At 44.1% G+C, this 142,744-nt stretch overlaps 3 protein-coding genes, 1 non-coding gene and 1 pseudogene across 8 annotated transcripts; 4 read left to right on the forward strand and 1 right to left on the reverse strand.

The window, feature by feature from the left end:
• Positions 1 to 7,899: 7,899 nt before the first annotated feature.
• On the forward strand, positions 7,900 to 95,564 carry Fbxo42 (F-box protein 42). 2 transcript variants are annotated; one of them, XM_076861197.1, is made up of 10 exons: positions 7,900 to 8,090; positions 45,795 to 46,086; positions 51,804 to 51,920; positions 58,885 to 59,019; positions 89,003 to 89,156; positions 90,538 to 90,648; positions 92,176 to 92,272; positions 92,744 to 92,800; positions 93,662 to 93,778; positions 94,434 to 95,564. In XM_076861197.1, the coding sequence occupies exons 2-10, from the start codon at positions 45,837 to 45,839 to the stop codon at positions 95,547 to 95,549; spliced, it is 2,154 nt and encodes a 717-aa protein (XP_076717312.1). In that variant the 5' UTR covers positions 7,900 to 8,090; positions 45,795 to 45,836; the 3' UTR covers positions 95,550 to 95,564. The 2 variants fall into 2 exon arrangements, with proteins under 2 accessions (XP_076717312.1, XP_076717311.1); XM_076861196.1 differs by having other exon boundaries at positions 45,820 to 46,086.
• Positions 66,163 to 66,269, forward strand: LOC143405408 (U6 spliceosomal RNA). Its single transcript, XR_013092105.1, has one exon. It is a non-coding gene; the product is annotated as a U6 spliceosomal RNA (small nuclear RNA).
• LOC143405000 (ubiquitin-ribosomal protein eS31 fusion protein pseudogene) lies at positions 73,161 to 73,628 on the reverse strand (annotated as a pseudogene).
• Positions 95,565 to 113,188: 17,624 nt separating the features above from the next.
• Cplane2 (ciliogenesis and planar polarity effector complex subunit 2) lies at positions 113,189 to 118,268 on the forward strand. Of its 4 annotated transcripts, none has more exons than XM_076863313.2 (6): positions 113,189 to 113,351; positions 113,551 to 113,699; positions 116,007 to 116,159; positions 116,746 to 116,870; positions 117,203 to 117,339; positions 117,520 to 118,268. In XM_076863313.2, the coding sequence occupies exons 2-6, from the start codon at positions 113,588 to 113,590 to the stop codon at positions 117,767 to 117,769; spliced, it is 777 nt and encodes a 258-aa protein (XP_076719428.2). In that variant the 5' UTR covers positions 113,189 to 113,351; positions 113,551 to 113,587; the 3' UTR covers positions 117,770 to 118,268. The 4 variants fall into 4 exon arrangements, with proteins under 4 accessions (XP_076719428.2, XP_076719431.2, XP_076719429.2 ...); XM_076863316.2 differs by having other exon boundaries at positions 113,573 to 113,699; XM_076863314.2 differs by having other exon boundaries at positions 113,189 to 113,306.
• Positions 118,269 to 127,917: 9,649 nt separating this feature from the next.
• Arhgef19 (Rho guanine nucleotide exchange factor 19) lies at positions 127,918 to 137,313 on the forward strand. The gene is made up of 15 exons (XM_076863317.2): positions 127,918 to 128,338; positions 128,726 to 128,998; positions 129,162 to 129,270; positions 129,343 to 129,419; positions 129,733 to 129,995; positions 130,618 to 130,778; positions 130,885 to 131,037; positions 131,246 to 131,375; positions 131,453 to 131,527; positions 131,709 to 131,798; positions 131,925 to 132,085; positions 134,396 to 134,554; positions 134,843 to 134,922; positions 136,220 to 136,324; positions 136,645 to 137,313. Exons 1-15 carry the CDS (start codon positions 127,933 to 127,935, stop codon positions 136,800 to 136,802), a joined length of 2,400 nt encoding a protein of 799 aa, XP_076719432.2. The 5' UTR covers positions 127,918 to 127,932; the 3' UTR covers positions 136,803 to 137,313.
• Positions 137,314 to 142,744: the final 5,431 nt, after the last annotated feature.

A 142,744-nucleotide genomic window follows, 5' to 3' on the forward strand; every position in this document is an offset into this window, starting at 1 on the left:
CTGTTTGAAACTCATCTAATACTGTTAACTGCTTCACCATTTTCATTGGCAAAGAGGATGTTGTCTTGTTCATTCTCTGGGACTGTGTTTATTTGTAATACATTCTCCTGAGAACCCTTTTTTTATTTTTAGAATTTTTTTAATATTTATTTTTTAGTTTTCGGTGGACACAACATCTTTATTTTATTTTTGTGTGGTGCTGAGGATCGAACCCAGCGCCCCGCGCATGCCAGGCAAGTGCGTTACTGCTTGAGCCACATCCCCAGCCCCGAGAACCCTTTTAAAAAAAAAAAAATATATATATATATATATATATATTTTTTTTAGTGTTGATGGACCTGTATTTTATTCATTTATTTATATATGGTGCTGAGAATTGAACCCAGTGCCTCACACATATGAGGCAAGCACTCTACCACTGAGCCACAACCCCAGCCCCAAGAACCCATTTTTAAATTTTTGTTATTTTGGTACTAGGGATTGAACTTCACCACTGAGCTATGTGTTGCTAAGGGTGTCCTCAAACTTGTGATCCTCCTGCCTTAGCCTCCTGAGTTGCTGGGATTACAACTGGGGTGTGCCACTCTGCTCTGCTAGAACCCATTCTTTTTTTGGGGAGGGGGGTACCAGGGTTTGAACTAAGGGGCACTCGACCACTGAGCCACATCCCCAGCCCTATTTTGTATTTTATTTAGAGACAGGGTCTCACTGAGTTGCTTAGCACCTCAATATTGCTGAGGGTGACTTTGAACTCACGATCCTCCTGTCTCAGCCTCCTAAGGTGCTGGGATTACAGTGTGCGCCACTGTACCCGGAGCTTCTAGAACCCTTTCTTTGATCTGAATTATCCTAAGTCTTGGTGACAGCAAGGTGGATGAAACCATCAAACAAACTAAGTCTTATTCTGGAGGTGTGGTTTGTTTTTCCCAAATGCAACTAACTCCCAGTACTTTTAGGCTTTGTAGTTACAGCATAATACCACCAGAGGGAGATAGTTCTTTACTGTTGTGCTCCATGGCAGTGTGCCTTAGGGAAGGCATTAGCAGGACATTTCTGGGGCAGAATTTTCAGAGACCAAAAGATCTAACCTGTGGAAATCATATGAGTTTGCTACAAAGGAAATAGATTTTGTTCCACCAAATGGGAAATCAGAAAACCATCCCTAGATAAACATAGAGACCCTGGCAACCTTGGGCAAGTTCTTCTTTTTTTTTTCTAATATTTATTTTTCAGTTTTCTGTGGACACAACATCTTTATTTTTATGTGGTGCTGAGGATCGAACCCAGTGCCCCGCGCATGCCAGGCGAGCGCGCCACCGCTTGAGCCACATCCCCAGCCCTTGGGCAAGTTCTTTACCCTCTTGATCTGTTTGGTTATTTGTTAAGTGAGGGCATGAGAATCAATAAACAAATAAAATTGGAATGTAGAGGCAGTTTCGTCCTCTCAGAAAGTTAAGAGAGTGGCATACACATATATAGGCAGAGACCCTAAGCCATCGACTCCTGTTTCTTGTGTAGTATGTCCAAGACATGATTCATGTTTGGCTTGTATGTTGGAAACATGCACCCAGCAGGCACCTTTGATACACCACATAAAACACTGATATGTGGGGGCTGGAGTTATAGCTTAGTGGTAGAGCGCTTCCCTAGCATGTGTGAGGCACTGGGTCTGATCCTTAGCACCACATAATTAATTAATTAATAAATAAATAAATAAATAAATAAATGGTATTATGTCCATCTACAACTAAAAAAATATAAAAAAAAAACACTGATATGTGATGGGGATACAAACACAAAAGTCATAGTGAGAGAACTGTTATGATAGCCAATGTGAGGCTATGTAGACAGTTAAGAAATTAGTGGTAGGGGCTGGGGTTGTGGCTCAGTGGTAGAGTGCTAGCCTAGCATGTGCAGGGCCCTGGGTTGTATCATTGGCACTACATAAAACTAAATGTTTGGAATAAATGTATTGTGTTCAACTACAACTAAAAAATATAAATATTAAAAAAAAAAAAAAAAGAAAGAAATTAGTGGTAAAGCAGGGCACAGTGGGAGTGGGTGTGGTTTAGTGGTAGAGCCCTTGGCCTAGCACGCAGGATGTCCTGGATATGATCCCCCAGAGCAACACACACAGAGAAGTGGCAGTTTGCTCATATCTAAAATGTACATGCCTTTTGACCCCAAAGTTAAAGACTAGAAAAAATGAAATGTAGAATTATGGTATAGTCATACAAAGGAATAGAATACAACTGTTAATAAAGTTTAGATGGTCCTAAATGTACTGATATTGACTGAGTTCTAAGAACTACTTGTGTTTTTTTTTTTTTCTTTAAAGCAAGGCAGAGTAGTGTGTTTAGCATGGTGCTATTTGTAGGTTTGCTTTATTTGTTTGTGTGTGTTTGTGTGTGTGTGTGTCCATGAATCTGGAAGGATAAAAAAAAGTTGTAACAGAGCAGTCTTGGTAGAGGGAAGGGGTGACTAGGTAACTTGGGGATCAGTAGCCTGGGGGCCACCCTGAATAGGAGGTGAGCACCCCACCCTTAGCCTTGAGTAACAAGGGTATGGAACTGGCATCAAGTGGGCCTTACCTTGCTTTGCAAGGAAGTGCAGCTCTGGGATTGGGCGTCATCCAATGGGACTGGGCTACATCCCTTGGCCCCCCGCCCCCCACCCCATTTGTTGTAACACAATCCCTTGCCTTATTTGGGTGGAATGTCTTCCCCCTAATAAAAACAGGGTTCGGAAGCATGCAATGGAAGATGGATAGCATCTTCAACAAATGGTGTTGGGAAAACTGGAAATCCATATGCAACAAAATGAAACTGAATCCCTTTCTCTCGCCATGCACAAAAGTTAACTCAAAGTGGATCAAGGAACTTGATATCAAATCAGAGACATGGCGTCTGATAGAAGAAAAAGTTGGCTATGATCTACATACTGTGGGGTCGGGCTCCAAATTCCTCAATAGGACACCCATAGCACAACAGTTAATAACTAGAATCAACAAATGGGACTTACTCAAACTAAAAAGTTTTTTCTCAGCAAAAGAAACAATAAGAGAGGTAAATAGGGAGCCTACGTCCTGGGAACAAATCTTTACTCCTCACACTTCAGACAGAGCCCTAATATCCAGAATATACAAAGAACTAAAAAAATTAAACAATGAGATAACGAATAACCCAATCAACAAATGGGCCAAGGACCTGAACAGAAATTTCTCAGAGGAGGACATACAATCAATCAACAAGTATATGAAAAAATGCTCACCATCTCTAGCAGTCAGAGAAATGCAAATCAAAACCACCCTAAGATACCATCTCACTCCAGTAAGATTGGCAGCCATTAGGAAGTCAAACAGCAACAAGTGCTGGCGAGGATGTGGGGAAAAGGGTACTCTTGTACATTGCTGGTGGGACTGCAAATTGGTGCGGCCAATTTGGAAAGCAGTATGGAGATTTCTTGGAAAGCTCGGAATGGAACCACCATTTGATCCAGCTATTCCACTACTCGGTCTATTCCCTAAAGACCTAAAAAGAGCACACTATAGGGACACTGCTACATCCATGTTCATAGCAGCACAATTCACAATAGCAAGACTGTGGAACCAACCTAGATGCCCTTCAATAGACGAATGGATAAAAAAAAATGTGGCATTTATACACAATGGAGTATTACTCTGCATTAAGAAATGACAAAATCATAGAATTTGGAGGGAAATGGATGGCATTAGAGCAGATTATGCTAAGTGAAGCTAGCCAATCCCTTAAAAACAAATGCCAAATGTCTTCTTTGATATAAGGAGAGTAACTAAGAACAGAGTAGGGAAGAAGAGCATAAGAAGAAGATTAACATTAAACAGGGATGAGAGGTGGGAGGGAAAGGGAGAGAGAAGGGAAATTGCATGTAAATGGAAGGAGACCCTCAGGGGTATACAAAATTACATACAAGGGGAAAGGAGGGAAAATATAAGGGGGAGAAATGAATTACAGTAGAGGGGGTAGAGAGAGAAGAGGGGAGGGGAGGGGGGAGGGGGGATAGTAGAGGATAGGAAAGGCAGCAGAATACAACAGACTCCAGAATGGCAATATATAAGTCAATGGTTGTGCAACTGAAGTGATTCTGCAATCTGTATATGGGGTAAAAATGGGAGCTCATATCCCACTTGAATCAAAGTGTGAAATATGATATATCAAGAACTATGTAATGTTTTGAACAACCTACAATAAAAATTAATTAAAAAAAAAAAGAAAAAATAAATAAATAAAAACAGGGTTCGGGGTACACTTGCTCTTGTTGCTTCCCTTGCTCCTCTCGTTCTCCAGCATGGGAGCTGAACCATCCCTGACCCTCAAAAAAGGTATTTTGTGTTTGTGTGGTCTCTTCATTGCCAGCCCAATTCATGGGGAATGACCCTGAATCCATTGCCCATGTGGGACGTGGGTGACACAGTAGGATAAACTTAACCAGCTAATTATTATCATTATTATTTTTTGTGGTGCTGGGGATCAAACCCATGGCCTTGTGCCTGTAAGGCGAGTACTTTACCAACTGAGCTAAATCCCCAGCCCCAATTATTATTATTATTGTGTGTCGTGCTGGGGTTGGAACCGAGGGCCTTGCACATGCGAGGTAAGTGCTTTAAAACTGAACTATGCGGCTGGGGACATGGCTCAAGTGGTAATGCGCTCGCCTGGCATGCACAGGGCGCTGAGTTCGATCCTCAGCACCACATAAAATAAAAATAAAGATGTTGTGTTTGCCGAAAACTAAAAAATAAATATTAAAAAAAATTCTCTCTTTAAAAAAAGAAAAAGAAAAAAGAACTGTGCTCCCAACCCGAACTTCATTTTTATTATGTCTTTCAAATGTCATACTATGTCTATGTATTACTTATTTTAAGTAAGTAAAAATGTACAAAATAAATTTCAGTAATTGATTTTTGAAATCATCTTGTGTGAACTTACTGGAAAGACTCTAGTCCCGCCTTTCATCCCAGCCTCAACCTCTCTCCAGTCCTGTTCCAGTCACCCTTCATACTGCAGACTATTCTGAGACAGTTTTCATCACATGTCCTTTCTGACCCAATTCTCCACAACCTTGGAGGAAAGGTCTAGTCTTCCTCCTGATCATCCAAACTTGACTTCAAGCTTTTTTTTTTTTTTTTTTTTTTCAGTACAGGGGATTAAATCCTAGGGCACTCTCCCACTCAGCCACATCCCCATCCCTTTTTATTTTTTATTTTGAGGCCTCAAACTTGCTATCCTCCTGGCTCAGCCTCCCGAATGGGATTACAGGCATGTGCCACTGTACCTGGTGCCTGGCCTCTATCTTATTTCCCTAAATTTGACAGAAGATAGGTTTTGCAGCGTTCAAGAGCACAGGCTTTGAAATCAGACCTGGTTTCAAACCCTGCCTGTGACCATAGTGAGCTATTTGATCCCTAAAAGCCTCAGTTTTCTCATTCATTAAATAATCACAATAACAGAAACAACATACCAATGATTGGCACCTAATAAAAGTATTCAGTAAGCATCAGCTGTGGTGGTGATGATGATGATGATGATGATGATGATTTTGTACTGGGGGTTAAACCCAGAGGTGTTTTATCTCTGAGCTACATCCCCAGCCCCTCTTTTATTTTGAGGCAGGGTCTCATTAAGTTGCTTAGAGCCTTGCTAAGTTGCTGAGGTTGTCTTTGAACTTGTGATTCTTCTACCTCAGCTCCCCTGGCCATTAGGATTACAGGCATATTGCTACCACATCCAGAAACTATGATTATTTTTTAAAAATTTGCTTTAGTCAGGTGCAGTGGCGCATGCCTACAATCCCAGCAGCTTGGGTGCCTGAGACAGGAGGGTTGCAAGTTCAAAGCCAGTTTCATCAATTTAGGCCCTGAGCAATTGTATTAGAGCCTGTCTTAAAACAAAAAATAAAAGAGGATGGGGCATGTGGCTCATTGCTAAGTGCCCCTGGGTTTAATCCCCAGTATCCCCCCCCCCAAAAAAAAAAAGTAATTTGCTTTAATAATAACATTTTCATGCTTAACAGAATTTGTACTTTTTGTTTTGGCTTATTTACTTGTTTATTGTCTCTTTCTACGTAGATTGAGGAGCCTTTCATGAGGGAAGAGACCTTGTTTTATTTAAAAATACATTCCACAGGGGCTGGTAGAGCACCTGTCTTGCACGTAAGAGGTACTGGGTTCAATCCTCAGCACCACATAAAAATCAGTAAATAAAGATATTGTGTCCATCTACAACTAAAAATATATATATCAAAAAAATACATGCCACATTGTCTGGCACATTGTAGGTATTCACTAAATTTTTGTTTACTGCATTCCTTCTTGTAGTCAAATTCCCTGTTCATTTTTTTCCTTCAATAAATATTTAGTGAGTCCCTACTGTATGCTGGTCTCTATTAGATGTAGGTGATAAAGCAGTGAGCAAAACAGACAAAAATCCCTGCTATCTTTGAACTATGACAGTCAGGATGCATCGATCCTTCATTTGAACATGTTGTAACATGCTCTAGCTGATCCAACCCTGACAGGGCATCAGTATCCCTGGGGAGCTTTAAAAAGTCTATGGCAGTGCTCTGCGACAGGCCCTGGAACCAGAATTTTAAAAAGGAAACAATAGTGGTTCCAGTGCTCTCGGGGAGAAGGGTTCACAATTCTGTGACTTTTTAAAAAACTTTTGTTGTTGTTGTTCTTTTTTTGGTGGTGCTGGGAATTGAACCCAGGGCTTCGGGCATGCTAGGCAAGAGCTATCAGAGCTTAATTGTGCCTCGCTAAATTGCTGAGGCTGGTCCTGAACTTGTGCCTCAGCCTCAGGAGTTGATTATATTATACATCCTGCCATCGAGCCCAGTTTAGACTTGGGATTTTAAATGACATGATTTAAATATCCTTTTTACCAGTTTTAATGAACAATTTTCCCTTTTGTGGTGATAGTTCCTAATTAAAAACCAGAGTTTTTTGTTTTTGGTACATGATCTCACTATGTTGCCCAGGCTGGTCTTGAACTCCTGGACTCAAGCGATTCTCTTGCCTTCTGAGTAGCTGGAACCACGGGAGTGTACCACCAGAACCTGCAGTACTTGGCTTCTGACCCAGACCTATGTTCCAAAGAATAGCCCAGGAGATCTGCTCTTATCCAGGGCTGTCGCAGGCAGGCAGCCCAAGGTTGCTCCTGTCATAGGCACAGAGCTCCGCATCTCTGGCATACCTTCAGACCACATGCTGCAGGAATAGGTTCCTCAAGGTTGTCACATGCGCATCAGTTGCACCCTTGGAGGGGGACTTTGGTGGACCTCGTCGTCTCCTAGTGATAGTGAGCAGCAGTACAGTGGCCTGGGAATCAGATAGACCTAAGTTTGAATCTCGTCTCTTCCTGGCCCTGGCTTCTACTGCTAGGTGATGGCTCTGCACCTTAGTTTTCTTATCCAAAAGGTGTAGGTAGTAACGACTCACACAGTGGTTGGTACAGTTTTGAGATGCTCAATTGCTCTGCTTGCCTCCAAAGGCAGCGAGTTTCCCTCCCCCAGGTGACATCCAAGGGCACTTCCATGGGCCACAGCCCTCATAGGTTCCCACTGGGACCTCGGGGGGCACAACTGAATTAATTCCTTGGTTAAACGTCATAGTTTCAAACCACTGGGAAAACCGCCCTGTTGCTCCAGGCAGCGCAGCGGATACAGATCTGAGGCCAAATCTCGGGATGCTTCGCTCCACTAGGTTGCCTTCAAACCTCCAGGAGAAAACCCTTCTCAACATGGCGCCGCCCTGTGGCCGCGCCGCGCCTTTCCGCCGCGTTGACGTGAGTGCGCGCGCGTCCTCCGCGCTGAGTCTCGACGCATGCGTGCTCCGTGCTGTCTTCTCCCGGCCAGAGCAGCAGTAGCGGCGGCGGCGTTTGAGTGGAGGAAGATGGCGGCTCCGGGCGGCTCGGGGTCCCGCCAGCTGTGAGGATACCCGAGCACGGCCAGCGCGACCTGGGGCAGAGCGCCTCTGCTCTGGCCCTGTCCTCGGCTCCCTCCCCACAGTCGCCAGCGGAGAGAATCCGAGAGCGTGGAGCGGGCTGGGCCAGGTGAGGCCTCTCCTCCTCCCGAGCCGCGGCTGGCAGCCGGCGCCTCCTGCCCTTTATGCCCCGGGGACAGTGGGCGCGGGGTCCGTGCAGGCCCGGCATCCTGCGCCGGGGTCCGTCCTGGCCGATCTGGGCCTTGCTGTCGTCATCGTCGGTTCCCCTGGGTGAGGCGGGGAGAAGGAGAGCCCCTTTACAGCCAGCATTTCCCGTCCCTTTTCAGCGGGGCGGTTCTCGTCCCCTCACTCGGTCCTGGAAGGGGTGTGTGGCCATGGCAAGGATGGTTTTAGGGGTGTCAGATAGGCTTTAACCCCGCCCCCCAGACCTTGACTCCCTGCGAGAGGAGCTGGAGGCTGGTGCCCTCCAAAATTGGGTCCGCGGCGAGGGCCCCGCATCTCGAAAGCTGCAGCTGCAAAGGGATGATTTTGGGATTGGCTTGCAAAATAAAACAGCAGCAGCCTTTCCTCACCCCTGGATGTATGAATGTTGCCTTGGAGAAGTGGGAACAGCGGATCTCCTTGCTTGAGACTGCAATCCACGTTGTGACTGAGGACGGCTTTTCTTGGTGAGAATTGTTTGTGCAATGGGAACGGTTGAGGGTGGGAACGATTTGTAAATGAAGAAAACACAATTGTAAGATCTCGGTAGTGTGCAGAATAACTTCAGCGCTCATGGAGTTCGTTTGAAACCTTTGGATTGTTAAGCCAGAATAATCATTTGCTTTGTCTGTTGGATCTCCCCACTTTTATTAGGAAAATAAAAGCTTCATTTCTTCGTTGCCGAAGTCTTTGGACTTTTCTCTGGTGGGCTTCCCACCGAGCTAGATGAAGATCCAGACACATTACCAGTTCTCACTTGCTGGCAGCGACATTGTGCTGTGCTGGTTAATTCCTTTTTGAGAATAACTTTTTGTTGTTCAAATGCTGTTTGGGAGCCTTTGGCTTAGTTTCTCTCAGGTAGGGAAGCTAACTTGAAACCTTGAGGAATGATGGCTTCAGTGGTAATTGTGCTATGGGGAATGGTTGTGGCCATTGCTTTTGCTTGGACTCACCAAATACCTTTTGTAACATATACCTTTGGTTTTATTTGTGCTTAAGAAAGATGACATCATGGATTTAAAGAGACATGGAAAATTTGAGAAGAAATACCCTCATTTAGAATTCATTCTGTACCTCTTACATTGAATAGTGATGTTGTGTGTCGAATTGCTAACTTTGAGTTTATTCATGTGTATTATCTGGTTGGGTGTCTTTTCTGTTGTACATAGTCATTTTGTACCCTGAAACTGTTTGCTTTTGACCTCCCCAATATAAGCTTATTATTCAATCTACATGGACCCAGGGGTTTGTTTTGCCCTTTAAAAAGCTTTTAATTGTTAAAATGGTAGCTGTTTAGTTTAATATTGGCTAGTTCTTTAAGCATTTTTTCCTTTTCTATTTTTAAATCCAAGTGCTTTCCTTAGAATTTGTAGATTTTTTTTTAGTGTCTTTGCTAAAGAAGTAAACTTGCACTCACAGTAGAAAATTGGAAAGCCACTCTATGTATTAATTTGCTAATAGTCTTGAAATTAATGCAGTAAAACATCCTGGTGATTTGAGAGTGTGCTTTTTGGCATAATATGTTGCATTATTGTGCTAAATCATCATTAGATATTGGTGCAACTTCATGACATCCATGACATCATTCTCTCTCCATCACTTCTACTTTTGTAATCCCTTACCATTTTCAGTTACAAAAAGAACAGGATCAGGAAAAATAGCTTAGGATGCCTCAAATTCTAGAAGGGCCTTTAATATCTCTTTATGTAGTTAAAACCTTCAGTAAGATTCAGAGCTGTGTGATTGGTAACTATTATGAAGTGCAAGCAAAGAAAATGCTAGCAAAGCCTGAGTTTTATGAAAATATTGAGGTCCCCAGGAGAGGCTGTCTCAAAGAAAAACAAATATGTGCTTATCTTTGTGATTTCAGAGCTGTCAACAATTCTTATAAGAAACTAGAGCCATTTAGTTATAAATAATGACATTCCCACTTCATAAGATTGTTATGTGGGTCATAAGAGGTAATGTTTGTGAAGGTGCTTTGTAGATGTCAAATGAAAGGTAAATGTAAGATTATTTCTATTCTATGAAATCCTTATTTAAGGGTGCTGTCTGTACTAGGTATTTTGGGAGGGAGGTACTAATGATGCTAATTAAGAACAGGCAGCTTTTGGTATGAAGTTGCCTGAAGTCTGACTGGGAAACTGGACAAGGAAACCACTTAAACTTATTGTAGTATATATAAGAAGTACATTGAGGGGCTGGGTTGTCACTCAGTGGTAGAGTGCTTGCCTAGCATGTGTAAGGCACTGGGTTTGATTCTCAGCACTGCATATAAATAAATAAAGGTCCATCATAGCTTAAAAAAAATGCATTGAATCCAACAGGGGAGTCAAGGAAGGCTTCTTGAAGTTGGCAGCATTTCCCCCAGTCTATATTATTGTTCTGCAAAAAAGTCTGCCTTTTGTGAGTGACTTGCTTTTTATAAAAATTTTTTTAAATTCTGTCATCAGTTCTTTTCCTGTTTTATTCATTCACTGTCATGACACTTCCCACACAGTATGCCCTAGTTATGGTTTCTGCATTCTCAAAAATTCAGCAGTCTTGGGAGAACCTTTCTGAGTGAGTCAGAAGCGCAGGCAGCAAACACAAACATTGCAGCTGCAATTAAAATATCCCAGATTACTAAGTGGTGATAACTTTATAGAGTGAGGCTTTTTTCGTTGTTTTTGTTTTGCCAACTAGCACGAGAGGCATTGTATGTTTTAATTTGATCATATTTAACTAATTTTGAGTTGTCATCCTTCAGAATGTCAGCTATGGTGGTTATTAGTACTGTTTCGTTTTTCTGAATAATTAATAAAGTCCTGGGTGAAACTGGCAGCTTAAGCCAGAATTAACACTAAACTACTTTATAGAATCTGCTTATGTGAATTGAGATTGCTTAGCATCTCTGAAATTGAATTTCTGTATTTCTACAAAAGTTATGTATCTTAGTGCTATAGTTGTTTTATAATTAATTTAGCATGTTGTCTATATTGCTAGAATTTTATATATTTTTGAATAGAGTAGAATCTTTACATGGCACTGTTGTTTAAGTACATGTCATCTGTATCTTCACTGAAAAGGGGTGTTTTAAGGTTGTGGTTGACAGAAAAGTAATGTGTTAATTTATCTGTATTGTGACAGTTACATGTAAGAGAGTATGACTTATATACAAGTCATTTTAAAATTGCCCTAGGTTAAGCTCATAATGCAGTTTATTTTTAAAAACGTTTCCTGTGACATTCTTCTAAAAGTTTTGTAAGATTATGATTTAATGGCATTCCTGTACCTTTAATTTTGCATTTCCTTATTCATGCATGTATTAGAAAGCAAATTTGCTTTGAATTCTGATTGTTCTTGTATTAAATTTATATATTGCAAAGTTTTCTGTTGAAATTTTTTCCAGTATTATTCTGTTTTGCTTCAAATGTGCAAATATATTATTTTGGCACCAGAAATAGAACTGAGCCACATCCCCAGCCCATTTTTTATTTTTATTTTTTTTTTAGAGAATTTTAATATTTATTTTTTTTAGTTTTCAGCGGACACAACATCTTTGTTTGTATGTGGTGCTGAGGATCGAACCCCGGCTGCTCGCATGGCAGGCAAGCGCACTACCGCTTGAGCCACATCCCCAGCCCCCATTTTTTATTTTGAGACAGGACCTCGCTAAGTTTCTGAGACTGGCCTTGAATCTACAATCCTCTTGCCTTAGCCTCCCAAGTCACTGGGATTACTGGTGTATGCCACCGCATTGAGCTTAGTATCTTTGATAGACACACACATACTTGTGTAATTATACATATGCAAATATATGTAAATATATAAGCATATGCAAATATACATAAACAATATAGAAATATTGTAAATATATAGGTATCACACAAAGCAGTAGTTACTTGTAACTACTATTTTTGTAAAACTACTTTCCTGTTCTGGATTGTAGATTAACTTAAACTAACTTCTTTTCTCTGTTGCTGGTGATTGAGCTCAGGATGTGACATGTGCTGAGCCCCCAGTTCTCATTCTACCGCTGAACTACATCCCCTGCCCCTGACAGCAACTTATTTTCATTTTTAGTAATATGTAGATTTGAGGTAGTTCATTTACTTTCTATAAAGGCAAATCAATTTTAGTTTTAGCTGGTATTATTTCCTTAGACTATTTAGGATAATTTTATTTCATTTGTTTTAAGGAATTCATTAGTACAGAATGTTCTTGCAAATTTGTTTTTTTATTCTCTAAGACAAAATATTTCATTCTTTGCTTTTCATTCTAAAGTTTCTTAGTAAAGAATTGGTGCAATAGTCACCTCAGTGGTGGTAAATAAATTTCTTTGCTATTTTCTGTATTACTGTAGGCACATGGATTTTAATTTATTCATTATTTTACACTTACTTATAGTCATTAGTCTCCCCCCCCCCCCCAATTTATAGCTGTAAATGGACAGCATGCCTTTATTTGTTTAGTTTTTTTACATGGTGCTAAGGATTGAAACCAGTGCCTCACACATGCTAGGCAAGCGTTCTGCCACTGAGCTACAACCCCAGCCCTGCCATTACTCTTTTTGATGCAGAAATTTGGCCACTATAAGCCTATTTAAGATGGTGTTGGCCAGATGTGGTGGTGCATGCCTGCAATCCCAGTGGCTCGGGAGGCTGAGGCAGAAGGATTGCAAGTTCAAAGCCACCCTCAGCAACGAAGCACTAAGCAACTCAGTGAGACCCTGTCTCTAAATAAATAAAATACAAAAAAGGGCTGGGGATGTGACTCAGTGGTTGAGTGCCCTTGAGTTCAATCCCCTGGTACCAAAAAAAAAAAAAAAAAAGATGGTGTTGTATCCTTTTGACATGCCTTTTCAGTTGAAGAATTTGGTTTTAATAGTATTAACATTTGTTTGCTTTATCCTACTTATATATAGGATTTTAAGTATATATCTGTATTGGTATTAACAAAATTCCTGAGGTACATTTAAGATTTTTTGTAGTTCTTTTTATGCTTAGAATATTCTTTCTATCAGAATCCAGCCCTAAACTGGGAACCATGCTAGATATTTCAAACAGAAATGATTTAATACAGGGAATTAGTTACATGTGTGTTGCCAGACTGGAAGGCAAAAAAAGAGTAGGTGGAGATAATTTAGAGGCTAGTAGCTGTAGGATGAAACAGTTAATACCTCAAGGGATGGGGGAACAAAAGGGAAGAGAGAGTATTACTAGAACTTCTAAGGATACAGAGGAGAGGTTATCACCTCAGACACTACTGCAGCTTTCAGAACTGGACTCTGAGGAGGAATTATGAAGGGTTGTTACATAGCTGGTGCTTGGACCATCATCCTCCTGTTTTTTTAGTTGTTTTGGGTTTATCTTTTTAATGTTTATTTTTGCAGAATTCTACATACCTTCCTTTTTCTTTTTTCTTGCACAGAAGTTTACCCTACTACACAGCTTCTTCAGCATCTTGCTGTTTTCACTTAATATATCATGGAGATCAACCATGTTCAGGCAGGAAATCCTTATTCATTTTCACAGCTTTATTGATATAGTAGGATTTGTTCAACTGATCTCCTTTTGATTGATGTTGGTAAATAATGCTTTATTGCTGATCTTTTAAGAACAGATTATGGGATAATGTAAGTTTTAGAAGTGTGATTAGGGGTTTTCAGAACTTGCATCTGCAGTGCTTGTTGGTAAAAAAACCTTTTTTTGAGGGGGTACTGGGGATTGAACTCAGGGTCCCTCAACCACTGAGCCAACATCTCCGGCCCTATATTGTATTTTATTTAGAGACAGGGCCTCACTGAATTGCTTAGCACCTTGCTGTTGCTGAGGCTGACTTTGAACTCGTGATCCTCCTGCCTCAGTGTCCTGAGTTGCTGGGATTACAGGCATGCACCCGGCACCTGGCATGTTGGTAAAATTAAGGTTCCTGAATCCATCCCTAAATTTATAAACAATCTCCAGGAAATCTACCTGCTAGGGGATTTTTTTTTTTAAGAGAGAGAGAAATTTTTAATGTTTATTTTTTAGGTTTCAGTGGACACAACATTTATTTTATTTTTATGTTGTGCTGAGGATCGAACCCAGCACCCCGTGCATGCCAGGTGAGCGTGCTATCATTTGAGCCACATCCCCAGCCCTGCTAGGGGATTTTTATGACCAGGCGAGTTTGTGATCCAAAGATTTGCTTTATGTGCAAATGCCTCTATCCTTTAGGTTTCCTGGGAATTAAGGAGCAGTCAAGACATCATCTACCTTTCATGAATTTATAATTTGGTTAAGGAGAAAAGTCATAGATAAAAAAAATGTCAATTCTAGGAGCTGGGGTTGTGGCTCAGTGGTAGACCACTTGCCTAGCATGTGTGAGGCACTGGGTTTGATTCCTAGCACCGCATATAAATAAATAAAATAAAGGTCCATTGACAACTAAACATTATTTAAAAAAAAAAAAAAATCTCAACTCTGACTGGTGATGTAGCAGGTACTCTCCTCATCTAGAAGATGAGGGTTTCAGTCAGGAGAAGGAGAGCATTGCTTTGCTGTAACTAATACTGGGAAAAAGACATGGAAATGAATTTTTTTTTTTTTTTTTTTTTTTTTGTGGTGCTGGGGATCGAACCCAGGGTCTTGTGCATGTGAGGCAAGCACTCTACCAACTAAGCTCTATCCCCAACCCCAGAAATGAAATTTTCTACCCCCTCACAGACTCATGTTAAATTTTTTTTTCTTTTGCAAAATACTGGTGTGTGCCAGTGGGAAGCTGTCTTTATATACAAACTGAGAGATTTAATAGGATCATTGTAGGACTGTAGTTTTGAATTCTTCCCCCATGCTTCTAGACCACATTGAGTGCGTTCCTAAAGACAACAAGCACTCTCTGGAATAGATACTAGATAAAAGCCCAGAGTCAAGGAGGTTACTCAGTTGTCTGCTACTGTAGTGTAAGTGTAGATGACAATGACTGGCTTAGCAAGGGGATAATAGTAAACGGAAGGACACTGAAGAAAGCTAATAGGAGAAATTGAAAGTGTGTATGCAAGATAGTATGTAGTAGAATGTGTTGTAATTCTTTCTTTTTCCTCCAGTACTGGGGATTGATTGAACCCAGGACTTTGTGTTTACTAGGAAGTAACCAGACTCACTGAGAACCCTTTTATTTTGAGATAGGGTCTTGCTAATTTGCCCTGCCTAATTTAAATTTGTCAATCCTCCAGCCTCAGCATCCCATTAAACTTAATGTACATGTACATTCACACCTGGCCACCAGCAGTATTTTAATGGTTACTTAAGACCTTGCTACTAGGGCTGGGTTGTGGCTCAGCGGAAGAGTGCTTGCCTAGCACCTGTGAGGCACTGGGTTTGATCCTCAGCACCACATAAAAATAAATAAACAAAATAAAGGTATTGTGCCCAACTATAACTAAAAACAAAACAAAACAAAAAAAAGACCTTGCTACTCAAAGTCCACAGGCATTGGTATCATCTAAGTTAGAATCTAGGGCTGGGGTTATGGCTCAGTGGTAGAGTGCTTGCCTAGTACGTGCAGGGCCCTGGGTTCGATCCTCAGCACCACATAAAAATAAATAAATAAAAGGTATGTCTAACCACAACTAAAAAATAAAATGTTAAAAAAAAAAAAAAAGTTAGGGCTGGGGATGTGGCTCAAGTGGTAGCGCACTCGCCTGGCATGCGTGCGGCCCGGGTTCGATCCTCAGCACCACATACAAAGAAAGATGTTGTGTCTGCCGATAAGAAAAATAAACAAATATTAAAAAAAAAAGTTAGAATCCAAAATGTGAAGTTGTACCCCAGGCTTACTGTAGCCAAATTTATAGTATGAACTAGATTCACATTCACATTAACATTTGAGAAGTACTGGACTTGTAAAAGATTTCCACTGAAATTCCTCCTTTTTATCCCAGTTCCTGATGATTTTCTTCTACCTCTGACAGGTTAGTTTTGCTGTGCACACTTAGTAGAAATATTTGAGTATGTGTTCAGAAGGAAAGTTCAATTGCAGAAGTGTTTACACATTTAATATTATTAAAAGTCAAGTTAGCTAGATTTCTTTGTCTTGTAAGAAATACAGATGAGTACATAAAATATGAAGTTTAAAGAATAATAAGCAAACACCTGGTAACCACCATCCAGGTCAAGAAAGAGAACATTGGGGCTGGGGTGGTGGCTCAGTGGTAAAGTGCTTGCCTAGCACGCATGAGACACTGGGTTTGATCCTCAGCACCACATAAAAAAATAAAAATAAAGTTATTAAAAAAAAAAAAAAAAGAAAGAGAACATTGCTGATGCCCAGGGTACCAAACAACTAAAAACAAAAAAAAAAAATTCTGATTATAGCCATTTACCTTTCTCTCAGAAAGAATCATTCTTTTTTGATAATTTCCTTTCTAGTCTAATACTTATTTTTTTTAGTTGTAGTTGGACACAATATTTTTTATTTTATTTTATTTTTATGTGGTGCTGAGAATCGAACCCAGAGCCTCCCATGTGCTAGGCGAGCACTTTACCACTGAGCCACAACCCCAACCCCAGGGTCTGTGTTTTCATTTTGAGACTGGGGGGTTGTGGCTCAGTAGTGGAGCACTTAGCTTGTATGAGCAGGGCCCTGGGCTCAATGCCCAGCATCACAAAAACAAAATCAACCAAATAGCTTTGCATCATGAAATTAATCCTGCAGCAATTTAAGGATAGATGGAGAGGGTAGGAGTGAGGAGGTGGGAAACAAGGTAATCATCTGTGTTGCAGTAGTGAAGAGACATGTGGGCCTGATACAGAGCAGCAGTGGGAGGAATTGGAAGGAAGGGTGACTGTGAGAAAAAATTAAGAACTGATCAGTTGTGGGAGGAAAGAAAAGAGGGAAAGCAAAAGATGACACCTTAGATTTTATGTCAGAAAAACAGGAAGATACATAAGCATGTGACTGGGAAAATGTCCAGTATGAATGTGGTATTAGGTGTCTAGAGGTAACTGAAAATACAAAAAGGAAGAGCTAGAGTTCAGTAGAATCAGGCCTAGAGTTAAGTTTTGGAACTATCCATCCATCCAGTCTTTTGAACAGATGTTTAATTGATTCAATACTGTTTGCCAGATGAACACATCAATTTCTAAACTCAAAGATCTCACAATCTAGTGAGTCATTTTCTTAGAGGTTATATTTGAAACTGCAATTGCCTGAGAAGAATATGCAACAAGGCAAGAAAAGACAAAAAATGGAATCTATATCACCATATTTTGGGTATGAAAAGAGAAAAGAACAACAAAATGAGGGGTCAGGGATATAGTAGAGACCAAGGGGAATGTTTAATCATCAAGAATTAACTTGAATTTGAGAAATTACAGTGGTGATACCAGGTGAAGTTGGGAATTTTCAGAAATTAGTTCTTTTTTTTTTTTTTTTGTACCAGTGGGATTGAGCTCAGGGACACTCAACCACTGAGCCACATCCCCACTCCTATTTTATATTTTATTTAGAGACAGAGTCTCACTGAGTCTCACAGTTGCTGGGGCTGGCTTTGAACTCACAATCCTCTTGTCTCAGCTTCCTGAGTCACTGGGATTACAGGTGTGCACCACTGCAGAAATTAGTTTTTTAAAAATTTAAGTTTGCTGGGCTGGGGTTGTGCTCAGTGGTAGAGCGCTTACCTAGCACATATGAGGCCCTGGGTTCGATTCTCAGCACCACATATAAATAAATAAATGTCCATTGTTAACTAAAAGACTATTTTAAAAAATTAAGTTTGCTGGGCATGGTGGTGTAATTCTGTAATCCCAGGGAGTCTGGAGGCTAAGGCAGGAGGATTGCAAGTTTGAGGCCAGTCTCAGCAAATTTAGCAAGACCCTAAGCAGTTTAGCAAATCATCTCATTTTTTCCCACGTGTAAAGTTTGGTTTATTTAACTTCATCATAATATTTAACATATTTAATTTGAAATTCTTTATATAAACTCATAGCTAACAGTTTAAAATGTAGTTTTTTTTCCCCTGTGGTTACCAAGGCTGGCCTTGAACTTGCAATCCTCCTGCCTCAAATTCCCAAGACTCTGGGATTATAGGTATGCACCATCACACTGGGCTAAATAGTTTTATTTATTTTATTTGGTTCCAAGGATTGAACTCAGGACTCTTGACTGCTGAGCCACATTCCCAGCCCTATTTTGTATTTTATTTAGAGACAGGGTCTCATTGAGTTGCTTAACGCACCTCAGTTTTTGCTGAGGCTGGTTTTGAACTCATGATCCTCCTGTCTCAGCCTCCTGAGCTGCTGGGGTTACAGGCGTGCATCACGTGGTCAGTTAGTTTTATTTTTATAAACATGTTTTTCTTACTAATAATATCACAGATCATTGTTTACCTTCTAAAACTCCATTTAACTGGTGTTTGCTTGCTTGCTTGCTTTTGGTTCTGGGGATTGAATCTAGGGTTGCTTTACTACTCAGCTGCATTCCTAGTACTTTTTGTTTTATTTTTAAGACAGGATCATGCTGAGTTGCTGAGGCTGGCCTCTAACTTGTGATTCTCCTGCTTCAGCCTCCCAAGTCTCTGAGATTACAGGCAGTCATGTTTTGGGGGATTTTATTTTGTTTTGTTGGTACTTGGATTGATCCCAGGGGCACTTTAGCACTGAGCTTAATCCCCAGCCATTTTTATTTTATATTTCGAGACAGGGTCTCACTAAGTTACTTAGGGCCTTGCTAACTTGCTGTGATTGGCCTGGAACTTGTGATCCTCCTGCCTTAGCATCCCTACTTACTGGGATTATAGGCGTGTGCCACAGTGCCTGAGAGTCACGGGTTTTATTAAAGAATATCTGTAAATCAACTGTTTAGAGCTCCAAGAATCAGGGAGGTGTTCCCAGGGCATATTAGTCTTAACTAGAGTTTTTTTTTTTGTTTTGTTTTTTGTTTTTTTGGGGGGTTGTGCATTGCTGGGGATTGAACTCAGGAACTCATGCATGCTAGGCAAGTGCCCTACCACTGAGCTACATCCTCAGCCCCAGAATCACCTTAAATTGAAGTAAAAATTTGCTTTCCACCTATCTTTCTGTATTTAATATTAAATATTTTCTTTGAAAACATCTGTATTCTACATAATCTTTGCTTATTTTTATAGAAATGACACAATATTGCCTTTTGAAATTTCTGGCAGATTATTATTTTTACCACATAGTTGATAATAGTACCCAAAATCAATGTCCCTGATATCGTAGCAAATTTAAGGATCAACAATGGAAATTAGCTTTTCTGATTCCACTTTTTACATGCTGACTCTTGAGTTCGGGTCAAGCCACAGCACTACCTATCTGAAGTGCATTGTAATACAACACACATAATAGGACAGCTGGCTTTGCGTGTTGCGTCTTGATTGTGTTTGTGCTGTGGCCTCGTCTCTGTGCTGTTTTCTTTGTCTCCACTTCATTGGAAACCATAGCAATGAGTAGTGAAATGTTGGTTTTAATTAGGCAAGTGATTAAGGAGCAGAATTATAACTTGGCGAAGTGGTGAAAAGTAGAAGCTATCAGTATTATTTATCTAATGTTGGCTTCAGTCTTATAGGCCACATCACTTCACAAGTATTTGTACAACTCTAATGAAGATATTATATAAAGCAAATAGAAGGCCAGAAGAAGAACTTAATTGGCTAGAGGAAACAAAAGAGCTTCCCAGAAAAGGTGACTCTTAAGTAAGGCGTAGGAATTCACCATACTAGCAAATGGAGAAGAATATTTCAAAGAGGGGGTTACCAGCAAGAGCCAAGACCAGAGACAGGAAAAGATTGGGGGATATTTCAGTAAAGTAGCTCAAGTGGCTGAATGGAAATCTTTTGGAAAAAGCCATTGATCTTCTCATTGTGAAGACCTTGGTATGCTATAGTAACTATTGCCTGATAATTTTATTCATTTTATTAAAAGCATTCATATTGTTGAAGAATTAAACCAAGTAAGATTTATTGTGCAGGAGGATAACTTCATTTGTTTACTGTCCAAGTAATATTATAGTAAGGTTTGTCCATTAAATCTTTTCATCTATTCCATAAATATACTCTTTGGAGAGACATAGATAATATTTGATCATCCTGGATTCAATAATAAGAGTATTAATAGTAGTGATAACTGTGTTGGAGAAAGATTTAAATTTTAACCTATAGTTGGATGTGATGGTGCTTGCCTGTAACCCCAGCTATTCTGGAGGCTAAGGCAAAAGGATTGCAAGTTCAAAGCCATCAATTTAGTGAGGCCCTGTCTCAAAAAAATAAAAAGAGCTAGAGATATGTCTCAGTGTTTAGGGCCCTCTGTGTTTAATCCCTGGTACCAGAAAATGACAAAACAAAGCAGTGGGGGATTCCTAAATCATTGGGCCTTTTTTTTTTTCTAAGAAAATATTTATTTTTAAGTTATAGGTAGATACAATATCTTTATTTTATTTTTATGTGGTGCTGAACCCAGTGCCTCACGCATTCGAGGCGAGCACTCTCCCTCTGAGCCACAATCCCAGCCCTTCATTGGGCTTTTTCAAAGTAAAAATATGCTATATCCGGAGTGACTAAATAGTAAAGATAATGAAATATAACCAATAACTGACACTATGTATTTTCTTTAAATCCTTTCATATGCAGTTGATATATTATACTGTAAATCCACTGAGCTTACTTCCGCATTTTCTTTATAAGGTGCTTTGGAAAAAGTATTTTTATTTTTTTTTAATTTTTATTTTTTAAAAGAGAGGGGGAAAGAGAGAGAGAATTTTTTAATATTTACTTATTTTTTTAGTTATTGGCGGACACAACATCTTTGTTTTGTATGTGGTACTGAGGATGGAACCTGGGCCGCATGCATGCCAGGCGAGCGCACTACCGCTTGAGCCACATCCCCAGCCCCAAAGAAGTATTTTTAGTCAGTTCAGACTTACACAACAAAATCCATAGTCTGCATAGCTTAAACAACAAGAATTTATATCTCACTTTTCTGGAAACTGGCAAGTCCAAGATCAAGATTTAATTTTGAGGTTTCTTATCCTCTTGTAGGCAACTGCTGTCTCTATGTGCATTCACACAATCTTACAAGGGCACTAATCCCCTCTTGAGAACTCCACCCCCATGACCTCTGACCCTAATTACCTCCTAAAGGCTTCAGTCTTCTAATACCATCACCTTGGGGGTTAGGAATTCAGCATGAATTCCAAGGGGCACATTCAGTACCATAACTGAGGATAATAAGAGTTCCTCTTCAGTAATTTATGTTTCTATCATTCAAGAAAATTACTTGAGTTTGTTTAATAATGTGATTGAAACTAGACTTCAGAAAAATCTTTGGGGGTTCATTGGGACTTGTCTCCTTAATCTTAATGTGCTGTTGTCATACTGCGTTTTTATCATCCCTTTTTTGATTTGTCATTTGCCAGAAACTATATTAAATAATTATCGACAGTTCAATTCAGCAAATGGGAACATTTAGATGTAAATCAGGGTTCTGTGATTTACTTGTCTACTTGTGAAGGCAGCTAATTAACAGGTTCTGAGTGCAAAAGCAAAGGAATGCTGGAAGAGCAAAAGTTAGAAATCTTGGGCTGGAGTTGTGGCTCAGTGGTAGAGTGCTCATCTAGCATGAATGAAGCACTGGTTCAATCCTCAGCACCACATAGATATAAAATAAAGATATTGTGTTCACCTAAAACCAAAACAAAACAAAAGTTATAAATCTTTAACAGAAAGAGATCTGGGAGCCGGGTGGGTATGGTAGCACACACCTGTAATCCCAGTGGCTTGGGAAGCTGAGGCAGGAGGATTCAGGCAGGAGGTCAAAGCCAGCCCAGCAACAGTGAGGCGCTAAGTAACTCAGTGAGACCCTGTCTCTAAATAAAATACAAGATAGGGCTGAGGATGTGGCTTAGTGGTTGAGTGCCTCTGAGTTCAATTCCCGGTACCAAAAAAAAAAAAAAAAGCAACAACAGAAAGAAATAGGTCTGGGAGCTGAGGCTGTAGCTTAGTGGTAGAGCACTTGCCTTGAACCTGTGAGGCACTGGGTTCTGTCCTCAGCAGTACATAAAAATAAACAAATAGAATAAAGGGGTGGGGGGGTGGGGCTGGGATTGTGGCTCAAGAGTAGAGTACTTGCCTAGCATGCATGAGGCACTAGGTTCTATCCCCAGCACCACATAAAAATAAAAACAAAATAAAGATATTGTGTCCATCTACAACTAACTAACTAAATAAAGGCACGCTGCCCATCTACAAATACAAATAGAATTATAAAAAAAAAAAAAAAAGAAAGAAAGAAATTTGGAGTGCTGGGGACATAGCTCAGTTGATAGAGTGCTTGCCTTAGATGCACAAGGCTCTGAGTTCAATCCCCAGCACCACACACAAACACACTCACACACACACTGTGGCTCAGTGGTAGCACACTCACCTAGCACTTGGGAGGCCCTGGGTTCGATACTTAGCACCACATAAAAATAAATAAATAAAATAAAGGTATGTGTCTAAATACAACTAAAAAATAAATAAATAAATAAATAAATATATTTATTTTTTTTAATATTTATTTTTTAGTGTTTGGCGGACACAACATCTCTGTCTGTATGTGGTGCTGAGGATCGAACCCGGGCCGCACGCATGCCAGGCGAGCGCGCTACTGCTTGAGCCACATCCCCAGCCCAAGAAATTACTTTCATAATGGTTAAAAAATAGTGTCTAGCTACATTGTGTAACTTCATCTACATAGAGACAAATTATAAGGCAGGAAATGTTACACTCCACCTAGTGGAAGGGGGAGAATATACATGAATTATTTGGAAAATTTCAAGAGATTCCTGTTTTCGCTTATTTATTCATTTATATCACCATGAATTCATAAATATTTTGCCCTTTGGGTTTTAATCCAGTACTACTTTACTTTGTTCCACAGTTTTTTTACTTTTTTCCATTGGGAGCTCTTTTTTCTGACTTTTGTGCCCCGTTGACATAATTCCATCAGTTTTATTTTGTTTTTGGAGCATATCCTTACTTTCTGGTGGTACTAGATTTTGTTTTGGTATGGAGTCTTGCTGTGTTGCCCAGGTTAGCCTTGAACTCTTAGGCACGTGTCCCCATACCCAGCTCCAGGCTTATCTTTTTTTTTTTTTTTTTAAACAGTTTAATTTCTTTTTTTATTTTTATTTTTTATTTTTTTAAGAGAGAATGAGAGAGGGAGAGAGAGAGAATTTAAATATTCATTTTTTAGTTTTCGGCAGACACAACATTTTTGTTTGTATGTGGTGCTGAGGATTGAACCTGGGCCGCTCGCATGCCAGGTGAGCGCGCTACCGCTTAAGCCACATCCCCAGCCCTCCAGGCTTATCTTGTGTGTTTCCTGTCCCAGTCCTAGATTCTGCTGTTTTACCAAGGAGACTTGGTACCTTTTATTAAAGAATGGTATTGGAAAACAAGACCTTGGTGCTTAGTGTGCTCATTGCGTCTACGCCTTCACAGCTAATAGAGCAAGGAAATACATGTGTGTATGCTAACCAAGGTATGTGTACAAAATTGTTGATATTTGGATATGTATTTTAACCTGTATTTCTCTACTATGAATTTCATGGCGTATGTACAATATGTAGCTTCTATTAAATTAAACCTGAGTTTATACTAAGGTTTCCCACTTTGACCCATTATCACATGGTTATTCTACCCTCCTCCTTTGATTATCTAAATATCTCTTCCAAAGTGAAAAACATGACTCCAGCCATCTGCCATCCCTTAATCTAACTGTTTAGTTTTAGTGTACATATAACTATATATAAGAATTGTTAAATTATGCTCCCATGAAGAACAGCTTTATCAAGTAGAGTAGTTTAAAAAGACAAGTTCCATTTACCTTTAGTTTTGTAGGTACCCTTATTTTCAAAGTAGGTCAGCACCTTCCCTCCATGTAAAGCTGATTGATATATTTGTAATCCAGTTCTATTGTGTACATTGCTTCATTCCTTTTGAGGGTGTGTGTGTACCTAACTGGGGATTGAACCCAGAGGGGTTTAACTGTAGCTGCATCCTTTTTATTTTAAGACAGAACTTGCCAAGTTGCTGAGGCTGGTCTTGAATTTACAGTTATGTTTCAGCCTTCTGAGTTGCTGAGATTATAAGTGTGTATGCCTGGCAAATTTCATTCTTTTTTTTTTTTTTTCCTTTGCTCTCTTTTTTTCCTTCTTAGTGCTGGGGATTGAACTCAGGTGCACTCAACCACTGAACCATATCCCCAGACCTTTTTATATTTTATTTAGAGACAGAGTCTTGCTATGTTGCTGAGGCTGGCTTTGAATTTGTGATCCTCCTGCCTCAGCCTTCCAAGCCACTGGGATTTTAGGTGTACACTACCAGGCTTGGCAAGTTTCATCCTTTATTCTGTAAAATTCTGTGGGTTTTGACAAATAAGAATTGTTATAGAATTTTTTTGTAGTCCTGGGGATTAAACCCAGGGATTAAACCCAGGGATATTACTTTTGAGCTATATCCTCAGCCCTTTTTATTTTTATTTTGAGACAGGGTCTTGCCCATGCATGCTCAGATTTGCCATCTTCTTGCCTCAGCCTTCTGTTCACCATCATGCCCTTGAGTCTTGATTTTTATAGAAAACCTTGAGATTTCACATAATGGGAATTTTAAATTGAAGCTAAAATTTGGATATGCTGTATCATTTGATTATTTAAATTTTTCCCATTTTAAAATAATTGAGATTTGTGTTTATTTTGTAACAATTCATCTGTACTATTCCTTTTCTGTAATTGTACTCAAATTTTAAAATGCTTTAAAAAAATAATAATTGACTGGGTGTGCTTGTGTACACATTTAATTCTAGCTACTCAGAAGGCTGAGGCAGGCCAGGCATAGTGGCGCACACCTATAATCCCAGTGGCTCAAAAGGCTGAGTCAGGAGGATGGGGAGTTCAAAACCAGCCTCAGCAATCTTTAGGCACTAAGTAACTCAGTGAGACCTTATCTCTAAATAAAATACAAAATAGGACTGGGGATGTTACTTAGTGGTTGAGTGTCCCTGAATTCAATCCCTGGTACCAAAAAAAAAGAAGAAGAAGAAGAAGAAGGCTGAGTCAGGAGGATCACAAATTTAAGGCCAGCCTGGGCAGTTTAGTGAGACCCTGTCTGAAAATAAAATAAAAAGGGCTGGTGATGTAGCTAAGAGATAGAGCGCTTGTCTACCGTGTGTGAGGCCCTGGCTTCAGTCCCTAGTGCTGTCCAAAAAAAAAAAAAAAAAAACAAAGAGTGGTTTGGGCAAAATGAAGTTAGGTCCTACTTTGGACTCTAAAGTGGCATGATTTTAACAGTTATATTCCCCATTTTCTCCATCTTTTAATGTTTTTTTTTCCTCCTACTCAACCTTCCAAGTAGTTGGAATTATAGGCATGAGCCACCATGCCCTGCAGACCATTTTTTTTTTAATTGTTGATGAAACTTTATTTTATTTTTGTGTGGTGCTAAGAATCAAACCCAGTGCCTCACACATGCTGAGCAAGTGCTCTACCACTGAGCTACAATCTCAACTCTTTTTTTTTAAATATTTTTTATTTAAAAAAATTTTTTTAGTTGTAGTTGGACACAATATCTTTATTTTATTTATTTATTTTTATGTGGTGCTGAGGTGGAACCCAGGGCCTCCCACGTGTTAGGCGAGCGCTCTACCATTGAGCCCCAGCCCCAGCTCTTTATTTTTTAAAGTATTTTAAAATTCAAGTTAATTTACAAAAGTATAGTATAGCTGAATGAATTATTGCAAAGAAAACACAATCTGAGTTGTTTCAAAGATGAGAAAATTTAAAATAATCAAAATGATAAATGACCATATCCAAATTTGTTGGCAAATTTTTGTTTTGTCTTTTTAGCTGGACTTTGGCAGTGTTTCAGATTTATGTAAAGAAATAATTATGCCTTTAAAGAATCCAGACTTCATAAATCTATGACTGAATAATGACAATTACAATCTGGCATAGAATAGTATCCCAGTATTTCCCTCCTTGATTTTTTTTTTGTGTTTTCCCTATTATTTATAGCCCCCCCCCCCCCACAGAAGGGTAACTCATTTGGTCAACAAGTTCAAGTAGCTTGAGTTCTATTCTTATTTTAATAAATTCATCAGTGAAAATAAACTCATTTTATGTTCTCTGGCAAACCGTCTTACAGATAGATGGCCTTGTGCTGTTGGTCACAAGGAGAGCCATATGAAAGTATAGTTCTAGCAGGAAACCATAGTTACTCTTATAACACAATACAGAAGATACTTGTGACTTGAGATGTATGGGCATTTCCCCTGTATATCAGACAAGAAATCTTTTAACAGCAGACACCAGCTGGTTGTCCTCTAATTTAGTTCACATTCCAGGGTTGAGGATTCAGTCCTGCAAGACTGCCCCACTTAAGGTGCCATTTGCAAGCCAGGTGCTTTGCTCGGTGCTTCCAACTGACTATAAATCTAGCTTCTCCCCACTCCCTCCTTGGTTTGATTAATTTGCTAGAGCAGTGCTCAGAACCTAGGAAAATACCAATTTGTTATAAAGGATATTCCAAAGGATACAAACAAGGAGATGAATAGGGCAAATGTGGGAAGGGACATGAAGCTGCTGTGCCCTGTCTAGGTGTTCCCCCGCCCCATACTCTGCTATTTGGAATCTTCCCAAACCCAGTACTTTAGGAATTTTATGGAAATTTAATTATGGAGGCTGCATCTCCAGCCCTTTTAGTTTTTATTTTGAGACAAGAGTCTCACTGAGTGCTGAGGCTGGCCTTGAACTTGAATTCCTCCTGTCTCAGCCTTCCAAATCACTGGCATATAGGTGTGCACCCAGCGCATAGGCATGATTAATTAAATTGGTGATTAATTTAATCTTCAGCTCCTCTCCCCTCCCTAGAGGTTGGACTGAAAGTCCCGACCTGATCATGCCTTGGTCTTATGACCAGCTCCAATCCTGAAACTGCCAAAGCTGCCAACTTGCAGTCAACTCCTTAGCATGCAAAAGACATTACATTGGAGATTTTCAAGGGTTTTAAGAGTCATATGCCAGGAAGCAGAGAAAAGATCAAATATATATTTCACAATATCACAGTGGTCCATTAGGAAGGAATCTTTAAACACTCAATATCTCAAGTATATTGCAACCAAAAGTGAGTTATCAACATTAACTTAATCAGAAAGGACTTTATGATCTTTATTCATTAAAAAGTGTGGATATTGGGGCTGGGATTGTGGCTCAGCAGTAGAGTGCTTGCCTAGCATGGTGGGACCCAGGTTTGATTCTCAGTACCACATAAAAATAAATAAACAAAATAAGGCTATTAAAAAAAATGACACCATGTTTAAAAAAAAGCGTGGATATTGAGGGAAGGAGGTGTAGTTCAGTCTTAGAGCACTAACCTAGCATGCTTATGACTCTTGTTTAGTCCCCATCACTGCCAAAAAATAATATAAAACAAAAATTATCTTACTAATATGCCAGATGTACAAAAATGAATACGACTTAGTCCCTGCTCTCAAGTATTATGCTCTAGTGGGGAAAAAAGGAACCTAAGAATGATGTTTAGAAGTAGGTCAGATTGCCCAGCGACTCCAGAGACTGGGACAGGAGAATTGCAAGTTCAAGGACAGTCTGGGCAAATTAGGGAAGCCCTGTCTCAAAAAATGAAAAGGACTAGGGATGTACCTCTGTGATAAAGTGCCCCTGGGTTCATTCTAACCAAAAATAAAAGAAAGAAATAGGACAGAGAGAAGGCTGTATAAGTAAAAAGGTTCGATGGCTCATAGAAGTTGAAAATTGAGGACATTTAGCAATTACTTAAGTGGCATCTTAGCTCATCTCCAGGCTGTTTAAATTATGTGGGTAATGAAAGTTTTAGTTGGTTCTGTCTAATGTGTTTCCTCTTAGATGATCTGTATGTTCCTAGGAAAAATTTTACTTATCAGAATTAACTCAAGAAGAAATAGAAAACTCATGTAGGCTTATTAACACTAAAGAAATGAAATCAGTGGTCAGATAAATCTTACATAGAGTACTCCAGGCCCAGGTAGATTTTTAAGTAATCTCTGCCAAATATTCAAGAAATAGATAACTCCAGTTTTAGGTGAACTCTTCCAGAGAATAGGAAAATAAAAAACAGTTTCCATGACCTTGGTTCCCAAAAATCACAAAAGGACAACACTAGAAACAAAAATTATAGACCAGTGTCCCTCATGAATATAAGTGCAAAGATGCTGGACCAGACATTAGTAAACTGATCTAGCATTATAAAAACAACAACAAAAAAACCATGACTAGTTCAGTTTATCTGAGGAATACAAATATTTTGTTTTGTTTTGTTTTGGGGTGTTTTCTTGAGGAGCTGGGGTAGGGGAGTACCAGGGATTAAACCCAGAGGTGCTTGATCACTGAGCCACATCCCCCGCCCTTTTTAATTTTTATTTTGAGACGTGGTCTCACAGAATTGCTGAGACTGACTTTGAACTTGTGATCCTCCTGCCTCAGCCTTCCGAGTTGCTGGGATTATAGGCATGTGCCACTGCACCTGGCTCACAAGCTTGTGTGTTTTGTTTGTTTTTTAGTATTTTTAATATGTGATGAAATTTATTTTATTTATTTATTTGTATGTGATATTGAGAATTGAACCCAGTGCCTCACACATGCTAGGCAAGTGCTCTACCACTAAGCCACAACCCCAGCCCACAAGCTTGTTTTGATATTAGAAAATTAATATAATTTACTTTCCAACAGACCCAAAGAAAATCATATACTATTTTAATAATTATAGGAGAACATTTGATAAACTTTAATACCCATTTATGATTTTACATCATTTAGATTTCAATTTAAGTAAAAAGTATATATTGGAGGGATCCCTTTGGAAGACAGTTTGCCGTTGCCTGGTAAGGGTGTACATGCAGTACCCTGCAACCCAGCTGTTTCACCCATACTGTACACTCTAGAGTAGTAGTTTTCAATTTTTAACTTACATCTTGCAACCTGCTGCATTGCTAAGGATGAAGACAATTTAGTGGCAGTGTAAAAATAAAATAGTAGAAAATATCAGTGTAGGGACAGGGGATGTAGCTTAGTGATAGAGCATTTGCCTAGCGAGTTCAAACCCTGTACCACAACAAACAAATAAATAATGTCCTGTTTTGGGGGGGATATCAGTGTACCTCAATGTAAAGGTACTAGTTTTAGAAACCTATTCTCATTCATATATCTTAATGTCTTATGTGTAGTGGGGGCTGTTTTTTTTTTTTTTTAAGAATTTTATTATTTATTTTTTTTTTAGTTTTCGGTAGACACAACATCTTTGTTTGTATGTGGTGCTGAGGATCGAACCTGGGCCGCACGCATGCCAGCCGAGCGCGCTACCGCTTGAGCCACATCCCCAGCCCCATGGGGGCTGTTTTTGACATGAAAAATTTTTTTCCTGTGGTAAATAGAGTTGAAAAGCCATTGTTTTAGAGAAACTAAAAAAGTGTTTTGGTTTTTTATTTTTATTTTTGGTACCAGGGATTGAACTCAGGGCACTCGACCACTGAGCCACATCCCCAGCCCTATTTTGTATTTTATTTAGAGACAGGGTCTCACTGAGTTGCCTGGCGCCTCACTGTTGTTGAGGCTGGCTTTGAACTTGTCATTTTCCTGCCTCAGCCTCCCAAGCTGCTGGGATTACTGACTTGCACCACTGATCCTGGCTAAAAGAGTTAATTATTTCATTAGAACTAAACACTGGAGCCAGGTGATTGCTGTCAATAGTAGAATGGATGAAGTGTGGCATGTGCCTGCAGAGGCATTTTACCTCACAGTGGAAATGAGCGCCTGCTGCAGGCACTGACTGCACAATGTAATGCTTAGGCATATATTCTTTTTTTTTTTTAATTGATTGTTCAAAACATTACAGAGCTCATGATATATCATCTTTCATACATTTGACTCGATTGGGTTATGAACTCCCATTTTTACCCCAAATACAAATTGCAGAATCACATCGGTTATACACTCACATTTTTACATAATGGCATATTAGTGACTGTTGTGTTCTGCTACCATTCCTATCCCCTACTATCCCCCCTCCCCTCCCCTCCCCTCCCATCTTCCCTCTCTACCTCCTCTGCTGTTGTTTAATTCTCTCCCTTTTTTCCCTCCTCCTTTCCCCTCACAACCTCTTATAATTTTGTGTAACATTGAAGGTCTCCTACCTTTTCCATATGCTTTCCCTTCTCTCTCCCTTTCTCTCCCCCCTCTCGTCTTTGTTTAATGTTAGTCTTTTCCTCATGCTCTTCCTTCCTGTTCTGTTCTTAGTTGCTCTCTTTATATCAAAGAAGACATTTGGCATTTTTTTTTAAAGAGAGAGTGAGAGAGGAGAGAGAGAGAGAGAGAGAGAGAGAGAATTTTTTAATATTTACTTTTTTTTTTTAGTTATCGGTGGACACAACATCTTCGTTTGTACGTGGCGCTGAGAATCGAACCCGGGCCGCACGCATGCCAGGCGAGCGCGCTACCACTTGAGCCACATCCCCAGCCCTGGCATTTGTTTTTTAAGGATTGGCTAGCTTCGCTTAGTATAATCTGCTTTAATGCCATCCATTTCCCTGCAAATTCTATGATTTTGTCATTTTTTAGTGCTGCATAATACTCCATTGTGTATAGATGCCACATTTTTTTTATCCATTCATCTATTGAAGGGCATCTAGGTTAGTTCCACAGTCTAGCTATTGTGAATTGTGCTGCTTTAATCATTGATGTGGCAGTATCCCTATAGTACGCTCTTTTAAGATCTCAGGGAATAGTCCGAGAAGGGCGATAGCTGGGTCAAATGGTGGATCCATTCCCAGCTTTCCCAGGAATCTCCATACTGCTTTCCAAATTGGCCTCACCAATTTGCAGTCCCACCAGCAGAACAGTGTACAAGTGTACCCTTTTCCCCACATCCTCGCCAACACTTATTGTTGTTTGACTTCATAATGGCTGCCAATCTTACTGGAGTGAGATGGTATCTTAGGGTGGTTTTGATTTGCATTTCTCTGATTGCTAGAGATGGTGAGCATTTTTTCATGTACTTGTTGATTGATTGTATGTCCTCCTCTGAGAAGTGTCTGTTCAGGTCCTTGGCCTATTTGTTGATTGGGTTATTTGTTAACTTATTGTTTATTTTTTTGAATTCTTTGTATATTCTGGATATTAGGGCTCTATCTGAAGTGTGAGGGGTAAAAATTTGTTCCCATGATGTAGGCTCTCTATTTATTAGGCATATATGCTTATCTGATATCTTTTTTTGTTGTTTGTTTGGGGGGCAGGTGCTGGGGATTTAACCCAGGGCAATTTACCACTGGACTACATCCCCAGCCTTTAAAAGAAAATTTGAGACAGGGTCTCACTAAGTTGCTTAGGGCCTCCCTAATTTGACAATCATCAGTCTCCCTTCTGTCTATGATTTTGACTACTCTGGGTACTTCACATGGGTAGTATCATGTGATACTTGTCCTTTTATATCTGCCTGCTTCACTTAACATGAAGTCTTCAAGTCCTCCATGTTATGCGTTTTCAACTCCACCCCTACAAAAAACCCCAGCATATTGTTGTGTTGTGTTTTGATTTGTTTTTGGTACTGGAGTGGTTTACCACTAAACTTCCCTCCCATCTTTTAAAAATTTTTTTTCAATAATTTTTTTTTAGTTATAGATGGACACAACACCTTTATTTTATTTGTTTATTTTTATGTGGTGCCACGGATCAAACCCAGTGCCTCACACTTGCTAGGCAAGCGCTCTTTACAACCCTGGCTATGCTTCCTCTTTTTATTTCTTATTTTGACATGTAGTCTGGCTAAGTTGCTGAGGCTGGCTTTGAACTTGTGATCCTAATGCCTCAGCCTCCAGAGTCACTGGGATTATAGGTATGTGCCACCTCATCCAGTTCGTGATTGGCCAGGGTAATATAGAGGACAGCACCACACTTTCAAGCACGGGGAATGTATAGTGTAGATTGTGTGCCTGCTGCACAGGTGATATCTTATGAGTATATCCCTTTATCTTTCAACAAGATTGCTCTGCTTTGATCCCCACCAGGAAGTTTGGAGACAGGAGAAGTGGCTGGTTTCCCTTCTTACCCTGGTTATCATATTCTTTTTTTTAATTTTATTTTTAATAAGCTGTTGATGGACCTTTATTTATTTTTATGCAGTGCTGAGGATTGAACCCAGTGCCTCACACATGCTAGGCAAGCGCTCTACCACTGAGCCACAACCTCAGCCCCTGGTTATCACATTCTTTGAAGTCCTTCTCATATTGCCACCAGGAATAGCAAGCTTTCCTAGGCACTGATCAGTGTTTAACCTGACAAACATATTTCAAAATTGTGTGTGTGTTATTGGGGAATTGAACCCAGGTTTACTCTACCTCTGAGCTATATCCCCTGCCCATTTTATTTTTTGAGGCAGGGTTGCCCTAAGTTGCCTAGCCTGGGCTCAAACTTGGCAATTCTCCTACCTCAGCCTCCCGAGAAGCTGGGATTACCAGTGTGCTTCACTACACCTGACTAGGATTTCTTTCCCTTGTAGGGTAGAATACTATTTCATTGTATGTTCCACTTATGCATATTTCAATTTTGCTTTATCCATGTGTATTCATGGACCTTTATTTTCTTATTTATACGTGGGGCTGAGAATCGAACCCAGTGCCTCGCACATGCTAGACAAGCACTTTACCACTGAGCCACAACCCCAGCCCAATCCATGTGTGTTTGTGTGTGTGTATATTTATATAATTACCTATGTGGATATACATTGGGATTATAGTCTTTCTTTGCATAATAATTTGTCTTGGGAGATCTTTTCATCTCAATATATGCCAAAATACTCGCTTTTTAAAAAACTGGATAATTAAATTCTGTAATTTAGATACAGCAGAATTTATCTACCGGTTCTCTCATTAACAAACACTTGTTTTGCAAGTTTTTGTGATTAAAAATCTCCTGTGCAGACTTTTTTTGGGGGGGCAGGGTGGTACCAGGGATTGAACCCAGGGGTACTTTACCACTGAGCCACATCCCCTGCCCTTTTAAAAATTTTTTTTGAGACAGGGTCTTTCTGAGTTGCTTAGGGCCACACTAAGTTGCAAAGACTGACTTTGATCTTGCTATCCTCCTATCTTAGTCTCCCAAATCACTGGGATTACAGGTATGCACTACCCTGTCCATCTTGTGCAGACCTTTTTGTACACATGGGTGTTTGGATGTTTGTGTTGGAAAGGAACCTGAAAATTAAGTTGCTGAGTCCAAAACTTCTGTGTTTCCATATTTTTAAAAATCTATATTTATTTTAGTTGTAAATGGACCTTTATTTTATTATGTGGTGCTGAGACTCGAACCCAGGTCCTGGGTTCAGTACTCACACATGCTAAGCAAGTGTTCTACCACTGAGCCACAATCCCAGCCCCATGTGTTTGCATATTTTAAAAAATATTTTTAATTTTTTTTTGTTTTAGGTGGACACATGTCTTTATTTTTATGTGGTGCTGAGTATGGAACCCAGTGCCTCACAGTGCTAGGCGAGCACTGTATGACTTGAGCCACAACCCCAGCCCTGTGTTTGCATATTTTACATTGATAAATTTTGCCAAATCCAGTATGTTTTTGAACTTTTCCTTCCTCTGTTTGCATTCTGCCTGTGCATATCAGAAATATTTGCATAGGACATGTAGATCTATTCATAAGAAATGCAGGGTCAAAGTAGAAGTTGCCTTTAATTTTTTTAATCATGGAGACACCATTTCACCATACAGAACTGCTTATGCAAAGTAAAATGCATTGAATTAATAAAAATATTCCTTTAATTGAAGCATCTATGATGGAGATGCCCTTCTTAATTTAAACCCTGAGGAGACTTTTGTTTTCCTTATTATTTCACTTACGCCTCCGAATGTTGAAGAGTGTTCTAACTTACATAATTTTGGAATGAGGTTTGGCCTTGTTCTTTTTATTTTTAATTTTAAGTAGAATAAAATAGCAAATTGCAGGAGAACAGGATGCTTAAAACTTAAGCTTCTTTGGAAAGTTATGAAGCTCTTCAGTTTGACTGTAGTAACGCCCAAACAATAATAAAGTTTGATATAATCTTTTGCAGTTTAAAAGATGTAAAAAAAAAAAGGTATTAGTTAAATCTTGTTAATAGTATAGTCATTAAGAATTTAGTGGGAGGGCTGGGGTTGTGCTCAGGGGTAGAGCGCTTGTCTAGCACGTGTGAGGCCCTGGGTTCGATCCTCAGCACCACATAAAAATAAAATAAAAATAAAGGTATTGTGTTCAACTACTTCTAAAAAATAATAAAATATTTTTTAGAAAATAGAATTTAGTGGGAGAGGGCTGGGGATATAGCCCAGTTGGTAGAGTGCTTGCCTTGAATGCATAATGCCCTGGGTCAGGTCCCCAGCACACCCCCCCCACACACACACACACAAAGAATTTAGTGGGAGAAATACAGGAACAAAACATCATCAGTTTGACCTGCCAATGGAGGAAAAGAGCAGTGAAGCTGTTTCTAGAAGAAACAAGACCGCATTCGTTTTTGCAGGTCACATTGCACTTTGCCAGTAGCCGTCATCTCTATTGTTTTCATGGTATTAGGAATGGTTTCGCAGAATAACTGAGAAACTTTTAATTTAAATTAGTCTTAAACACACATACGTTAGAATTCAGACTCTGCATATTTTGTTTTAATTGTATTTCCTTTTTATCCCCAAAGCAAGTTAATGGTAAAATGTAATAACTATGACATAAGGATGTTCCCAGTAATATTGCCTCAGGTTTGGTTGTCTTAGGGTGCCTGTGTATGTGTACGTGGTTCGCTTTCTTGGAGGTCATGATCTTTCAACTTTTTCAGATTATTTTGGTGGTAGTCCTTAGTACTGAACTCAGGACCTCATACATGTTATTTATTTATTTTTTTAAAAGAGAGAGAGAATTTTTTTAATATTTACTTTTTAGTTTTCGGTGTACACAGTATCTTTGTTTGTATGTGGTGCTGAGGATCGAACCTGGGCCGCACGCATGCCAGACGAGCGCGCTACTGCTTGAGCCACATCCCCAGCCCTCATACATGTTATTAATAATAAGCATATGCTCTATCTCTGAGCTACTTTCCCCCAGACCCTTGTTTAGGATTTTAAATAAACGTCCTTTTACAAAATTATATTACTTGGATGGTAGTGTTTTTGTGTATTTGTGTTTTTTCATTTTTTTGGTAAATAAAGTTGTTAACACTGTGTCAGTCACCCTCCTCTCCCACCCCCAAAATTGCTGACCTGTGGAATTCAGAAGTCTGGGAATCATTGTGCTAAAGCCTTTTCCCAAGACTAAGAGAATCCTGGCATGCATTGGTTTTTCCATGGTCAGCCCATTTTGTCAGAGCAGACTTTTTCTGCAATAGTAGAAAAAGCCTAACATCTTAAAAATAATGATTTACATTTAGTTTGTAAATTTAAGTGTGTGGGCTTTTGTGTTTTGTTTTTGAGACATTCTGTTTTTCCCAGACTGATCTCAAACTCATGGACTCCAGTAATCCTCCTGCCCTAACTTCCTGAATAGCTGAAGCTACAAGCATATGCTACCATACATGGCTTGTTTTTAAATTTATGAATTAAAAGTTCTTCTTCAGTTCCATTTTTACCCTCTATTCCCTTGTTTTACTTAAGTTTTTGATCATCTGAACTCTCTGATTTTATTATTTCTTAATATGCAGTCTCTTTGTTTTGTCAGAATAAGAATTAAGATTTAGGCTGTAGCTGGGCATGTTGGAATGTGCCTGTAGTTTTAGCTATTTGGGAAGCTGAGGTAGAAGGCTAGACTGAGCAACTTAGCAAGGTCCTACCTCAAAATTAAAAATTTTAAACAGCTCTGTTTAAAACAAAATGGGTTGTCTTTTTGACTTTCAAACAAATTTCTAAAATTGTTCTTGTTAATTCATTCAGCATGCTACTGCTGAGTGCATATGTGTGTCAGGTACTGGGTATAGAAAATGGAATTATTTTCTTGTGTGCCCTAATGAGAAGAAGAGGGGGAGGCAGCAAACAGCTGCAGTCTAGTAATTGATAGGATGTAGGCAGGTACTGAATATTTGGGGAGTAGGGAAGGAGAGGTATGATTTGCTTGAATTGAGCATTTCTGTAGCCCAGTGCAATTTTGAGTTTACTACTGTTATATTATAATTATTTGCATTTTTCTTGCTTTTCACAGTTTTCTTTCTTAAATAGTTATCTCTCTTCCCCTTTTCTCTGAACTGGGAATTGAACTCAGGGGTACTATACCATTGAGCTACATCCCAACCCTTTAAAATTTTTGAAACAGGATCTTGCCATGTTGCCCAGACTGACCTTGAACTTGTGATCCTCCTGCCTCAGTCTCAAGTTGCTGGAATTATAAGCATGTGCCACCATGCCCGACTCAGTATCTATTTTTTTTTTTTAAACTGTTAGTACTTACTAACAACAGCAAATCCTTTGGATACTATATACAGGTACAAGAGAGCAGCCCTAGGAACTGATCCACTTCTGACAACTTTGCAAGCCATCAGTTGCTTTCATTTAATATCAGCTATTGTAAAGAATGGTAAGACAGTAGACAGATGGAAAATTTGGGAAATACTTTGTTTTTCTATTTCATTAAAAGGAGTCCTAATTGAGTAACAACAGTGTTAACTATTAAAATACAACTCCAACTGACATGTGTTATTAAATTTGGAATGTTTTGTAGAAACAGCTCTGAATTTTGCATCTCAGAGTAGCTCACAGTTTTCTAATAGCTATAATAGTCATGCCAAATTTTTCTATTCCTAGACTTTGTCAAGACATTGACAGTATGAAACTAAGGAGTTTCCAGATTATGAGCTTTTGTTAAGGAGTTTCTAGATTGTGAGCTTTTGTTAATGTAGATAAAATATTAAATAGTGTATACATGTGGTTAAAAACACCTGTTGAGTACAAAATGGTTTTTAGCTTTTGTCCAAAAGATAATTCTGTGAGTGGCAAAGAATATTAGTTTAAGAAACAGTAATTTTTAAAAGTTCTTTTATCCTTCTACCTCTGTTCATTCCCTGAAGGCCTATGTATTCATTAGTGCTCAGCCTGCATGCCTGCCTCTGTGACTTCCTTATCCTAGTGGTACTCAAAGGCTACCGGCTCAGGCTTCTTTTTGTACCATGGGTCATTTGTCATACAGTGTCTTGTGTTGACATATTTACTTATGCATGTGTCTTTACCCTTTAGGGGATAATCTGTGAGAACAAATAGTGGCATATCCTTCTTTGTACCTTTCCTGGGATCCAAGCACAGTAGTTTTGCACACAGCAGATATTACATTTTTGAATGCATGAAGTAAGTTAGAATTTTATATTTGATCATTTTTTCATTTCCTATAATTTTCATTTGATTTGGTACAATGACGATGATAATAATGGTGGCATATTAATAAGACTTATTATCTTAAAATGAATCATTATGAACTTCTGAAATTCCTCATTTGACAGTGTTTTATATTTTCAAAAGTAGTATTTTCTACTTTTTTATAGCCACTGAGGTGGATAACTTCTTGATTTCATAATGGTATCTGTGTAAGTTTGCTGCTTTGTCTTTGAAGCCTCAGGAGTCCTCCTGCTGAGTAAGGGATGTTCTGGGTACTTCTGTTTAATCCAACTTCCTCTTTTTAATTTTTTTTTTTTTTTTTGTACCAGGGATTGAGCCTGGGGCCCTTAACCACTGAGCCACATCTCCAGCCCTTTTTGTACTTTATTTACAGAAGGGTCTCATTGAGTTGCTTAGGGCCTCGCTAAATTTCCTATGCTGGCTTTGAACTTGTAGTCCTCCTGCCTCAGCCTCCTGAGCCAATGAGATTACTGGTGTGCACCATCACACTTGGCTTTTTTGTTGTTATTGTTGTTGTTATAAGGAATTGAACCAAGGGGTGCTTTACCACTGAGCTATATCTCAAGCCATATGTAGATATGTGAGGATATGTATATGTACACACACACACACACACACACACACACACACACACTGTTTTTAACAAGTTCTCACTAAATTGCCCAGACTGGCCTTGAATTTGTAATCTTCCTGCCTTAGCTTCCCTAATTACTGAGATTATGTTTTGAACTACTTGCCTAGCCAGCTCCTCATTCTTATGTCTCATTTTACTATCATTATGACTTTATTTATTTTTTTTTTTTTTGGTGCTGGTATTGAATCCAATAGCACTTTTCCATTGAGCTATGTCTCTAGTTATTTTTATTTTTTATTTTGAGACAGGGTCTCACTATATGACTGAAGCAGGCATATACCATCATGCCCAGATCCTTGTTACGTTACTCCCCCCCCCCAAAAAAAACAACCTTTGAAATTGTAAAGAGTAAACCTGATGCATTTTAAATCTTCAACTTCCTTGTAGGTAAATGAGGTGAATTCCAGCTTTTATAAAGACCTGTTTGCTCCAGGGGATTATCTAGATGTATAGCAGCCAAAGACACAGATTAATCACATTTTGCACAAAATCCCACAATGACTTTTATATGCATGATGAAGTAATTCATCAGTTCCCATCTTTCACATGTATGTATATTAATGAATGTGATTTTTGTGAAACCATTTAAACTTTGTCACTCTTTGCATTGTATTAGGTCTTCTCATTTTCCCCAGAGTGATGGAGTTTGGGAAAACACAAACTGAAGTTAACTTAATGGGATCCAAACTCCTTTAGGGCAGAGACCATTCAGAGGAGCACAAAGTTTATAGACATTTCAATCTTGGATTCCTCCCTCCCTCCCTCCCTCCCTTCCTTCCTTCCTTCCATTGAACTCAGGGTCACTCAACCACTGAACCACATCTCCAGCCCTATTTTGTATTTTATTTAGAGACAGGGTCTCACTGAGCTGCTAGTGCCTCGCTTTTGCTGAGGCTGGCTTTGAACTCGCCATCCTCCTGAACAGCTGGAATTACAGGTGTGTGCCCCAGTGCCCTGCTTCTATCTTGGATTTCTTTAAGTTGCTTAACTCTCATAGGCTGTGAGTTCCCTGCAGTAAACTGTATCATATGTTGATATGTGCTGTCTTTACAGAATAATTATGAAGATTATTATCCATTTTTAAGGATAGAGGGTTTTCCTTTCTTACTGTATGACGTACCCTAAGTCACACAGCATTAATGCTACAAGCAGTAACTATGTCTAACAGTCTCAAAGTCCTGTGTGTGTGTGTGTGTGTGTGTGTGTGTGTGTGTGTACCAGGGATTGAACTCAGGGCATTTGACCATTGTGCCACATCCCTAGCCCTATTTTGTATTTTATTTAGAGACACATTCTTACAGAGTTGCTTAATGCCTCACTTTGCTGAGGTGGCTTTGAACTTGCAGTCCTCCTGCCTTAGCCTCCCAAGCCACTGGAACTATAGGTGTGTGCCACTGTGCCCAGCTCAAATTCTTAATTTGAATTTTTACCTCAGAAGGCAGAGGGTTTAGATTTTAGAAAGTGATTTTGGGATAGGAATGTGTCTTAGTGGTAGAGCACTTACCTAGCATGTGTGAGGCCCTGGGTTTAATCCAAAGCACCCAAACAGAAAGAGAAACACATTTGTATTTAAATGGATTTGACATAACAGTTTTTTAGGGGGAAAAATTCTCTTGCTGGTCATAGTGGCATATGACTATAATCCCATGGCTCGGGAAGCTGAGGCAGGAGGATTACAAATTCGAAGCCAGCCTCAGCAACTTAGTGAGGCCCTAAGCTACTTAGACCCTGTCTCAAAATAAAAAAATAAAAAGGTTTGGGGATGTGGCTCAGGATACAAGTGCCCCTGGGTTAAATCCCTAATAACCCTACTGCAGGGTTTCTGTTCTCTCGTCTAAAAGGCTCAGGGATTACTCCACTTGAACTGGGCTGACTGGGCAGCACGAAATAACCACCAAGAGACACAAATACCTTTTTCTTTGGGGTCGCTGTGACTGCTCCTCTGACCTTAAGGGTCCACAGAAAGAGAGCAAGAGCACGCGCTGACCCCTTTTATTGAGGAGAAGCTATTCAAATGAGGCAAGTGGTCAGATTTCAGGGGGCTGAGTCTATCTTCATGATGTCCACTGTCAGCAGGTTGACTGACACCTGGGTAGGCCAGACCCAAGGGCACAGTAAGAGAAGGGGACACACACAAGGCGCTTCCATGGAAGATTCTATCCTAAACATGGCAAGGGGTTATATTACAAAGGAACAGGTGAGCATAGCTTCACCCATGGGGCTGTAGCAAGATACACCCATGCACAAGACACTGACCCTCTAACCCAAGAAAGGTGGTGAAAACTCTGCCACATTTCTCTGACTGAGCACCTCAACACACAGCCAGGGAGTGTGACTGGGGTAAGGTTGGTCTCCCACACCCTATCCCACCCCCCCAAAAAAAATTCTGGGCCAATTAAATGATTTCTAAAACACTTTCTTTTTTGACCTGGCAGTGGGTGACTGGGTGTGGCTTATGAGCCTGGCAACAGACTCTCAGGCCAGTGTACACCTTAAAGGGTCAGAATTTGCCAGGTACTGTGGTACGTGCCCAATGACTCAGGAAGCTAAGGCAGGAGGACTGCAAATTTGAGGCCAGCCTCAGCACTTTAGCAAGGCCCTAAGCAACTTGGCAAGACCCTGTCTCAAAAATAGAAAGGGCTGGGGATGTAGCTTAGTGGTGGAGTGCCCCAGGGTTCAATCCCCAGTGCCCCCCAAAAAGAAGAAAAAATTTAGAATTTGCCAGGCATGATGGCCTATACCTAATCCCAGCTACTCAAGAAGCTGAGACCTGAAGATCCCAAGTTCAGGGCCCACTTGTGCATCTTAATATAAACCCTGTTTTCAATATTTTTTAAAAGGGGCTAGGGATGTAGTTCAGAGGTAGCATGCTCTGGATTCAACCTCTAGTATTTGGGGGAGGGGAAGTCAGAATTCAAGGGACCAGAGATATATACTAATAATGACCAATAAAATATCTTGACAGCATCCAGTGACATATATGGGTTGGGTCTGCTATTTCCTGAGAAATGATATAATTTCTCACCATAAAGGTGTTCTGAGTAGAAATACCTATAAACGTTGTGCCCATCTGAATGGTCTCTGCCTTCAAGCAGGTTGGATCCTATTAGGTTAATTTCAGTTTGTGTTTTTCCTGAAATTATCACTTTGAGTAAAATGGAAAGACCTAATATAAATGTAAAGAGATTTCTTTGGGTTGGGGATGTGGCTCAAGCGGTAGCGTGCTCACCTGGCATGCGTGTGGCCCGGGTTCGATCCTCAGCACCACATACAAACAAAGATGTTGTGTCCGCCAATAACTAAAAAATAAATATTAAAATTCTCTCTCTCTCTCTCCCTCTCTCACTCTCTCTTTAAAAAAAAGAGAGAGGGTTGGGGATGTGGCTCAAGCGGTAGCACACTCGCCTGGCATGCGTGCGGCCCGGGTTCAATCCTCAGCACACCACATACAAAAAAAGATGTTGTGTCTGCTGAAAACTAAGAAAAATAAATAAATAAATATTTAAAAAAAGAGAGAGATTTCTTTTAAACATTTGGTAAAAATCACATTCATTGAGTTAATGCACATACATGTGAAACATTTTGTAGGGCTTCTTTTGGCATGAAAACAAGAAAAACTCAGCTTCAGAATGCCTTTGTGTCCTCGGGGAATCTAAGTGATGGTTTCATAACCTCATCATGGAAGTGAAAATGAAGGGCTGTGCAGATTGGCACTGGGCATGCAATTACTGAGGAATTTCATGTGAGCCCACTCCTGGTGTTCTGGGCATCTATGCCAGGGTCAAGCTAGCAAAAATGCCTTCAGGGTCTGAGACTTGTTGGTTTTGTGGACAGAGAAATGGTTGAGTGGATGCCTTTGTTGAGACTTGCCAATTGTACTTTTAGAACATTTGGAAGAGGAGTAGATTGGTTTGTTGAATCAAACAGATTTATTTTGCTTGGGAAAAATAGTATCATAAATGACCTTTATAGTCTCCATTGATTCAATTTGTTCTGAAGCAGACCTTCTAAAGCTCATAGTCTCTCAGAATGTCTTGCAAAGTAACCAGGCATGCTAATGCACTCCTGTAATCCCAGCAAATTGGGAGGCTAAGGCAGGAGGATGGCAAGTTCAAGGCCAGCCTGGGCAACGTTAGTGAGATCCTGTCTCAAAATACAGAAACGCCTGGAATGTAGCTCAGTGGTTTAGTGTCCCTGGGTTCAACCTCCAGTTTCTCTCTTTGTCTCATGTCCACATACATGAGAATGTTGTACAAGGGAATGGCTGTCTATAATTTAAATGTGAATGAAGTAGTCAAACTCAAGAAGTCTATTTCTTTGGACTCAGTGATTTTAGAGCAGAAGGGAGTTAATAAAGAAAGTAAATAAATTAGGGAAATGGCCAATAGGAAGTGATAATATGCAGGGGAATAAGAAATAGTGATTTTTTTTTCCTTTGCCAGAAAAACATTTCTGATTTTTATTTTTTCATATGACTGTACCCTCTTTTAATACAGGAGTTAAGGCTGGAAATGGAGCTGTCTATTCATTGAAATACAGCTCACTCAAATCGGGTTGGAAAAGACCTGAGATCCTATATCTAACATAGTTGAAAGCAAATTAATTATGATACTCTTGTTTTGGGTTGGGGGCTAGGAGAAGGGAAATGATTTCCTTTGGTTGCCACTGCCCCTGCACCACAGCACCAGGAGGATTTAGTCCGATCTACTAACCCAGGAACTGCCAGTTCCCCATTATCACCAAGATCCTAGCAGCCAGGTTGCTAGATGCATTTGCCGCATTGTGAGCTGTGAGCTAATTCACTAGATAAACAATTTTTGGACACGATGAGTGTTGATTCATGTTTCCATTTTTCTTTATTGATCATTCTTCCAGTTTTCAAAGATGTGCGTAACTAGTATATGAATTAAGGAGTGGTAGAGATGAGGTGAGAGTTTCCTGTCCCCTCTCTTGCCCTCCCCCTCACCTTTTTTGTTGTGGTTGTTCTAATGAGATATACATGACAGCAGAATGTATTCATTGTACACAAATGGAGCACAGTTTTTACTTCTGGTTGTAGGGTCACACCACTGTGCAATCATTCATGTACCTAGGGTAGTGATGTCCATCCCATTCCACCATTTTTCCTACCCCATGCCGTATCCCCAGCTCTTCCTCCCCTTTACTCAATCCAAAGTTGCTCCACTCATCTCTCACCCCCACCCCCATTATGGATTAGCATCCACTTACCAGAGAAAACATTCAGCCTTTGATTTTTGGGGATTGGCTTACTTTGCTAAGCATGATATTCTCCAACTCCACCCATTTACCTTCAAATGCCATAATTTTATTCTCTTTTAATGCTGAGTAATATTCTTCTCTTTGTGTGTGTGTGTGTGTGTGTGTGTGTGTGTGTGTGTGCGCGTGCGCGCATTTTACAGTTTCTTTATCCATTCCTCTACTGAAGGGTCCCCCTTACCTTTTGCAACATTTCAGATCTTTCTCAAAGTCCCAAAGTATATTTTCTTCCTATTATTCTTTTTATCAGTGCTAGAGAGAATGCTGGATGTTTGTAAGGTAGAGTGGCATAGTGAACCATCTGGGTAGATGTGTGTGGAACAAAGCAAGTAAATATAGAGTAATAAAATTATCTCAGATGTCTCTTCAAGAAAGGGCTGGCATGCTGGACATGGTGGCACTAGCCTATAATTCCAGCTGCTTGAGAGGCTGAGGCAGAAGAATTGCAAGTTCAAAGCTAGCCTCACCCTCTTAGTGAGGCCCTAAGCAACTCAGAGAGACCCTAAAGGCTAGGGATGTGGCTTAGTGGTTAAGCGCCCTGGGCGCAGTTGACTCAGTACCAAAAAAGAAAAGGAAAAAAAAACGCTGTCTGGCTGGCTGCCTGCAAAGGAGTGTAGCTGCCCCTGTTAGCAGCTTCAAGGTCTACTCCTTGGAGCCAAGGTCATGCTCTTCCTAGAGGGGTCCCAACCAGTGGCTGAGCAAAGCAGTGATGTAAGAACTTCTCCCTGTCCCCTTATATTGTGTTCCTTTAACTGGCCATCTGTACTAGCTCTCACAGGCTTTGGCAGTCTGTAATGTAATGTCCCCCCCCTCCACCCCCAGTCCTGCTTCTTCCTTTCACAGAAGTTACTCATCAGTCAACCTTTTTCATTCTTTTTTTTTTTTTAAGAGAGAGGGAGAGAGGGAGGGAGAGAGAGAGAATTTTTAATATTTATTTTTTAGTTATCGGCGGACACAACATCTTTGTTTGCATGTGGTGCTGAGGATTGAACCCGGGCTGCACGCATGCCAGGCGAGCGCGCTACCGCTTGAGTCACATCCCCAGCCCCTTTTTCATTCTTAATAATGTTTAGTATCTGCTTCCTGAAGAATCTAACTTGGGACACAGTTCTTACATAAGTCACCCTGTTTCCTTAATTTTACCCTTTTTATAAAACTGCAGTCCTTGTCTGCAAGGCTTTGCATGCATCAGTGGTTTTCTCTATACATTTATGGTCTTTTCAAAAATTTAAGGAATACAGATAAGTACAAAGAGGAAAATACTAAAATGATCTGTTATCTCCACTAGAAATAACTACTGATAATAGCTTATTTGGGTAAACTTTAGAAAAGTGCATAAGTACTCAGTTCAGTGAATCTTTCATGAACAGAACATATCTGTATAACTAGTACCCAGTCAGGAAAACAGAACTTTACTAACATTTTAGGAGCTTCCCATTTGCTCGCCACTGTCCTCATTTGTAATATAAGTAAAATTTAAAACTTGACATAAGTATAATCAGGTAGTATATATAATCTCGTCATCTTTTGCTCAGTATTATGTCTGCAAGATTTATCTGTGTGTATGTACTCTTCATTCTTGGCTGTATAATATTCCACTATGCGAATGTACCACCATTTATCTTTTCTGGACATTTGGGTTGTTTCAGTTTTCATTCCCTGGATCTGTTATGATGTTTTCGTGGTAAACGTTGTATTATATTATCACATAATTATATGTAATAATTATAGCTAATTATTCTGGGAGCATTTATTATGCTCTTAAGTGACTTGTTTTTATGTAAAAGCCAGGAAAAAAATGTTTTGTTTTGCTTTTGCAGTGCTAAGAATCAAACCAAGTTTTGTATGTGCCATACAAGCTTTCTTGTCACTGAGCTATGCCCCCCACCCCCCAAAATGCTATTCTTAACTCACATCCTCAGAATTTTATTACTCTTTGCAGGACCCAGAGTTAGTTTTTCCTTTAAGTTGAAGATCTTGGATCGTTGTTACTGGCCAATGGAAGCTAGCTGTTGTTCTCTTTGTTGTCTGTGTCGGATTTTTTGAGTTAAAGGAATTAGTTTTCCAGTTTTAAGATTGTACCAGAACTTGGCTGCCTTCCTGGTTTCCACTGTGTGTGTGGGTATAATCATATCCTTTGTAGGTGGGCTTGGGTTTTGAGCTCCTCCTGTTAGATTAAGGTGGCTCGCAACTACTGTGGAGAAGTGCTGAAGAGAAGAGGTCGTAGTGAGGGAGGAAATCTGAACAGCCTGAGTCCTGGGCTGCTGCTAACAATCTGCAGGATATTTGTTTCTTGTCTACTCCAGCTGTCAAGTGGAATGTCATGGCCAGCTCCTCGGACAGTGAAGATGACAGTTTCATGGCTGTGGACCAAGAAGAAACTGTGCTGGAAGGGACAATGGAGCAAGACGAGGACCCCCACCCAGTACTGGATGTCGAGGAGCCTAGACATGACAGGTCCATGTCTGAGCTGCCAGAAGAGGTCTTGGAGTATATCCTGTCCTTTCTCTCACCGTATCAGGAACATAAAACCGCAGCCCTTGTCTGCAAACAGTGGTATCGACTTATCAAAGGTACTGTGAAGGCAAAAGCTTCATTAATAAACCCTTTCAAATTGTGTTCAGTGATTTATTTTTAGATTCCCAACTTCCTTTTCTCCCTTAAATGTATTATGATTATAAAATTTAGTATAAGACAACCCATTTTCCTATTTTTTTTATATTGGTTGGTTTTATGCATAGCTTGAATATATAGTATTTAAAATGAAGATTTACAGTTTAAAAATGAGGATTCTTTTTAAAAGCTTCATATTCTTTTTTTTTTTTTTTGGTACCAGGGATTGAACTCAGGGTCCCTCAACCACTGAGCCACATCTCTAGTCCTCAGGGTCTCACTGAGTTGCTTAGCACCTTGCTTTTGCTGAGGCTGGCTTTGAACTCAAGATCCTCCTGAGCCTCTGGGATTACAGGTGTACACCACCACACCTAGCTCTAAAAGCTTCATATTCTTAAAGGTGATTTGGAAAAAGTTCTGTTGTACTTGAATAGGTAATGCAGGCATGGATATGAGAGAATTATAAGAGCTAACATGAATATTGTTCTTACTGTGTGTCAAGCACTATTGTAATTGCTCTCGTCTCACAACAAACTGCAATAGAATGTACTTCATTTTATAGATGAGGAAACTGAGGGGGGGCAGTAACTAACTAAATCAAGGTCACACAAGTAGTAAATGTAGGATCGAAGATTCATATTCAGTCATTTTAGCTTTAGAATCCTTGCTCTTAACTAGGAGATACACACACACACACACACACACACACACACACATATAATCTCTCAAAGTAGCTTATTTTAGCAAAACGTGATCATGAAAGCATTTACTACTTAATTTTATCTTTAAGAAGCACAGGCCCTCTGTGTATTTTTTACTTTTTTCTTTTTGTAGATTTTTCTTCTTGTAGATTGAACTCATGGCCTACTGCATGCTAGGCAAGTGCTTTACTACTGAACTACTACATCTCTAGCCCTTTTTAAATTTGAGACCGAGTCTTGCTAAGTTGCCCAGGCTGGCCTCACACTTGCAATCCTCTTGCTTTACCCTCCTAAAGAGCTAGGATTTCAGGCATGTACCGCCATGCTCAGCTAGGTGGGTTCACTCTTGACAATGTGCGTTCTATGAGTATGACCAAATGTACAATGTGCATCCACTACTGTAGTACCACATAGTAATGTCACTGTCCTAGAACTCCTCTATGCTTTGCCTAGTCATCCTTCCCTTTCCCCAGTCCCTGCAACTACTGATCTTTCTTCTGTCTCCATTGTTTTGCCTTATTCCAGAATGTCATAGCCTTTCAAATTGCCTTTTTTCACTTAGTAATAAGAATTTCTGTTTTCTCTATGTCTGTGCATGGTTTTTTTAGCTCATTTCTTATTAGTGAAGGGTAGTAATCCATTTTTTGAATGAACCATAGTTCATTTATTCATTCAAAACTAAAGGACATCTTCCCCGCTTCCCAAATTTGGTCATTGTGAATAAAGCCATTCTTACCATCCATGGGCAGGTGCTCCTATAGACGCAAGTGTTCAGCTCCTTTGGGTAAATACCAAGGAACACAGTAGCTAGGTAATATGGTAAGAATTTGTTCAGTTACATAAGAAGCCACCACACTGTTTTCTGAAGTGGCTGTACCATTTTCCATTACCACCAGCAACAGATAACAGTTCCTATTACACATCCTCAACACCATATTTAGTTGTCATTGTTTTGGAATTTCCCCATTAAAATAGGCTTATAGTAGTTTGTCATTTTAATTTATAGTTATCTGATGATAAATTATATGGAGCATCTTTTCATATGCTTATTTGTCACCCATATATCTTTGGTTAGGTGGCTGTTAAAGTCTTTGACCCATTTTTAAAAATTGGACTTTATTTATTTGTTTATTTATTTTGTGGTGCTGGCATTGAACCCAGGGCCTTGTGCATGCAAGGCAAGCACTCTATCAACTGAGCTGTATCCCCAGCCCACTTTTTTTTTTTTAAATATTTTTTTAGTTGTGAATGGACACAATATCTATATTTATTTTTTTGTGGTGTTGAGGATAGAACCCAGTGCCTCACACATGTGAGGTAAGTGTTCTATCATTGAGCTACAGCCCCAGCCACCATGTTTTGTTTTGTTTTTTAATGAGTTCTTGGACTGGAGTTGTGACTCAGTGGTAGAGTACTCACCTAGCATGTGTGAGGTGCTGGGTTTGTTTCTCAGCATCATGTAAAGAAAATAAGTAAACAAATAAAATGAAGGTATTGTGACCGACTATAACTAAAAAAAATAAATTAAAAAAAAAAGTTCTGTATATGTTTTGGATAATACACCTTTATCAGGTAAGTCTTTTGCACATATTTTTTCCCACTCTACAGCCTATTCTTTCATTCTCTACAGTGTTTTTAGGAGAATAGAAAATTATAATTTGGGGGGGTCACTAGGAATTCGACCCAGGAGTGGGACAGGGTCTTACTAATTTACTCTGGGTGGCCTCGAACTTGGGATCCTACTGTCTTAGCCTCCCAAGTTGCTGGGATTATAGGGATGTGTCACTGCACTCATCCAGAAATTTCAGTGAGATCCATTTTATCAATTCTTTCTTTCATGATTTTTGCCTTTAGTATTGTATCTAAAAAGTCATCTCCAAATCTAGGGTCATCTAGGTTTTCTGTTACCTTCAATGAGTTTTATAGTTTTGCATTTTACATTTGGGTCTCTCCATTTTGAGTTAGTTTTGAAGGTATTCTGCTTTCCTTTTTCTGAATAGATAAGCTCAGTTCAGCACCATTTGTTGTAAAAGGCTTTTTCCTCCATTTTCTTGGCTTTGCTCCCTAGTTAAAGATGGTGTTTAACCGATATGGCGGTGCATGCCGGTAATCCCAGCTGCTTGGGAGGCTGAGGTAGGAGGATCGCAAATTCAAAGCTAGCCTCAGCAAAAGTGAGGGGCTAAGCAACTCAGTGAGACCCTGTCTCTAAATAAAATACAAAATAGGGCTGGGGATGTGGTTCAGTGGTTAAGTGCCCCTGAGTTCAATCCTGGTACCTTAAAAAAAGCAAGCAAGCAATGGGCATATGGATTAAAAATATTCTAATTCTTTTTAACTGTGAGTTCAGCTAAATTGAATTTATCATACTATGGGGATAGTAATCATCATGGAAAACATGTATAACTATGTACTGTGATTCTGCTTAAAGATCTACTAAGGTTGCATAAATTGAGAAATGATAAATTCTTTCAAAATGTAACATAAAATTGATTGGACTTTTCCTTCAGAAGTTTGCTCTGATGTAATCAGAAATTGAAATGAATGCGTTAGAAATAGGTTGTTCCTGAAACATAAAGCTTTCACCTTTTTAAATAGGCTATATTTTTTAGAGAAGTTTTAGGTTCCTAGCAAAGACCTGCTAAGTTCAGGAATTTCCCATATGCTCCCTGTCATTCAGCCTCCCTCTTATCAGCTTTGTCCATGTAAGTGGAACATTTGTTACATTGACACATTATTATCACCTAGAGGTCAGAGTTTGTATGAGGTTTCACTCTTTTTTTTTTTTTCTTAAAGAGAGAGTGAGAGAGGGGAGAGAGAGAGAGAGAATTTTTTTTTAATATTTATTTTTTAGTTATCGGCGGATACAACATCTTTGTTTGTATGTGGTGCTGAGGATCGAACCCGGGCCGCACGCATGCCAGGCGAGCGCGCTACCGCTTGAGCCACATCCCCAGCCCTCTTTTTTTTTTTTTTTTAATATTTATTTTTTAGTTTTAGGTGGACACAATATCTTTATTTTATTTTATTTTTTATGTGGTGCTGAGAATCGAACCCAGTGCCTCACACATGCTAGGCAAGCGCTCTGCCACTTGAGACACATCCCCAGCCCTAAGGGTTCACTCTGGATCTTGTACATTCTGTGGATTTGGACAAATGTATAATGACATGAATCTACCGTTGCAGTAAAGTCTGTCTGTCTGTCTGTCTCTCTCTCTCTCTTTCTCTTTTCTACATAGGCTCTTAAAAAAATTATTTTTCCTCAGTTAAGAATTCATCATTTCATAATCTTTTATTAGTTTATTATTGTAGAATGCTTGGGAGCTGTGATCTATCTACAGATATTCACAATACCTACTAAATTACAGATACTGTCTTATCATATTCTTTCACAGAGCTAAATTATCCCATCACCCTTTTGCTTTGGAGAAAATAAATACCACTTATCTTGATGTATTGTCTCATGATAAAGGGGGCCAGGGTTACAGTTAACCTTGAGAAAGTCAATAGCCTCCCTGTATCTTGGTAAAAATGAAAGGATTAGATCTTCCCAATTTGAAATTCTTTGATTGTTTCCTTTCTTTGAATAAAAAAATCAAAGAAATTAACCTAGATTAGTGGCAGGGAGGCTGAAGCAGGAGAAGCACAAGTTGAAGGCCAGTCTTGGGAACTTAGCCAAAACCTGTCTCAAAATAAAAAATACAAAGGGCTGGGAATGTGGCTCAGTGGTTGAATATTCCTGGGTTCAATCCCAATACCAATAAATAAACAAATAAATAAAATCAAAGAAATTTAGACTAGTTTTCTTTCTCTTTCACCACCAACTGGAAATTTTTTTTTTTTTTTTTAAGAAATCAGAAGAAGAGAACTAGAAGTTCAGACTTTCAGTCCAGTTTTGGACAGGTCCTTTAACCACTCTGGACTTATTTCCTTAATATGCTAATGATGGTTATCATGCCTATTTCAGAGCCAAGAATATTTTTTTAAATATTTATTTGTTGTAGTTGAACACAATACCTTTATTTTGCTTATTCATTTTTATGTGGTGCTGAGGATTGAACCCAGGGCCTCATACATGCTAGGTGAGTGCTCTACTGCTGAGCTACAACCCCAGCCCTCAGAGCCAAGAATATTAAGATTGTATCTCATATATATAATTCTAAGGCCTAAATGAAACAGCATAATATTCATTCTTCATATACAAAAAACGTTAATGGAAAACATCATCAGAGTATGAGCTGATGGCATAGAGACTAAAAAGCCTGTACCATTGGGCCCTGAAATTATCTGCTATCTCTAAGGGAACCATAGAAAACATGCTCTGTGGGAAAGATGATCGTCTAGATGAAATCATCACAAGTAAGAAAGCTTATTTCATTACTTTAGGCAAAAAATCATTTTAATACTTGTATCACTTAGGCCTACAGATTTGCCTCTTTCCATTTCTTTACCAAATCAAGCCATTTTCATTTGAGGGCGTTCATGCATTAATGATCTTTTCTTTGCTTAGTAAGGCTGTCATATCTTTATGATTTAATAGTCATACAGATTCACTTTTTCTTCTTCTTCTTTTTTTTTTTGGTACTGGGGATTGAACTCAGGGGCACTTAACCACTGAGCCACTTCCCTAGGCCTTTTTTATATTTTATTTAGAGACGGGGTCTTGCTGAGTTGCTTAGGGCTTCCCTAAGTTGCTGAGGCTAACTTTGAACTCATCCTCCTGCCTTAGCCTTCTGAGCCGCTGGGATTACAGGAATGTGTCACCATGCCTGGCCAAATTCACTTTTAAGAATTATACTCAATGAAAGCTTATACTGATATTTTGTTTGTTTTACTGATAATTCTTTTAAGGCCAAATAAAAAAATCAGGTCCATGTTTTCTTCTCCATTAAAAAAAAAAAAAAATTAAAGACACAGGCTTAATAATTTTACCTACAAGTTAAGTGTTGAAGCTCAGGCATTTGTTCTTCTATCTTTAGGTGTGGCCCACCAGTGTTACCATGGTTTCATGAAGGCTGTCCAGGAAGGAAACATTCAGTGGGAGAGCCGGACTTATCCTTATCCTGGAACCCCAATCACTCAGCGGTTTTCACACAGTAAGTATCTATGTGAAAACAAACCCTACTTGCCTCTGCTCATTTTCCAGAAACTATTTTGGTTGCATGTTTTTTATCTGACTTTAATGAAGAGAATGTAAAATGAGAGTATTAATTAAGTTCAACCAGAAATAGGAAAATTGTTAGTCTAAATATATTGTAAGGACTGGGCATATAGCTTACTTCCTTGTATAGGCAAGGCCCTGGGTTTGATCCCCAAGCACCACAAATTAACAAATAAATAAATTCGAGGTGCTTTATTAATTATTTTATATTCTGTTTTCTCCCTGGATTTTTCTATATTTCAAAGAGGTCAATGTATTATTTTGTATTTTATTTAAAGGCAGGATCTCACTGAGTTGCTTAGCACCTTGCTGTTGCTGAGGCTGGGTTTGAACTTGTGATCCTCCTGCCTCAACCTCATGATCCACTGGGATTGAGGCATGTGTCACTGTGCCTGGTGAGACCCTGTCTCACAAAAGGAGAAAAAGTAAATTACAGGAGGACCCATATCATTGAGGAAGTGTGACTTAATTTACAGATAACTGGAGTAAAAGGTAGGGACAAAATTTCTAAAGACCATTTTTTGAAACAAGTAGTTTTGGTACTCTGAGAAGTTGAATGAACCTGGGTATATTAGCTTCATGTTACTGTAGTGGAATACTTAGGCAATTAAATTTTGAAAAAATTTACTTTGCTTATGGTTCTAGAGGTTCCAATCCAAGATCTGGAGGCCCAGTTGTTTAGGCCTTTGGTAAGACTGGCACACCATAACAGGAGTGCGTGGTGGAGAAGCTGCTTATGTCATGAGCCAGGAAACAGAGAAGGCAAGCTGGGGTCCCAGAGTCCTCTTCAAGGGCATACCCCCTGTCACCTAAGGGCCTCCTACTTGTCCCCACCTTTTGAAGGTCCACACCACCTCCCAAGAGCTACTTTCTTTTAGTAAGATGGTCTCGTCTAACACATGACCTTTGGAGGATACTCCATCCATATTCAGGTGGTTACACTGGGTGAAATAGAAACCAGATTCGGAAATATTCCATTGTGAATGATCAGTTCAGCAACAGCTCCGCTTTCTTATGAGAAAGGAAAAAAGATATTTTTTGGTTAACTAGCTTTTGCAGATGGTATTGCCACAAAGTGGAGGCATTGTTTGAAGGGGCAGTGGAAAGGAATAGCTCATTGAGTAAGCCCACAGAAGTTCGGAAGTTGGTGAATTTGAATACTTTAAAACATTTTTCAGTCTTCACTTGAAATCCAAGAAAAGGTACTGTAGGTAGATATTAAAAAAAAAAACAAAAAAACTGTGTCTAATTATCTCTTTTGATCTGTTATTGTTTTCTTCCCTTTGTCTCTACATTCTTTGACTAGCTAACCAGCAAGCTGAAAGGGACCATTACAAGCAAAAGGGCGGGTTTTCTTTGTTTAAGTTTTTGTCTTTTGGTGGTACTGGGGGTTGAACCCAGGGCTTCATACAATGCTAGGCAAGTTCTCTACCACTGAGCCACTCCCCAGCCCTTCTGTGTTTTTGTTTTACTTTGAGACAGGGTCTCTTTAAGTTGCCCAGACTGGCCTTGAACCTAGAATCCTCCTGAGTAGCCAGGATTACAGGCGTGTGGAACTGTGCAGCAGAGGACAATTTTCAAAATAGGTTGAAAACAAAAAGAATTCCTTTGATTTCTTTCCTTAGCTCCTTCCTCTTTCTATTCTGTTTTCCCCTTGATCTAAGTTTCCTTTCCTATCTCTAATTCACATTGAGCTCGAGATCTGCATTTCTAATACTTGCCTATGTTGCCATAGAGATACTAGATGTTTCATATTCAGTTAGCTAAAAGTAGAACTCAGTAGTTCCCCCCAAATTTTCTCCTTTCCTAATTTAGTTCATGTCATTATCATTTTCTTAGTTACACAGACTTGAGATCTTGGCTTCTTCCTCAGTTTCTCTCCTTCCTTTTTCTTAACAACTCAAATTCTGTTAATTCTATCCTATCTCCCTCATACCTTTTCTTTTTTCCTATCATCCTAATTAACAAACTAATCATTTCATCTTCTCTAAATCGTCACAGCACGCATTTTTTTAATGTTATTTTTTTGTGATGCTCAAGGCTCTGCACATGCTAGGCAAGTGCCTTACCATTGAGTTACACGCTTAGTCCACAATACACTTTTTTTTTAAACCCAGCTCTACCATTGTGCTATATCCTCAGTCCCTTCTAAAATTTTTATTTTGAGACAGGGTCTTGGTTAATTGCTGAGGCTGACCTTGAACTCGTAATCCCCTGCCTCAACCTCCCCAGTCATTGGGATTATAGGCATGCACCATTGTGCACCACTACTCACACACACACTCTTTTCCCCTACAGTACACTTTATTTTGGTGGGGGGGATACTGGGGATTGAACTCAGGAGCACTTGGCCACTGAGCCACACCCCCAGCCCTATTTTGTATTTTATTTAGAGATAGGGTTTCACTTTTGCTCACTTTTGCTGAGGCTGATTTTGAACTTGCGATCCTCCTGCCTCAGCCTCCAGAGCCACTGGGATTAAAGGCATGAGCCACCGCACCCACCCCCAACCCTTTTTATTTTTATTTTGAAACAGGGTCTTACTAAGTTGCTGAGGCTAGCCTCGAACTTTTGAACCTCTTAGAGCAGCCTCCTGAATATTTGGAATTTACAGGCTTGTATCACTGCACTTGGTCGGAACCTTTTCATAATGATATAAAGGTTTATTGAGTCCCCAATATCATCCTTTGGAAAAATGTGAGTATTTAGGCTTCCATTAGGGTCAGGTAGTTCCACATTCTGATGGTCCTGCTCTTGCAGGAGCCAGCAGGCCCAGGCTGGGTAACCCCCCTTGCCTATTCCAGAGTTATGTAATTACAGACCTTATCAAATATGTTCTGGCTTGTTGATGTGAGATACAGAACAGCAGAGTCTCTGTAAGCATGGGATAAATGCCCGAGGGCCTTTCCCTGGAGACAGGTGGGGAAACAAAGGAGAATTTAACATCTGAAAGTGCAAAAGTTGGAATGTACAGTTCATTCATCAAGCATAGAGAATGCACCGGGAAGCATGGGAAATATGAAACTACAGGAAAATGTTGCACGTGATGGTTATAATACAGTACAAAAATATTCAGAACTGTGACAAACTGTTTGCTTGCTGTGTTTAATTAAATTGTGAATATCTGACTTGTCTTTGAATAGGGACTGTTAGATAGTAACCTGATCATAAAACAGTCAGATCCATTTTAGAAAATTTGAAGAGATTTAACTTGGGTAAACAGTCTTAATATTTCCTGGCACAGTATTCATACTGCATTGGACAGCATATTCTAGTAGTCTAGATGTTTGGAAAGGAAAACCTTTTATTTGGGTGGAGAACCCGAGTAAAAGGGAAATGACTGCTTGAGCACTGGTAATTTGTTCAAATTCCTAGTTTTTCCTAAAAGGCCCATTTGAACCTGTTGGATGTTCCCACTAAAATCAACATATAGGCATCTTAAGTAAAAATAAGCACTAAGCAAAGTTCAGCAAGATGTTTAAAATAGTGGAATGTATTATTGATTGTTATTTTCTCATTCCTTTATATATAAGTTCCAAACATAGCTGCCCAAATTGACTCCCTTTATTCCCCAGTTCCAGTGATAATTGACTGCTGATCATTGAAAATCCAGTTGTGGGCTGGGGATGTGGCTCAAGCGGTAGCGCGCTCACCTGGCATGCGTGTGGCCTGGGTTCAATCCTCAGCACCACATACAAACAAAGATGTTGTGTCCGCCAAAAACTAAAAATAAACATTAAAAAAAAACTAAAAGAAAATCCAGTTGTGTGTGAAACTTGCCGTTTCAGACCCATAGGCTTTGCATACCTTGGGCTGTGCTTTCTTCTTCCAGAAATCTTTGTTTGCTCAAAGAAAAGCAGGAAAATACTTATTTCCATATTTTAGTATAGGACTAAAACACATGTAGTAAGGACCGCAGGGGGCCCTGCTGTTGGCTGGGTTTTCAATCCAGATAGAGAAGAAGAATGGTGTAGCCCCAGAACTCACACCATCTTTGAAAAATAAAGGCACTGTGCTTTTTTGCTACATGAAGGAAGCAGATGCTGAGAATTTTATCTGTGAGGAACTAGGAAACATAAACTAGCCCTTGGCTCTTCGTGTGTGTATTTGTGGAGTTTTTGTTGTTGTTGTTTTGTTTTTTTGGGTATTAGATTTTGAACCCAGTGACATTCTACTACTGATTTTTATCTTTTATTTTTGAGACGGGGTCTCTCTGAGTTGTTCAGGTTGGCCTCAAACTTGTGATCCTCCTGTTTCAGCCTCCCACATAGTTGCAATTAAGTCGTGTGCCACCCTGCCCAGCACCCTTGGCTCTTTTTTAACTATGAAATTATGAATTTGTCTTATTAGACATCATTATAAGTGAAACCAATTAAGGTTTTAGAACCATAGAACGTAGCTAGTTTTTGTTCTGGATAATCAAAAGAAGAGGACTGTTTTACACCTAGCATCCGTTGGTTCAGTTCAAAAGTACCCATGTGTTGGGGTTGCTAGTTCAGGATAGGTCTAACAGGACCAAAATTTCTGGTGTTGAGCCCTTCAGTGGAGATCAAAATGTGGCTCTGATAATTAGTCTTTTGTTTGTCTAAAGTCCTCTAACTTGATTTTTTTTTTTTTAATTGTAGTTCTAAGCCAATCTGAAATGGAAGCAACGGAATTTTATTAGACTTAATAAATATTCTTGTTGGGATGTGGGTTTAAAAAACTGATAAAACTATAGAAGTTATTTTTAAAGGTAAGGTGTCAACGGGAGGTGTGAGACTATTTACATCTTCATATGCCTTTATGGTGTGAGTTCTGGGGCTGTAGTGAATACTGTGAAGGGTAAGCCTGTACTAGATGGCATCTTATATCTTCACATCTGTTTTCTCTGCTTTCTCCAATCTTTCAAAAGCCTGCAGCTCCATTGTTGCACATGCTGGTAGACAGATCATTTGAATTTATTCACTGTCTGAGATGACTGGGTATAATGCCTAGACATACTGCTTTACTACCTCAGGTAGTTTTCTGACTTGTCCTTCCTAGTGCCATCTTTAAAGAGCCTAACAGGTGGGCTGAGTAAAGGGAAAAAAGGGGTTGCTCTCAGCTAGTATATATCACAAAGGTCATTATGGTAATGGCACTGGATGACTAATAGTGGTATTATTTTTCCTTTCCTTCTCTCCCCTGGTGTGGGGATTGAACTTAGGGCTTTCCATATGTTAGGTGTTAGAATACCCAGTACCCAAGAAATCATACTTGCTTGTAAATAGATTGGCAAGGTAAAAAAACAAAACAACAACAACAAAACTATTCTTCTGCAGAAGGGTGTGACCCCAGAGGCCAACATGCAAGCACACCTGGGCAGGCAGTCCACCAGGTTTTATCCCTAGTGAAGCACTGCCCCTTGCTCTGATAGGAAGAGTTCAGGGGTACAGTCTACATAATTAGCCGATTTAAAATTGGGGAGGGTACAAAAAAGGGCTGCAGTTGTGTTTGGATACCTGTTAAGGGAATTTTGTTTGTTTGTTTTGGGTACTAGGGATTGAACGCACAGGCCCTAAACCACTGAGCCACATCCCAGCTCTTTTAAAAAAAATTTTATTTATAGACAGGGTCACACTAGGTTGCTCATAGCCTCACTAAGTTGATGAAGCTGGCTTGGAACCTGCAATCCTCCTGCCTCAGCCTCCTGAGCTGCTGGGATTATAAGCATGAACCACCAAGCCTGGTCTTGTTTGGGAATTTTAAAATGGCACCATTCTGACCTCATGGTTTCCTAACTTAAAATGGGTCCATCATACACATGAAATTTAGGTTACAATAAACATATTTGTATTTCATTACAGGTTTAGATTTGATAGAAAAGAAAACATAAATCTTACCTGGGCAAATGCTCTACCACTGAGCCCCAGCCTCAGTCCCTCTTTACAATTTTTTTTTTTTTGAGATAGGATCTTGCTAAATTGCTCAGACTGGCCTCAAATTTGTGATCCACTGGCCTCAACCTCCTAAGTGGCGGGATTACAAATGTGTACCACCATGCCTAGCATGGTCTTTGCAGTTTTAGGGTAAGAGTCCTTCTTATAGTCTGCCTCTTTTTCTTAGAAATGGTGATATGTACATAATCATCTAATTTAAAGGGCTCTTCTCTGAGACCTTAGTCCTTTTTAAAGGTTTCTTAAGTATGCCAGTTTTCTAGCTGACACCAGCCAGCATGCCTTTTGTAGTTCTGGGGAGCCTGCCTTAGTAGCTTTTGGAATGCCTAGGAACTTAATAACTTGTGAACTTTTGTTGTTGTTGCTTTGGAATCAGTTCAGGCTCACACTACTGAGCCCTGGCTGCATTTTGGAATTCATAAAATTGGTGTTGTGTTAGTTGCATTGATCTTTAGGCATGGTTACTTCATGTCATTGATAAAACTGTTTCACGGTTGTTGTCACTGCATTTCATAGGGAGATTTGTGTACAGTTTTACCCTTCAGGTTTCATTTGAAAACAAAAACAAAAGGAGGAGGGATGGAGGAGAGGAGTAGGAGGGCAGAGGGCAGCTCAGAACCATCTTAGCCTTGCCCTAGAGGATATTGATACACATTTAAATTGTTTCCCTTGTGGAGCATCCTTAATTTGAATTCCCTTGTGTTCTTGCTGGAATTATTGTGTCTTACTTAATGACATCATTGTTACTTGCTTACTTGCTCAGAAATAAAATTCCATGGCTTTTCTCTGGGCCTTATTTTAAAGGATAATATGATTGATGAACCTAAAGACAAGAGGCTGGTTTAAAAAACTTGGTTCCTGGTAATAGACTTAGTTAATGTGTAGAATATTTGAAATTTAAAACATATAGACTATGGTTTCAGTGTCGAACAGGCCTCAATATTAAGCGGCAATAACATATTGTTGTTGTTTTCTTTCTAGGTGCATGCTATTATGACGCTAATCAGTCTATGTATGTGTTTGGAGGCTGTACCCAGAGCAGCTGCAATGCTGCCTTTAACGATCTCTGGAGACTTGACCTCAATAGCAAAGAATGGATCAGACCTCTGGCTTCAGGTAAGAGATGAATGCTGATCTTAGCCTCCTTACCAAGTAATCCCCTTGTCATGGAAATTCTACCTGATCTTTTTTGGTGTTGGTCTCAGGCATAGGTTACTGGGGTCCCAAATCTCTTGCCAAATATACTATATAAATGCTAAGATTAATATACTTGGGTAAGTCTCTGATTTTTAAAAAGTTATGCTTCATCATTAGTTTTGGTTCCTTGCCAAAATCATTATGCTACTATGTGAATTTATTCATGTGCTTTTCTCAAGTACTTGTACACGTGTGATGTGCTGTTTGGTATGAGGTTGAAGTTAGTGCAGAAACAGAGTCGTGAGAACTGTAGTTGACTGACAGAAGCTATTGTCCCAGGGCTAAGGTCTCAGAATATCTTTTGTTCTTGCCAGCTCAGATATTTGGGGAGTGTATGGGACATGCCTCTGCTAGTTCCTCTTAACAACTCAGGAGTGTGGGAAGATTCTGTTGTAGGTACATTCCTGCACAGCCCTGCTCTGCCAGAATTTTGGCAGAATGAAACTAGATTATTTTCTACATTCTTATTTAACCTTTCCTGGAAGAAAAAAGTAAAAACACAGCTGAGTTTGCACTGACAAGACAGGGCAATTTGAAGGGACACAGTTATGATTTGAGGGACTGGTACAAAATATAGTCCTCAATATAAGGTGTACTGCTAGATTTGTTGGCAAACTTTTCCCAAAACATTCTTCATTTAGCTTTTCAAGGTTAGAGCTCAGTGTTAGGACTAAGGAGACTGGGTTTTCCATGGCGGGTTCCGTATTCATTTAGGCTTTGCCTTTACTACTTGGATTGCTAGATTGTAGGCAGCATGGTCTTTTATAAAAGGCAGGGCACTAGAATAGATACAGACTTCATTTCCTGGCATAATCACCAATTCTCTATTTAACTATGAGCAGGTAGGTGTTCCTGTGTGAGAAAAAAGGTGGATAGGACTAGGTGATTCTGCTTTCAAGTCGGCTGGGAAGGCCAGTTATGTTTTTTGTGTTCACAGTGAATGTAGGACAAGTTTTAAAACTACTTAAAAGAAGCATTTTACTGTCCTAAAGCTGAACTCTCCTGTTCCTTCTCTGTGTGGTAGACAAATAGAGGAGGAGGACAGGGACAGGATACTTACTGGGTGGAGCTGGGTTTTGTGCCGAAGATCTGTATTAAGATTATTGAAAATATGAGGAAATGGTAATCTTATAGAAACTTTGGAGGTTAGCACTGTTGTATTGGCCCTCAAAATTTCATACTTCAGAGGGTCTGCTTTTCTAGTCCTTTGTGCAGTATCAGTGTTTGGAGTCCTGATTCTGCAGTGTAGCTCTTGTTAGCTGAAGCCTCTTGTTGTCCCTGAACTTGGTGCTTTGTCCAGCCTGCACTTGAGAGCGGCTTTGATTGCTCCAGTCACAAAATAATAATACTGCCTTTCTCTGGTTTGAACCAAGCTTTGTGCCTTTGGTAATTGGGCATGGATGTAACCCTCTCTTGTGGAAATGGAGTTCTAGAACCTTCATAGACTGATACTACTTGTTATTTTTCTCTGTAAGACGGACAGGGGACTTTTTTTGTGTTGGGGGTTGTTGTTTTTGTTTGTGGTTTTTTTTGTTTGTTTGATTTTCAATACGGGGGTTAGAACCCAAAGCCCTTGTGTGTTCTAGGCAAGTGCTCTGCCCCTGAGGGACATCCTAGCCTAGGAGGTTTTTGTTTTGTTTTGTTTTTGTTTTTGTTTTTAAAACACTGTTTAAAGGCGACACTTTGAAATTCCCTTGGTAGAAAAGTGTTGGAGAAGTAACTGGTTTGGTAATTCAGTTTCTATATAGAACATTTAGAATGTCCTCTTTTTAAAATATGTAAGTTCTCAAATGTTTTATTTTCTTACAGTCTCTCAAAGAATCTAGCTGCCGCCTCACCCTAATCCACAATTAAAGCCTAGGTCCAGCAGTGGAGGAACTGAACTTTTTGAAATGTTTGCTTTATAGAAACAATGGTTTAATAAAGAGTCCTGTGAGATTCTCACTTAGACAGAAATCCCATGGGAAGATTGCCTGGAGGAATGTTTCTGTTCTGAGTTCCAACCAGAATCACTTCCTAACTGAGACCTCAGGGTGTCTGATTAACAGTTGTCCATGTGTCTGGTGCTCCTGACTTGCACAGAGCACAGAGGCAGAGAGTTGCAGGTTGGCGAGGGGAGGGTGTTACTCTCTCCTTTTGGTCACAGTTGAAGGACAGTCTCATAGTGTTCGGGTGTGCGCAAGCAGTGATAGTAGCTCCAACAGTACTCTGTCTTCAAAAATGTAGTTGTTGGAGAAGTAAGAGTGTCTGTCCTTCCATCAAGTAGGGCCCTTGTGGTTGACAGCAGAGTCTTGATACAGACCGCACCTGCATTTGATGCCTTCATTTTTTTTTCTTTCTTTCTTTCTTTTTACGTTAATTTTATTTGAGACAAGGTCTGAGTTGCCTAGCCTAGCCTTGAACTTGCATCAGCTTCTGAGGGGCTGGGATTATAAGAATGTACCACCATACCCAGCCATCAGATATCTTTTTTGGGGTGCCTTTGGTTATATTGCAAAGGAGCCTGGAGCCTTTTCACTGTGATCGGTATCTTAGCTCCGGCTGCCATTACAAAATATCACAGACTAGGGCCTTAAACAAGGAATCTATTTCTTGCAGTTTTGGATCTTGCCTTTTCAGTTGAAAGTCCGAGATCAGGGTGCCAGCCAGGTTAGGTTCTGATGAGGTGTCTCCTTCTGGCTTTCAGCTATGAAATGATAGAAGTACTCCATCTAGAGGTAGGATGGTGATGACTTTGGGGATGACAGCTCTTCAAGCTGAAAGACCTTCAACTAATGCTTCTCAGTCAATTCCAGTGAGAAGTACTCCTCATGGAGCCATAATGTAACAGTAAAGAAACAAAAAGCAAGTAAGCAAATAATTAGAAATTACAAAGGAAAAAGGGAACGAAATACAGAATAAGAAGGGGAGAGGTACTTTAAACAGGAGATTTTTGGATTCGGGATATAGCTCAGTTGGTCAAGTACTTGCATGCACAAGGCCCTGAGTTCAATCCCTAGCACCACCAAAAAAAAAAACAGGAGATTTTTGACTAAAACCTAATGGCCAAGGAGTAGAGGTGAGTAGAATAGCACAAAGATCCAGGGCAGCAGAGAATAGGACATGTTAGAAGACCTGAAAGCGGATTTTTGTATATGTAGCATAATAAGTGATTTGCAGAGTGGTACAGATGGAGTTGGAATGTAGACAGGAGCTTTATAGAGCTTTGTAGTGACACATATTAGTTGGGATCATCCTGACAGTCTTTGAGATTCTAAAGAGATGAGTACAGTGATTTAGTTTACACTTTTAAAAAATACTTGTTGTTCTTTAGGAAATGAAGGGAGGCAAGAAAGTAAAGCAGAGAGAACAAATAGGAAGCTTTCAAAACAAGTACAGGTAAGCCTGTGGGTGCAGTGGAGCATGCTTTAATCCCAGCTACTTGGGAGGCTGAGGATTAATTGCAAGTTTGAGGCCATCCTGGGCAACTTGGCAAGACCCTGTCTCAAAATCAAATCTAAGTAAGGGCTGTGAATATGGCTCAGTGAGAGAGCACCCTGGGTTCAATCCCCAATATCAAAAAAGTGCAGGTAAGAGAAATGATGGCTTCCACTAGCATAATGTTAAGAGATTAAAAGAGAAGTGGATGGATTTCAGTTGGATTTTTATATTAAAAGTGAATAAACCCTTATGTTTCTTTTTCCTTCTTTCCTATACTAGGGATTGAATGCAGGACTATGTGCTTGATAGGCAAACACTACCACTGACCTCCCTCCCTCTCTAGGTCTTTGTAAATTTTATTTTGAGACAGGGTCTTTCTAAATTGCCTATGCTGGCCTTAAATTTGTGATCCTTCTGTCTTAGTCTCCTGAGTAGCTGTGATTACAGGCGTGTGCCACCATACCCTGTAATAGTTACGTGGATGGAGAAATCTTAAGAAGTGGTAGCAATAATCTAGATGAGAAAGAGTAGCAACTTGGATGAGGTGTTGGCCGAAAGATTAGAGCTGAAGGGAACCAGGCATGGTGGCACACTTCAGTAACCCCAGCTACGTGGGAAGCTGAGGAAGGAGGATTGCAAATTTGAGGACAACCTGGGCAATTTAGTAGGATCCTGTCTCAAAATTTAAAAATGAAAAAGACTGGAGATGTAACTCAGTGGCAGAGCACCCTTGGGTTCGATCCCTAGAGCTGTTTAGTGGGCGGGGGTGAGGGGGGATAAAAAGAATCGGATAAATACGATAGAGCCAAAGGAATTGGCATGGTTTGGATGTGCAGTGTGAAGGAGGGGAGTTGGAGTAACTCTTTTAGTTTTGGGCCTGGGCATTTGAAAGGGTGTAGTTGCTGTCAGATAAGATGGGGAAGGCTGAGTGGTCAGGGTTGGGAAGGGGCAGAAAAAAATGAGAAATTCTGTTTGAAATAGGTGAAGTTTGAGGTGCCTACTAGGACGTCCAGGAGGTTGCCAGGAGGATTTGCGGCTGTCTGGAGTTCAGGGGAGGCCCACTGGCTAGAGAGAGCCATAGAGCCATCACTGAGCAGAGGTGGAGTTAAAGCCATGAGAGCAGGTGAGGTGAGCAAGGGAGTGAGTGAAGGGAAGAGGTCAGGAACCAAGTCCAGAGAGCTCCAGCACTTGCAGTGCAGGGGACTAGAAAAGTAGCACCTGCGCAGTGGAAGAACACAGAAGAAAGGCACCGGGCGGGTGCCGCACTTGGAAAGTGCTTCCAGGAAAGGAGAATATGACCAACATGCCAGAGCAGTGTGAAGACAGAGAATTGGTCTTGAATTTTGTGAATAGAATATTGTGACTGGGGGCTGGGGATGTGGCTCAAGCGGTAGCGCGCTCGCCTGGTATGCGTGTGGCCCGGGTTCGATCCTCAGCACCACATACCAACAAAGATGTTGTGTCCGCCGAGAACTAAAAAATAAATATTAAAAAAAAATTCTCTCTCTCTCTCTCTCTCTCTCTCTCTCTCTCTCTCAAAAAAAGGCTGTAGCTGCATTTGGTTAACATGAATAAAATATCTAGCAAAAAAACAATCTTTAGTGTTTCAGTGAGGTGATTTGGTGGCTTGCCTTTTCAATATCTTTCAATCATAATTAAAAATTAAAGTTTATTTAAAAAAAAAAGAATATTATGACTGACAAGAATGAAAATCTGAGTCTTAAGAAAATGGGAAGAGAAGAATTGAGGAGAGCTTATGAAAAACACATTTGGGGCTGGGGATGCAGCTCAGTGGTAGAGCACTTATCTAGCATGCACAGGGCCCAGTGCTGGTTTATCCCCAGCACTGCAAAAGTAATCTGCAGGGCTGGGGATGTGGCTCAAGTGGTAGCGCGCTCGCCTGGCATGCGTGCGGCCCGGGTTCGATTCTCAGCACCACGTACAAAGATGTTGTGTCCGCCGATAACTAAAAAATAAATATCAAAAAATTCTCTCTCTCTCTCTCCCCCCCCTCTCTCACTCTCTCTTTAAAAAAAAAAAAAGTAATCTGCAAAACCCAAAGTCAATTGATTGATCTATTTATTTATTTTTCGGAAAGTTTGGTGCTAAGTGAAAGAAGATATATATAGTTTGAGAGGTTCATTTTTTTAAAAAAAGCAAGTTTTATAGATGTTGATATGCTGATAAGATCAATTTAGAGAGAGGACTTGGTTTATATTGTTAGAACAATGTTGTTGTTGTTTTATATGGTTGTACATGGACAGAATGCCTTTATTTGTTTATTTTTATGTGGTGCTGAGGATCAAACCCAGTGCTTGCCTCACATATGCTAGGCAAGTGCTCTGCCACTGAGCCCCAGCCCAGCCCTAGAACGGTATTCTTGAGTGGTGAGAAAGGCAGAATGAAGTGGGAGGAGGTCGCCTGGAGATGGGAAAGTTGACTGTCACTTATTTGTAGGAACAGGAGAAAAAGTGTGATTGCAGATGCTAGGAAGTGGGGCTGATACAGGTTCTCGACTGATTGGAGCATCACTCAGGTGAAATAATTGAGGGTGGAGCAGAACAGAAGCCATTGGCAGTCCTGGCCAGTGATGGTAAATGTATAATTGTACACATAGTTCTGGTCTTTGCCAAATGGTTCCAGGAAGTTGAATGTTTCACCTTCTCGAATTTGTACAAAGGTAACGCTGATTCTTAATCAGATTTTTTTGGCTCAGTCTCTGTATTCAGTTCCCAAAGCAAATAAGCAGTTCTTTTAACAGGTACTTTGAAAGACTAATGTTTAACCCACTATTTCTTAAACGAATTACCCTTTATTCAAACCAAGGCTAATATACAATCATCGTAAGTCACCAGATGTGTGGTGGCATAAGCCTGTAATCCTAGTGGCTTGGGAGGCTGAAGCAGGAGGATCATGAGTTCAAAGCCAGCCTCAGCAACTCAGTGAGGCCCTAAGCAACTCAGTGAGACCATTTCTCTACATAAAATATACAAAGGGGTGGGGTCATAGTAGCTAAGCACCCCTGGGTTCAATACCCAGTACAAAAAAAATAAAAAATCTTAAGGACAATCTTACAACCATTTACAGAAGAGAAACAAACTTTCCACAGTTAAAGAGTCTAAATATTTGTGGAGTCTATAAATGTTAGATAAAGATTTAGAGCTCAGTCACCTATTTTAACTAGTCCTGGGTCACAATTGATTTTCCCACCCTAACCTTATTTCCTAAGATTTTTTTCCCCTTTCCATTGCAGATGCAATTCCAAGTGTTAGGTTGTGGGTTCAGGCCCTTTGTTTTAGAAAAATGTGCTTAAGGACAAAGGTGCACAACCTAGATACATGTTTTCCTCCTGGCTTAGCCATTCCTCAGTTGCGTGCCTTTGAACTTCATCACTCTCTGGGCCTTGATTCCCTTCTCTAAAAAGAGAGATAAGTTCACTTTTCCTGGAATAAAGAAATAACAGTCATCCGAATTATCTGGAAACGTACTTAACCAATGGACACCATAGCCCTGTAACAGACTCACTCAGTAATCTCAGGGATTGAGGATAAGGATAAGGTTAAGGATAATGAATCTGCATTTAAAAAAAAAAAAAATCTCTGTGGACTCTACATATAGCTAAATGTAGAAATCCTGGAGCCTGTGCTCACTTTGGCAGCACATATACTAAAATTGGAACGATACAGAGAAGATTAGCATGGCCCCTATGCAAGGATGACACTCAAATTCATGAAGCGTTCTATTAAAAAAAGAAGAAGAAGAAGAAATCCTGGAATCTTATGATGTCTTTTTTGCCTTCTTGTGTAGTCTGTGATCTCACTCAGCATTATCGCTGTGTAGGAAGTGGGTATATAAAGTGCCAAACCGGGCTCCTCGACTACGGTTAAGGAAGGAACATGCTACCTCCCTGCCCTTGTGGTTGCTACCTTTTGCCCCTAAATTAGTGAGAATAGGCTTACTGCCCAAAGAAATGTGTCTGGTCCTTGAGAAGGTTTTAGAAGTGGGCGTTGGTTGTCCTAGATTCTTAATACATTCTGTCTAGCCTTCATGCCAACCTGATTAGGATGGCACCCCTTTGTATATTTTATGTAGAGAAATGGTCTCACTTAGGGCCTCGATAAGTTGCTGAGGCTGGCAGAAGAGGAAACTGAATCACAGAAGTACCTAGTGATTTACCTACTGGACCATACAACCAATAAGTGAAGCAGCAGAGATTGGAACTCGGGTTTTGTCTCTGAAATTCATGCTTTTTTCCACTACGCCACACAGTGAGCAGTTTTATTTTTGTTTTATTTATTTCATATTACCAATTTTTAAAACTCATATTTTTATAATAGAACAAAGTTCCCCAGTTTTTTCTGTCGTTAACATCTTACATTAATATAGTAGACTAACAATAATCCAATGTTCAGTCCATAACTCTATTCAGATATCCTGATTTATTTTTACCTAACATTCATTTTCTGTTCTAAGATCCCTCCTTGATATATCATATTTAGGTTTTTTTTTTTAAGAATTTATTAGCCTTTCTTTTTCTTTTTTCTTTTATAACTTTATTTTATTTATTTATATGTGGTGCTGAGGATTGAACCCAGGGCCTTACACGTGCGAGGCAAGCGCTCTACCGCTGATCCATAACCCTAGCCCTTAGGGTTTTTTAAGTTGCAGGTGGATACAATACCTTTATTTTATTTTTATATGGTGCTAAGGATCAAACCCAGTGCCTCACAAGTGCCAGGCGTGTGCTGTACCTCTGAGCCCCAGCCCCACATTTAGGTTTGTTTGTTTTTGGTTCTTTTTTTTTTTTTTTTTTTCCTCCTCTTTCAACTGCTTTTGGCTTGACAGTTTATTACTCTTATTTTGCTTTTGATGATCTTGACGGTTTTGAAGACTACTGGTCAGGTGTTCTGTGGACTGAACTTCAGTTAGATTTTGTCTGTTTTTCTTATGGTCAGCCTGGAGTTAATAGAATTTTGGGGGAGAAAGACCACAGATTTAACAGAGTACATATTGTTGCCAGGCATAGTGGCATATCCTGTAACCTAGGGACTCAGAAGGCCGAGGCAGGAGGATCACAAGTTTGAGGCCAGCCTTAGAGAAACTGTCTCAAAATTAAAAAAAAAAAAAGGGCTGGAGATTTAGCTCAGTGGTAAAGTGACCCTCTGTTCAATCCCCAGTCCCCTAAAATAAATAGACAGATGAGGGTTGGGGCTCAGTGGTAAAGCACACTTTGGTTCAATCCCTAGTACAAAAAGAAAAAAAAAAAAATTGTCAGCATGATTAATCACTTTTTTGTGGGTGGGGGCACTGGGGATTGAACCCAGGGCACTTAACCACTAAGCCACATCCCCAGCCCTTTTTTATATTTTATTTAGAGACAGGGTCTCACTGAGGTGCTTAGGGCCTCACTAAGTTACTGAAGTTGGCTTTGAACTCAAGATCATCCTGCCTCAGCCTCCTGGGCCACAAGTATTACAGGCATTCACCACTGCACCCAGCAATTAATCACTATTGATGTTAACCTTGACTGCCTGGTTGAGGTAGTATTTATTAGAGTTCTCCATGGTTACGCTTTTTTCTTTCCCTTTTAATTCTTATTTATAATTTTTTCCCTTTCATTCCTGTTCTTTAAAAAAAAAAAAAACTTTGATTCTTGACTTTCTATTGAATTTTAGGTGCATAACTAAACTATGTTATTAGTATGTTTATCATCAGTCAAGAAATGATAAGGAGCAGAGAGAGGTATGTTATTTGAAGAAACTTTTGCAGCTTAGAGAATTTTAAAATATCAACATGATTAGCCTTTTAAAATTTTTGGTAGGGAAAGAGATTCTGAAAGACAAAGTACTTTTTATTATGACTTAATGCAATCAACCACTTTCTAGCTATCCAGAGTCAGAGAAGCACCATTAGAAATAATTTTGTTCCTTTAGGACTTTTCTCTAAAAGGATGATCCTGTGCCGGGGGTGATGGCCCACAACTGTACTGCCAGCAGCTCGGAAGGCTGAGTCAGGAGGACGGAGAGAATTCACAGCCAGCCTCAGCAGTTTAGTGAGGTCTTAGCGAGACCTTATCTCAAAATAAAAAATTTTAAAAAGGGCTGGGATGTGGCTCAGTAGTTAAGCACCCCTGGGTTCAATCCTTGGTACCGAAAAATAAATGAATAAACAAAAGGATAATCCTGTCTTCCAAATCAGAGTACCCCTACATAAAGCTAGTTTACTTTGGAGCTGGGGGCAGGAAGAAAAGAGGATTATTCATATCAGATATCTATAGGAAAGCTAAAATACCTTAAAAGCTGAGTGGTACTTGAACTGTCAAAAAATATATATCCAGAATGCCATCGATTTTCTTGCAATGTAAATGATGCCTTAAAAAGGATACACATGAGTCTCTGTGTCCATTGATGAAGGCTTTTACCTTAAATCTAGTGGAGAATTGGCATGAACATACATTTATATACAAAGATATGAAAAATTGTGCTCTATATGTGTAATAAGAATTGTAATGCATTTCACTATCATATTTTACAAATAAAATCAATTAAATAAAAAAATAAAGAAAAATTGTACATTTAAAAAAAATCTAGTGGAAAAGTTTAGTTCTAGTCCTGGGTTCCCTACTACTGCCTTTTGCTGAGCAGTAATGTCACCAGGAAATTACAAAAATCAGGGAGTCTGGACTGATAATTGGACCAGGTATAACCAAAACAGCTGACAGGAGAGAGTGTTCTGGGAAGAGATTAGGTCCTGGTGTCAGTGGTGAGCACCATTGACATTGAATTAGCTGGATGTGGACCATTTTTTGGATAGTATATAATTGTACTCATAGGGCCTGCTGCTTTTCAATATTGTTTTACATCTAAACACTTAAATTTTAAAAAATCATGATGTGCTATTATGTTCTGAAAATGCAAATTTGTGATGAGGAAGAAGCAGATACTTATTATCTGGTAAATATTAGCCCACATTACAAGAGGACATGTGCATGCCCTCCAAATGCACTTCAAGCTTCTGTTCTGTCTTAAAAACAGGGAATGAATTTCACTGTTTTAATATTTTCTTTGTGGGGGCTGAGGCTCTAGCTCAGTGGTAAAGTGCTTGCCTAGCATGTGTGAGGCACTGGGTTCAATCCTTAGCACCACATAAAAATAAAGATACTGTGTGTTCATCTACAACTAAATAAACATTTAAAAAATATTTTTTTTCTTTGGGAATGAGAAGACCCAGTTAATTCTACCTATGGAACTTTTTTTGGCTTTTATTTAGTTTTGTGCTGGCAGCTGATCCCAGGTCCTCATGTATGCTAAGCAACCTAAATCTCCAGTGCTGGATTTTTCTTTTTTAAGTTGGAAACAAATTTATTTATTTTTATAAATACATAAAAATAAATAAATTTGTGGTGCTAGAACCCAGGGCCTTGCACAGGCTAGGTGAGCGCTCTACCACTGAGCCACAACCCCAGCCCCTGGATCTTTCTTGATTAACAAATGCACTGATTACCAAATGTCATATCCTTAGCTTTTTCTCATTCCAGTTAAAGTCCTGAATTCTTTTATTTTTCATCATTTGGTCAAACTCATGAGCCTTTTGTATTCTTTCTTAAAACCCTCTAAACCATTCCTTACTAGAGATAGAAGTCTATAGTGTCAGTGAGAATAAGCAGTTACTTTCCATAGAATCCTCAGCTTTCAAGTGTACACTGTGATCCTGTCTGCCTACCATTGTGACAAGCAGTTTTGGCTGCTCTTGGGTTTCCTGCGCAATAATATTCTCAAGTCATGTGGCACAGTTTCTGTCTATTCTCAGGTATCCACGTAATCTCCTCATAATAGCATGTCATGTTTTATGACAACAAGAAGCTTCATTTTGTATCTCTGTGAATCTCTACTGCTATCTAAATTATTAACTTAATGTTCTGAGGGAAATTCTTGGCTAATGCTAAATGGGGGAACACAGGAAAATTTTTATCCCTGAGACATTACTAACTTCTGCTTTCTTAAGAATGACCCTCTTGGGGCTGGGGATGTGGCTCAAGCGGTAGCGCGCTCATTTGGCATCGTGCGGCCCGGGTTCGATTCTCAGCACCACATACCAACAAAGATGTTGTGTCTACCGAGAACTATAAATAAATAAATGTTTTTAAAAAAAAAAAAAAAAAAAAAGAATGACCCTCTTGGGCTGGGATTGTGGCTCAGCAGTGGAGCACTCGCCTCACACCTGGGAGACCCTGGGTTCGATCTTCAGCACCACATAAAAAAAAATAAATGAATACAATAAAGGTATTGTGTCCAACTACAACTAAAAAATTAAATTAAATTAAATTAAAAAAAGAATGACCCTCTTGTTATTTAAGACAGTCTCAATAAGACAGTCAACTGTGCCATGGATCAACTCCGCCTGGTACTCTGTTTGCTGTTCATTCTCTTTATATTCAGGATCAGACTAGTTTCTCAAGTTTTCCAGTTTTGTGACTTTTTTTTTTTTTTTTTTTTTTATTTTAAGATAGAGAGAGAGAGAGAATTTTTTTAATATTTATTTGGCGGACACAACATCTTTGTTTGTATGTGGTGCTGAGGATCGAACCCGGGCCACACGCATGCCAGGCAAGCGCGCTACCGCTTGAGCCACATCCCCAGCCCCAGTTTTGTGACTTTTTAAAAATATTTTTTAATTGCTGTCAATGGACATTTATTTTATTTGTTTATTTATATGCGGTGCTGAGATCGAACCCAGTGCCTCCAACATGCTGGGCAAGCGCTCTACCACTAAGCTACAACCCCAGTCACCGGTTTTGTGACTTTTGAAGAGATTTGTAAAGAGCCTACAGGGTGCTCCTTCTTAGGTGAGTGAGGGTTATGATTGATCATTTATTGACTTCTGTGGGAAGCCACCCAAGAATTTCATGAGGATCTTCTCTTGGTATGGTAGCCAGGGAGATTTAGGTTTGGCATTGAAAACTATCCGTGGCTCTCCCCAGGAAATAGATTGCCCAATGCTCTTGACCGTTATCACACATGACCTTTATCACTGTTCTACTAGGAAGATACCTCATGGTAGCTGCAGAGATGGGCGAAACCCGCTCGAAACTGAACAACCCACCTTTAACCTTTTTTGGTGAAGAACATTCTGTGGAAGGCCTATGATGTTTCCTAACAGAAATAAAGCAGGTGAAGGCTCTACTTTGTCAGAGTATAGAAGCTCGATCGGCTTGCCTGTCCTGCTCTGCTTTTGAAACTACTTTCTGTGTCCTGTGGGGTTTTTTCATAGTTCTATTTTTCCTAGCTTTTATTTCTCAGCCAGCCCATTCCACTAAGGGGAACCCCATTTCTACCACAAGTGGGGGCACAGGCAAGAGACTTCCAGATATCAATTGAATTCTGGGAGGTTGTCCTTTCGAAGCTCAGAAGCTAGCTACTTCTGTACCATTTATTTATTATTTTTTTTTTTTCAGTACCAGGATTGAACCCAGGGGCGCTTAAACACTGAGCAACACTCCCAACCCTTTTAAAATTTTCATTTATTATTTATTTATTTATTTTTTGGTATTGGGGGTTGAACTCGGGGGCACTCAACCACTGAGCCACATTCCCAGCCCTTTTTTGTGTTTATTTAGAGACAGGGTCTCACTGAGTTGCTTAGCACCTCGCTAAATTGCTGAAGCTGGCTTTAAACTCAAGATCCTCCTGCCTTGGACTCCCAAACCACTGAGATTATAAGCATATACCACCATGCCCTGTTCTTATCTCTTCTTTGTGAGATAAATTCTTGAACTATGCTTTATTTGATTCTACTTTTTGTACGAGTGCTCTTATAATTTTCTCCTTTCCAGTTCTCTATGGTAGTGATTAAGGGCTGTGAATTTATATTTGATTTGTTGGCTTTTACCCTGTTATCACTTTTATTGTCTTCTTTTTTCCATTTTACTAAACTTTCTGAAATCCTAATCCCAGATTTAAATATTGCTTGCTGTTGGATTCACATAGGTAAATTACAAGGTAGTTACAGTTTATGTGAGGAATGGGTTCTTGAAGACCTCCCACAAGGAATTTTGATTCTGTTAATAAATAGTTGTTCACTGGCTAAAATGTCAAGTGATGCTATTGAATGACAACAGTAGGGACATGGCATATAGTTCAGCCTTCTGGCTTCCATGACTCTATTTTTTTTTTTTTTTTTACCTTAAGTCTCATTGAGGTGTTTTACTTTTTTTTTTTTTAAATTGGTTGCTCAAAACATTACAATGCTCTTGACATAATTTATTTCATACATTTGATTCAAGTGGGATAACTCTATTTTTAAACAAAAATCTATTTTTTTTTTTTTTTTTGTAGTGGTAGATGGACAGAATGACTTTATTTTTATGTGGCGCTGAGGATTGGACCCAGTGCCTCACATGTATCAGGTGGAGCGCTTTACTGCTGAGCCACAACCCCAGCCCAATACTCTATTTTTTTTTAATATTTTTTAGTTATTGGTGAACCTTTATTTTTTATTTATCCATTTATATGTGGTGCTGAGAATCGAACCCAGTGCCTCATACATGCTAAGCAAGTGTTCTACCACTAAGCTACAACCCAGCCCTCTTTTTTTTTTTTTTTTTTTTTTATTAGTTCATGTCTTTTATTATCTCAGATACATTACTTGTCTTCTGGTTTGTTGAAGCAGTAAGTCAGACAACACTTGCCACAATGGTGTCTGTCAAAGTGGATGGCCATAAAAACTCCAGCACCACATTCATCTGAAGGGCACTCAGGGTGAAGGCGGCTAATTTTGCCATTTTCATTCACCTTATAATATTTCAGGACAGCCAACTTAACCTTCTGTCTCTTATGCTTATTTTTCTTGGGAGTGGTATAAGACTTCTTCTTTTTCTTAGCACTACCATGAAGCCTCAGCATAAGATGAGGGGTGGACTCCTTCTGAATGCTGTGGTCAGACAAAGTACACCCATCTTCCAGTTGCTTACCAGCAAAGATCAGTCTTTGCTGTTCAGGAGGAATTCCTTCCTTATCTTGGATCTTGGCTTTTACATTTTCTATAGTGTCCGAGGGTTCAGCCTCCAGCATAACAGTCTTCCCTGTAAGGGTTTTTATGAAAATCTGCATCTAGGCGGCGGTCCCACTGCAGATGGCGGATCCGAAAGCTCTATTTTTTTTTTATATATTTATTTTTTAGTTGTAGTTGGACACAATACCTTTATTTTACTTATTTATTTTTATGTGGTGCTGAGGATTGAACCCAGGGCCTCATCCGTGCTAGGCTGCTGAGTCACTCTATTAAGACATAATTTACAGGGGCTGGGGATGTGGCTCAAGCGGTAGCACGCTCGCCTGGCATGCATGAGGCCTGGGTTCAATTCTCAGCACCACATACAAACAAAGATGTTGTGTCCACCGAGAACTAAAAAATAAATATTAAAAAAAATTCTCTCTCCTCTTTAAAAAAAAAAAAAAAAAAAGACATAATTTACATGTAGTAGAATGAACAAATCTTAAGTGCAAGACTAGTGGAGTTTTTTGTTGTTAAAGAATTTAACCTTTATTTTACTTATTTTTTAATGTGCTGAGGATCAAACCTAGTGCCTCACGTGTGCTAGGCAAGCACTCTACCATTGAGTCACAACCTCAGCCCCAACTAATGGGTTTTTATGTATGTGTGTAGGGAGCTCATTCCACAGCCATCAACACAGACCTCTGTGTTCTCCAAAAGCATGGGGATTTCTCCCCACCAACAAGGGAACAATCAGTCCAGTAGCAGTGGACCCAGGCTGTGTTATGGTTTGAATATGAGGTGTCCTCAGAAGCTCCTGTGTTAATGCAGGAATGTTCTAGAGGTGAATTGATCAGACTGTGAGAACTGTAATCAGTCCATCCTAGTTTGAATGGACTGACTCTGTGGGAATTGTAGGCAGGTGGGGTGCTGCTGGAGGAGGTAGGTCACTGGAACATGTCCTGGAAGAGTTCATCTTCCTTGGGGCCTCCTTTTCTCTCTCCCACCTTCCTTCCCCCACCCCCTATCTCCCCCATCCCATTTCTCCTTCCATTCCTCCCTCTTCCCACTCCTATCTGGCTGCCATGAACAGAGCAATGCTCCTCAACTACACCCTTCTACCATGATGTTCTGCCTGACATTGGACCCAGAGGAGTGGAGTCAACCCTCTACGGACTGAACCTCTGAAACTGTGAGCCAAAGTAAACTTTTCCTCCTCTAAATTGCCCTTGTCAGGTATTTTGGTCAAAGTGACAAAAAAGCTGACTAACATAGCTGGGTTCCTCTAATTGAATTCAATTCTGATACTTCTACCTAGAGATAGTGTCAGATCCCACATGTTGAAGGCTCAGTTCCCCAAGACTATCTCCCCTTCAGATGCCAATCTCAAGCCTTAGAGTGTTTTACCTGTGCCTCTGACTGACCAGCTGTGAATCAGAATTCCCACAGCTTCCTCCCTCAAGTTTTGAGTGGCTCACAGAATTAAACATACAAGCTTATTACAAAAGGTCCAAAGGACACAAATGAAGAGAGGCATATGGGGAAATGGGTGGGAAGCTTCCTTGCTCTCTCCAGCTGTACCACCACAGGAACCTCTTCATGCTCAGTTATACAGAAGCCATCAAACCCTATCCTGGTAGGATTTTATGGAGTCATCATTGCATATCTGATGCTGATACACTGGGTAAGGTAACCCAGCAGGCTGTCTGCTCAGATTCCTCCTGGCCTTTGTGTGTGACATTCCTGCCTCCCAGGTATGAAGCAGGACCCTTCCTATATGGGAGTCTTATCACTTACTATTAGACAAGATAGGCCAGAGAATTTCTTTATGGTCAGCTCTAAGACAGAAAGGCTTCTGTGACTTTCCTTGGGAAAGACAAATTGTGCTTTTTGTGGCCTGCCTAGCAGGGGAAGTTATGAGCCAGGAACCATGGGCCATATCTCCCAAGATGACAGTAGCAATGTGATGATTGCCTAGATCAAGATAGAACGTCCTTCCTCGCCTCCAAAAGTTCCCATTGTCTCTTCCTGGTTAATACTACTTCCCACAGAGGTAATTATCATTCTGACTTCTAACACTACAGCACAGTATCTACTTTTGAACTTTGTATAAATGGCTTTTTCTGGCTTCTTCTTTCCACATGTATTTGAGATTCATCCATTTGATCGCATCAGTGGTCTGTCTATTCCTTTTCACTGCTGTGAGTCTTCCATATATCCCTTTTTTTAAAAGTCCATTCTCTTTATTGATAGGTAGTTACAGTTTTTTTACTTTGAATGTAACTGGGTGGTTTCTTTTTTTGGGGGGGGATATTGGGGATTGAACTCAAGGGCACTTAACTGCTGAAATTTATCCCCAGTGCCCCCCCACACACTTTAATTTTAATTATTTATTTATTTATTCACTTTTAAGACAGTCTTGCTTCTTAGGGCCTCACTAAATTGCCTAGCCTGGCCTTGAATCTGCTTGCGATCCTCCTGCCTTAGCCTCTGAGTTGCTGGGATTACAGGTGTGCACCACTGCACCTGCCATCAACATTCTTATGTAAGTTTGGATAGATTATGTACTCATTTCTTACTTGTCAACTTTAAGAAATATTCTAGACATTCAGGGTATGATGGCTTATGTCTGTAATTCCAGCTACTGGGAGACTGAAGCAGGAAGATGGAAAGTTCCAGGCCAGCCTGAACAATGTAGTGAAACTCTACCTCAAAATAAAAGTTTAAAAAAGGGCTGGGGGTGGGGGTGGGTTGGAATTGTAGTCAGTGGTAGAGCACTTGCCTAGCTTGTGTGAGGCACTGGGTTCGATCTTCACCACATAAAAATAAATAAAGGTACTGTGTCCATCTACAACTAAAAAAATATTTTAAAGGGGGAGGCGGGGCTGGGGGCATAGCTCAATGATAGAACACCCCTGGGTCAATCCCCAGTACCACCAAGTGGGGGTGGGTGGGAATATTCTAGACATGGCAAACATCCTGGAGAGTTCTACAAATAGAAAAGTCTGATGTTTTAGCTAAGTCTTATAGAGACTTGGAGAGGGATGACCACTGGCTCATAATGAAAGGCCATGCTCATTAGTTGGGTCCATTACTAAAGTGAAGGGAAGAATGCACTGTAGGAGGGAAGCAGGCTGGTGAGTATCCCATAAAATATCATGGTTTTTGTGCCATGCAAACACGGGTTCACATTCCAGCTGTGTCATTTACTAATGGGGCGACTTTAGGCTGAGTAATGAACATTTCAGTTGCCTTACCTTTAGGTAGAGATGGTGATTCCTACTTTTCATAGTTTTTGCTCAAATTACATGCAAAGAAATACTGAGGTGGGGAGGGGATATGAAAACTGATAAGTTGGCACCTTCGCACATATTGTTATTAGCTAAGGAGTATAAAGTGGTCATAAATTGCCTGGGGTTCTTTGGACAAGATATCAGGCACACTGACTTTGTCACTAGGGAATCTAGAAGAAATCAAAAGCATCTGGAACTTTATGTCCATATAGTAGGTTAATTTTTTGCCATTGTACACTTTGGAGACCCTGGATGAAATTGTCATGAAAACGAAATTGTTAAGAATTTTCAAATTCCAGGCTGAGCATGGTGGTACATGTCTGTAATCCCAGCTACTTAGGAGGCTAAAGCAGAAGGATTGCAAGTTCAAGGCCAGTCTGGACAATTTAGCAATAAAAAAGAGCTGGGGATGTACCTAGTCTACCCCGGATTCAATCCCTGGTACTGCAAAAAGATTTCATCAAATGCCAGACTTGGGTTGTGGTTGTGGCTCAGTAGTGGAGCGCTTGCCTCGCATGTGTAAGGCACTGGGTGTAACCCTCAGTGCCACATAAAAAATGAATAAAGTTTTTTAAAAAGCTAATTTTTTAAAAAAAGGCAATATTATTTTTTTAAAAAGCGGAAGGAAATAATATTTGTCTTGTAAAGGAATAAGGGCTATGGATGAGCATAGAAGATGGTGGCACTAGAAATGAGTCTTAAAGAATAAACATGAGCAGGTTGTAGCAGTGCACACATGTAATCCCAGCAGCTCGGGAGGCGGAGACAGAAGGATTATGAGTTCAAAGCCATCCTTAATAATTTAGCAAGGCACTAAGCAACTCAGTGAGACCCTGTCTCTAATAAAATATAAATAGGGCTAGGGATGTGGCTCAGTGGTTGAGTGCCCCTGAGTTCAATCTCTGGTACCCTCTCCCGCCCGCCCCCGACCCCCCCCAAAAAAAAGAATAAACATGAGTGACTTGTCTGAAGAGTAGAATTTCAGAGGAATTGGAGTCAGAGTGTTTGGTGTGTTTATGAACTTAGAAATATGTTCGTATTCCCCAGCAGGATTTGTGAGGGAAGAGTGATGAGAGGAGGCATGGGAAGGTAGTCAGGGAACAGTGCGTGGCCAGCAAGGCCCTGCACAGTCTTCCTTCTATCACCTCCCTGACCTTGTCACCTGCTGTGTCCTGTCCCTCACTGGGGTTTAGCCTTACCTGTGGACTTTGGCTCTTACTCTTTCTTCTGCCTTAAATATCTTTGCCCACATATACTTCACAGGTCTGTGTTCTTGTGTGTGTGTGTGTGTGTGTGCGCGCGCGCGCGCGCGCGCGCTGGGAATTGAACCCAGAGCCTTATGCATGCAAGGCAAGCACTCTACTAACTGAGCTACATCCCCAGCCCCACAGATGCAAATTCTTATAACCCTCTTGAGACCTTCCCTGGCTCCCCATCTCCAGTCCCTTCTTCATTTCCCTTTGGCATTTATCACTATCCAGCATACTGCCTTTTTCTGCCCAGCAGACTCTAAGCTTCCTGGGGTCAGAGGTTTTGTTTTTTATTCACTACAGACTCCGGGGCCTGGCACATGGTAAGCACTACAAGAAAGGATTGTCTAAGTAAGGGGTTGAATTTTATCTTAAAGACTGGTACTATGTGAAGGATGATGGAGGGAAAATATATGATCTTATTCATAAATTTTACTCCAGTCTTCCTTGGGGATTATTTTCTGAACAGATCCCAACCACGTTGGTACCTAGTGGTTGAGCCTCATCAAATCAGTTCCATTTAATGCTTTGTAACTCCATCTAACAGAAATATTGGAAGTGATGGGCTTGTAACAGTACAGCCTCCCCAGCAGTGATAGTCCAGGGACTAAAAGGAAAGATCTTACGGCCCCGCCCTTTTTTTGTTTTCACTCTTCCTGAGTTTGCAGATGTCTGCCCACAGAGAAGCAGGGAGGTTGAGATCTGCTCCTCCTCAAAATTGGCAGCAATGGGGCTGGGATTGTGTTCAGCGGTAGAGCGCCCGCCTAGCACAGGCAGGATCCAGGTTCAATCCTCAGCACCACATAAAAATAAAGGCATTGTGTTGTGTCCATCTACACCTAAAAAAATAAATATTAAAAAAAAAAATTGGTAGCAATGTCCAGGTCTTGCCTGGCATCCAGGCACCTTTCCTGGGTTGTGCCTGTGCCTTGGCCAGCCATGTGTGTTCCTTCCTAGTACCGGCAGGCACTGGAGTCTTGTTGAGTAGAAAGAAAGTTCCAAGTGCCCTTTCTTCTCTGATGTGTACAAGAGTGGGAGGATCAGAGAACATGTGCCCAGGTGACACACTGAAAATTCAGTCTATCTAGAGTGGGACTTTTCCACTTTGTCTTCATTAACTGGGTCTGTGTGTTGCTTTTTACTATTTATGGAGTTACAGTTCACTGATATTACTAATCAGAATCCATTCAACATAGGTATAAGGATATGTTCTCACTCTTGAGAATCCCAACTTTAGATTCCCATGTACTTGTATGTGCACACCTTCAGTTGTAATATCACCTAAGAATTTAGTATGCAATTTTCCTTTCCCTTTAAGAAAATATTTTCTTGATATTCTGATTTAAATACATGAATGAGCCTGATATTTCGGCAGGCTCCTAGTGACATTCACTCCAAATATATGGATTCACAAGTATTCAGAATCCTCTTTCCATACCTCCCCATCTTTATGCTCACATTTGACATGAAATGAAAATTTTCATTTTCTTAACTTGTACATTGTGAGAGTAGCAGGAACTGATGGATTTGATAACATCCTTCCCTAGTTCAGCAGGAGCCATGATAAGCCCAGGAGAAGCAGCATATTAGTGTAGCTTTTCCCTATGACCACCATACTGGGATTCTACAGTGTAAGGTCACAGATTAACTGAGACAAGTGGTGGGAGGTTGGAAAGGTGTTGGGACTATTCTGAGGGTGTGTTTGAGGAAAAAACACAGCTTATCACTTACAATTTTGAGCAGTTTAACTTCGTAGTAGCATGGATATATCTGTGTTTTGGTAGCATGTTTCTCAGGAAATTAGATTGGTAATGAACTCTTCTTGCCAGAGTAACTTCAAATTTCCAAAGTTTGAAAACTGACTACATTCATTCCTTTGTTTATTTATCTTCATATTCTTTTTTACTCCAGCCCCAGTGCTGCTTTAGATACTAAAGGGTAGAGTATAAATAAGGAGCGGAGTCTAGCTAGGTACCATGGTGCATGCCTGGAATCCCAGTGACTTGGGAGGCTGAGACAGGAGGATCACAAGATCAAGACCAGGCTCAGCAATTTAGCGAGGCCCTAAGCAACTTAGGAGACTGTGTCTCAAAAAGGGCTGGGGATGAGGCTCAGTGATAAAGCACCCCTGGGTTTAATCCCTAGTATCTGTGCTCCCTACAAAATAAAAGAAGCAGGGTCTACAAGCAGAAGAGAGACAATGAACGTTTTATCAATACAAAGGAAATACAAAGAACTGAGAAGAGAGCTGAGATTGTGGCTCAGCGGTAGAGCACTCAGCTAGCATGTGCGAGACACTGGGTTCCATCCTCAGCACCCGTAAAAATAAATACATAAAATGAAGGTATTTTTTTAAAAAAGAACTGAGAAGAGAGCTGGTGTTGTGGCTTAGAGATAGAGCGAGGCCCTGAGTTTGATCCTCAGCACCACATAAAAATAAATAAATAAAACAGAGGTATTGTGTCCAACTACAACTAAAAAATGAATAGTTTAAAAAAAAAGAATTAAAAAGAAAGTAATTGGGGGACAGGAGAGGACAGAGTAGATGGAGTATTTAAGTTATAAAATGTCTGTGGAGCCATTTTATATGAATGGATAGATTTTTATAGGTAATCTGAGTCTGCTCAGAATTTATTACTTTTTTGACATACCGGGTACAGAACAGAGGCACTCTGCCACTAAGCTACATGTCCAGTCCTTTTTATTTTTTACTTTGAGACAGGGTCTTACTAAGTAAGCTGCCAAAGCTGGTCCCAAACCTCCTGTGTAGCTGGAACTACAGGCATATACCTCTTCAGTGGCTTGTTGTATTTTTTTTTTTCTTCTTTGCAGTATTCAAGATTGAACCCAGGGCCTGTGCACACTAGGCAAGCATTATACCACCGAGCTACATCCCCAACCGTACAATTTACTTTTAAGGCAGGTTATCTGTTTTTATTAAAGTAAGCCAGTTATAGTGGCACATTCCTGAAATTTCAATGACTTGGGAGACTGAGGCAGGAGGACTACAAGTCCGAGACCAGCCTTAGCAACTTAGCAAGACCCTGTCTCAAAATTTAAAATTAAGAGGTTGGGGATATAGCTTAGTGGTAGAGCACCCTTGGGTTCAATCCCCAGTACAGAAAAAATGTATGATATGCTTTTGATTAAAATACCCGGATATTCATCTACATTTTCCTGTTTTCATAGAAGGGAAACACATAGGGCCCAGATGCCACTTATATAAGCTAGTGTCTATTAGGAAGACACAGGATATTATTTATTTAAGTTCTTTGTTGTCCTTACTCCTCCCTGACTCCTGGACACATCCCTGGTTAACCTTCATTATAAGCTGGTGAGTTTGCCTTGTTCCTGCTAGCCCTAGACAGTCTAGAACAAACTGGCCCTGTAATGGTCTCAGGACATGTCAATCAGAGCAAAGCCAATAGGTTCCCGTAGGAAAGGAAGGAATCCTTCCCATTTGTTTATAAAGCTCAGATTCTGGGATTTTCCCAGAATATATGCTTTTCTAAGCATATATTTTTTCCTGCTGAAGAGAATAGTGGAAAGTTTTTACACAGAACAGATCTGTGTAATCTTCGTTTCTCCAGGAGAGAGAATAAATGAGATTTTACCATATTTCAGTTGGCTCTTTCCCCTGGCTGACTAGGTTTTTCCCTTTTGGACACCAGGCCAGAAAGTGTATGACTAGCAACATTGTTTCTTCTAAATGGAGCCACTTAAAAGAGTAACCCTTGAACTGCAATTAACAAGTTATCAGATTAAACCAAAGACTTTAGACCTCTTCTCCCCCAGAAATTGAATCAAAAGGCTACTTGAGGTAACAAGGATCTGTTGCTGGTTTTCACCTTGTTGATGCTTAGCTGCCCTGTTCACCAAGCGGTCTTTGATTCGGGTTTGTTTATTGGCACTGAAAACATGGCCAGTAGGGAGTTTCTTTTTATTTTCATGCTTGTGGCATATATGGTTATATAAGATCTAAAAGTTTCTCATGGTCATTACAAGGTTCCTTTTGTTTAGATGTTCCGTAAATGACCCAGGAAGTGTTTTTAAAGTGTGGGCATAGCTGTAGTAATAAAAATGTATACCTTGGGCTGGGGCTCATCGGTAGCACACTTGCCTGGCGTGTGTGAGGCACTGGGTTTGATTCTCAACACCATGTAAAATAAATAAAGGACTATCAACCACTAAATAAATAAATAGATAGATAGATAAATAGATAGGAATGTATACCTTTTTTTTTTTTAAAGAAAGAGTGAGATATTGGGAGAGAGAGAAAGAATTTTAATATTTATTTTTTAGTATTTGGCGGACACAACATCTTTGTCTGTATGTGGTGCTGAGGATTGAACCCGGGCCGCACGCATGCCAGGCGAGCGCGCTACCTCTTGAGCCACATCCCCAGCCCCAGGAATGTATACCTTGAAGCCCAAGATTCAGTAAAAGCTTTGTCTAACATTATCAGTGAGTTTTTGTTGTCAATCAGTAATTTATCTGGTTTGTTAAAACTGAGAAATTAAATAGAATAAAAACAGTGGAGTGCTAGTAGGGAGACACCCAAAGAAATGTTTGGAAAGGTCCATTGGTACTTCCAAGGTACTTTGTGATTAGCTGGAGCCAGCTGTGATCCCAGCCAATAAGGGATCTGTAGCCAGCGGGCTTCCATGATTGGATTCTGTTCAGTCCCTGTCCTCTAAGATAGTATAATCTTATTGAGAGACAAAATGGATTATTTCAACACAGCATGCTAAGTGCTCAGATCAACATAAATGACAGGGTGCTCCCTCCTCCAGGACCAACTTTAGCCAGCATGGGAAGGGTGTGCTGGCAGCCTCCTGAGAAGGCTATACCTGTGCGCAACTTAATTCTTTTGCACCCAATAACACGTACTTAAGTCTTATCTATGTAAAGGTTTATTGTAATATTATTTACCATATTGATGCTAACCTGGAAATATTCTTATTATTGGATAAAAATGAATGTCTGTTCCTGATGTAACTCTGTGGTCCTCAGGCTGTGTACTCTGGAGACTATTCTGAATGGTTTTCAAGGTGGTTATAGTCAAGACAGACATTATACTCACAAGTTTTGGGATGTCCTCAGTTTTCCTTTTATTCCCCACTCTGCTCAAGCTATTATTAGAGTTCTAGGTCAGGAGCCTCACTCTTGGGGTTCCAGTGAGCCAAGTCTATCCACTCACTTCAAAAATCGAACAGAAAAGGTAATAACGAAAATAAGGAAAGGAAATTTTAATCAATATGGTCATATTGGGAAGGCAAAGTGAGATCCAGAATCTCAGCCCTGACTTCAGTGTACTGAATGAAGCTTTGGGTTTACATAGCAGAAGAATTGGGACCGGGAGCAGGGGTACAAATGGTATGTATAATTAAGCTGTCTGGGTCCAACTGTGGTCTGGTTGACCATTATTTCAATTCTGGATCTGTGAGGTAGTTCTGGAGAAGCCCATATCTTTTGGGGGGGGGGCAGTTTTCACTTGTTGCTTAGGATGTTTATTGATCAGACCTATGATCCTGGAGCGGGTGATGATTAGAGATTTCCAGACATCATTCCAGGGATCTGATGCTTTAAAAGCTACAATTGAAGTTGGGTGTAGGGGCACACACCTATAATCCCAGGAGGCCGAGGTCTAACCATATACTACTAATGTTAAATCCTGTTCTCTTAAACTTTGTTCTGTGTATCTAGCAGTACTGTCAGATGTCTGTGGCTGACTAACCTGGTAGTAACTGTTGTATTAATTTGCCTTCTCAATGACACCATCACCAGGCATTTACACTGTGTGGATTGCACAACATAACACATTCAGTCCTCGCAACCATTTTTTGAAGCAGTGCTTTTGTTATTCCTTTGTATAGAAAAGGAAACCAAGGCAAAGAAAGATCTAGTAACTGGCATGAGTTTCACAGCTGCTTGAAGGAGAGGACTGGGATCTAACCCAATGTAGGCTACCTGAGAGCCTGTGTTCTTAGCATAGTTCCTTATGCTAAAGCCCTGGTGTTAATTGTGTTTTGGAATTCAGAATTTTTCAAGTTAGGATAGAAATACCATGTGTGTGCCTTTATATTTTTGGTAGAATATGGGCAGCACCCTGTAATTGGACTTAATAGCTCTGTCAACACCTATGAATATTCACACTAAGCAGATTAAATAGCACTATACATAGCCTCATCATTTCAGGTCAGGTTTTGTCATCACCAAATGTTTGTTTGTTTGTTTTTTAATTGGTTTACACACCTCTGAGGATTCTGTCATTTCACATATGGGATTAAGGCTCTGTACTGTGTAGCCTCTCAGGGGCTTTCCTAAGCCGAGCGACTTTTGGCAGTGGAGCAGGAAAGAATCCTAATGAATTCATGCTTCTTATAGTTTTTGTTTTTGTGATTTTTACTTTTGGGATTTTTTAAAATCCATATTTCTTACTCATGCATTTTTGCAATGCTGGGGATCAGACCCAGGGCTTTGTACATGAGTAGGTAAGTGTTCTACCACACTGAGCCCCATCCCCTTATTTATTTGTTTGTTTGTTTGTTTGTTTGTTATAGTTGGACACAATTCCTTTATTTTATTTATTTTTATGTGGTGCTAAGGATTGAACCCAGGGCCTCACAAGTGCTAGGAGTGCTCTCTATCACTGAGCCACAACCCCAGCCCCTCCATATTATTTTTAAAAACTAAAATAGGACTGGGGTTGTAGCTCAGTGGATGAACACTTGCCTCGAATGGGTGGGGCACTGGGTTCAATCCTTAGCACCACATAAACAAATAAATAAAATAAAGTTATTGTGTCTACAACTAAAAAAATATTAAAAAAAAAACTGAAATAGCTTATTCCCCAAGCTCAGGAAGCAAGTATCATTCTTTGTAAAGGTCAGCCAATACAGAGTGTTTTTTATAAAGAAGAAAATTAAAATCATCTATAATCTTATCATTCAGAGTGATTAACTATTACTGATCTTCTAGATTTTCTTTTCTATGTAGGAACACATAAAGGAAAAATATATTATTTTAAGTGGGCTTAATTTGCCTAGATTTGAATTCTGTGTGATTAACTAGATATGTGACCTTGGGGAAATTAACCACTTTCTGCCTGAGTTTCTTTATCCATATGGTGGGGTGATCATAGTGCCTTCCTGGCCAGGTTTTCATAGGTACCGAGTGAATCGCTTAGAGCAGCACCAGGAGCATGGTGCCCTCCCCTCAGCTATTATTGTTTCATGTTTTTCACTTGCTATTTTCAGTTTTCACTTTTAATAAAGCATTCTGAGGTAATAAAAAGGTATAGAGGCACATAAATTTTAATAGTCATATAGTATCCTTCTGTGTAGATTTTTTTTTTTTTTTTCTTCATGGTGCTGGGGATTGAACCCAGGGCCTTGTGCATGCGAGGCAAGCACTCTACCAACTGAGCTGTATCCCCAGCCCTGTGTAGATATTCTTTGATTTATTTAAACACTGCAAATGAGCATCCTTGTACCTATTTTTATTTTCATTTGCCCACCTATCTTGTTAGAATAACCCCTAGAAATGGAATCACTGACTAAAAGCACATATCCTTTAAAAAATAGTATGCAAATAACCTAATTTAAATTAAAAATGGATTTTTTTTTTCTTTTGGCTATTTGGGGGACCCCCGATTTGCTGCCTCACTTTTTTTTTTTTTAAGGAACCCTTTTGAAATAGAGCACTACTTCTTTTTGTTTGTTTGTTTAGTTATAGAAAGACACAATACCGGGGCTGGGGATGTGGCACAAGTGGTAGCGCGCTCGCCTGGCATGCGTGCGGCCCGGGTTCGATCCTCAGCATCACATACAAACAAAGATGTTGTGTCCACCAAGTACTAAAAAAAAAATAAATAAATGTTAAAAAAAAAAAAAAAGGAAAGACACCATACCTTTATTTTATTTTTATGTGGTGCTGAGAATCGAACCCAGTGCCTCCAGCATCCTAGGCAAGTGTTCTGCCACTGAGCCACAGCCTCAGCCCTACTGCTTCACTTTTGTACACTTGATTTTCAAAGCCTAGGTTTTAAATATCTCAAATCCAAATCTGAATTTTAGCCTGGAATGTTTAAGTTATGGTTTACATTACTACTCTGCTAAAACCTGTTATATACTTACTTTTTTTTTCTTTCTCTTTTCCCTGCCCTATTAGGGAAAAAAGTGCCCAGGGGCACTGTAGCACTGAGTTGCTGAGGCTGGCCACATATTTGCAGTCCTCCTGCCTCAGCCTCTCCAGTCACTAGGATTATAGGCCTCCACCACCTCACCTAGCCAACAGTAGTGTCTTAACTACGTCATTATATTCTTTAGGTTTTCTAATTGGCTAGAAGGCTTTCTGTTGAGAAGGCAAAATTTTCCAGCCAGAAATAATATGATTGTGTGAAGGAAAACAGGTGATGAGTAGCCCCTTTGATGACAGTACCTTGGGAAATGAGGGTAGAGATAATGAACTTTGAACTCACAGTCCTCCTGCCCCAGCCTCCCAGCGATAATGAACTCTTGAAGTAGTTCAGCCAGTATCTCAAAAGGACCTCATTGCCTTAGTCAGATCCCATTGAATTGGTGTCTTTTCTATCAAGAAAGTACCCTAAATGCTGATGCACAGAGTACTATTACATGCCCACCGCATACTCTGAGAACTGGTGTCTATTCCATCTTCCCACCCTTCAGACTTTGTAAGCAACAACGTTAAAGCAGCCTGAGTGGGGTTTTGCAAACCATGTTGTCATACCAGTTGCTGAAGAGGGAAGCCAAACTGTCCACCTAATTTGGAACCTCTCAGCTTCTATTAGATTGATACTTCTGCTCAAGGTTTCCTTTAAAAAAAAAAAAAAAATGGGCCCTGCAGCTTTAAGAACAAGAAAAAATTTTTTAAAAAATAGTCTAGTATTAGTCACATGTGGAGGCTCAACGCCTACAATGCTCTACTTGGGAGGCTGAGACTGAAGGATCCACAAGTTTCAGATGGGCCTTGACAACTTAGTGAGACCCGGGGATTAACAATTGTTTTTTCTTTTTTATTTTTTCCCCTTCCTTTCTCTTTTTATCTTTCTGTCCATACCAGGGATGCTCTACCACTAAGCTACATCTGCAGTCCTTTATTTATTTATTTATTTTGATTTTTATTTTGAGACAGGGTTTCCCTACATTGCTGAGGGTCTCACTAACTTGCTGAGGTTGGCCTTGAACTTGGAATCCTCCTACCTCACTGGGATTGCAGGTGTGTACCAGCACACCTGGTGTGAGGCTTTGATTCAAACTACAATAAAAAGAGGTGGGGATGCAGCTCAGTGGTAGAGTGCTCGCCTAGCCTAGCATGTGTGAGGCCTTGGCTTCAAATCTCATTACCACAAGATGGAAAGACAAAATTTTTCTTTCCAGTATTTACTAACACCTGGATATTAGGACAGCTTATTTGATCTTGAGCCAAATAAAGGTGACAAGTAGAAGTAGGGATTGGGGAAAATATCAAATGTTATTTCAAAGACAAAAGAACTAAAACTTTGTGTTCCTGGGCTGGGGATGTGGCTCAAGCGGTGGCGGGCTCGCCTGACATGCATGTGGCCCGGGTTCGATCCTCAGCACCACATACAAATAAAGATGATGTGTCCGCCAATAACTAAAAAATAAATATTAAAATTCTCTCTCTCTCTCTCTCTCTCTCTCTCTCTCTCTCTCTCTCTTAAAAAAAAAATTGTTCCTCTGAAACATTTGTTTTCCCTAATGTTTTCTAACATAAGCCAAATTTCTGTTCTTTCAAAATGTGGTCTCTGTAGCTCAAAGTTCAGCCTGGATAGCCTTAGAAGCCATTCTTGGTGTGAAGCCTGTGGTTTCATCACAGTCCCTTCACATCAGGCCTTGGAAGTCTGCCCATTTGTGCTAGTCTGAGACTCTAGCTAGGAGGGGCCTAGAGGTCACCATATTGACATTTGACTCACAGGACATAAGAACTTTATTTTGCCTCCTTTTTTACCCATTTGGTAGCAGCATTTTAAAATTATTTTGTTTATTTTTTGTGATACTGGGGATCAAATCCAGGGCCTCATACATGCTAGGCAAGTTCCCTACACTGAGCCAAACATTTATTGAGTACCTGCTATGTACTATGTACTTACTATGCTAAGTTCTTTGAATATAATACAGATGCTGCTCAGTGTATGATAGAGTCACATCCCAGTAAATGCATTGTAAGTTGAAAGTATCATAGGTCAAAAATGCACTTAATTAATTACCTCACCCTTGGGGCTGGGGTTGTGGCTCAGTGGTAAAGTGCTCATCTAGCGCTTGCAAGGCCCTGGGTTTGATCCTCAGCACCACATAAAAATAAATAAAATAAAAGTATTGTGTCCAACTACAAATAAAAAATAAATATTTAAAAAAAAAATTACCTCACTCACTAAACACCACAGCATAGCAACACAGCATACTATGGAGGATCAGTTGTTTGCCCTCACATTCATGTAGCTGACTGGGAGCTGAGGTTCACTGCCACTGCCCAGCATCTCAAGCATTATTCCACATATTGCTAGCCTTGGAACAGATGAAAAAATGGAAGTGGGCTTTCTACTGAATGGCTGTCACTTTAGCACCCACTAGGAAATTAAAAAATTATGAGTCAAACCATTTTAAGTTGAACTAGGGAACCTCTGTATTTAGTAATTCAAAACAGACTTATGAGATAGGTACTTTGATCTCTGATTTCAGGTGAGCTAGTTGAACCTGAGAGGAGCTAAGTAACTGCCCTCTAACTCAGGGTTCTCTGTTAATTTAAAAAAAATGTGTAAATGAGTGGTGTTTTTCTCAGACCTTCGAACCAGTTTCGTCTCTCTCTTACTCCTATTCTTTAGTAGTGGTTTCCATTTGATCATTTTTCCAGGGCTTGTGGTATGATCCTGGGTTTTAAGCATGGTGTTATTGACTCTCCTAGGGTCCTACCCTTCCCCAAAGGCCGGAGCAACCCTGGTCGTGTACAAGGACCTGCTAGTGCTCTTTGGTGGCTGGACACGGCCAAGCCCTTATCCTCTACACCAACCGGAGAGATTCTTTGATGAAATACACACCTACTCGCCCTCTAAAAACTGGTAAGCCAAAAGATAAGCTTTAAATCTGGAAGGCAATGTTTTAAGTTATTGGATTCTTTATCTGTTTTGTGTCCAGAAACTGTTGGAGGCCAGGCATGGTAGCACATACCTGTAAACCCAGCATCTGGGGAGGCTGAGACAGGAAGCTCATGAGTTCAAAGCCAGCCAGCCTCAGCAACTTAGCGAGGCCCTAAATAACTCAGTGAGAAGTGAGACCCTGTCTCTAAATAAAATACAGAATAGGGCTGGGGCTGGGGCTCAGTGGTTGAGTGCCCGAGTTCAATCCCTGGTACCAAAAAAAAAAAAAAAAAAAAAAAAAAACTTGGAGAAATTGAAGAAAAGCCATGGACATTTCCCAGGAGGGGGAAAGGGGAAATGTATGTATACCCAGATTTTGCCTGTACTATCAGAGGATTTTCAGGACCCCTAGAACTTTAAGTTAAGAACCTTTCTTCTTCTCCTTTCTTCTTTCTTCTTCATGCTATTGGGATCAAACCCAGGGCCTCATGCATGCTTAGGTAAGTGCTTTACCACTGAGCCGTATCCCAGCCCAAGAACCTCTTTTTCCAAAGAGAAAAAGTAAAGGGGGTTTGCTCCTCTCTTAAAAAAAATGAATGAGCCAGTTGAAGAAGGGAGCTCTTCAGCCTTGGCTGGTAGTTCCCCAGAAGTGGTATAGAGCCACATGATTCCATCTGCTCTGCTTTGTCCCCAAGATGGACCTCAGCTGTTTTTCAGACATGTCTTCTTGAAATGACAGCATCCCCTCTTCTATATAATGGAAAACTTAGAATGTGGTTCTTGGCAGGTGATGTTCTTTCAGCACATCGGGCTGAAGAGGCCAGGAAGTCATGATTGCGTCCCTTGCCATTGATTTCTCATCTCTGTACTTTATCTCTAGACCAGCCACATTCAGAACTTGAAAGTGAATATAACTTTAAGGCAGTTGTGGGCTGGGGATGTGGCTCAAGCGGTAGCGCGCTCGCCTGGTATGCGTGCGGCCCGGGTTCGATCCTCAGCACCACATACAAACAAAGATGTTGTGTCCGCCAAAAACTAAAAAATGATATTAATATTCTCTCTCTTTCTCTCTCTCTCTCTTCTCTTTAAAAAAAAAAAAGACAGTTGTGTCATCCTCCTTTTATTATCCTAATAACATCTGCTGAAGGTGATGGGATTATCATTTTTGAGTGATGTGTGCTTAACTGATTTTTTGCTTTAAGTCTATAAAGTCAGAAGCAGATGAAGCTGGATGTGGTGGCATGTGCCTGTGAGTCCCAGCTACACAGGAGGCTGAGGACTGGGCAGCTTAGCAAGACCCCATCTCAGAAAACAGAAGCAGATGGTGCTGACTTCTTGGCTTCCTCCTGTTTGTTTGTATTAGGTGGAATTGCATTGTGACAACCCATGGGCCACCTCCCATGGCCGGCCACTCCTCCTGTGTGATAGATGATAAAATGATCGTCTTTGGTGGCTCTTTAGGATCCCGGCAAATGTAAGTAGATTTGATTTGCTCCATGTTAACTTGAAGGTAAAATAATCATGAGAATAACAGCTCAGAAAAGTGAACTAGACACTAGGTACAATGTTCCTCAGCATAGTTGAAATTAATCCAGATAGTCATCTCACCTTGACATTTTATTCTGTGGTTCCCAGTCGCAGACCAGTAAGTTGGAAAGCTTGTCCTATAAAGTCAGGGTCGAATCAGATCTCTTTCTGTTGGACATGCGTACAGTAGGATCCAGTTCTGATTGAACTCCAGTTCTGCTATACTGTGCCTACAGAAGGCCACCTTTCAGAAAGCAGGGTGCTTTTCCTTGCCCTTCTTGACTACATAGCTTAGGCCCCTTTTAGAGAAGAAAGAGGGGTAGAGAGGACAAGTAGAAATTGGGATGGGTTGGAAGAGTGGATAGAAGCAAGGGAATTATGTCAGGTATGTCACATTTCTTTGACATACACCACCACTCACTGTCCTCTCCACACTGGCCATTTCAGGCCAGAGTCACGAGCCAGAGCCATCGTCTGCAGTGCTATGTATCTGATTCAGCAGCTGCTGCAGTACTGGTCATTTCTTCTGTTCTATCAGCTGGAGTGGATGGGCCGTCAGCAGTGAAGTCAGGCCAGACCCAGCTCATTCCCCCTGACAGCACCTGCCATCTTCATATATTCTATCCATCATGGAGAGAGACTAAAGGAGCTACCCTCCAAATGAGAGGGTTCAGGATTTAAGTTGAGGAGCTTGTGTAGGATCCTGTGTATGAACAGAGGACCATAAAGAGATGGCCATAAAATAGAGACTGCCATCCAGGAGTCTGTCCTGCCGTGCTGGTCTTTTGAGAGTTGGAGATGCCAGTGTGTCCTTGATAAAACTGATGCTTTCTTTAGCCATTATGAAACTATTTTTGTAACCAGAATCAATAAAGCTTTTAACCCCCAGACAATGATAGAGCTGCCTTTTGAATCATTTTTCTCTTCCTGTTTTTTGTTGTTTTGTCATTGTTATTGTTTAGAATAATTACAGTTCGACCAGTAGCTGTTTCCTCTGTCACTAATTACCTTGTACATTAGCTACTCAATTCTAACTAGAGATGTGATTCAAGTGAGGCCTATGGTCAGTGGAAAAGGCAAATGTTTAAAGGTCTCAAGATGAGTTCTAGGGACAGCAAGGGAAGAAACATAGTTTTAAGTGCTAAGTATAAGCATGGCACTTTGCTGGACTTATTTATAAATATAACTTCATTTATATCTGCTCTTTAGAGTAGCAGTGTTTCTCTTTGATAGCAAGGAAACCAGAGTTAAAGAAAGTTAAGGTTTTTGTTCAGGCTACAAGCTGGGATTCATAGTTGTCTTTCTGGTTCTGCACTCTGAGGAGACCATCTGAAGCCTCCCCTAGGCCAGTCTGGGTGAGTGGGAGAGTGGTGTGAGTTTACCACTGGGCACAGGCACCTGAAGCTCCCTGACCACCATTGTCACCCTGGGAGCTCCCGACTTCCTTCCTCATCCTTCTGTCCTTTTCTCACAGGAGCAATGATGTCTGGGTCCTTGACCTCGAGCAGTGGGCATGGTCCAAGCCGAACATCTCTGGCCCTAGTCCTCATCCTCGAGGTGGCCAATCTCAGGTGCTCAGGAATTAAAATAACTATTCCACAAACTCTGTAGCGTCTTTCAGTTAGGACGGGAGAGGGAGGAGGGAGTCAGGTAAGATGCCAGTATGCACCAAGCCAAAGAGAATTTATCATTCTTTTTTACTAGTGTTTATTTTTTGGCTTTTAATGGATTGTATTATTTATAGTGGCTTTATATTATGCCTTATCCCTAAGCATTTTCATTTCTCAAAGAGAACCCTTCATTTTAAGTGCTTAAGACTCTCATGTTAATATTTGACCAACAAAGAATGAATCCATTCAGGTGAATTGTCAGTAATTTGGTCAGAGGGATCAGACTTGACCTGGTTTGGGGAGAATGGGGAGCTTATGGTAACTAGAACACTCTTTTGGGGAGCTGGGGATGCTATTTCTGTATATCACTAGAGCATGGGAAGTCAGATAGCTATGTGTGTAAATTTATTTTAAATTTCTTCCCCTCCCCAGATTGTCATAGATGATGCAACTATCTTAATCCTTGGAGGGTGTGGTGGTCCCAATGCTGTGAGTATTGCTTGTGGCATTCCCAAACACTTGTTACTAAATGTTCAAAACTCGCTTCCCCTATCTTCTGTAAGAGTAGACAGGCCAGACACAGTGCACAAGCCCAGCAACAAGGGGGGCTGAGGCAGGAGGATAGCAAATTCAAGGCCAGCCTCAGTAATTTAGCAAAGCCCTAAACAACTTTACAAGAACCTGTCTCAAAATAAAAAGGGCTGGGGATATATGGCTCAGTGACTCAGCACCCCTTGGTACTGGGTTTCCAGTACCAAGAAATAAAAAGTAGACAAGACTTTTCCATAATATTTTTATTTAGAAAGTGACTTTTCCACTTGGATATATAGCCTTCATTTTCTCTGGCCTTTTTTCCCATTCTTTTTGGGTGTTGAGAGATGCTTTTAATTAGATATTTGTCTCTTGAATATTCATATCTATATTCTTCCTATTCCTTCTTTAAGCTCTAAGATTTGCTGCTATCATGTTTTCAAAGGCAAAGGGGCAGTGAGAGAAAAAAGCAGGTCGGTAACTGCCAGAGTCCACATGGAATTTACTTTAAAAGCAGATTCATAAAGTTGCAGGCATCTGTTGTCAAACCCTTTCCTGCACCCCACTATCCACACACACAAAACCAGTTAGTTAATTCATGGATCACAAACACAGTTCTGTGTGTCAGACCAATCCATGGTAATGTAAATGAATGAATGAAAGAATGAATCTATAATTGAACAAATAACTGAGGGCTTTGTTATTCTTTCTGACCAGCCCACACACTTTCTAGACCAGACAGTATAGCTTGAGACTGCAGCTCTGTATGTGTGTAGCAGATGCCACACCTGAGTCCTGTTGTTGGTCCTTTTCTTACAGCTATTTAAGGATGCTTGGTTGTTGCACATGCATTCAGGTCCCTGGGCCTGGCAGCCACTCAAGGTAGAAAATGAAGATCACGGGGCTCCAGAACTGTGGTGCCATCCAGCCTGCCGGGTAAGCCAGGAACTGACAGGCCAGCAGAAGGAGAGATTCTAAACTGGAAAAACAAATTAATTTGACAAATTTCAAAGGAAAACTTACAGAATAGAAAACACTCTGGTGTCACAAAGAGGTGCTGTCAGCCAAGCACAGAGGCACACTCCTATAATCCCAGCTACTCAGAAGCCTGAGGCAGGAGGATCATGAGTTCAAGGCCAGTATGAGCAACTTAGCAAGACCCTGTCTCAAACAATAAAAAACAGTGAAAATCATAGCTCCTTTGCCATCTCTCGAATATATGAGCCATTAGATGGGAAAACATAAGTGGGCTAAGTGACCCCACTCATCCTCTAAGTCCTGACTTAAAGCATTTCTTATCTGTGAAATCTTCCCCCAAGTCTTACAAACAAAACTATTTGCTCCCTCCACTCTGCTGTACTAACGTACAGACGTAACTAATAACGTGTCACACCAGGGCCGCAGTTGCTGCTGCATCTGCCCTTCTGTCCTAGAGAGCAGTCTGCATCATTTATATCTCTAGATCATTTCCCTTCCATATCTCAAGGCTACAGAATGCCTGGTGTGTTCCAGATGCCTGTGTTTAAATGTTTGGTGGTTGAATGATGAGAATTATGGAAGAGTCTGTGAGCACAGGTCCTTTGTCTTCCAGGTGGGACAGTGCGTGGTGGTCTTCAGCCAGGCTCCTAGTGGGAGAGCCCCCCTCAGCCCCAGTTTGAACTCTCGTCCATCACCTATTAGTGCCACTCCTCCAGCCCTGGTCCCTGAAACCCGAGAGTACCGCTCCCAGTCTCCAGTAAGGAGTATGGATGAAGCGCCATGTGTTAACGGCCGCTGGGGAACGCTGAGGCCCAGGGCTCAGAGGCAGACTCCCTCAGGTTCCCGGGAAGGGAGCCTCTCCCCAGCCAGAGGAGATGGCTCTCCCATCCTCAATGGCGGGAGTTTATCTCCAGGAACAGCAGCTGTTGGTGGTTCTTCCTTGGACAGCCCTGTACAGGCCATATCACCAAGCACTCCGTCTGCCTCTGAAGGATATGACTTAAAAATGGGACTTTCTTTGGCACCCCGACGAGGGTCTTTACCAGATCAAAAAGATCTGAGATTGGGGTCAATAGATCTGAATTGGGACCTGAAACCTGCTTCTGGTAGCAATCATGTGGATGGTATGGACAACAGGACGGTTACAGGGAGTGTGAGACACCCTCCAGAACAGACCAATGGTGTCCATACCCCTCCACATGTGGCCAGCGCCCTTGCAGGGGCTGTCTCTCCTGGTGCCCTGCGTCGGAGTCTGGAAGCCATTAAAGCAATGTCATCCAAGGGCCCCTCAGCCTCCGCAGCACTAAGCCCTCCTCTTGGGTCTTCTCCAGGCTCCCCTGGGAGCCAGAGCCTGAGCAGTGGAGAAACAGTGCCCATACCCCGCCCAGGGCCTGCCCAAGGAGATGGACATTCCTTACCCCCCATTGCCCGCCGCCTCGGCCACCACCCTCCACAGTCCCTCAATGTTGGCAAACCCCTGTACCAGAGTATGAACTGCAAGCCCATGCAGATGTACGTGCTGGACATCAAAGACACCAAGGAGAAGGGGCGGGTCAAATGGAAAGTGTTTAATAGCAGCTCTGTGGTCGGGCCTCCTGAAACCAGCCTGCATACAGTGGTACAAGGCAGGGGCGAACTCATCATATTTGGAGGACTCATGGACAAGAAGCAGAATGTGAAGTATTACCCAAAAACAAACGCCTTGTACTTTGTACGAGCAAAGAGATAATGTGTTCAAAACCCCTTTCCCTTCTGTGGCTTTTTAATTTGGAATTTTCCAGTGTGTGAGCATTTGGACTGAGAATTGGGAAAACAGCATTACTCCCCGAAACCAAAACTCCAATTCCCAGCCTACTCATGCCAGGCTGGGATCAAATCTCCATTAAGAAAAAAATTATATATGAAAAAAAAAATATATATATATATATTATATAGCCAACTCTGTTTACAAAAAAGGGAGAGAGCTCCGTCCTGTTCAGATAAAATCGTTGCTGTGTTTTAGCAGAGGCTGTGCTGCCTTTTTCTACTTTGCTGTTAAATAGACCAAGAAGTTAGGGAACAGACTAACAATCGGTACTGTTCCAAAAGAAACTGAAGAGCCCCTGTAAATCTTTACGTGGCCTTCTCAGAATTAGGAAACGGAAGGGCATAGACAAGATACAAAGGATTTCAGCCCCCGCCCCGTGCTACAGGTGCTGGCAGGGTAAAAGTAACTTAAAGAAAACTGTCCTTCCCCTTCTCTTAAAACCCTAGAGGACCTGTGACAGCTCTGCAGAGATGCCCTGTATTTGGTTTCCTTCTGCCCTCTGACTGAGGGAAGTCCCTCAGCAGGGGATCTGTTCCACATGTGCCAGGATCATCTTGAAATAATGTTTCCGACATCTGTCTGCCTAGTGTCCATTGGTCTTTTGAGTGCTCCCTGCATGTCTCAGAAAACGTGGTATCTGATTGTGGAATTTTCTGACAATCGTATTTGGTTGCAAGTTGCCAAAAACCATGTTTGTTCTCCTTTTCCTTCTTTAGAATCAGTCCTCCTTGCTGCCTTACCCTGTTTATAGGCTGCTTTATTCCCAACCACCCCCATTTTGTTTGTTTGCATATGGATTTTTTAAAGCTCTGAAACTTTTCTCACTGTCTTTTCTTTTACAAAGCTCGGGTGCCTGGAGAAATCAGAACACTTTCCCTGGTGTTACTAGGAGGCCAGTGTCATGAAGAATCCTTAAACCCTCAAGACACTGGGTTTCCCCTGTGGGCTTCTCTTACTTCCAAAGCACATTGGGCACACCTGTCCATGTTTGTGGAATATGAAATTTGATCCTGGAAGGGAATCCTCACAACAGTTCCTTCCAGAAATGTTTTTTCCCCCTGTGACATTTCATCTGCCTGGCGACTGGGTTGAGCGTCATGTTCTTGACCTTTGTGACACATGGCTGACCTGGGGAGCAGATCCATCCTCTTATTCATGCGTCACCCAAGCAGGGCTTGGACTTAGACTTTGCTTCATTTCTGAGATAAGGTGCAGCCTAGTAGCACATTTTTTTGGTTAAAACAGAAAGTTGCAGGTCACTAGTCTAAACCAAGGCCTGGACATAGGAGATGTCAAAGTAAGTTTATTTCAAGTGGCACCATTAAAATATGGATTTTTGGCGATTTATCCTCAGTGGATAGAGGACTTTAATTTTGTCCTTAGGGCTTAAATTTTAAAACCTCATGTTTCTCACCCCCATGCTCGTTTTCTTGTTAGCATTTCCCAAGCACAGGCCAGGGCTGCAGCTGGCCCTCAGTCCTGGCTCTTAGCCAGCGCTTAGCTATCTGATAAGTGTTTTCTCCGGTTACATCATGATGAACCCTTCCCTTAGCCATTTGCTCTGCCTTCGTGGTCTTTGTGGGACAGGCCCCTTGGTGCCAAGCCCAGCAAAGGCCCTTTCATAGGGAGAGGTATGTGTTCCAGAAACTGCTGTACGTGCTCCCTCAGATGAGGAAACGACCATGTGCCTACTTCCTGTGGTATGCCACTACTCCAAGCCACGTACTCGGCTTTCCAACTTCCCTGCTCTGCAGCTGTGGCCAGTCGCTCCCTGGCCAAGACCATCTAATCATGTGGGGTCTTGATTCACAAAGCGAAGCCAGCCCAGAAGATCAGCAATTTCTGCATTGCTGCTGCTGCTGCTGCTGCTGAACCTTGGTCATGACATTGTGTTTGTGCATGGACAGTGCCTCCAAACTTAGTCCTACTTTGATATCAACTACTCGGAAGCCTGAAAATTCAGAATCTCCACTTTGTAATCTTTCCCTTTGTCCTGTGGCCTTCTTAACCTAGCTGTAAGCTGTTGGTTCCTTCTACTTTCCCCAAGTAGCAGGCAGTGGAAATGCTGGTCCTCTTAGAAAATAACCCAGTTGCTCTGAACTCCATGGCACCCCAGTGTTACCCACGCTGCTGGGAACCAGACTGTCCGTTTACAGCCCTGAGAGAAAAATCTGCCTCATCCGCTCCCGGTGGCTCCTGGGCACTGAGGACCTTTGCTGTGGGAAGGTGACTCAGCACAGTCAAGGTGATGGTCTCCTCAGCCCTGGCAAGGCCACACGCACAGTGAGACTTCAGGTGTCTCAGCTGAGGTGAGTGTGTCCACAGTGCCCTCAGATCAGATTTGACCACGACTCTGTTTCGACGGTGATAACAATTTTGTCTTAAAATTGACTGAAAGAAAGGAGACAAAATACTTTTTTTAAACCCTCAGGAGCACCTAGCAAATATTTAACAGTATTTAAGTATTTAAAATACATCTTGTTTCTACTTGAAGCTTTAACCCTTCCATTCCTGCAAGTGTGCCTTTGAGAGCCCCAGGTGATAACTGTCTTCACCCGTCATCACATTGACCTCGTGTAGGAATTTTAGTCTCTTTTACCTTCTTGAACAGAGCTTCCTGTTCTCATCCCACATCGTGCAGCGGAGAGCGTTTTGTGTTGTCCCAGTTTCCACCCTTCCTCCACACTTGGATGGTGGACTCTTCAACCCTGCCCTGCCCCCATATTTGGGAGCACCAATTAGGTGTCAAAAGATGTTTAAATTTTGTTTTTAAGGCAATACTGGGCTTACTCTCCTCCTACCCTCTGTGGGTTTGATTTTAATGTTTGAGTTGCATAGCAAGAGCTGAAACCATGAACTGTGTGGGAACTGTGTTGTAACTCTAAAGAAGAGGAGGAACAAAGAAATCCATGTGAGATGCTTGACTTTGAGGACAGAAAGCCACTGGCCTACGGAGAGCAAGGGGACATCCCCTTCCTTCACCTTGTCTTTCTGGATTTTCTTCTGCTTCGCTTGTTTCCTTCCCTTTCAAAGTGATGTACCTGGTTGGTTTGTCTGTCCGTCCTTGTCCTTGTGGTGGTCCTGGCATGGTGATGTGCTCTGCTTTGCATTATCTATGGTCTCACCAGCGCACAAGTCAGTGGGGAGGATCTGAACGTGCCCGGGGGCCAGGAAGCCTATGCTCAGGCAGCCTCCCTGGAACTGCAGAAGGCATGTTCTGCATGTCACCAGTGTGTGGCTCCTTTCACCCTGTTCATCGTGAACGTGAGCAGACCTTAGTGTTGGCTCTGGTGTACTCTCTCCCTGCTCTGCTCCCCTCCCGCCAACCAGGGTTCATGTCAGTGCACCCATCGTGCCTGGCGAAGCTGGTGCTGTGAGTGATGTTTCCCATACGACTCAGGGCTGCCAGGTGGCTCCCCCTGAGACAGTCATTTTAGGCACATAACAGTGTAGGAATGAAATGGATTTCATGGATATTTAAATCTGTCAATTTCATTTTTTGTTAATGTTTCCCCTAATGACTTTTTAGCAATTTAACAAATAAAACAAAATGGACAGAATTGTCATAACTGTTTTTTTATTAGGTACAGAAAAGAAAAAGTGCTGTGTTGGGAAGCATTTGGGATTAGAGGTTGATGTTAGAAGCAAAGTCATTGGCAAGGTACTCTGTGTCCTCTAGGAGAGCTGTGTTCCTTCGTCCCTTTCCTGGAACAACTGTTTAATAAGCCACTGTCTCCTGAGGGCTTGGTGTTGCAGAGCCTCTGTCCTGCTCTACAGGGAGACCCAAGGAGTGTGATGAGCTTGGAGTGGTGGCCCCAGGGCCAGGACAGCATCTGCTTTGGCCTCCTAAGCAAAGAGCAAGGCACAGAACCCAGGGTCTTGAAGCAGTACAGCAAAGGTGGTTGGGAACACAGGCCAGGCGGCCAGCCTAGAGGTCTTTGTTTTAATCCTGCCTCCCCTATTTACGACTTAACCTGGGGTATGTGTTTCCTTGCCTGTAAACAAAGTTTCTTCTTCCCTACAGGGTCATGAGGGTCAAGTGAAGCTGCACATTAAATGAAATAGCATAGTGCCTGGTCGTAGTAAGTGGCGTCCACTGCCTGCCCAGGCCCCCAGCCAGGTGTTCTGCTTTTCTGCATATTAAGGGGCCAGAGGCCATGCTCATTGGGTATGAATGGTAGGACCTGGCTAGGGCAAGGGAGGCAGTGCCAGAACCACTGGCCTGTCGTCCCTCTCCTAAGCCAGGTCGTCCACCCAAAGCCTCACGTCACCCCTCCCCTGGAACCTAAGTAAGGTCCCTAGAAACTGGGCCTGGAGCACCCCCAGGTTCAGGCAGGACAAGAGGCATCACCTTGAAACCCAGCAGGCTGATGGGCTCCCCCTTCCCTGCCTTCTCACCGCCCAGGGGCAGGGCCAATGTTCCCAGCTGAGTCCTGCCTCTGTCAGTGGCCATCACTACCCTTCATCCTTCAGAACACCAGGGACAGAGCAGGTCGTTGTGCTCATGGATGCTTCGAGAAGCGACGGCCTTGCCACTTCCTGACGTTGTCAAGCAGAGGTTCATCACTTTAGTGGGAGACACAGCTGACGTGCCTCAGAGCAAGAGGAGCCTACATGTCCCCTCAACTCTTGATGAGGCTCTGTGGACTCAAAGGGCACATAGAAGGGAGACAGCAGGCTAGGGACCAGGACAGACCTAGATTCAAAAAGAGCTATTAAATTGGGCAAGTCATCCCACTTTGAGTCTCAATGGCGGTGATGATGCCATCTAGCAGTTCTGCTGGAACCAGCCAAAACTTGTCAATCCACTGAATGGATGTGAGTCTCTGGAAGGCCACCTGGGGGCACCCTGTGAGAGCATCCATCAGGCGGTGGAGAAGCAAAGGAAAAACTGGCTTGCCTTCTCCTTCCCTCCCTCCCCCTGCTGGGAAAGCTTGGGTGGCACCCCCTCCCTGGTCTCTGCCTCCTCCTGATCACCGTCCGGACGCTGGCCCTCTCCCCTCTCTGCCCCAGCCCCCAGCTGTGGGAAAGTTGGTGTTGTCTCCACAAGGCTGGGCTCCAGGCCCAGACCCTGTCAGCATGCACAAAGCCAAGCTAATGTCTTAAGTAAATGCCTAAAAGGCCGAGTGTGTCATGCCCCTCTAGGGAGCTTGTCTGCCCACCCACCACAGGCAAGAGGAGGGCTGCTTCCTGAGCCACGGGAGCCTGAGGCGGGAGGAAGATGGCTGTGGCCCACTGGGAAGACCAGGAAAGTCTGGAACTGACCCAGGGACCACTGTTCTCAGCAAACATTCCCAGAGCATCCATTGATCCCTGCTAACCTGTGGCAGGGCAGGTGAAGCTGGAGCCTCTCTGGGCATCCCACGTGGGTGGGATCTAAGCCTCACCCTGCAGGGAGCAGTCCAGGCCTCCACAGGACAGACAGACTGCCTGTGTTCCCGGCAGAATACAAAAGGGCTGTGGGAGGCCTGGCATGCCCAGAGTATCCAGTGGTAGGAACTGAGGAAAATGTAGAGTGACCTGTATAGATTTGATGGACAGAGATCACCCCTCGGTGGAACAGAGAGTAAAGCTCGTGAGCAGAGCCCTCAGTGGAAGGAGAGAACACTTCTTACAAAGAACTACACAGGCGGGCCCAGTGCAGTGTCTCCCTTCACCAGGAGGCCCCGCAAGAGATGGCACCTGAAGAGAGGGAGCTCGGAGGCAGCTATGCTTCCCTGGCCCTTGCTCAGGCCTCGCCAACAGGGAACATTACCCCCAGGGCAGGAAGAGGAGAAAATGGGGGGGGGAAAAAAAACTTGGAGAATGTTGAAATTGTCAAGAATCAAAAATAGCTGAACATGGGCTGGGGCTGTAGCTCAGTGGTAGAGTGCTTGCCTCACATGCGTGAGGCCCTGGGTTTGGTCTCTGGCACCACATAAAAATAAATAAAAATAAAGATATTGTGTCCATCTACAACTAAAAAATATATATATATTTTTAAAAATAGCTGAATTTGAGTTTACCAGGAAGTCACTGAATTAAAATGTCTGCATCAGAGAGGTTAGAAGCTCAGAGACAGAATAAATGGAGTCAGAGGAAATAAAGTTTTGTGGGGGTTTTTGTTTGATTTTGCAGGGAGAATACCAGGGATTGAACTGGGGCACTTAACCACTGAGCCACATCCCCAGCCCTTTTTATTTTTCAGTCTGCGAAGTTGCTTAGGGCCTCACTAAGTTGCTGGGGCTGATTTTGAACTTTCACTCCTCCTGCCTCGGCTCCTGAGCTACTGGGATTACAGGCATGTGCCATTACACCTGAAAGACCCACCGATTCCCTGTCCAGGAAAGACGCACGAGGCACTGGCTGCAAACGCATGAGGTTTATTCGGACACAGACGTCTGTGGGTGCTCAGCGAAACCTCAGCCGGAGCTTCGGTGAGCTGGCACACCGGGCTTTGGGGTACAGGTCTTTTATAGGGTCAAGGGGCAGGTTTCGCGCGCGCGGTAAGCAACAGGTTTCTTATTGGTTATTTTGAACCCAGCATATAGGTTACCTAAAGGGTAAAGTTATTTTTCATTTTATGTTCCTGAAACAATACCACATGACAGTTACATATGAGCACTCTGATTTTTCTGTTCCTGCTTATTAGCCCCTGTTTATTCAGGCATGCCCTGGAATCTGTTTTTCTGCTCTTTCCCAACCATCCTGTTTTTCCCTTTTCAATCGGTCACACTTAACTGATTATCTGAAAAACACATTGTCTGCAGGTTTGTGACGTGCCCTAATAATTTTGCAACTAAGCCTAAGGTTGCTGGGCTGGGGTCTTTCATTCCCCCCTTTGTCTGGAAACTTGGGAACCAATCATGGTTCCCTCAGTTGGGGGCCTATTTGGGCTGGCTCTACATCTTGGTAAACAGTAATCCTCAGGGGACAGTCTTTAACTTCCCAGACTTACTTAAAATTGACCTCCTAGATCCAACCTGACTCGATTTACCTATCTACACTATCTATCTACTTTTGGCTTTGTTCCCCCCCTAATTTTAGAAACTTTATTGCTGTGTGGAGAAGGGGCGATGACTCGTTCTTGCTGCTTCAGAGCTGAAAAGGGGTGTCGAACATGAGGGGGCTTGAAGACGTTGGGGAGCGACGTGGGGGACGTGAGTTTCCTTTTAGAAGTCAGTTCCATTTGAGGTCTGGTTGGGGAAAAACAGGCTGTCATCTGGGGATGGGTGCTTCTATGAGAGAAACAAAAACCATGAGCACTGAATAAGTGTTGCAGCAGCTGGAACATGTCACTGTACATAAGTTTTCTCACCAGGCTTTAACATCCCCAGTTACCAGGACTGTAAACATAACATTTAACTTTTAGAGTTACAGATGTCCTTTTTTTAAGACACAGTTTAATAATTTAATGTCATCTGATCTTGTAAAATCTTTAATTTTGTTATTAGGACTGAATAACCATACTAGCAAAAACTAAGCCCACCTGTATAGGTTAGAAATAAAGGCCTTAACCTTAAGCTAAAATTACTCTGGCAGTTCCCTTTTGATGGTTATCAGGCATTTCTACATAAGAATCTCTTTTGAAGCCTCCAGTTTATTTATTTATGGAAGTTACATTTAACTATTATTTTATTTAAAATGTCCAGGAATAGCTGTGTTTTGGCTTTGACTGTCTTTGCTAAGTGTTTAAGATGAAGCAAGTCAAACTGACCTTTGTTTTTATCTATTGTTAACAGTCAGCTGAGTTTTCTTGGGAGTCCTCGGGAACTTACAGCAGCTTTTCAGATCTGCTAGTGCCATTTGTGCTAGGATGGGTCCAGGCCTTGCTTGACCATGTGGCTTCCCTTGGAAGCATCAGGGATGTCTCTCTTTTCTGATGACCCTCCTCTTTACAGCAAATGCACTGATTGGCTTTCTGTCCTCCACTGGTCTCATTAATCTCCCTGTTCAGGAGGTTATGTGGCCTAGAGTTGCAGAGCCCTTTGGAAAAGTCCCCTATCCCCTGACTCAGACTGACTCAGAGGGCAAAAGCCAAATTTTTAATTTTAAAACTTGATCTTAAACATCCAGCAAATAAGTCAACAGCCTTATATTAAGAGCACTGGGCTTTAATGTCTATCTCTCTATCCTGTAGGTGATAACTTTTTTATCTTACATTAACCCAGGTTGTGAGTTCTTAAATCAGTACCTCTGCAGAACATTAACAGGCAGTCTTTTAGCCATTTTGAAAACTACAAGATAAAATTATCAAAGAGTAAAAACATATTTAGTTCATATAATAGATACCTTGAATTTTGGCAGAGTTATACATTATAATTTCCTGTTTGAGATCTTAGTAATCTTAACAAAAAACTAACATTTGGACATAACTTTAAATGTACTGAAATCTAGCCTACTTTTTTATAGTCACTTTTACATATAGTGGGATGGGACATAGAGCTTTATCTCAAGTAAGGTGGGGCTCTTTATAAATCTTAAGTACTGCAATTCTGAGACTGATCTTTACTTTTTAGACATCATTTTATAAAAGCCTACATAAATTGTTGTGAACTTGAGCAAACATAACATAATATCACATTTAAAACATGAATTAAAGAAAGGCTGAAAGCTTTTAACCTTTTGTAGAAAAGTGGCAAAGTACTTTTGTGTTTTGCAATAAAACCTTTACACAGATTAGGCTCTCATTAACCTAAAAATATATTTAAATTGTATCTCAGTGTAAAAAGTAACATAGAACTTTACATATCTTATTGATAACAAGTCCAGTTATAGAACACAAATGATATATATAAATTTCTAACATTTTTTAAACCTAAAATTACCATACAACTTTAGGACACCAGTTTGATATAATGTTCTTTTGAAGCTTTTACCTTACAGACTTGTATACCTGGAAGATATAAACATATTAATGGCACCACAATTACATTGATGTTTTTATATTAACCAAGTTTAGCTTTTTAAAGAGATAACATAGCACAATTTTTTAAAACAACAGCACTTGTTTAACCAGCTGTTTAATTTTTTTAAGATTACTTGTTTAAAAACTTATAAGCAACTTACACAGACCTTTTTTATATTATTTACTTAAACTTTTTAAATTATTTAATCATATAGACTTTTATCCAGAAAATTTTTTTTTATTAAATTTATATCTAGAACCTTCTAGTTTTTTTTTTTTTATCTGTTTACCCAATTTAAATTGAACCATTTTAATCACGTGAGTCAAAGATATTTGGATCCATTTTTAAAATATTTTATGAGCGCTCCTCATCTGTCAATTGTCATATCACTACATGATACACGGACATACACACATACAGACATACTGACATATAACACGTAACAAGTGTAACACAATACAATAGTAAAGGCCTTGTTGCTTTCTCAGGTGATATCTCATTGCAATGTTTAAAAACTCCATAGTTGATCAAAAATAGAACTTATCAGAAAAACATTAACTTGTCTGTAGGATCAAAATCATGAGCTCAAAAAAAATACAAAATCTAAGGAAAAAGCAAAAATCCTAGAAAAAAATTGACTGGCCAGTAATTAGTAAATGCCATACAATTTACCCTCTGGTTTAATCTAGTTTGAGTTCCCATAAAAAGACACTTTTACTATTTTTTTTTTTTATACTAGAAAAACTTGCTCACACAAAACTGAAAATAGGAATTTACTTAATAATATAAAGCTACCATCAGAAGAGATCCCTTCAGGATCATTAAGCCACTTTCTTTGTTCTGAAGTTTTTAAAGTAGTACTAAGTTACATTAAATCACCTGGAAAAGAAAAATCTTAAAAGAGAACCACACACTACCATGTACATCCAAAATTAAGCTTTAAATATTTCCAAGATTGTTGCTATTTAATGTTATTTTAATAAGCCAGACCAACATCTTAATTTAATTTTTTTTTTTTGAATCTTACACACTAAGGGGAACAGACACCAAATCATAATTTACTATCCTTGCCCAAATTAATGCACTGGTACACCTAGTGAAATCTTTTTAGGCTACCCAGTTCAAAATTGATGGAAAAAATAAAACTGAATGATTGGGAGTTACTTGCCAACTTGGAAGTAGAGTTCTTTTAAATTTTTTTATCCTAAGTATTTAAGTTTTCTGGCATGAATTATCTGAAATCACAAACTAAACAATTACCTAACCCCAACTTTTAACTGCAGGATTATGCAATGCTTCAAACTCACTTAGGTACCAGATTGTTACAATAAAAAAATTATCTTTTAGACACACATTTAACCTAGATTATCCCCAAGAAACAATCAGACAACTAGATAAGAAAATATCTCTCCAGATTTTGAACTTCCAGTTAATTATGACTTTTATCAGTGGCACCATAGATTTTCCCAGGAGTGGACCAGATGTTTTTACATAGGGGCAACTATAGGTATAAAATCAAGGGTCTCGGTGTGACTGACTTTACTGCATTCAGGTGGAGTAATCCTTGCAGTGCAGGGAAAGAATGAGGAAATTCCCCAGAGCAAAGATGGCTCTGGCAGCTGCTGGGAGTTTCTCAGTCTCTCCTCCACTTAAAGGATCAACTTTTTTGGATAGACCCAATTTCAGGCAATCTGGCATATCTCCTAACTTTCCAGTAGAGTCAGTTTTTATCTGTCTTAGGTCTTAAAGGGGGAAGAGGGTATGTACTTTGATCGGCTCAAATTTTTTTTTCTTGACTCTTTTTTTTCTCATGGTGGATCTGTGGACTAAAGAAGCCACCTAAGTGTTAAGGGATATCTACTGGTTTTAAGGTCCCATGTTAGTCTTAGATGGAATGAGAAAGTACAAAGGCAAGAAGACAGACACAAATATCAGACTGGACACAGAGAACGCTGCGCGGCTGGAGCACAAACCAAACGGATTAGGGAGAGGAGGGATACCGTCACCTCCGTCACCCACGAGTACAGTGTACTCTACAGAACATTGGAGGCCCCCCCAGATGGGCCTCCCTGAGTCCCTGGGACGTCTCCCAGGGTGGCAGGGGAGAAGTCTGAGTTCGTCAACTCCTTCTCAAGCTGCCCAGATACAGAGCAATTACGCGTAATTGTACAGACGCTGCGCATGAACAAATAACAATCAGACATAGACAGAGACACACAATGACACGAACTGGCCAGCTTACCTCCCAGTGGTTATCGGGTGTTCCTCGGGCAGGGACCCGGACGGGGTTACAGGAGTTCTCCTGGCTGGCTCGCCAAATGAAAGACCCACCGATTCCCTGTCCAGGAAAGACGCACGAGGCACTGGCTGCAAACGCATGAGGTTTATTCGGACACAGACGTCTGTGGGTGCTCAGCGAAACCTCAGCCGGAGCTTCGGTGAGCTGGCACACCGGGCTTTGGGGTACAGGTCTTTTATAGGGTCAAGGGGCAGGTTTCGCGCGCGCGGTAAGCAACAGGTTTCTTATTGGTTATTTTGAACCCAGCATATAGGTTACCTAAAGGGTAAAGTTATTTTTCATTTTATGTTCCTGAAACAATACCACATGACAGTTACATATGAGCACTCTGATTTTTCTGTTCCTGCTTATTAGCCCCTGTTTATTCAGGCATGCCCTGGAATCTGTTTTTCTGCTCTTTCCCAACCATCCTGTTTTTCCCTTTTCAATCGGTCACACTTAACTGATTATCTGAAAAACACATTGTCTGCAGGTTTGTGACGTGCCCTAATAATTTTGCAACTAAGCCTAAGGTTGCTGGGCTGGGGTCTTTCACACCCAGCCTTGATTTGATTTTTTTGAAACAGGGTCTCACTAAGTTGCCTAAGCTGGCCTTGAACTTGATAGCCTCCGGCCTCAGACTCCCAAGTAGCTGGGGTTATTGGTGTGTGCCACCACACCAGCTGTTTTTTGTTTTTAAGGGACTGGGTATCATGGGCATGGTGGCACACCTGTTAACCCCAGCTACTCAGGAGGCTTAAGCAGGAGGATTGAAAGTTCAAGGCCAGCCTTAGCAACTTAGGCCCTAAATCCTAAGCAACTTAGCAAGACCCTGTCTCAAAATAAAAAAAAATAAAATAAAATAAAAAATAAAGAAAAAAGGCTAGGGTTGTGGCTCAACCCCTGGGTTCGATTCCCAGTAACAAAACAACAACAACAAAAAAAGGGTTCTTAGGATCAAATGTAAGACCTTGACATGCTACACATATGACTCCGAAGTTCTGTGTCTTAAACATCTGTGCTCTTGCTTGGTTAGAAGGAGAAAGAGCGGCTGGCCTGCCTGGAACACAGATGAGAGGGACCTGGACACATGCCAGAGGAGGCAGGGTGGGTTCCATTTAGGGAGCAGCCTGCGCAAATGCAGAGGCCCAAGGCTCCATAACAGGCCCTTCTGGAACCTTAAGGTCACTGTGACTGGAGAGGACAGGGCAGAACTGGAGGACGGACTAGAGAAGGGTGAACTGAAGAGTAGGGCCCAGGAACAAGTATCCAGAGTGGGGCAGCGGCAACAAGGAGAGGACCTCATCAGAAAAGGGAGCCAGGTGTGGTGGTGCACACCTGTAACCCCAGCAGCTTGGGAGGCTGAGACAAATTCAAAGCCAGCCTCAGGGGGCTGGGGATGTGGCTCAAGCGGTAGCACGCTCACCTGGCATGCACGGGGCGCTGGGTTCAATCCTCAGCAGCACACAAAATAAAAAATAAAGATGTTGTGTCCGCCGAAAACTGAAAAATAAATATTAAAAAAAAATTCTCTCTCTCTCTTTAAAAAAAAAGCCAGCCTCAGCAATGGCAAGGCGCTAAGCAAGTCAGTGAGACCCTCCCTGTCTCTATATAAAAGGCTAATAGGGTTAGGGATGTGGTCATGTGCCCCTGAGTTCAATTCCTGGTACCAAAAAAAAAAAAAAAAAAAATGTATTGGGTGGCCTGGAGCTGTGGCTCAGTGGTGGAGGATCCTAGCCTACACGCATGAGGTTCCGAGTTCCATCCCAGACATTAGGAAAAAAAAAAGCAGGAGGTACCTCTCAGCCTCTGGTGTGGAGCTAGGGGTGGAGGGGGAAAGTTCTGGCCAGGACTCATCCCTGCATTCAACAAATACGTAGTCCCATGGGGGTAGGGGAGAGGGACAGGTGTGGGTAACGAGCTGAGAGCATCATCCCAGATGGAAATGGGCAGGATCGGGCACATCCCATGAAGGCCTTTCCGAAGAGGCTGTATTTCCCTGAGTACTGAATGTAAAAAGCCAGTTGTGGGAAATCTGCAAGAGCGTTCCACACAGAGGGAGCACAGGAACAAAGGTCTGAGCTGGGCATGAACTTGACACACTGAAGAAGGAGAGGAAAAGCCAGTCTAGCTGAGTGTGTGAGTGAAGGGACAGCGGGCAGGTGGGCCCTGTAGGGGTTTTGTGTTTTGCAGCACAGGGGACTGACCCCAGGGATGTTCTACCACTGAGCTATATTCCCAACCCTTTTTATTTTTGAGACGGTGTCTTGTTAAATTGCTGAAGCTGGTCTTGAATTTGCAATCCTCCTGCCTCTGCCTCCCAACTGATTGGGATTACACAATGCCCAGCCATTAGAAGGTTTTAAGCCAGAGAGCAACACATGGTACTGCTGAGGACATTGACCTCGGGCTTCTCTCGGTCTTCAGCTCAGCTGGCCCTGGGCATCAGTCCCTCATCACTAGGCATCAGCTCTCCCCATCACTGCCAGGGGCCCTGACTCTGGACCAGCTTTGGTATCTGGCTACTTCATCTCAGCTACTTTCCAGTTCCTCTACCTCTCCTGGGTCTGAACTCATGGCTGTCATTGCCCGGGTGGCATCCAGGCCTCTAGTCTGTCCACCTGTCTGAGGGATCTAATTTCCATACCCATTGCTTCAAGTTGATCCGCCTCACCTGTGCTGATTGTGCTGCACTCTGCCCAGGCCTCTCACCTGCATCCTAAGTCCCCCCACCTGCTGTGTCCTCTCCAGGGAGTCCCCATCAGGCCCTCCTAGTTAGGAGCATCACCAGCAGCCCAAACACCTGGGAATCATCCAGTGTGAGGTGATCTGAGGACTGGGAGTTTGCCACAGACTTGGCAACAAGGTTGATGCCCTTGACCTGACTGGCTGGGTTTCAGCCTGGAGAATGGCCCAAAGGTGGCAGACTTGGTGGAAGGACCACGTAGAAGACGGAGCAAAAAGTATGCCCCATTCCAGGCCACGGTGAAGGTGGGGGACAGATGTTATTCTGGATGCAAGGGGAAGCTAGGAGAGGGTTTTAAGCCTGGGGTCCTATTGGTTCCCCCTCAGGGTCCCTAGGCAGGGCTGCCCATGCCTCCATCTCATCCACCCTCCCCCAGCCTGTGTACATGTGTGTGCACATCCACCTGAGCTTGCATCCACTCTGTCCAGCTGATGACTGTGTCCCTACTCTGAGGAACTGAACATGATTGAACCATGAAGAATACATGCATTAATCAGAGGGCTCAGGGCTGGGGGTGTGGCTCAAGCAGTAGTGCGCTCACCTAGCATGCGTGAGGCAATGGGTTCGATTCTCAGCACCACATAAAAATAAAATAAAGACATTGTGTCCACGTAAAACTAAAAAATAAATATTAAAAAAAAAAATCAGAGGGCTCTACACTGGAAGGGACCTTAGGTCTACCTGTTTCACCCAAGGCCCTAAAAGGAGAAGCACCTTGCCTGCAAAGCCACTCTAATGGAAGGGCAGTGGAACCTACTGGACCACAAGGGTCCCAGCCAGTCAGTGGCTCCGTGTTCCCTGCTGCAGAATTTATCCACATGAGATCTGTGGGCCTTGTCATAGACTGAATTGTACGCCGCAAAATCCATATATTGAAGCCCTAATCCCAATGGGACTGTATTGGAGATAGGGTTTTTGTTTGTTTGTTTGTTTGTTTGTTTTAAGTATTGGGGGTTGCCCCTAGGGTTGCTTTACCACTGAACTATAGCCCATGCCCAGCCTTTTTGTTTTTTATTGAGACAGGGACTAAGTTGCTGAAAGTCTTGCTAAATTACTGAGGCTGCCCTCACAATTGGGTCCTCCTGCCTCAGCCTGCCAAGTCATTGGGATAACAGCAGTATGCCAGTACATGGGGGAGAGGGGGTCACCGGGAATTAAACTCAGGAGCACTCAACCACTGAGCCACAGCCCTAGCCCTCCTTTGTGTTTTATTTAGAGACAGGGTCTCATTGAGTTGCTGAGCACCTCGCTAAATTGCTGAGGCTGGCTTTGAACTCTCGATCCTCCTGCCTCAGCCTCCCAAGCCACTGGGATTACAGGTGTATGCCATGGCATCTGGCCTTGGAGATAGATCTTTTGAAGAGGTTGTTATAGCCAGGTATGGAGGCACCGGTCTGTAATCCCATCCACTCAGGAGGATGAGGTGGAAGGATTAAAAGGTTGGCCTGGGCAACTTAGCAAGACCCTGTCTAAAAATAAAATTAAAAATTAAAAAAATATTTTAAATAATTAAAAGGGCTGGGGAGGGCTGGGGATGTGGCTCACGGTAGCGCGCTCGCCTGGCATGCGTGCGGCCCAGGTTCAATTCTCAGCACCACATACAAACAAAGATGTTGTGTCCGCCAAAAACTAAAAAATAAATATTAACAAATTCTCTCTTAAAAAAAAAAATAAAAGGGCTGGGGATGTAGTTAAGTGGTAGAGCCCCCTTAGGTTCAACTGTAAAAATTTTTAAAAAGAGAGGTAATTAAGCTTAAATGAGATCATAACTGTGCCCTAATCCAAAAGGACTGGTGATCTTAGAAGAAAAAGGTGAGCTCAGAGAGGAGGTCCTGTGAGGACATGGAGGGGGGTGGGCCTCACCAGAAACCAACCCCTGCTCTTAGATTTCCAGTCTCCAGAACTGTGAGAAGATGAATTCTGTTATTGAATCGTCCAGTCCTTGGCACAGCAGTCCAAGCGAATCAGATCCCAGTTTCGGAACTGCCAGTGCTCTTGTTTAAGGTGCAGACTCACAGACATCGCCCCAGCTCAAGAAGCACTTCTCAGGGTCGGAGGCCGAGAAGCCCTAGCCTCTGGCCACCAGTTCCTCTGACCACCAGCCTCCCTCTGTGCGCAAGAGAATGTGACGGCTGCCAGGTTAACTGACAAGCTCACTCTGTCAGGATGCTTTGTCTTCTCACACCTTCACTGGGCCCCCCAAGCCAAGCCAGGGCAGGGCTGGACGTGAAGCCTGGATACCCAGACAATTCAGATCTGAGCCCCACCATAGGGCACGCCCAGCCTGTGAAGAGAGCCACACAGCTGTGGGCAGCCTGACTGAGGGCAGATGCAGGAAGAGCTGCAGGAAGGGAACCATCTGACCCAGTCAGGTAGGCAAAGAATCCTGTTGGAATCCTGTGGGGATGGTGCCTGGCTGCAGTGTAAGCAAGCTGAAGGAACACCCTGTCTGACACATCTTCTTCCGTTCCTACCCACACCCCAGACATAATGGTCTCACTCACTTGTGGATTTGTGGCCTCTGGCTGCATTTAGCTTCATTAAGACAGCCTTCCTCGTGGCTGGGGGCGAAGTTTTTAAAACACAAAACCCACTCTGGAAGAACAGATATGTACTTTATAGAGTCAGGTACCACTGGGTTCTTTTCCACTGACTATCTGTGTGGTGTGACCTCACAGAAGTCATGTTATGTCTCTATTTCTTCATCGGTAAAAGAGGAATGATGCTATTATTTACACTAAATTTAATGTTTATAGAACTAAGTGAAGTCATCTCTGCTAAGTCCCATGCCTGGCCTTAGCTCATTTCTTACAAAGTAAGGTTCCTTAAAGTCCTCACCTGACTTGAAGACGTTGCAGAAAGGTAGTGGTAAAAATTAAATGTAGTAGATACCTCTCAGTAGGGGCCCACCTGCACCCTTCCAACTCAGGAGTGTTTACTGAGCACCCATTTTTCTGGGTAGCAGGTGGAGTGGCCACGATTGGACCACAGACGCAGGGCTGAAAAGTCGGCTGCAAACAAAACTATATATATATATGAATCAACATCTAAAAAAAAAAAAGAAAGAAAGAAAAGTCTGCTGCAGGAGGGCAGGACTGCTTGTTCCCCTGTCTATTCTCAGCACCTAGGCACCTGGAACGCAGGACACACGGTAGATGTTCTTTTTGTTGAATGAAAAGAATGAATCAAACAATAGATGAACAAATGACGATCCAGAGGCCTCTGGCTCATTTTTAAGACCTCCTGCAATTCCCTTGACCTCTCCCAGCTGCTGTTCCCCGTCTGTGACGCCAGAGGTGTCTTAACTCAGGAGGCTGCTGAGCAGCAGTGTTGTAAAGAATCCTAAAAAGTAAAAAAAAAAAAGAAAGAAAAGAAAAGAAAAAAGAAAAAAAAAAGGCACTTTATAGAACAGGAAGCTGAGACACAGCGAGGCGCGGGAGGCTCCTGGACAGAGGGGCATTTGATCAAGTTTCGGAGGGAAGACGGGCTGGGACGGAGCAGTTGCCCAGAGAAGCCACTCATTGCGCGGCGCTCGCTGCAGACTACTCTGCAGGAGGAGCGGACACCGCAGCCGCTCAACCCCGCCCCCTGCGTCTCCGTGGCAACGGCCCCGCACATGCGCTGCAGGGGCTGGAGGAGAGCCCAGAAGCCCCGGCGGAAGCAGGTCCAGCGGCGGCGAGGCGCGGCACGGTGCGGCGCAGGGCAGGCTTTTAAAGGGACCGTCTCCACCCGAGCCCGCTCGCCGGCGTGGACTGCTGGCTGTGAAGGTTAGGTGGCTTCAGGAGTCGGGCTGAGTGACCCCCCACTCAAAGGTGATGAGGGAGAGAGGGGTTGTGTAAGCACCCTCCAAAGCAGTAATGGGATGGCTGTCCCCAGGGAGCACTACGGAGGCCTGGGGGCAATGTGATGGCATCTTCAGATGGGGAGCTGGGGCTACAGTAGAGTCGAAAGTTAGGAAGGATCACAGGTCCAGCTTGAGACCGTCACCCCCGCTCTCACCCCCACTCCTAGCACTCTGCACCCCTCTACCTAGTTGGCATGCTCTGTTATGGCCAGACCTCCCGCGCACGGTTCAGTGATTGTCCCAGACTGGCACGAGACCACCGAGGGTAAGGAGTACTTGGCCTGCATCCTGCGCAAGAGCCGCCGTCGGGTGTTTGGTAAGTGCTCTGGCCCTCAGCCTGTCAGTTGTCACTCTGGGGAGGCTGTGTCACCTGTTGCTTGGGGGATGGTGGGTATAGAAAGAAGCAAGGAGGTGAGGTCCTGCTCCACAGCACTCCTTGGCTTTGGTGACTCCCGGAAGCCCCATCCCTGGACCCCCACCCTCAAATCTCCTTAGAACTAATTCCATCAACAGAGCCAGGAACATGGAAACAACCTCACCTGCCAGCAGCCCCGGTCACCAGAGATGCTGTTCATTGAGCCCTCACTTGGTGCCAGGCCCTCTGCTGGGCACTTTACCCTGTGAACTCCCATCTTAGCTTCTCTAACAGCATTTTACAGACTTGCCCAGGATGTGCCCTAGTGAGCACAGAGCTCTTCCACGTCCTTATGCCAGAGATAAGACACTGGTACTCCCCAGGCTGAAGCCAGCTCACCCAAGCTAGACTTGCCCAGCAGCCAGAGTCCACTGCAGCCAGGAGAGACCAAGTGCCAACAGGCTTTCCACCAAAAAATGAGAGGGCAGTCCCTAGCTTAGGACTCTCGGCCCTTAGCCTATAGATGTGTCATAATTTTGACTCTTTTTTTTTTCCAATTTTTAAGTTTAAAGCCCCTCTAAAGATTTCTGTAGATTGACTTTGTATGGGGTTCATTTGTAGTAATTGAAAACACTTTTGCTTAAATTGCCTTATTAAGAAGGATCTGGGGCTAGGGTTGTGGCTCAGTGGTAGAGCACTTGCCTAGCATGTGTGAGGCACTAGGTTCGATTCTCAGCACCACATAAAAATAAATTAATAAACAAAATAAAGGTTCATTGACAATTAAAAAAAAAAAGAAGAAGAAGAAAGATCTGTGAGAAACCACGCTTCTGTGTGAGGGAAATCCAGAGCATGTCATAACAGTATCAGTAAAATCAACCCAAAAAAGTTGGCATTATTTGGAGTGGCCCAGAGCTGGCTCACAGAACCCCAGAGTTCCAGGCACACCTCTGACCTAGAATCCTCTTCAAATGCAGGTTCCGAGCCAGTGGGTCTGCGTAGCTGAAATGTTCGTTTCTAACAAGCTCCCAGGGAACATTAGTGCCATGGTCCATGGACCACACTCGGACTGGCAAGGAACTAAGGATTTCAGATTCTGGACCTAAACTCTGTCCAAAAGATAGGATCCTTCTTAATCTCAGAAACCTCATTTTAGTATCCCTTGTACATGTGAGGGTCAGACTGGAGTTATTTGTTACTATTGAGAGCTAACAGGCCAGGGTTTGTAAACATTTCGTTTTTTTTTTTTTTTTTATGGGGAGGAGGGGTACTGCTAGGGGTTGAATTCAGGACACTCTTTCACTGAACTACATCCCCAGTCCTTTTTACTTTTTATTTTGAGTCAAGGTCTCGCTAAGTTGCCCAGGCTGGCTTTGAATTTGCAATCCTCCTGCCTCAGCCTCCAGAGCTGGGACTTACAGGGGTGTGCCACCATGAATGTCTTCACTACTTTTTTTAAAAGAGATGAGGGTCTACTATGTTGTCCGGCCTGACCTTAAACTCCTGGGCTCAAACATCCTACCTCAGCCTTACAAGTAGCTGTGATTACAGGTGCACACCAACATGCCTGGTGTGATTTCTTTTTTTCTTCTTCAAGAAATTAAAACACATTCGAAGTATGACTCCAGTATGGCCTTTGTCTCTCTCCATCCCATGGTGGCAAGAACACTGGATTTGGGGTCATTCAGACCCTGGCTTGACCCAGGCTACGCCTGCCTAGCCTATGACTGTGGATAGTGAATGCTAGGTTCCTCCTCTGTGAGCTGGGAGAATTGTGGTCATTGCTCAGTAGAGGGGAAATGAAGAAGTGTGTAGGGATCACGCTGAGCAGTGGTGTGCAGAGGGTCGGCTTTTCTTGTATTTCCTTATGTCATCAGTTGTGTGAGGGAAAGAATTGAGTTAAGGTAGAGAGATTTTCTAGGAATCCTTAGAGCCACCAAACTTATAACCTATGTCACAGCAGTATCCAATAGCCAGAAGTTAGAGGGTCGGCAATAATGACTTTGAATTCCTATTTGGGGGATTAACAGCTGGATGTACCCACTCCAGTGTGTCATATCCAGGCCTCATTAAATAAGTATCTGTGAACTACCTTTAAGAACCTAGGCACAGGGATGTGCCACTATGTCACCCATCTCTGTGTGTCCCAGGCTTCTTAATGGAGAACCACAGATGGTGGGTTAGAAGCCCTTAGAGATGAGGTTGTCCACTGGGGCAAGTGCAGGATGAACCCCCTGACTCTACCTGGCTCCCCCCACCCCTGCCCAGGTCTGCTTGAACGGCCAGTGTTGCCCCCGCCTGTGGCCATTGACACTGCCAGTTACAAGATCTTCGTTTCTGGGAAAAGTGGTGTGGGCAAGACGGCGCTGGTGGCCAAGCTGGCTGGCCTGGAGGTGCCCGTGGTGCACCATGAGACCACTGGTGAGTGAACCCACCCTTTGCCCATCCTTGGAGGCCTTCCCGGGAGTGGAAGACAGAACCTGGCAGTTGACTACGCAACCAGGGAGTGTATCCAACTCTACCACTTCCCCTGTGACCTTGGAAAGTCACTCCATCTCTCTGAGTCTTCTCTATCCCAAGGGGATAATAGTACCAACCCCACGGGAACGTCACAGGGCTGGAGCTGGAGCGGTGACGGTAACATGCCCAGCATTGGGCTGGCACAAGGCCGGAGCTCAGGAAGTGTTCATCCTCCTGTCTTTCCACTGGACAGAGTCATGCATTGTGTGCATCCCTCAATGTCCCAGGACCTCTGGGCTCTCATACAGGCCGTGAAACTGCTTTATCGTGGTAGGGGCTGCATCTTCCCAGTGCACCAGGGGCTCCTCCAGGGCAAGTCTCCATTTCCCCCCAAGAAACTAAAAATTCTTCCAGGTCATGGACTGCGCCTTTCATATCAGACTGGTGACCCACCAGAGCAGGGATGTATCCCTTTTCTTATTCTTTATTGGTTCCCTGTTCCCCTACATTTCTCCCATGCTGAATGGCTGACCCTGGCCCCCCTCAGGCATCCAGACCACTGTGGTGTTTTGGCCAGCCAAGCTGCAGGCCAGCAACCGGGTCATCATGTTCCGCTTCGAGTTCTGGGACTGCGGGGAGTCAGCGCTCAAAAAGTTTGATCACATGCTGCTGGTGAGCAGGGCGGGCCCCGCAGGACCCTGGGAGCAGGCAGATGTCTGCAGGACCCTGGGAGCAGGCAGATGTCTGCAGGACCCTGAGCAGGGCTTCAATGAGCTGAGGGTGGGCGGTGTGCTGGCGGCAGAGCTCTGAGCTGGCATGGGACTGAGTCCCAGCTGGAGCTGTGCCGCAGGACCAGCCACTCTGGGCCTCAGGTTCCCAGTCTGAAAGGGGGAGCGGTTTCTGATTCTTAGCCCATCGCAGCCAGTTACAAGGTTCTGGTTGCGCGGGTGTGGGGCGGCGTGATCACGTGATGGCGTGCTGTGAGCCAGCCTCTTCATCCCCAGGCTTGCAAGGAGAACACAGATGCCTTCCTCTTCCTCTTCTCTTTCACTGACCTTGCCTCCTTCGAAGACCTGCCTGGACAGCTGGCCCGCATAGCAGGAGAGGCCCCTGGTGTCGTCAGGATGGTCATTGGCTCCAAGTATCCTTTGGGTCGTCCCTGGGACGGTCAGAGGCCACCCTTGACAAGGCATGGAGCGTGGGCTCAGGGACCCCGCCTCCGCCCAGCTGTGGGGCTCAGCCTTTAGGGAGGAGGGCAAAGCCCGGGTCTGATGGGGCCGTGAGCAGAGGTGCCTGGCCAGGCTCCTTGACCTCTCTCCAGATTCGACCAGTACATGCACACAGATGTGCCTGAGCGGGACCTCACAGTCTTCCGGCAGGCCTGGCAGCTGCCCCTGCTGCGGGTGAAGAGTGTGCCTGGGCGGCGGCTGGCTGATGGGCGCACGCTGGATGGGCGGGCTGGGCTGGCCGACATTGCCCATGTGCTCAATGGCCTTGCTGAGCAGCTGTGGCATCAGGACCAGGTGGCAGCTGGCCTGCTTCCCACCTCTGCAGAAAATACCCCCAGCTGAGGGGTGGCATCATGAGAGGACATCTGTGATCCCCACTCCCAACCTTTATGTGACCTGGACCAGAGGGCAGCACCGAGGACCTCCTGCCGGGGTAGAACACTGACCCCTCCTGAGGGCTGGCCAGCAAGGGCCCGCTGCAGCGGCACCTTCTTTGCAAAGTACTTGGCCGTGAGTGGGGCACAGGGCTTCAGGCAGGGCCTGGAGCTCAGCTGTCTCCCCAGCCTCCTGCTACCCTTCCCCCATCTGCAGCACCCATGGAGGGTGCTTGGGGTGGACTGGGGGAGGGAGGCCGAGCAGGACCTGGACCTCACATGCCTTCAGCCAGGCACCTTCTTAATTGAAGTCACAAGATCTGCTGTAACAGATAAACCCTGAAGCCTTGGTGGCTTAACTCTATAAAGTGTTTTTTCCTTGGGGCTGGGGCTGGGGCTCAGCGGTAGCGCACTTGCCTGGCATGTGTGAGGCACTGGGTTTGATTCTCAGTACCACATATAAATAAATAAAGGTCTATCAACAACTAAAAAAAATGAAGTGTTTTTTCCTGCTTAGTTCTCACCTCAGGAGGAGCAAGTTGTCTACTCCATGTGCCCATCTGAAGCCCAGGCCTGAGATCTTCCACATTTGCCCCAGGGCATCAATGGTCGGCAGACAGGGAATGAATGCCAGTGACAGGTCACACGGAAGATTTCTGTGGACTGGGCCTGGGGTGGACTTCCTGCCCACATTCCATTGGTCAGCACCTGGTCACTTGGTCACCTGGAGCTGGGGAGGAGGCTGGGAGATTCATCCCACCTGCGGGTCCAGGAGGCAAGCCCTTCACTCTGGTGCCTTTCACAAAATCATCAGGCCGGCTGGGGTTGTGGCTCAGTGGTGGAGCACTCGCCTAGCATGGGTGAGTTCGATTCTTTTTTTTTTTTATTTTATTTTTTAGTTGTAGTTGAACACAATACCTTTATTACACTTATTTATTTTTACGTGGTGCTGAGGATTGAACCCACGGTCTCAAATGTGTGAGGTGAGCGCACTACCGCTGAGTCACAACCCCAGCCCTGAGTTTGATAAGTTCGATTCTTAGCACCACATATAAATAGATAAAAGGTCCATCAACAGCTAAATTTTTTTTTTTTAATTAAAAGAGCAAACAACAACAACAAACAAAAAACAACATCAGGCTAGCCCAGGAGTCAGAAAGCACCGCTGAGCAGGACCAAGACCCTGCTGGGTGGGAGTCAGGTATGAGTTGACCTAACAGGCCACTGGGAAAGATCAAGAGCAGGAGGGTAGTGAGCAGGCCCAGCCTTCGCTATTCCTGCTCGTTGGCCAGAGACATTGGTGAGCATAGACCAAAGTGGGGTGAGGGAAGGGGCCTTGATATTCTTACCCCCTGATCATATGCTGCCCCTGCTGGTCCCATGTGGACCCCTGGGCCGAGGCCTGACATGACCCAGCTGGGACCCTCAAAGCCAGCTGGCTGCAGAGCCCTCTCTTGAGAAGTCAGTCCCTAGCTCTCGGCATAGCCCATGCTCACAGGTGACCAGCTACACCCCTGTGTAGCTGGCTCTTGGAGAAGTGTGGGGCCATCCCATCCTCAAGTCTGGCAGGGGTAGGATCTGCATCTGGGGTCTCCAGGATGGGTGGGAGGAGAAGATGACCAGACACATGCCAGTTACACTGGCAGGGAGGCGGAGTCACCCCTCTGCAACTCCTAAGTCCCAAATAAGGTGCCCTGTGTCTGCCAACAACAGTGCAGCCCTAGCGGCTGCCTTGCTGAGCTGGCTTAGGCTCTTCATCATCATGGCAGCGAATGGCAGTAACATGGAGGAGCGCATTCTGCCTTGAGTTTGAGGAACACAAGGGCAGGACAGGCTGGGCCTAGCCAGGCTGTGGGCAGGGCTTTTATGAGAACAAAGCAGAAGGAAAGCTTGCCTGGGTGTCAGGAGATAGGCACAAGGCTAGCCCTGTCTCTTCTGAGCCTCAGTTTTCTCACCAGAACAATGGGAACAATAATACCTCTCAAAAAAAGAGCAAAGAGGATTATGCAATGCTGAACAGGAGAGAGCTTTGAAACAGAGAGCTTCTGATTGCTATTTTGGGGAGAGAAGATTCCAGAGACCAAGAATGACTGATTATGTAGGATGCACTGAGTCCTGGAGCACTTAATAAGAACTGCATTCCAGACCCAAATGATGATTTCAACCCCGGCTCTACCACTTAAAATCTGGGGAGCCTTGGGCAAAATCTCTAGGTCTCTGTTTCTCCTCTGTCAGGTGGGAATATCGTGCTGACTCTAAGGAGTGTTGGAGGAATAGAAATGGTGGTTCCTGACACAGGATATTGTTACAGCTATTATCGGGTTTCCCTGCCTCTGCTGCAGGAGGCTGAAGGCCAAGAAGCAGCAGGGGCAGCTGGCAAGGATGTGGGACATCTAGGCAAGGCAGGATCTGCAATACTTAGAGAACTATGAGCTCATGCAGTGCAAGGGCCTGCTTGATGAATACCTGAGGAGAGGTAAGCAGTGGCCCTGCAGTATGGGTGTGTGCATGGGGCATCAGGGGACCTGACACACTGGGGAGCTGGCCCAGGCCTGAGGCTCCCTGTCTCCCAATGCTGCAGCTTGAGTTGATCACCATCTTTGTGGTGGCCTTCCTGCTGACGCCCCTGTTCTCTCTGCTTAACAATGGGGCTGAGATCCCAGTTTCCTGTGTGAGTACCAGCAGCCAGTGGCCAAAAGGCACAGGGGTTTAGGGCATCTGTCTGCTCCTGCTAGAGGCCATGGACCACCTGTCGGCCATGGTGAATGGGAGCACAGTAAAGAAGGGGAGGGGATAACAGGGTTGGAGGGGAAACCAAGGTCAGAGATGGGGGCAGGGAGGTTGGGGGGCAGGGCCCACATGATAGAGAAATGGGGGATGGAGTTGGGATAGCAGTCATAGGTTTGGAAGTCTCAGAAGGTAGGTGCATCCTGCTGCGAGAGTGGGTCTGGACCTGAATGGGGAGTGAATTAGAGGACTTGGCCTTGAAGACCTTCGTGCCCTGCAGGCTTTCCTTGTGGCTTTCACCTTGGACTTCCTACCTGGTCTCCAGTACTCCTAAGACTGCCACAGCCAACTGTCCTCTAGGAAAATTTAAGGCTGGCGCCTGCGCCCTTCACCAACCTGGTCCCGGGGCTGGCGCACACCTTGCAGGTGGGGGAACTCATCAGGCCATGGAGCAGGGAAGCGGCTGGAGGCGCGGTCATTGACTTGGGAGGGGCAGGTGGGTCCGGAGGGCCCAGGCCTGTCTAGGAGTAGCCGGTGCTGAGTCCAATCGGGGCAGAAGGTCTGAGAACCGCAGGGCAGGAGCCTGGATTGGCCGGATGGAAGTGGTGTTGGATGGGGCGGAGTCTGAATCCGGGCGGGACTGAGCCTTAGGATAGCCGGGCGCGGCTCTGAGTCCTGGTAACGAGGTTCCTGAGGTTCCTGCGGGGACCCCTGGATGCAGACTCCTCTAGACAGGCAGTTGTTCGGTTGATGGGATTGGTGTTTTGAAGGGGCAGGGCCGGGTTCTAGGACCTGGAGGGCCAGGAATGTAGGCCTCCGAGTCGACAACTGAAAGCTTCTCCGGACCCCTCAACCCAGCTTCAAGGCTTTTGTGCAGGGGAACCTCACCTTCTTCCCCTGGAAGCTGCGGGTTGTGCGTCTAGACTTCATCGTCGCCTTGAGGAAGGCTCAACCTGTCTCAGATCTGGTTCGAGTTCAGGCACTGTCGCCGACCTGCTGTAAATGGGGCTATATTTTATAATGGGGACCTGCTTCGCAGGGTCGTTATGAAGACTCAGTGTCAAACGCTCGCACAGTGCCTGGCACACTGTAGGTACACAATGACTTAACTCTGCTAATAGTAGTATATTTTGGAAAAGACCTGGGGAAAGGAGAGGAAGCATGCACCCTCCAGTTTTGCTTAAGACCCCCTTTCAACAGCCCTGCCTCCAATAGGGTCTCTAGTGAGCGCTGAGGGGTTTGAATTACTCCTCTGTGTCTGTGGGCAAATCACACCTTTATGCTTCTGTTTCTTCATCTGTAACATGGAGGTGTCAGTTATACTCACCTCATGGAGCTGTGAAGATATCCAGAATATCCTCGGAACACCTCCTCGTACGTGGTAAGCGCACCATAAACTAAGATTACTAAAATAATGATTCTGGCTTTGGCCGCCCCTGCTCTCTGCTCCCCACCACCTCTGCGCCTCGTTGCCTGGCTCGTGCCGAAGGTGCCGCCAAGATGGAGCGTGAGCGCTACCGACCCAACAGGTGCTGGCGACTAACTGGCGGGAGCCACTTTCGGTCCGCAAGGCGGGGTGGGTGGAGAACCTGGCCCTGCCCGACCAGCGTGACCACGCCTCTTGGTCCGCCCCCGCTAGTTCAGCCCCTTCTAGCCCCCGTGGTCTTGCTGTCTTCTCCCTGGAGCAATTGGCTGGATTCCCCACAGTTTCCGCCTGGTCCCGCCTCCCACGAAACTCCGCCCATACCACGCCCCTTCATTTACATACGCTCGCCAGGAGGAGGCTTTCAGCTCTGGAGGTCAGCCTACGCCACCTGGACAAGTTTTACTCCCTCTGGGGCTGCTGTCCTCTGAGCTCAGGACGCAGGAACAACTGAAGACCCTAGATTCCCCAGGATGCTCTTTCGATGGGGGCCCTTTGGCTTCCAGGTAGGGATCCGAGCAGTGCATTGGCCAAGAATGAAACCATTGGGGTTCTCTCTCTGTTCCCTGCCTCTTTTTTTTTTTTTTTTTTTTTTAAACAAATGACCAACAAGTTCCACATCAGTGATCATTTTTTTTTTAATATTTATTTATTTATTTATTTTAGTTATTTTGGCGGACACAACATCTTTGTTTGTATGTGGTGCTGAGAATCGAACCCGGGCCGCACGCATGCCAGGCGAGCGCACTACCACTTGAGCCACATCCCCAGCCCCTGTTCCCTGCCTCTTGCTCTTTTTGAAATGCTGATAGTAAATCTATCTCTGTGTCCCAGTGTGCGACCTCTCCGTGGCCACCTAGTCCCCACCCGCCTTGGGCAGTGTGTCCTCACTATGTGATGCTGCTCTAGGGAAGGAGGTGGATATGGACACAAGGAAGCAGAGGAATCCTAATGACTCCAAACACAATGGTCGTCATTGGCTGCTAAAGGAACCACTCCCGGGGGAGGGTTCTTTGGAGTCTGAGCCATGAAGCAAGCCCCTGCCCTGTGTGTCATCAAAACCCAGAGTGTATGAACCACACTAAAAGGGTTTAGCTAGGTCAGCAGAGACATCTCCCACAGACTTACACCGTTTATGGGCCCCTCCCAAAACCCTGGTGAGGCAGTGCAGGGGCGTGGTTAAGGATATAGGTTGGTGGTGGGGTCAGGCAGATTTAGGCTTCATTACTACTTCATTATTAGTTCATTACTACTAATTATGTAGCCTTGGGCAAGTTATTTAATCCCTTGAACCTCAGTCTCATCATCTGTAAGACAGAAACTTCATAGAACTGATGAGATATTCAAATGAGATAACTGCCTGTGTGATTTTACCTATGAAAGCTCCAGACCTGCTAAGTGGCAGCAGCCACTGTGTCGGCCTCATAGGTCCTGGTAAAGATAAATGAATGAAGAAATGCATGTAAAGTGCTCAAAAGAGTGCCTGGTGCATAGAAAGTGTGCAATACAAGTTATTAGCAATGTATTATTTTTTGTATACATGTCTTTTTTTTTCTTCCAGAGCTGGGGATCAAACCTAGGGCCTACACAGCCCAGGCAAACTCTACCACTGCACAACATCCCAGCCCAAATCATATAATAATAAGTGCTTGGTATTTGCAGTGTTCAAATTAATGGCAGGTAGTGGGGCTGGGGTTGGGGGGAAGCAGCTTCCCCTTTCACAAGCTTTGGAAAATTACAGGCCAGATACAGAGCAGCACAAAGAATCCTTATGGAGGGTGGTTGGATTTAGTCTATCTTAATTGCTTTATTGAGGGCTTAGTCCGAGAAGGCTTTGCGATGGAGGGTCTATGGGAGATGGTGAGGTGGGTCATTCCAGGTGACAGTAAAGGATGAGTAATTTTTGAGAAGTGGCCAAGCTAGAAAGGCCATCCAGGATGAAGCCAGATGTACATTGCCAACTGTCAGCACCGATTTCCATGTCTCAACATCAGAGCTGAGTATTCCCATTTTATATATGCGTCATTAGGCTCAGAGAGGGTCAGCGGAGGTCTCAAAGTTCCTGAGGAGTCCAAGGCTTGGGAGATTCTCTGTGAGGCTCCCAGGATGCTCTCCAGCCCCCAGGAGTCCCCTGAGCACACCTTGCATTCGAGAAGCTCCAGCAGAGGAGTAACCTGTCTCCCAGGAGAAGCAGCAGTGCCTCCCCCATCTTTAGGACGTCTGGGGTCCTTCAGAGCCTCTCGTGCAGGCATAGGACTCCCATTGTTCCAGCCCCCTCTGTACCCCAGACTGGCCAAACCGGTTCTGAGGAAGGGGGGCGGGGAGCAGGCACGTTGAGACAGCCGCCTGCCTCTCTGCAGGTTCCCTCCGCCTTCCCCCGGCCCTGCCCCACACAATACCCAGCAGCTTGCCTTGCCGGGCTCAGGGGCCATGCTGACATCGCCCCCTGAGGACTTGGCTGCAACCCCAGAGCCCCCAGGGTGGCCTGCAGCCCTGGACTGTGCCCGCAGCTGGACGGAGCTCCCTGGCTGAGGTAGGGCCCCCAGGGTGCCAGCAGCCCCATCTGCCTCCCACCAGTCTTCCCCAAGTGAGTCCTTTGTGCTGCCTGCCTGGCCTCTGATCTTGGCCCCAACACACTTATGGCCTCCTGGGGATCTGCAGACCACTTGGCCTGGATCCCCTTTCTAGCCATGACCTCCCACTTGTCTTTTGTCCTTAGGAGGCAGGATCCCTCTTCCTGTGGGCTGCAGGGCTAGGGGCACTAGGCAGGAGCAGGGAAAAGACTGTAGTAGTGTCCAAGGACACTCTCTGCCAGCCTTGCCAAGTGGCCTATTGCCCTCTGTGACTGGCAGTGCCCACCGGATAGGACTCTCCCTGGCCTCTGCCTATCCTTTTTGTCCTGGAGAGACATTTATGATGACACAGGTTTCTTAGAGGGAGTAGCTGGGGCTGGGGACTTTGGGACACTTTGAAGGTGGGGATACTGAGGCCCACAGATGGGCCATGACTTGTCTAAGGTCACACAGAGCTGATTAGTGCCAATGTGGGGCCTTGAACCTTTGGCTGGGTTTTTTCCCTTTGGGTTCTAGAATGGCCACTGGTCTCTCCTGAAGTTATGTCCTGGGCAGGTAGTGTCCCTGCTGCCTGGGCCCAGTTCTCTCAGGTTTTCTTTTCTTTTTTTCCTAGCAGAGATGAGCTACAGACAATATGAACGCAGCTCTGCCCCTACTTGATCCCCAGCATTGGGGTTGGGTGGCCACACCAGAGCTGGGTGGATCATTCCCTTCGCCCCTCAGCCTGGGCGTGGGGTGGGTGGAGGCTGCTCACTCCTGACCGCCCACTCAGGACCTGCCTCCAGCCCGCTCCTGCCATCCACCTTCCCTCTGCCCACACTCACCAGGCTTTTCCCCAAGGCCTCAATTGGAGGTGCCTCTGCCCCAAGACTCAATAACTTATTTATCCCTGTAAATTATGGGGGTTGCCTCTCCCTGCCTTCCAGGGGCGTCTAGAACTCAAATAGAATTTCCTCTAATACAGAGAGTAGGGGCATGCATGAACTGTGCTGAGGACTTCTTATTCCTGGAGAGAAAGAAACCTATCTGAAGGACAGAGGCCACCTGGGTCCCCACCCACATGCTCCGAAGATGTCATGTGTATCTTTATTTTTCCCATCTGGCTGATGACCCAGACCATCCCCCAATACCATAAAGACTGATGAAATAATAATGATACTCTGGGGAATGACCGTGAACAACAAGCTCCACTCTGCCCTGGGTGCTTCATCTCTACGGTGCCTATTCTCTCATTAGCACTGTCAAGTTGGTGTCTCTCTCCTGTTTGCCAAATGAGGAAACTGAGGCTTAGGGAAGTACACTCAGATGGACAGAGGCTCCAGGTACAAGCTAGAGGCGCCACCTCAGGGACACTCCTTAGGAGCAGCGGGTCCCACCTGGCCAGGGGTAAGAATGGGGAAGCAGCTGGATCACTCCTCTCTAGGTGCTCTGGGTCCTGGGGATTTTGCATCAGCTGTTACCATGACCTCCTCCAGGAAGACCTCCAGGATTCCCAGGTTGAGTGAGCCTGGCACACTACTCAGATGTGCCTCTGGCTTGGCTCTTGCCAATCTGGATTGTAACTGTTTTCATTCTTGGCTCTCCCACCAGACTGGCAAGCCCACAGGGCATGAATTGTTTGTCCATCTGTCTTCTGGGGTTTTTCTGGGCTTCATGTCTGTCTCCGAGTATCTGGACTGTCTGAAATTTTTTGTGCCTCTGTCTGCATCTCTGGGTCCCCGAATGTCTTAGCATCTGTGGTTTTTCTGTTTGTCAGCATTCAGGGTCTCAGTTTTTGAGTTGCTGTCTAAATGGTCTCCATTTCTCTGGGTCTCCCTCTGAGTTTCTTGGCCCTGCCAGACTGGGCACTGCCCATTTGGCCAGAAGGGACCTCTGGGGGGTCCTTGCTGCCCAGCCTGCCCACAGTGAGGCCAGGCTAGGGTAGGCCCCCGCCCAGCCCGCTGCCTGCTCCCTCCTCCCTCCCGGCTTGCCTCACCACAGGGTTTGATGAATCAAACTCTTTGTCTGGGTGGGATCTCCCCCAGCCAGCTGGGCAGAGAGGGCTTCCCCTGCACAGCAGCCCGACAGCATCAGCAGCTGGAAAGGTGAGGGGCAGGAGGGTGGTAGTGGAATGCCCTGGGGCAAAGGCCATGGGGGCTTAGACCCCTCAGATCATGGTTCTACCCCAAGGCTCTGGCAGGCTCCCGGGAAGACGTCCTGCCCAAAAAGAACCCAATTAGCCTTGCTTGATCCAGGGGCTAGGAGCCAGGGTGGGAGAAACCCCCCCCCCCCGACCCCAAGCTGGGGGGCTAGGCCACCTCTCTACCCTTCCCTGGGAGGGCCCCGCCTAATCTGGGTTGGCGGCCTGCCTTCCAGCCTGTGACCCTCCCAGCCAGCTTGGCATGGGTGTGGGCATCACTCAGCACTGAAGGCCGCCACTCGGGGGGGGGGGGGGTTGGGTCGCACCAAAGCAAGGACTAGTGGGCCCGTGCATTCATGTCTGCATCCTGGGGTGTGCATGTGTGTGACTGGAACAGAATGGGAAAGTGTGTGTGTGTGTGTGTGTGTGTGTGTGTGTAAACATCAGATGGATCAGTGCATGTTTGGGAGAAAACACCTATATAGATGTTTGATTTAAAAAAAAAAAAAGCGAATCAAAAAATATGTGTCCGTGAGCCAGGCATGGTGGTGCACGCCTGTAATTCCAGCAGCTTGGGAGGCTGAGGCCAGAGGATTTCAAGTTCAAAGCCAGCCTCAGCAAAAGCGAGGTGCTAAGCAACTCAGTGGGACTCTGTCTCTAAATAAAATATGAAATAGTACTGGGGATGTGGCTCAGTGGTTGAGTGCCCCTGAGTTAAATCTCTAATAAAAAAAAAAAAAAAAAATGTGCCCATGAATTTGTGTACTTGAATCTCAAAAGTCTGAGTGTATCTATGAAAGTGTGTGTGTCAGTGTGTGTACTTGGCGGTAAATGTGTGAATGTATTTGTTGGAACATGGATTTGTGTGGCAATATATATGCTATGCATCAGTGTATTCAAGAAGGTACACAGTGAATAAATAGCAAGTCTTGAAAGTTGCAATGCCTGAGTGAGTATCCTGGCTCTACCACTCACCACATAACCACCTCTCTGCCTCACTTCCCTCACCTATAAAATGGGTAGAATAACAGCATCGACTCATAGGAGGAGTTAAATGAGATGATATGTGGAAAGCAGTTGCCCGGCATTACAGCATTACGTAAGGGCCAACTATTAGCTCTTAATTAGATAATCAGGTGGGTGTTTGTGTAGATGTGTATAAACAGCATACACAAGGGGCTGTCCAGGCCTCCAGGATGTGGTGGCTTACTGGCTAGTCCAGCTGTCCTGTGCCTGGCTCTGATCCCTTCTCCCCTGCAGGCACAGGTGGGTGGCACAGCAAAGGAGGAATGGACTGTGGGCCACCTGCAACCCTCCAGCCCCACCTGGCTGGGCCACCTAGTACTGCCCACCGCCCAGTAGCTGTGTGCCAGCAGGAGAGTCTGTCCTTTGTGGAGCTGCCCAAAATGCAGCCCCTGAGCCCTGTGTGTCTGGACCTCTTCCCCGTCGCCCCGGAGGAGCTACAGGCTTCTGGCAGCCGCTGGTCCCTGGGGACCCCTGCCCCTCTCCAAAGGTTGCTATGGCCACCATCCCCAGGAGGCCCAGACACCACCAGTGGGGGGATGCGGCCCAGCAGGGCGGGCAGCTGGCCCCACTGTCCTGGTGCTCAGCCCCCAGCTCTGGAGGGACCTTGGAGTTCTCAGCACACACAGCCACAGCGACGGGCCAGCCATGGCTCTGAGAAGAAGTCAGCCTGTGAGTTACCCTTCGGGGAATGGCCCATTGGGGCAGACAGGGGAGGGGGGTGGGTGGGCTCTTTTTGAACCCCTTAAGCCCCAGAGTTCCAGGACAAGTGGCAGATCTTAGTGATTAGGGAACTATAGTGCTCAGGGAGGGCAAGTGACTTGTCAAAGGTTACACAACAAGTCTCTGGCTGTCCTGGGCCCTTGCCCTGTGCTCTCTACCCCTCTTGTTGCTTCCATGGCCCTGGGCACCAGATCCTCACAGAAACATCAGCCTTTCTCTTGGGCATGGGGCCTGAACTCCCTGGGATGCTCAGGACCACAGGGCAAAAGCAGGAGACAGGGGTTGGAAGAGACCCCAGGAGGTGCCAGCCTATGCTCTCATGCCCCACAACCACAGGGCGCAAGATGCGAGTGTACCAGCGTGAAGAGGTCATGGGCAGCCCCCAGGCCCAGGCTGTCTTCCTGGAGTCTGGGCAAGCTGCACAAGAGAGGCATTTGAGCACAGAGGAGCCCAGGCCACTGGAACTGTCTGGGACTACCAGGGCTGGCCTTGAGGGGCCTGAGCGCAGACGCTTCTCAGCCTCAGAGCTGATGACCCGGCTACACTCTTCTCTGCGCCTGGGGCGGAATTCATCAGCCAGGGCACTGACCTCAGGAGCAGCTCGGGAAGGTACCAACAATTCCCCTGGTCCCTGACAGCCCTGGGTGAGCACATGAGGGTGGGGCATGGCCAACTCGCTAGACACCGGGACACTTGCCACTGGGTGCCGGCTGAAAGGGTGTTGTGCCCTGTACCCTTGGGACCACCCACCCTCAGCTCTTTCTCTCTCTAGGAAAGGCATCTGGAAGGGAGCCCCGAAGCATAGAGATGAGGGTGGACAGTATTTCTCGGCCAGCACCTGTTGACCCAAGCGAGAGCCACGGCGGCTTGCTGGAGCCCAGGTAACCACCACTCACTCGGCTCGGGTCTGAGGCAGGGTGCAGCCAAATTAGAGTCCTGACACTCTTTCCTAGGCTGGACACGCAAGAAGGGCCGCCTCCAGATCCTAGAAGCGCCAACGAGCGGCGGCAGTCGCGATTCCTCCTTAACTGTAAGCGGAGAGGGTTTCTGGGAGGGGATCACGGAGGAAGAGGCTGGGGTGTGGAAACTCCAGGGTTTGGAGAGGTGGGAGGTTGAGATCGTGTGAAAGAGAGAATTGAATTCTCGAAATCTAGCACTGGTGCTACCGCACAGTTGGTGCTTAATTAGTGTCAACGGAATGAATAAATGAGTGAATGAATGAATTCATCGTGTCCCAACCACTGCAGAGGCTTGTTAAGTGAGGCTGGCTCTCGGGAGAACCTGGGAGGAGCCGTGCCGGGGCCGGCGGGCGTCCCACGGCCCTACCCGTGTCCCTCCCCCAGCTGTCCTGTACCAGGAATACAGCGACGTGGCCAGCGCCCGCGAACTGCGGCGGCAGCAGCGCGAAGAGGAGGGCCCCGGGGACGAGGCGGAGGGCGCAGAGGAGGGGCCCGGGCCGCCGCGCGCCAACCTCTCCCCGAGCAGCTCCTTCCGGGCGCAGCGCTCGGCGCGAGGCTCCACCTTCTCGCTATGGCAGGACATCCCCGACGTGCGCGGCAGTGGCGTTCTGGCCACGCTGAGCCTGCGCGACTGCAAACTGCAGGAGGTGGGCACCGGGACCCGGCGGGGCGGAGGCGGAGCCTGGGCCGGGTGGGCGGGCTGGCGCCCTCAGAGGGTAGGACAACAAGTAGGTGGTCCTGGGACTTAGAGCGGACCGAGTCACCAAAGGACCGAGCGGCAGGGTTGCCCACACTGAGGACCGGAGGGTCCTGGAAGCTAGAACAAGAGAAGTAGTGGGTCCGAAGGCAAGTAGAGAAGCTAGACTGGGAGCGTGAGGGGCGGAGCCAAGGGAGCGAAGCCTCGGATAGGGCAAGGCCTGAGGGGGGCGGAGCCATCGAGATAGCCGGCGCTGGATGGGGCGGGGCCTAGGGCAGGGGCGGGGCTGATGGAGGAGCGCTCCGCGGGCGGGGCAGGCCCCGGAGGAGCGGAATGGGGCAGGTGGGCGGAGCTAGAGGAAGGGGTGGAGTCGAGGGCCGCAGTTTGGCTCCTACAATCGCCTGCGGCAGGAGGCAGGACCCTGGGCCCTGCCAAGAACCAGATTAAGGGTGCAATTAGAGAAGGGACGGGTACAGGGTGTCTGTGGAGGCGGCCTTGGGGTTGGGGGATTCCAGGCCAGGATCTCGAGGTAGGCTAGCCTGGCCCTTACAACCCCGTCCATCCTCCCTCAGGCCAAATTTGAACTGATCACCTCCGAAGCCTCATACATCCACAGCTTGACAGTGGCCGTAGGTCACTTCTTAGGCTCCACCGACCTCAACGAGTGTCTGGGGGCGCAGGACAAGCAATGGCTCTTTTCCAAACTTCCTGAGGTCAAGAGTACTAGCGAGAGGTGAGGGAGTGATCTGGCCTGGTGGAGGTGGGGACCGACCCTGTGGCTGGCACGCCCCCAGATCTGTGGGCTCTGCCCTGGCCCTGAGCCCTGGCCCACCCCTCAGGTTCTTGCAGGATCTGGAGCAGCGTCTGGAGGCAGATGTACTGCGCTTCAGTGTATGCGACGTGGTGTTGCAGCACTGCCCTGCTTTCCGCCGTGTCTACCTGCCCTATGTCACCAACCAGGCCTACCAGGAGCGCACTTACCAGCGCCTGCTGTAGGGCTGGGGGCTCTGTATGGGGGAGGAGGGAGGGAGGTCCCAGCCGGCACAGAGGACAGGGTGAGGAAGTGTGACTCTGAATGGGGAGGGGTCCCTGCAAAGGGCTCTGTGACCAAGATAAGTGGCACCTGAAGAGCCAAGGAGTAGTGGGGTTGTGGACACCAGGAGTTCAGGCCTAGGGGTGACTCCTCTCCCCATTTGATAGCTTGGAAAACCCCAAGTTCCCCAGCATCCTGGCTCGTCTGGAGGAGTCCCCAGTGTGCCAACGCCTGCCCCTCACCTCCTTCCTCATCCTGCCCTTTCAGAGGATCACCCGCCTGAAGATGCTGGTGGAGGTACCCAGAGGGAAGGGCTGGCAGGCAAGATCATGGGGGAGGGAGTGGCCTGTCTCATTTTGGAATCTCACCTCTAGAACATCTTGAAGCGCACAGCCCAGGGCTCCCAAGATGAAGATATGGCCACCAAGGCTTTTAATGCACTCAAGGAGGTGAGCTCAGTGGGACAGTGCTGTTGGGCTCCTGACCAGCTGTCCTGGACTCCTAGCATGTCCCTTAAAGAGCCTCCAGCTGTGGGGGTCTCTGATTCCTGGGCAGAGGCCTGAGGCTGGGCTCTGGTATCCTGGGCTCTGGTCAAGCAGCTTGCAGTTGACCTGCCCCTGGCCTCCCCAGCTGGTACAAGAGTGCAATGCCAGTGTGCAGTCCATGAAGAGGACCGAGGAGCTCATTCACCTGAGCAAGAAGATCCACTTTGAGGGCAAGGTATGTGGCTCTTGTTTCCTCTTTCCCCTGGGGACTTCAGGCCCCAGTGTCATTCCCATTCCCACCTCCCAACTTGTGCTTTCTATCTGTGCCCCTGAGCCTCTCTTTGTCTACTCCATCCTCCAGATCTTCCCGCTGATCTCTCAGGCCCGCTGGCTGGTTCGGCATGGGGAGCTGGTGGAACTGGCACCACTGCCCGCAGTGCCTCCTGCCAAGCTGAAGCTGTCCAGCAAGGCTGTCTACCTGCACCTCTTCAATGACTGCCTGCTGCTCTCCCGGCGGAAGGAGTGAGTCTGGGTGGTAGGCAGGTGGATCAGAGCCAGGCTTTCTTCTCCTCCATCAGGATCACTGCTAATGGCCTTTCACAGGACTTGGGAGCCCCAGCTTGTGCCAGGCTAAGCTCCCTGGGCACCGTGAGCTCCCTGGGCACTGTGAGCTCCCTGGGCACCCTGAGCATTGGAGGCTCCTAGAACACAGGTGGACAGTGAGGCCATTGTCCAGATGGGAGAGTCAAGGGCTGGGCTGTGTGCAGAGGATGTGAAGCTTCAGCCAGTGAGATCAGAAATGAGCAAAGCCCTGAAGTCCAGCTCTGCCCTGAGTCAGTGATCATAGCCAACATTGGCCCAGGACATGTTCTGGGCCAGGCGTGCTGCATGGATTCCCTTCAGTCCTCCAGATACCTCCCTGGAAATTAGGCTCCCTTGTTATTCTCAAGATTGGGGCACTAGTGAATGAAGGACCCAGGGGTAACCACCTCTGTCTGATGCCAGAACCCATGTTCTTACCTACCACACTGCCCTAATGTCCACCTGTAAAACAGGCTACCGTATAGGGACATCCAGTGTGACAGTCACTCGTGAAAAGAGCTCGACTGGGTGCCTGGGCCCAGGGAGCACTCGCTCAGTCCTAGCTGTGATTATCCCAGGTGAGGAGGGATCAGAAAGAAGAGCTCGTGAGCTGGAGGCTGGATGGGGTGGAGAGAGGGCATCTCAAGCCATGAGAAGAGTTCGTTCCTGATTTTTTGCTCACTTGATAAACTGTCACTGAACTTGTTCTGTAATGGACGCCCTCTGCTGAGTACTGGGGACATAAATATGCATGACAGTTGCTGTCTGCTCACAGGACTCTCAGACCAGTGAGAATACATCCTGATAATCGTGTCATGTGGGTTTAGATGGGAGGGTGTGTGTGGTAGCCCCTAGTGGGGGGTGAGTATTGATAAAGCTGCACAAAGGAAGGAACATCTCAGTTGGGTTTGTAGGATGAGGAGGAGTTTTCCAGGTAGAGTAGTAATTTGGAGGAGAGTATTCAGCAGGGCTGTGGGAGTTTATGAGAGGACAGTGTGGTTTTTAAATTTTTTTTTTTTTTAGTTGTCAGTGGCCCTTTATTTTATTTATTTTTCTGTGGTACTGAGAAACAAACCCGGTGCCTCACATGTGTTTGGCAAGTGCTCTGCCACTGAGCCACAACCCCAGCACAGTGTGTTTTGGAATGATGAACCTGCTGTGGCTGAATCTGTAGAAGAGAGGACAGGAGAGGCAGTTGGGATGTTGCAAGTTACAGTGGAGAGGTCAGACTTGTCCTGGGGCAGCAAGGAGCATGGAGAGCCAGGAGCAGTGTGACTTATTGCTCCTGCCAATCTGAAGGATGGCCTGGGGCAGGAGAGACCAGAAGCCCTCGCAGTCGCCCAGGTGAGCGTAGGTGCCCCAGGGGTGGCAGGGTGTTTCAGGGTGAGAGGATTCTGGGGACAGTACACAGGAGGGAAGACAGGTCAGAGCTACCATTTGCGGGGGTGGTGCGTTGACACCTGACTTCCTCTGGGGAAGTTGGTGGGGTCCTTCCCGAGAACGGAGAAGGAGAAGGGAATTGATTTGGAATGGCAGATGCTAAGATAAGGAAGCTACGGGACAGACTGGCACCGTGGTGCCACTCAGGATGTTGCAAGTCACAACTGTAATCCCAGCAACTCCGGAAGGAGGATCCCACGTTCAAGGCCAGGCTGGGCAACTTAGTGAGACCCTGTCTTAAAAAAAAAAAAAAAAAAATCAGAAAAAAAATGAAAAAATTAAAAATAGGGCTGGGGATGTAGCAGAAGCTATGGGATACCCTGCCCACTTTCCACCCTCCTTCTCAAAAGTGTTTACTGAACCTGAATCGTGTGCCAGGCAGTGCCCGGCTGTAGGATGCAGGGCTAAGAGGCAAGGTTTGGCCTTCTTGGAGCTTCTGTACCAGTTAGGGAGTCGGCACCAAACAGGAACGCATCTAGTTGGGTCCTTGCAGCAGGAGCTGGGGCAGAGGTTCAGGGAAAGCTGAAGGTGTGCCTGGGTCACAACTGGTCACCACTTTCCCCCTCTGTCAGCGCGGCAGTGCCTCCTGCCAAGCTGAAGCTGTCCAAGAAGGCTGTCTACCTGCACCTCTTTAATGGAGCTGCCAGTTTCTTGTTGGCCCCTGGAGGAGTGGCACCCTGCATGGGCGAGGTTCCCTGGGGAGGCTGCTGGAGGGGCAGAAACCCCTCTCCCTTCGGTCATCTTACCTTGTCCAGAGGATGGTGCTAGGAGCCCGGGCCTAGGCCAGGCTGACCTCCTCCTGTCCCGCAGGCTGGGGAGGTTTGCCGTCTTCGTCCACGCCAGGATGGTGGAGCTGCAGGTGAGGGACCTCAGCCTGCAGCTGCAGGGCATCCCGGGCCACGTGTTCCTCCTCCGGCTCCTCCACGGGCAGCATGCCAAGCACCAGTTCCTGCTGAGGGCCCGTACAGAGTGAGTGGCCAGGGGAGGGGGGAGGACCCCGAGTGCCCAGAGCAGCAGATGTGTCCGACTTGGAGGCCAGGGCCAGGCCCTGGGTGTCTTCTGGATGCCAACAAATACCCCTTATCTCTGGCTTCAGGATGGGGCAAGACAGGACATGGGCAGCGCTAACATCCTGGGGCCTCTGGGGCGGAGCAGACGTGGCTCCTGGGTTGGACATCGTTCTCCGTGACCTGGTTTCCCTCACCTCTGGGCAGTGGTATTTTGCATGTTGTGACAATACAGCCCCCTCTTCCTTAGGAGTGAGAAGCAGAGGTGGATCTCAGCCTTGTGCCCCTCCAGCCCCCAGGAGGACAAGGAGGTCATCAGCGAGGGGGAAGGTAGTAGCCTCCACCCCAACCACCCCCATGTCCCTTGGGCTGGGGACCTCACTGCTTTCTCTTCCTCCAATCCTGGGTGGGCTCTAGGGAGGGAGACTGGCAGCCTGGGGTGGTTAGGGGTGGCTCAGAGGACCCTGGAAGGCTAGGCAGGATTGACACAGGACAGGCCGGCCCTGTGGGGGCAGGGGAGCAGCACCAGGAATCTCCAAAGTCCATTCTGCATGTTAAAGACAGACTCTGAGTGGGGAGGGGATTGGTCCAAGTTCACCCAGCTTGTAAGTGGCAGAGCTCTCTGGAGCCTGGGTCTGCCTCTGTCTTTGCATCAGTTGCAAAGAGAACGGTACCAGAGTGAGGGGCCTGTGGGTGGTGGAGAGAGGGTGGGGGTCTGCTTGGTTGATAGAGTCACCTCCATGGAGTCTGGGCTGGGGAGTCACGGTGCTGCCTAGTCCCAACGCACCTTGCTGGCAGGCAGTCGATCTTGATGGCTCTGAGCAGAGGCTTCTGGCTGAGCTTTAGGAAGGGATGCGTTTAGGAAGGAAGGGATGCGTTTCCACCAGCACCTGCCACGCGCCAGGCCCAGGGCTAGGACCTTTGCATTTGCATTTATTTTATTTAATCTTCACCACAGCTCTGTGAGACTCATTTTCTTCATTTTTCATATCTGCCCAGAAAGGTTAAGTAACTTGCCCAAGGTCACAGAGCCCGGAGCCAGTAGGTGACAGAGCTGGTTTAGATGCTCTAACCTGTGGCGTTTGGACCTCCTGCCCACCCAGCCTGTTGGAAAGGGTAGGGCCTGGAACCACAGATCCTCTGGCTTGGGCTGAGTCCCACGGGGGCTGGCATGTGACCCCTACTCCAGACAGGTGGTGAGGGCATGCCCCTGGGAAGTAACCTCTGAGCCCTATGGGAGGAGGAAGGCAGCCGTGGACGGTCCAGGAGGAGCACTCCTGGCCGACCACACAGGCCTGTGGGCCCAGGGATGCCTGAGGATGTTCTCAGGGGACGTGTGTCGCCACCACTGTTTCCTGAGTGGTGTCTGGAGCAGTTGGAGGTTGGGGTCTAGGGGTCAAGGGCAAAGTGTGGGATGGAGCTGGGAGGTGAGAGCCTTGGCCAGAGTAGAAACCAAAACGTGGAGGGACTGGACCCAGCAGGGTTGTACTGCAGGAAGAGGGCGCCAGGTCTTGCTGATGACCTGCGGCGGGGAGGGACAGAAAAGCTCCTCTCCTTGCTTTACATTTTCCTGCTGCCCCTCCTGCCCCACGTGCCTGGGACTCCCTGACCCTCCCTTGGGCTGTAGACCGCCCTCAGGTTCAGTGTGTCAGGACGTACAAGGCCCTGCAGCCTGATGAGCTGACCCTGGAGAAGACTGACATCCTGGCCGTGAAGACCCGGACCAGTGATGGTGAGCATGTCCCCCTGGAAAGCACTCCCGGCCAGGGCTTAGACATCACAGGGAAAGATTATGCAAAGGTTGATAAACCACAGCGTGTGGGGAGTCAGTTAGATAAGAGGAGGAACTTCCTGCTCCTAAAGCTGTAGGATCCAGAGTGATGGGGGAGAGTGGGAAATACCCTTCTCAGAGATGTCAATAAAAACAGGTCAGTTTATCTACAAGACAGCTAGGACATGCTGAAATGATGTCACCTGGGCCCCAGGCTTGCATCAGGCGGAGGCTTGGTGCCCCTTTGATGCTACCAATGCTACTGTCGCCTGTGTCCCCAGGCTGGCTGGAGGGGGTCCGGCTGGCCGATGGCGAGAAGGGGTGGGTGCCCCAGGCCTATGTGGAAGAGATCAGCAGCCTCAGCGCCCGCCTCCGGAACCTCCGGGAGAATAAGCGGATCACCAGTGCCACCAGCAAGCTGGGGGAGCCGCCCGCGTGACTGGCACCCCTGGCCTGGACAGGTCAGGGGCCTGCAGTGTCTCCACACCCCGGGCTGCTGCTGCGGCTGGCCCTGCCACCGAGGGCACAGGCTGGACAGAGGAGTGGGGCCTCCAGAGGGTCGTCCCTGTCTTGTGCTCCTCGGTGTCCACACTTCAGGGCCACGTGTGGTTCTTCCTGTGGGATGGGGCCCATGACAGGCGAGGACGGGGCCCTTCCCGCTGTGCCCTCCACCCTGCCCACCTCTGGGCCCTTCTGGCAGGGCGCTGGCCGAGGAGTACTCTGGTCTGGTTGGTGGGTGCTGGGACCTCTGTGTATCTGGAGTCTTCTCTGTCCCCTCCCCACAGCGCCGGGTTGGGGCTGGTGGCTGTGACCTGTCTCGGGAGCCCGGGAGCCTGCGCACTGCCCCTCGATTCCCGCCTGAGACCAGGAGCGCCTCTGGCTGCTTCCCCATGGGTTTCCTTTTTCCAGAATTCTCTGGTGAGGAGGGGGCTGGGGACAGGCGCTGCATGGCCAGGCTGCCTTCAGCTGCTGTCATGAAACCTTGGGTTCCAACAGCTGAATATTAAAGAGATTTTATTAGTTCTTGGATTTGTCTCCTATGGCTTCTGGGTGACTTAAATCAACAGAAATGTCTGTGTCACAGCTCTGGAGCAGGAATCTAAAGTCCAACATCGCTGGGCCCACGTCCAGGTGTTGGCAGGGCTGGGCAGGGCTGGACTCCACTGGGGACCCAGGAGGGGGTCATCCTGCCTCTTCTGGCTCCTGGTGGCTGCTGAATTCCTTGACTTGGAGCCACATGTTCCAGGCTCTGTCTCGGGGGTCACCTTCCCTGTTCTGTGTGCCCTTGTCAGATCTCCTGCCTCTGCTTACGAACATGTGATTGTTCCTAAAGTTTGGCGCCCACCCAGATAATCCCCCATGTCGTCATCCTGCACTTAAACAGGCAGAGCGGGGTGCAGTGGCACATGCCTGTGGTCCCAGGGACCTGGGACACCGAGGCAGGAGGATCCCAAATTCAAAGCCAGCCTCAGCAACTTAGCAAGGCCCTGTCTCAGAGTAAAAATAAAAGGGGCTGGGGGCATTGATCAGTGGTAAAATGCTTGTCTAGCATGTGCCAGGCCCTGGGTTCAATTCCTGGCATCTCAAAATAAATAAATTAATAGATCACGTTACAAAGATACTCCTAATCTACTATTTTAAAAAATCATTTAATCATTTTTGAAAAATTAGTTTGCAGGGATTAAGACATAGATATACGTTGAGGGGTCATTTTGAGCCTACCATAGTTTTTATACTGAGCACTGAAGAGGCAAGATGGGCTTCAGACTAGGCTTGATCAGGTGGCTCATTGATGTCACTGAGGACCCAGCTCTCTCCATTTCTCGATTCCTGTCCTTGGTGTTATCTTCCTCTTAGAGCTTCTAGGGGCTTCCTTGTTCTTTTTTATTTTTATTTTTTTGTGGTGCTGGGGATTGAACCCAGGGCCTTGTGCACACAAAGCAGTCACTCTACCAGCTGAGCTACATCCCCAGCCCTGGGGCCTCTTCATTCATATCCAAAATGGAGGAAAAATGTCTTAGTGTTCCCAAAGTCCTGGGATTGTTTTTTTTTTTTTAGTTGTCAGTGGATCTTTTATTTATTTTTTATGTGGGGATGAGGATCGAACCCAGGGCCTAACACATGCAGGCAAGTGCCCTACCACTGGGCCACAACTCCAACCCCAGTCCTGGGATTCTTTCTGACTGGACTGCCGGGGTCGCATGGCTTCCTCTGTGTTGATGTGGGGGATGGTTTATGCTCTTAGGTGTAGACTAAGTGTGTCGGTCAGCTTTTCATCGCTGGGACAAAACACCTGAGATAATCAACTTAAAAGGAGAAAAGGTTTATTTTGTCTCAGGATTTCAGAGGTTCGGTCCAGGGTCTTTGGCCCTGTCACTTTGGCCCTGTGGCAACCCAGTACATCAGGGTGGGAGCGTGTAGGGGAAGAGGTCTGCTCACCTCAGGAAGGGAGAGGGGAGAAGGGGTTGGGGTCCCAGTGTCCCCTTTAAGGGCACCCCTCCACAGTGACCTAACTTCCCACCTCTACCATGCGGCCAGCGCAATGGTTTCATTAATGAGGTTCTTGGCATAAAAGTTAGCTAGTGAGATCGAAATAAACACACAGACTCAGTTACCTTTTTCCATGACCAGGTCCGAGACGGCTCCCCTCTCTGGTTCCCTTCTCTAACCGCCCGGCAGGGCAGCAAGGATTACTCAGGGCTAGCAGGAGAGAGAGAGAGTGAGCACGCCAGGGAGTAGCCTTTTATTGGGGAGCAAGAAATTCAGGGGATAATTCCATCCAATGAAGCTTGAAGGGGGGGCCGCACTCCAAGGTCAGGGTCAGTGATTGGACCTCCGGGGTCAGTGGTCAGTTACACCCCCACACGGACAGGTTCTCTCATCAGGAGAGGGCCGGGAAAGCTCCGACACAGCCAGAGCGCCTCAGACCCTAACCGGGAGTCACCCAGTCACGTGTGAGAATGGCTTCCGACACCCACCAGCCCCACATCCTATAGCTCCACCACCTCCCAGCAGAGCCATGGGCAGGGGCCCAAGCCTGGGACACGTGGGCCTGGGGGACACTCAGATCCAAACCACAGCACACCAATCACATGCTCCTGCCTGAGGCCTGGCTGGGGTCAGCTGCCCTGGAGTCCAGGTGGTCCCCAAGCAGGATGGGCAGCTGCTGTGAAGTAGGGTCCATGTTGAGGAGGCCACTGTTAGCGAAGTCCAAGCCGCCAGGAGAGTGGGAGGAGCTGGGACAGTGAGCTTTGAGAGGTGAGCAGGGGACAGGGGGCTTGCTCCAGCTTCCAAAGGAGGTCACTGGGGGAGGCAGACAGATGCCAACCCTGCCCCAGGGGGCAGACTTGGGCGGATGGAGAGAGGCACAGACCCAGGGCAGGGCTTGGGGATGACTGAAGTGCCCTGTCGCTCAGTGAACACCACACCGCAGCCCCACGTACCATGTTTACAGTCATTTTAAGTTTGTTTATTTATTATTATTATTATTTATTTATTTTGCAGAGCTGGGGAAGGAGCCCAGGCCTCACCCACGCACGCTCCCTACCCACGAGCCCCACCTCGGGCCCTCCCACTTTTTATTCCTGAATCCTTTTGGGTGCACGGGGAAATTTCAAGGGGAGGGGTCCCATCCACCCCCTCACAACCCTCCACTGGAAATGCCTCCCAGGACGGGGTCCCTGTGGCACAGCTAAGGACCCCTCCGCACCCCACCGCTAACTCAGCTGTTTGCCCTTTTCTGCTCCCGGAGCCCTCGTTGCTTCCGGCTGCCATGTCTGTCTGTCTCTCTGGCCTGTGACAGCTTCTCCGTCCTTCCTTGCTTTTCCTGACCTTGTACATTTTGAGGAGCCCTGGTCAGTGTTTTGCCGACGAGCCCTCAGGTCAGGGCATCTGATGTTTTCCTCATGACCAGACCCGAGAGATGGGGTTTGGGGGCAGACAGACCGCATCTCGGCAGGGGACTTGCCACGTGAGCTGGTTTTGTTTGTGTTTTTGTGGTGCTGGGCATTGATCCCAGGAGCGCTTAACCACTGAGCCACATCCCCGGCCCTTTTTATTTTTTATTTTGAGACAGGGTCTCCCTAAGTTGCTGACGTTGGACTCCAACGGGTGATCCTCCTGCCTCAGCCTCCCTCATAGCTGAGATCACAGGTGTGGGCCACTGCTCCAGGCTTTGGCCTTTTTAATTTTTTTTTAAACCACTGAGCTCTGCAGCCCCAGCCATGTTGACCTCGACTATGTGGGTAAGGTGGTGTCTGCTGGGTTTTCTACTATGAGGCTCCTCTTTCTCCTCTTTCCCATACTGTTCCTTGGAATCAAGTCGAGCCCACAGGGCGTGCTGCACTCTGGGAGGATGCATCTCCACGTGTTATTTGGAATTCCTCCTCATGGAGGATTTGTCCCTTTCCCTTCATTTATTTAGTCAGCCGTTTCTTCTAGCCGCGTGGACTCCGTGTGTCTATGCATTCTAAACTCTGGGCTGCAATCTAATACTATGGGCTTGTCCAGGGGTTCAGATTGCTCCAGCTTTCTGCCGAGGTCTCTCAGGTCACCTCCTGTGACTGTCTGCCTTGCCCATGTCCTCTGAGGTTTTGAGCATTTCCTTGGTTTTGGCCACTGCAGGACATTCCAGGCTCATCTTGCGTGACTTCCTGCCTCCACGGAGGACTCTGCTATTATCTCCAAGGAGGGCAGGCTCCACTCATTAGGACAGTGGTATTTAGACACCAAGACCTGGCTGCTGGGGGTGCCCATTGCTGCTTTAGCCGTGGGAAGTGTGTGCACGCGCTTGTGTGTGTGTGTGTGTGTGTGTGTGTGTGCGCGCGCGCGCACGTATCATGCATGATCCTCAGAGGGTCTTTAAGTCCCTGAGCCTCAGTTACGTCAACTGCAAAATAGGGTACCTACTTCTGGAAGCCTCCATGAAAAGAAGCGTTGGACACGTGCCCTGTGAAGAAATTATACCAAGCGACAGCTTTTATGGCACCGGAGCTGCCCAGTGAGAGCACAGGCCTTGGAGGTGGTGCGGCCTCTGCCCCTGGAAGACTTAAGGCGCGTGGACAGCATGAGGACGGCTTTCCTGTGCCTCCTCCAGCGCTGAATCTCCTCCAGGAGAGCCGAGGTTGACATGGGCTGGCAGAGCAGAGGCCCTCCCACGTTTCCCTGCCCTGGCACATCTGATTCTGGCCTGGGTTTGGGCTGAGCTAGACTACTGGCCCCGGGAGCTGGCTTGGGGGTGCTGCCAACAGGGCTGCCCAAGGCTGGCTGGCCCACTCCCCTCCCTCCCTGCCTGCTCCCCCACCCAGAGAGTAGGTCCAGACCAGGCCTCTTGGAGGCCCCTCTCTCAGCAGCGCCTACCTCTGCCCAGTCGGCCCTGCACTGGTATCTGGCCTTGGCCAAGGACCCAGGACCCTGCCCCTGCTTGCTGAGGCGGAGGAGGTTGGAGCTGGTGGTATTGGACAGGGCAGGAGGTGGAGGCGGGCATGTCTAGGGCAGGTCTGGCCTGGGGCTGTCTGCCCAGCCAGTCTCCAAGCCACGTGCCTGCGGGAGCCAGCACACATGGCTTCCCAGGAACTGTCTCCCCACCAGCACCCATGCCCCTCTCTGCTGCCCATGACCTCCCCAGGTCCCCAAACTCTGAGCCTACTTAGAAGATTTTTGTCCTGAAAAATAATTGAGAGAGTGATGTATTCCGGTTGACAGTGCAGCCCAGTGGTTGGGCACTTAGTATAGGCAGGGCCCGGGGCTCAGTCCCTGGCACTAACAGAGGGGAGAAAGGGAGGGGAAGAAATTGCTCAGTGTTTTGTTCCCATGGCACAGCCTGGTTTTGGGGAACCAATGAGCACAGCTTCTGACTTGGTGGGCACTTGTCTGGGGCTGCAAACCTGGCAGAGCATAGCCCTGTGTGCTTCCACCCTCCCGCCCTCCTCCTCCCCTTCCCTCCTCCCTCCCTCCTCCCTCCCACCTGCCCCCTCTTTCCAACCTCCTTCATTCTCCTCCCTCATTTACGCCTCCTCAGGACCAGGGGACACAGTGCCAGTCTTTTTGGCGTCCCCTACTGGGTAAACAGGGGAAGTACGGGACTCTTGAATAGCTCCCCAGGGTTGGCACAGCCAGCCAGGCAGGCAGTGGTGGGGCGTGAATGGGCACCGCCACTCTCAGCAGCCCAGCAGCTTCGCTAGAGCTGAGCACGTGCTGAGTCACAGTCCCACCACCTTCTTGGTACACACTCGACAGAAATGGGCACATTCAAGTCCCCGAAAACGGGAACTGACACCTAGTGCTGTGGTGCATGCCTGTGACCCCAGCAACTCTGGGGCAGACTGGGGCAGGAGGATTGCAAGTTCTGACCAGGATGAGCAACTTAGCAAGACCCTGTCT

The sequence above is a fragment of the Callospermophilus lateralis genome, chromosome 7 (assembly GCF_048772815.1).
Source record: "Callospermophilus lateralis isolate mCalLat2 chromosome 7, mCalLat2.hap1, whole genome shotgun sequence".
Lineage (NCBI taxonomy): Eukaryota > Metazoa > Chordata > Mammalia > Rodentia > Sciuridae > Callospermophilus > Callospermophilus lateralis.

Bases quoted from the DNA above. Each gene is read 5' to 3' on its own strand.
- Fbxo42 (XM_076861197.1), top strand. From the start codon at position 45,837: ATGGCCAGCTCCTCGGACAGTGAAGATGACAGTTTCATGGCTGTGGAC. The intron at 51,921-58,884 runs GTAAGTATCTAT...TTTTCTTTCTAG, and splicing joins CACTCAGCGGTTTTCACACA to GTGCATGCTATTATGACGCT. The intron at 90,649-92,175 runs GTAAGTAGATTT...CTTTTCTCACAG, and splicing joins TCTTTAGGATCCCGGCAAAT to GAGCAATGATGTCTGGGTCC.
- Cplane2 (XM_076863313.2), top strand. From the start codon at position 113,588: ATGGCCAGACCTCCCGCGCACGGTTCAGTGATTGTCCCAGACTGGCAC. The intron at 116,160-116,745 runs GTGAGTGAACCC...GGCCCCCCTCAG, and splicing joins GGTGCACCATGAGACCACTG to GCATCCAGACCACTGTGGTG. The intron at 117,340-117,519 runs GTATCCTTTGGG...ACCTCTCTCCAG, and splicing joins AGGATGGTCATTGGCTCCAA to ATTCGACCAGTACATGCACA.
- Arhgef19 (XM_076863317.2), top strand. From the start codon at position 127,933: ATGGACTGTGGGCCACCTGCAACCCTCCAGCCCCACCTGGCTGGGCCA. The intron at 129,420-129,732 runs GTAAGCGGAGAG...TCCCTCCCCCAG, and splicing joins GTCGCGATTCCTCCTTAACT to CTGTCCTGTACCAGGAATAC. The intron at 131,038-131,245 runs GTAGGGCTGGGG...CCCATTTGATAG, and splicing joins CGCACTTACCAGCGCCTGCT to CTTGGAAAACCCCAAGTTCC.